Below are 142606 nucleotides of genomic sequence, written 5' to 3' on the forward strand. Positions count from 1 at the left end.
TTGTAGGGAGCCTAGGCTCTGAACAATCAAATTAGAGCCTACCTCTAAATCGACTCGAGAAATGTGGTTTCAATATTCGGAATCTTTGTCGTAGACTTAAAATATATTTTCATCGTTATTTATAAAGTTTAAAACTTCAAAAATAGTGTAGATCGATATATCTATGAAAACTTGAAAATCTTCAAAATTCACTGTCCAAAAATGCATTGCAAAATACACTATTTATAAAACTTGAAATTCATTTTTTTCTCATGTCCATACATCTTGAAGTTAAAGATGATCAATTTGAGGATATGTGGACATCAAAACAACCTCTTCTACAGAAATTTTTGAGGTAGGCTCTAATTTGATTGTTTAGCGCCTCGACTCTATATAAATTTTTCTCAATGTATAAAGCATCCATCTTTAAGATGGATGCAAATAGGTAGTCCCTCTAAACCAATCGTAACTAATGGTTCAAATGCTTTTTTAATATAATTATTATTTCAAGTTTTGAAAATTTATTTATTTATTAAGATATCCATGTGACAAAATATATATTCTCTAAAAATTATGATCAAATTATATTTAAAAATTTGATTTATTGCCAATCCCGTATTTCTACAAATGCGGGCTTGGCTGCATGCTAATTGTGTTCATAATTTAAACACGACAATGATCTAAATTTAGAATTTTTTTCTTTTGACAAAATATAAATGTTATTTTTTGAATTCATTTCTTCATTGTTCATTTTAACTTTTACTAGATGTAACATTTTCTGACATCCATCTTAGAAATGGGTGTTAGATCGACAATGGACCGCACGGTAATAGGTGAGTCGTCTGACTCACGAAAACCATATCCAACAAGTAAAGCCTCACCTCAAAACTCATTAAAAATTGGAGTTGTGGTATTGAAAATTCAAATCGGCCATCTCAACCTTGACCGTGATGGTTGTGAGAAAAATTAGGATTTCAAGTCCTAAAAATAGTGTGTATTGTAACCTATTACCTAGACCATCCATTTCGCCCTGAACAAAAGTTTTCACAATCCACAATATCTATATATATTTTTTAGCTTCAAATCTCATGATCAGTGTTGAAAATTGATGTTAGAGTCATCAGCCCAATGTCCTTTCTATACAATGATTTTAAACGAGGCTTTACATTATTTTCATAAAACCTAGGCCTTATAGAAACTGCATCTTTTTTTTCTTTTGGGGAAAAGGTATTGTTTGATGCAGTGCTTGAAAAGTAGATCTATGACCCGAATCGTTCACACCCATACTCGTGGCGGATCAGTGTATTGGTTTGGATAATTGGTCGAATTGGTAATTTTTGTCTCAATTTTTTTTTCAAAAAATACTATAAATCTCTAAAAATAGTGTTATTTTAGTTTCTAAAATAAACTAGGAGTAATGCATTATGAACTTTCATTACTTTGTAAAAATAGGTGAATACTTAGAGTATGAGACGTCGTTTTCCTAACTGAATTCTGTTACAGAGCTTACAACAACAACAAAAATAACCTAATACAAAAACGAAATACGACTTCATTTTTTCAAAGTATATTTTTTATTTAAAAGTTGTGTCCTTGTTACAATAAGTGATCTGTTGAATCCCATCTCAAGTTTTAGATGACTCTTTTCACCACCCGTGCTTGTTCCAAGGAGTAAAAGAGAGATCATGTATTCAAGTTGGGTTTCCATACATCAATATAATTCCAATTTTACATTGCAAGTTAATTCCTATAAAAAGTAAGTATTATCTTGTAAATCAAACTACAAGCAGCATAATCCAAATCATATTATTTCCAATAGAATATAAAGTCAAATTGTAGGATAAAATAAGTTGATCATGTATCATGAACATACATTTTACTGCATTAAAAAAATGACAATAAAATTGAAAATTACTAATTTTTTTGTATGGTAATTTTACATTCGTGACATTTAATTGAATATAAATACAATAAAATAGATAAAATATCTCATTATACAAAGAGAAAGAATCACATACATTTGTCAAAATTCACAATTTTAATCAGCAAATTAATTTAAATTTGATTACTCGAAAAACCTAAAATGTATCAATATGTATCTTGCAAAAATCAGTCTTGAAATCATGCTCAATCATGCGAATTAATTTCATGATATTGTGGACAAAATCAGTAGCTTCAAAATGACTCAAAATGTACAAAAAATGGGTCAAAATTCAGGCCATAATAAAAAAAATAGCACATAAACCCTAACAAACATAGACAACCACATAGCATTTCAACAAAAAATTCATATATATAAAAGAATAAAATGATAAATCATGACACTACTGGATTTACGAATTTAAACAATGATGATCAAAATTAATATATCAATTGAATATGAATCGACTTATAATGAACGAAATTTTTTATTTGAAAATCAGGGTTCTCGAGTTTGTGTGAAACAGTTACGATTTCTTCAAAAATCGGTCAACATAACTTGATTAATCACACAAATAACACCCATAATCATATGAATAACATCATTATCTTAAAAAAACCTTCTAAAAGCATTCAGAATGGTGCCCTAATTTGTCTGAAATCAACACTTTAGCAAAAGAAAAAGCCCTAAAATGTTATTCATAAGACTTGAAATCGAAAATCGATCGGCAATCGACCAAAAAACACAAAAAAGGGCTACAATTTGTGGTTAATAACACTATAAAGAACAAAAAATCTGACATGGACAAAAAATTTGCCCAAAACCCACCGCAATCGATCAAATGATGGGGAAAAAGGTCATTACATGTGCTTAAAAATTGTGACTTTAAATAAAAAATCGACCAGCAATTGATCAAAAATCACGAAAATGGGCTATAATTTATGGTCAATAACAAAACCCCTATGATATGATAAAAAACCTTGCCCAAATTCATATGGAATTGATTAAATGGCGGAAAAAAAAACGTCACTTGTTCTTCAAAAACAGTGACTGCAAATCGAATTTATAATATCAAATCAAGCATGGATTAGTTTATAATGTGTTGTAAGGCTGTAATGGGATCTGCCAAACCCTACAAATCGACTAGAGATTCGTTTTTTATCAAATAATTGATCAAACAGATCCAATTGTGATAATTGAGAAGCCTTATACTGTTCATAACGGAGGAATCGGTGGACTCAACGAGTTATGGTACGAAAAAGAGAGGTAAACTTATTGCCAATATTTGTATTTTGTGCAAAGAAGGTACAAAGAGTGGGGATCACATGTTTATTCCGTGTAAATTAACATTAAGCTTGTAGAGTTGGGCTTTTCAAGCAGTAGAGTGCTCTCTTTTTCTACTGTTGAGGTATACCATCATTATGATCGGTTAGCAATTCCCACTTTGCCAAAGAAAGGAGCTATTATTTGAAAGATCTTAAGGACGTCGATATTGTGGGAAGTTTGGCTGGAAATGTGGTGACCCTGATTTTCTCTGTCTTATAGAGTGCACGACGGGATAAGGAGAGAGCGCGGCAGTGTGAAAGTGCGTGGCAGTAGTGCAGCTTTATAGGGGCTAAGGGACGCGGTCGTGACATATATAGTATCAGAGCAGCTATGATATGATTATTGGCCTAGAGAGTCTTAGAAGTGTCCTTAGAGTGGTTATTGGATGGGTTAGTGACTTGGTGCTCATAGAATTTGTTTCTCTTTGATGTCCTTTTAGGCGTGGGTTAGTTGTGTGTGCACGCCTCTGTAGATTTTTTTTGGAGAGGACCATTTAAGTGACGATCAAGTATATGATTTTAAAGACAAATCCTTTTTAAGGGGAGGATAATGTAACGACCCATATTTTTTCGGACTTATAGAGTACACAGCAGGCTAAGGAGAGCGCGCGACAGTGAGAGTGAGCACGCAACAATGTGAATGCACGTGGCAGTGTGAGTGCCGTGCGTGGCAGTATGAGAAGCAAAAGTAGATGGTGAGAAAGCGCATGGCAGCGAGAGAGAGTGCGGTAGTGAGAGTGCGCGCGACAGTGTCAATGCACACGGTAGTGAAGGAAGAGAAGAAGAGAGAACACGCGCGTCAAAGTGAGAGCGCGACAGTGTGAAAGTGCATTTCATGAACACATAATAGCATAATCTACTTACCTTGTGCTCCAAAGGTGATTCCAAAATCCTTCACACAACCACTTCTCCAAGCTTATTCCACAAGGCTCAAAGCAGCTGGAATTGTGAAGTGTTCAAGAGAAAAAATGAACATGGCATGTGATTGTATAGAAATGGTGTGAAGATAATAGGATTGCATGTATGTTCTAGGTTCTATTTTCCAGAAATTGGGGTTTCTTTGCATGATATATTAGGCACTGTTATCATTCTTGTTGAGCATAAAAATCGGTGAAATGATGCTCTTGTGAGTATAGTTTAAGATCGAAAGGTTTCATGTTCTTGTCTAGTATAGATTAGAAGTTATAAAGTGATATTTGAAGGGTGCCATGGTTGTGTTGTGAAATTCCAGGTAGGTTTGAGGTTTTTGTAAGACTTTGTTGACCTGTCAAATGATATCCACATTGTCTCATATCAGCATTGGAAAGATTTATGTGTCCACTTTGATTTTGTTGTTTAGGCCCAGTCAAAATTCGTGATAGTTTGGAAGCTATGCTTCAAATTATGCCAGCATGTCACTATTAGCAGATTTCATTGAAATTTATAACTGTTGCCACTGTTGCCATAAGAGTTGACTGATCAAATGGAGTCCAATTGCTCCGAAACCAATGCCAATTGAAAGATCTGGGTGTTTTCTTTAAGTTTCATGTTGAAACCATCCCAAAATTCCTTATAGATTGAAAGTTATACTTCTGTTAAGATTGATAGGTCACTGTTAGTAAAATGCATAAAATTTCAGAAATACTGCTTATGTTGTACCCAAGTGTTGGCTGATCAAACGGTGGTCAATTGACTCCAAACCATGTTTGAATAAGATATAGATGGGTCTATTTTAATTGTTGTTTTGTGACTAGGTCGAGATTCTTTATAAACCATAAACTATATCTAATTCTGTGAGACTATCACCCCTAAATTAGTGAATATTATGATGTAATGAATGTTTTAGTAAATGTCATTAAACAATGAATGCCTATGAAATGGAAAGGGCAATGAAATAGTAAATGCGGGTGAATTAGTGAATGTGCCTAGTTGTTATAAGACATGCTTATGAAATAGTGGATGCTCATGATGTGAGACCCGACGGAGATGTGACATGAAGCACTATGCAATGGGTCATCCATTGGTAGTGTGATGTGATGTGATATGATTGTAACATTTTAGATATTGTAAGAACTTTGGAGACTGAATATGTATATAAATGATTTTAATTTATCTAGTTTTGTTATGTTTCTGGTGGGAGTTTTCTCTTTTTCCGTGGTTTGCTTTGATTGCCGCTTTTCTAAAGAGATGAGCGCACGACCTTGGGATCACAGACCCGTACTCTGCCACCCTCTGGCATGAGCGATAGCGGATAGGGGGCCGGGTCGTGACAGGAAAGGAATAGTCGACTTGTATTAAACATAAGATTTTGCATAACGTGTGGTTTTGGTATTCCAATACTAAATATGGTTTTGAGGTGTCAAATATTGATATTCTTTTTAACCTTCATTCATTGATTTCTCAACCTTTGTTAAATTATAGACCTTTAGGGAGATGAATGCCTCCTTTATAGGGTTGCGTTAAGCTTAATTTTGATGAGAGTTCTACGGGTTACCCAGGGCTAACCACTTTTGGTGGAATAGGAAGGGACTCAAGGAGTTAGGAGATTTTCTCCTTTCGGGTATCTATGACATTGCTACAACGATTTGTGCTAAGTTGTTAACGACTCTACATGGCATTAAGTTTTTTAAGGATTGTTGTGCTAGCGTAGGATGGATGGTGGAGGGAGCTGGTGCTCAAGTAAAGGGACCTCTTTGGTGTTTAAGGAAATATTTGCTACATTTGGTAGATATTTGTTTGAGTCAAGTGGTTTCTTTTCATCATGTTTTTAGGGAAGCTAATGATAGGGCAGATTCATCAACTAAAAATGGGGTGTTTAAGGAAATATTTGCTTTAATCGGTAGATATTTGTCAGAGTACTGCTCATCGCTTTGTTATATGGTCTGTGTAGCCATTATGTACTAATGTACGTTCCATAATTAATACAGTTCTTTGCACTTGTCAAAAATAATAACAATATTTGAGTGAGAAAAAAGACAAAGTATGTGTTCATAGGAGCCCAACGGTCAAGATTGAAATTGAACCGATTCAACGGTGACGACCTCATTTTGTATTTGAATTTTAATTTCATTTATATGAATATAGATAATTTAAAATTTTAGACGTGTATTTTTCAAAATTAGGATAACCTAATAAAAATATCAAATAAATAATTTGCAAGAAATAAATTGATCGAAATGCCCCTAAAACGTTTCGAATGTAATGTGATCAATTTATTTTTTACGAATTATTTTTAAAATATTTTTGTTAGGTGCGTATTGATGAGCAGAATGGGCACCCGAAATTTTAATTTATTTGGATATATAGAAAAAAATTAAAATTAAAATACGAAATAACGTTGTGACCGTCAGATCAGTTCATATCCAATATAGAGATCACCTTAATATTATAAAAGAGTTTGGATCCCATTTGTGTTTTTTTATAATCAAAATTAACTTATTTTTGGTTTTTGAAAAATAAAAATTTCAAAAATTTAGGTTTTAAGAAAACTAAAAAAGAGTAAAAACATATTTTTAAATTTTTTTGCTATGGATTGGGCAAAAAAAACCATAACAGTAATAATGGAAAATATGTAATATTTTTATAATAATTAAAATTTAAAAATATATATTAATGTACTTTTTTTTAAAAAAATTATAAAGTGAAAAAAATGGACAACTAACAACGACAGGTATTTAGTATTTTCTAGAGAGAAAAAGTATTTAGTATTTTCGTCATTTTTATTTCTCTCTCCCAATTCCTGGAGAAAGAAAGGAGCTCGCCGACCTTCCCTACCTGCGCGTGTTTCATACCCTAAAGCCTTTGGCGGGAGAGAGCAAAATTCGTTCTCGAGCGAGAGAGTTTGAGCGAGAGGGGGTTTTTGTAGAGAGAGGAGTTTTTAGAGAGAGAGAGAGCAAGAAAAGAGGGATGATGAAGATCGAGGAGGTCCAGTCCACCACGAAGAAGCAGAGAATCGCGACTCATACCCATATCAAAGGCCTCGGCCTGGACGTAACCACGATCCCCCTTTTGCCAGTCTTTCATGGTGCTTCATTGTCCAGTTTAGGGTTTTTAGAGGGAGAGAGATGCTAAGTTGGCATGCATGTTGGAAATGCAGGTTTGTCTCTTTCTGTTATCAGTTTTGTTTCACTGTGTTTCTCTCTCTCTTCTTTCAGGCGAGTGGAAGGGCAATAGCCATGTCTGCTGGTTTTGTGGGGCAAGCAGGGGCCAGAGAAGCTGCGGGACTCGTGGTTGACATGATTCGACAGAAGAAGATGGCGGGTAGAGCTCTTCTTCTTGCTGGTGCTCCTGGTACAGGGAAGACTGCTCTGGCTCTTGGGATTTCTCAAGAGCTTGGAAGCAAGGTTAAGTTTTTTCATAATGAATAGTGGCTCTTTTTCAAGTTTTACAAGGATTTCACTCCATTTTGTTCCTTTAGGATTGGGGTCATGTTAGAAATTTCACTTTTTGCTCATATATCTGTCAAGTTTTTACCAGCAAATCATGAGTTTTTATCACGAGGACTGCATACAATTTTTTTGCTTTTGGGTTGGGATCATCTTAAAACATTTAATTTTTGCTCGTATATCTGTCAAGTTTTTCACAGTGAACCATGGCTTTTTTTTTTCAAGTACTACGAGGACTACACTCAGGCTTATTGCTTTAGGGTTGGAGTTATGCTAAACATTTCACTTTTTGGTCGTATATCTGTCAAGTTTTTCACAGTGAATCATGATTTTTTTTTTCATGTATTGGAAATTTGGAAGGCCTGTACCCAGTATTGTTGCTTTTGGGTTGGGTTTATGTTATAAATTCCACTTTTTGTTAGTTTTTATGTCTGGGTTTTTATGAAGTGTTCATGGTTTGCTTGTATTTGTTGTGGTTCAGTGGTGGAAGTGTTTGCTTGTACATACTCATTTTTTAGATATTTGATATTTGTATAGCCTTTATGGTTTATGATGAGCTTCTCAATATTTGCCTGTATAGGAAATATTGGTTGTGGGGTATTTTCACTATTTACTTTTAAGAACGGTTTTGCTGGTCTAGCGTTATTGTCAAGCTCTTATTCTTGTTGGTGCTCTTGGTATTGGCAAGAATGCTCCAGCTCTGGGGATTTCTCAAGATCTTGGAAGCAAGGTTTAAAATTTTCATATTGAAAATGGCTTTTATATTTTATGGATTGAAGAATTACACAGTTTTTTGTGGGTCTAGGGGTAAGTTGCATTATTCTCCTGTATAGTTGTCGTTGGCTATGAATTTTCAATTTTTGCTTGTAATACTTTTCTGGGTTGTGATGAAATATTCACTATTTTCATGTATACAGATATGGTCGTTAAGAAAAAAAGGAATTCAGTTATTGCTTGTATAGCACTATGGGTTATGATGAATTTTTTGCTAATTGTATGTATAGTTGATGTGGTTTATAAAGAAATAAAGTAAAATAAATTTTGCTTTTATGACCCTTTATGGGTTATGATGAAATTGTCACTTTTGCTTGTAAGAGTGTTTTTGTTGCATCAGCATTATTGAGGATTTCCCCTTGGTTAGTTGGTTTTGCTTAGTGGGCTTCCATTTCTCTGATTATTTAATTTGTAATATATATATTTTCTGTTTTTTTCGTCTATATAGTAATGAGAATGCCTATCTATAATATTTTAACTATAGATTATGTAGCATAGGGTTCAAAGGGTCTTCTTAGCTATGCTGCAATTGACCATTCCGAATTGATGATATATTAGAAAACAAGCCACCTTTTATGTTTTATAAGTTTTTTTTAATGAATTCATGAATTTCTTTTGTTGTAAAGTTGTTCTAACTTCTGTATTTGCAGGTTCCATTTTGTCCAATGGTGGGATCAGAAGTGTACTCATCTGAAGTTAAGAAGACAGAGGTGCTCATGGAAAACTTTCGTAGAGCAATTGGCCTGCGTATCAAGGAAAACAAAGAAGTCTATGAAGGAGAGGCAAGTATTTCATGGCATTCCTTCGACTAAGGTTTTGTCAATCTTTATAGTTATAAGGCTGTGCATTTTATGTTAATTGTTGTTGTACGAGAAATATTTGATTGAGTTTTTCATGCCTCAAGTTGGTTGATTCTCGTTCGGCATTACATTGGTTGATAAATTTGTATGGTTTTACAGTGCTTAATTTTTTTGATGGCTTCTTCTTACGAGTTTGGTTTCTTCTTCTTTTTTGTATCCATTTGAGTCTTTCTTTAGTTTATAATACCACTCGGATATTCTTTAGGTGACAGAACTCTCCCCAGAGGAGACTGATAGTATCTCTGGAGGATATGGTAAGAGCATAAGTCATGTCATTATTGGGCTCAAAACTGTCAAAGGAACCAAACAATTGAAGTTGGATCCAACTATATATGATGCTTTGATCAAGGAGAAGGTAGCCGATCTAGAAAGTTTTTATGCTTGCAAGTAATTTAATTCTTTTTCATCTGAGCATTTTTATCAATTTGATTATTTGAATAGTATTTTTGAGTCTTTTTGTTTTTGAATTGTACAAATGTCACTCTTAGTTTTCATTCTTTGATCTTAGAATTTATCCAATGCTAGAACTAATGGTGAGTTGCAGGTTGCTGTTGGTGATGTTATCTATATAGAGGCAAACAGTGGAGCTGTAAAGAGAGTGGGACGCAGTGATGCTTTTGCTACAGAGTTTGATCTTGAAGCAGAAGAGTATGTTCCCTTGCCAAAAGGTGAAGTCCACAAGAAGAAGGAGATAGTTCAGGTATGTACTTTCATCAACTTGTGCATAAAAGCATTTTCAGCTTGTTTATTGTTTCTACAGATTTTTCTGTTTTTCTCTGGATGCTACTTGTTAATTTTAAATGGTATATAGAGTATGAATTTTAGTCTCACAATTTTAGTTCCTTTAAGTGATCATGTCCTTTAGTCATTAGCTGAACTTTTAAGTAAATCCCTTTTAATAGGTAATTTTGGGGTTTAAATTTAATCTGCTTTCTGATTTTTATCTATGCTAAAACTTAACCACTCTCTGAAAGCTTATGTTTGTCCTGTGAATGGTCAACATGCCTCAAACCACCCAGACCTCCTAACCTACAGCTACTGTAGCCCTTACTTCCATCTCATATAACGTCTCACTGTTTTATGTCAAAGATGGATAGCCCACGTTTCTCCTCGATTGCTTTCTCAATCAATTCTTTAAGTGTAAAAGGATAAAAGAATTTCTGACATGTCGTTCTTTGATTAGTGCCCAACAGTCCAACACCTGTGATAAATTTCAAAGAAAAACCCATCTAATCTAGAAGACTAGGTCCCCTATCCCCACCAGGTTCAGGAGTGCTTCCCTCCACAACAAACTTATCGAATCACATTCCAACCAACATGTTCTCTTTCTAATACTTAGAGAAGTGTTTAAGAATGTATGTATATATATGTGTGTGTGTGTGTGCGTGTGCACACGTGCGTGTCTGTGAGTGTGTGTCTATCTGTAAATATGTATATCAGAAAAAGTAAAAAGGATTATGTTAGCCTATAAGCGAACCCCGTACAAGCTCGCCTAGGCCCCATTGTTTTAGGGTCTTTTTTAGGGTCATTTTTTGCGCGTACATCCTCTTGACTCCATTGAATGTCCTCATGAAAATGAATTGAGAAAAAGAACCTGAAAAATAGTTTTTCGAATAGAGTAAATACGATGTATTGTCAGCCATCTGTTTTGGTGCATACTAGACCTACTACGGTTATATATGGTCCAAATCAATTTTTATTTTTATTTTTTGAAATTGTTCATCTAGTGTCTTTTTAGTCCATCCCCAAAAAATGACCCTAAAAAAAATGCACTTAATTCCAAACTTGAGGGGTTGAGGAACTTGTATAGTGTTAACCCATAGGTGCCTAAGTGTTTCCCACGCACACATACACACAAGAAAAAAACTACCAATAGGTTGTGACAAAAAATGAGTAGTACTTTGGCTTATGATCTCAACCATCAGATCTTGATTGAATGGCTGAAAATGTATGTTACTATTTGAATTTTAACATTTTTCTACAAACTGGATCAGAATGAAATTTTGGGCGCACATATTTCCCAACACTTGAAATGACTAGACTACCCTTGGGAATATGTCATGGGTTCTTTGGTCATTTTAAGTTTTTAAAATATTTTTTTTTATATATTTATATTCTGTGTGATGGTGTCAAGTATATATGCCTAAAATCTCAGTTTAGTCTGATTTATAAAAAAAGAAAAGAAAGATGATTAAAATTCAAATAGTAACATGTATTTTCAACGATCCAATCAAGATTTGATGGTTGGGAGCATAATCTAAACTACTATTCATTATATATATATATATATATATATATATATCTATATATATATATATATATATATATATATATATATAGATATATATATATATAGATAGATAGATAGATAGATAGATATAGAGAGAGAGAGAGAGAGAGAGAGAGAGAGAGAGAGAGAGAGAGAGACTTTTCAAATACTTGGAAAGATGTTTGTTTACTATGATTATCTCGGGGAAGTATATCAAACTCAAGGGTGCTCAACTTGGGGTGCATGCCCTCCACTGTGTACGACTTTTTTGTAAGAACTATTAGAGCTTCTCTGGCATGAAAGTCTTTAATACAAAGGGCTTTATACACATTCGTCCTATAATACTGCACTAGATATCCTCAAAGATACTTTACACGATTTAATAAGATCTATAAGGCAAAACAAGGTTTTTTTTAAAAGGGAAATTTACATTCTTGTCCGATTTAATTTTTGGAATAATTTTATTTTATGTTCAAGTCCCACTTTTTTGGGACTTTTTTAGCCCCTCTTTAGACATTCAATGTCCGAACTGGTTTTTTTTTTTGATACAAAAAGTGGCTTGGAAATTTGATGTCCGGATCCATTTTTTTGGTCTTTGTGCCAATCCGGACATCCAATGTCCAAACCGCTCTAAACTAAAAAATAAAAGACAAGTGTTTGGGTTCAGACATCAATGTCGGAAACGGAAACGCTTTCTTTTTGTTTTTAGCCTAAAAGAGCAGTTCAGACATTGGATGTGTGAACCGGCACAAAGACAAAAAGGAATGGATTCAGACATCCAATGTCTGAATCTCTTTTTGACTCAAAAAGTAAAAAGACCTTGGTTTGAACATTTAATGCCTGAACTGGGGGTAAAATGGGAAATAAAAAGATCCCCCTAAACTGGGATTTGAACATAAATTTTAGAAAAATTTAGGACTACTTTTATTTCTGAAAATTAGAAAGGGCTAGATTGTACGTTTCCCAAAAAAAGAGGAACTTAGTGTGAATATCTATTTGCTGACGATTGTGACACAATGTTGGAAATTCTTATCTCAGGCATCTGGTGATCATAAATCCACAGATAATTGCATAAATTCTCTTTCATTATCAGGGTGTCCTCATTTTTTGCCCATTTTTACACTCTTGTTTGGTTTTACTCTAATTTTTTATTTGTTATGTAGTATCTTATTCCTGTAAATTTTTTATTCACATGCAGTCAAGGCATGCCATGGTGTTGTGAGCCATTCCATACAGGCATTTGAACCGTTCGTTTAACATTGTCACATGTGAACAACTGAAATGATCATTATATCATACCAATTGAATTGCATCCTAAGAATTTTAAATGCATCATAGCATTACATGGGTGTGGCACCATACTGTAAGGAACGAAGCACACCTTGAAAGGATTTGGAAGCAACAAAAAAATGAGGAATATAGCATTCTCTATTTTGAAATAGCTCCTGCTTTTCTGGATAGGTCCTTTTGTGTTCTTCTGTGAACAGAAATATTTTATCTACAATTTCATTCATCTGAGACTCAGTTTTTCTTGTCCTTTTTTTGTTCTTCTGTGCCTAATACTGATTTGAATTTTGGTGGACTTATTTTCTTTCTAGTTGATAGCAGTGTTTTTTCTTTAACTTTTTTTTAATAAATGATGGTATTATTTGTTTGTTTTGACATTTTTTGACATTCTGTCTTGATAGGGTTATGATCTTTCTGAGTTTGTTTTAATACCAGGATGTTACATTACATGATCTGGATGCTGCAAATGCTCGTCCACAAGGAGGGCAAGATATTCTCTCTCTGATGGGTCAGATGATGAAACCCAGGAAGACTGAAATAACTGACAAGCTGCGGCAGGAAATAAACAAGGTTTTGCATTATTCTACGTGGATGTATATAATACTTTTGTGTTAATTTATTTATTTTTATTTTTATTTTTTATATATACACAATTTTTAGTAAACTGCAGTAATGCATGTATGAAGTGTTGTTGCACTTCTTATTAATATAACTAGTGATATTGTTATGTGACAGGTGGTTAACAGGTATATTGATGAAGGAGTAGCAGAGCTTGTGCCTGGGGTGCTATTTATTGATGAGGTACTATTTATCTGTAGCACCTGCTTGCATACAGTTGCACACGCACACACAACACAAAAACAAATCTTTGTATGTTTTATGCAATTCTGCAAGTATACATTTTGCAGCTGTACGAACATATAATATGTTATATTTCACAAAAAAACATCAAATGCACTTGATTTCATTGAGTGTCATTTATTTATATGGTTGCTCAAAACTTATTTGTAGGTCCACATGCTGGATATAGAATGCTTCTCGTACCTTAATCGTGCTTTAGAGAGTGCGTTGTCACCCATTGTCATCTTTGCAACAAATCGGGGAATATGCAATGTGCGGTATGCTGACTTATTTCTTGCTTGGTGTTCTTTATCAAAGATATTTCCATTGGATTATTTGGTCCTCTGATGCTACTTGTTCGTGAAGCTGTTCCTTCTATATATTTGTACCGCATTATTTCTGGGGATGCTAGAGCTCAATTCAATGGACCATGGAGAAAAATATTGGGTCTTTGCATTATAAACTGAAATAATGGACAGTGATGGAGCTCAAGCGCAACCTACTATTGGGGTCATTTCATATTTGGGTGGATGCGACTCTTGTCACCATCCATCATTTCAATGGGCACTTATTGTTACACATTCCTTGTTCTAATATACTTCCCCTTATGTCGGTGACTCGTCTTTGCAATAATTTATTGTTTTGAGGTATCTTTGTGTTTACTGTGATTGTTGGATATATTGCAGGGGAACTGATATAAGTAGTCCGCACGGCATTCCTGTAGATTTATTAGACAGACTGGTGATCATCCGAACTGAACCTTATGGCCCTGCAGAAATGATACAGGTTTTTTTCCCTATTTCATGATTTTGTTAATATAAATATGGCTTTTACTTTTGTATCATATATACTTTGCATTATGCTGCTCATGATTATATTGATTATTCTTTTGTGGTGTGAATAGATACTGGCTATACGTGCCCAGGTCGAGGAACTGCTTATCGATGAAGAAAGTCTTGCATACCTTGGGGAAATAGGACAACAGGCATCATTGAGGTTTGATTCTGCTTCACCTCCCTCTCCTCTCTCAACTGCATCCTCTGGGTTTCTAACTTCCCCAGTTGTTTGTCATGTTTTTCCACTTTAGACATGTATTATCAGTTGCTGTTTTGTTAGATTGCTTGAAGGGACAGTAGGCTATAGTCCAATTCCAATATCACCAGCCAATGATCAGGGGCCATCCAAAGGCTCAAAAACCTACCTTTTCTTCATGTTTCATGTCCTCCACTTGCTTCACCATCCTTAAATGTTTCTCCATGATGATATTCTTTGGTTCTTCCAGAGTTCTTTGTGTAAACAAGTGCCATGCCATCTGGTCAGCATAAAATGGCTAACCTTTTTTTCTTGGCAAAACACCCTACCTCCTCCTTGGTTTGTGCCCGTCCTCCCAATTCACCAAACCAATCCTCTGATCGATAAGGTAAAAGACCCGAGTCTTCTTGAAGGCTCTCCACCCCTTCTCCCCCTCATATAAAAAAAAACATAGATTGGTTCATCTAAGCTATATGGATCTATTTAAACTTCATCATGCTAGCCTTGATAGGAATAGGGGAGAATGGTAGATGGGATAGCTTTTTGATTGGTCCCCTCTGAATGACAGCACTTTCATTTTTCATCTAGGCAGTTTACCTCCTGTTCTACCCAAGATTGGTTCTTATGGGGTGCTTTCTAGGCATTCATCCTCAGACATGAGTCATGGGAGCCCCATATTAGTATTTGACAAGCTGGAAACCATGATTTCAATGGATATCAAATGGACATTGTGCTAATGCTACTTGGGTTTCCAGTATTTTGAGCTCTTTATGGTTCCTTTCCTTTACTGTGATGGGGTAGTCTCTAGCATGAATTATTGAGTATATCAATCCTTCTCATTCTCAAGGAAGAAAGGATTGATCTCATTGAATACTCTGGGGTTTGGGGTTTAGGGTTTTAGGTTTCATGACGAGATTTCTGGTACAGTTGAGTCATTCACACTTTTGGCATACAGAGTAAAATGATCTAGACATTTTTTCATTTTTAAAGTTAAATGAAGTAGACATGCTAATGTAAACTAAGAGGGTTCCAATACATTAAAATTGGTTATTAAGTAGGGCTCCAGGGGGTTAGTTCTGTGGTAGTTGCGTGTCTTATTTTTGGAAATTTTTGTTCTGCAAAAACAAACCGGGGGAAAGTTTATAAATCATAAATTCTATTTGATTATTATTTTTTAAATAATAATATGAATATTTTATAATATGTACACTTTTTTAATCCAAACATTAGGAAACATTGATACTATTTACCCTCTGTATTTGCAGGCATGCTGTACAGCTGTTATCCCCTGCTAGCATTGTGGCCCGTATGAATGGTCGAGATAACATTTGCAAGGTGAACCTAGGACTGCCTTTGTGAAAGCGTTACTAGAATTTGTATCACTTCAGTTTCTGAGATTTGATAATCATTGCCCCTGTTTTGTGTTTGTTTTAGCGTAAACTGCTTTTTTTTGGAAAAGAATAAGGAGTTACGCAGTTGCGAGTGAGAAACTTGAGAACAAATGGACAAAATAGGATAGAATGGTGGTTCAAATCCCACTTATCAATTAAAGTGAATGTGTGAATAAAAAAAAACTAAATGACCGTAATTATTCTCATACAAAGGGAAGATTAACATTAATGAGGCAAAAATGGGAGAGGAATTTTTACGGCTCTGTATACTTAATTCATCATGGCTTTTATTACTCATGTACTGAATCACTGACTGTTGTACGCTTTCCTTGACGTATGAAGGCGGACATTGAGGAAGTGAGCTCATTATACTTGGATGCAAAATCTTCGGCTAGGCTTCTTCAAGAGCAGCAAGATAGATATGTCTCATAATAAGAGACCTTGGCCTTGCTCCATGTAACTATGTTGGTTTTCTGAAGGCCGAGGCAGTCATCAAATCACTTGAGGCTTCACTCAAAAACTGATGGGGATTGCAAATTCCAATTGGTTTTGGAGATGTGAGTGCTATTTCAGTTTACTCGAGGCGATTGTGGAGTGGCATTTGTGCGTTACATCATGATTATTGTTTCAGGGGGTTATGGTGTGTTTGATGTCATTACTTGCGCGGTAATGAGCTGCTGTGATCTTCACAGGCTTTTGTAGTGGTGATTCTGATGTGTTTTAGGCACAGTTGGAAACTTCAATCAAAAAACCTTTACATCAATGATTGTGACTTGATGGTTGTGAAAGTAAATTAGGATTTCAAGCTCTAAAAAATATATATATTTTAATAAATTATCTAGACAGTCCATTTCGCCCTACAAAGCTCTAAAAAAAAAATATTTTAGCAAATTATCTTAGATCATTCGTATCTCCCTAAAAAATAAGTTTTCAAATAAGTTTTCAAAGATTCGTAAGATTGGTATATTTTTTGAGTTTCAAATTTTATTGTCGATGTTGCAAAGTGATTTTAGGGCCGTTATGGAGATTTTTGGTGCTGAAAGGCATTTTCATTAGGGGATTTTTGGTCAGGGCTTATTTGGTTTTCATAAAGCCTAGCCTTATATAAATTCATCTTTTGCTTTTTAGCTTCATTTTATACCTTCTCAAAATGCATAAAAAAAAAAGGGGGGGCAAATATCTCACTACACCTTAATTTGGAGCACTATTTACCAGTCGACCTACATATTTGAAAACAATCCAGCTACATAAGTTTTTCAAAACCCATTTAACCTTATTTTATAACACATTTTCGTCCCAAACAATATCAGAAATAACGTTAAATTCTTTCGCCTTAATCCGTCACATACCCTCTCTCCTGGTCCAACTCTCTCGCCACTCCCCCAACCTCTCTCCTCTCGTTCTAAATCCATCTCTCTCCCCCTATCCCCCCGCTTTAACCCCTCTTTCCTCTCCCCCAAACCCCCTCTCTGTCTCTGTCGCTTGTACCCAACCCCCCTCTCTCCTTTCTCCCCCAAACCCTCTCTCCTTTTAGAGCATTAGATCTGATGTGGGTATCAACAACAACAGGAGTGAAGGGGTTGTAGAGGGTTGAAGAGAGAACCCAAATCTTCATTTTTATGAATGAAGACTTACTTACAAATTGAAGAGTGAACCAATGGAAGATGGGTTCATGCACTAAGAAGATGTGGGTGGAGTCAATTGACTTGAGTGTCGAGAACTCTGGTTTGGGTCATGTGGGCAAAGGTGTGACAAGGGTTTCAAAGGGGAATGTAGCAGCGGTGTAAACACTTATGATAGATTTAGTGATGTTTGTGAAGAAAATTCTGGGATGATTCCATTGATAAGAATTCTGACATATTTAGAGGCGTTTGTGGTGAGAATTCTGATGCCGATATAGCCATAATAGTTCTGACAAATTTAGAGGGGTTTGTAGGGAGAAATCTGAGATGGGTAGCGAGGCTAATTGCTTCAACAAATTTAGGGGGGTTTGAGAGAGAACTCTAAGATGGGTAGCAAGGCAAGGCAATGAGATAAATTTAAGAGAGTTTGTAGTAAAAATTCAGAGATGCATGTTGTGAATAAGAGCTCTAATGACCTGAGGATGAGTAAAAATGAAAGGATAGAGCTTGAAAGGAAGTTTCAAACGGCAGTAAGCTTTCGTAACTGGGAATTTGCAGAGAGTTTGATCCCTGTGGCTGATATGCCAAGGCTGAACGATGCTATGTGTATTGCTTTGGATTCAATCTGGTTTTTGAGAACAGAGTCGGAGCTTCATGGAATTATTGGTTTCATTAGAACGCTTATTTCAAATGGAGCAAACGATTTCACCAGAGCAGCCTTGAGGACTTCATTTCTCGCCTCATGAGTATCAGCTTGAAGGAGCCAAACAATTTCCACTTCAATTCTCAGCTAATGCTATGAAAGGAGAGAGGGTTTTGGGTCGATAGGAGAGAGAAAGTTTGGGGGTGTGGAGAGATGCTTTGAAAGGAGAGAAGAATTGGGGGGAGAGGATAGAGAGAGAGAGGGGTTGGGGCAGGGGAGAGAGTATGCAAGAGCAAGGGTGAAAGATTTATTGGTGTCATTTTAAAAATTGTTTGGGATAAAAAAATATTATAAAATAAGATCCAATGGGTTTGGGAGGTTGGAAAGATAGATTTTTTAAAAAATTAAAAAATTTATTTTTCAAGTACTTGAGTACTTGAAAATTGATATATCCATTAAAGTGTATTGAGATATTTTATATATATATAAAAAAAAAACTTTAAATCGCTTGTGTTGGGAGCATGGCTTTTTGTTATTGATCCTCGAGGCCCAATCAAATGATGGGAGTGCTTGATCCGATGGGTCTTCTTGTTTGTTCACCTACTAATTTAGGTATTTAAAAATTATATTATTAAACAAGGGTAATTGGGATATTTATGAAGATAGATTTTTTTTTTCTTTTAAATCATGAGGGCAATATTTATGAAGATGGATTTTTTTAAAAAAAATAAAACGTATAAGGGTGAAAGTAAAAATTAAAAAAGTGTGACACTCCTTGAATCTTTTGACCCATTTAATAATATTTTATTTTTGGGTGTAAACAATCGAAGTACCATGAACTTCCAAACGCTCTTATGAGATGTAATTTTGGTGTTGAAAATTTTTAAGTGTTTACTCCAAAAATAGTTCAAATCAAGTAAATATATAAATGTATGAAAATCTTAAAAAATGATCGGTCCAGATAATGTGTTACAAGACGTACTATTTTTAATATTTAAAATCTCTTTGTTTTTTTCTTCATATCTATACATCTCAATGGCGAGATGATCACATACATTTTCCTAACATCAAAACTAACGTTTTTTAAGGATTGTAAATGTGCACCTGAATTCTACAATTTAAGATGTCAAACTTACTAAGGTGTACTTCAAAAATCTAGTAGAACTTTCCAATTAATTATCACGACCTATTTCAAGTCCTCAAAATAGTGCATCTTGAAACAAATTATCTATACAATCTATTTTTACGATTTTGAAGTGGTTATAGATTTGTTCGATCTATGTATCTTTTCATAATTTTAATTTTTTACAGTTAGGGTTAAATTTTACAATTAAATTCACAACCACAACTTGTGGTAAAAAATGCCAAGTGTTGCTTGTATATTCATACACTAGTTGAATTCCATGCGTTGTACGTATGCAATTACTTGTAGCAGATTAACTAACTATTCAATGATCAAAGAAATTTATTAATAAAAATTTTAATAAATCACAAATCATCGCTTACATAGTAAGAAAATATCGGGATCTGGCCGATCTAGATGGATCCGTACCCAGTTCTACAGGTTTTGTCAATATAAGACGCTTCGTATCATTCGAAGTAGGGTGCACTTGTGAGTGGTTGGATCTTGACGGTAGTATTGCCGAACCCCATGTGACGTCTCCGACTCCATTCTCTTAAAAAAAAAAGAGTTCAAATCCCCATGACTTACCACTTTTAACTTACCAAAAAAAAAAAAAGTAAGGTACACTTCGAATATCTAGTAGATAAGGTACATTTCAAATAAAAAAAAAAAGTAAGGTACATTTCAAATATCTAGTAGAGAAAGTACACTTCAAATATCTAGTAGAACCTTTGGTAGTAATTATCATGACTTCAAGATATACAGATGTAAAAAAAAGAAAAAAAAGAAATTTTAAGTTTTAAGAATAGTGCATCTTAAAACAAGTTATTTATATTATATATGTTTAAGATTTTGAAGTATTTATAGATTTACTTGATCTGCATCTCTTCATAATTTTAAGTTTCATAATTAGGTTGAACATGAATTTTTTAGTCATTGTAGAGTTTTCTATATCGCAACCACATCTTGAGGTAAAATTTAGAGAAGTGTCTTACTCGTTTATTATAAGTACCTTGCTATCTTTCTCATTATTCCTATATAAAATTATAATATTAAGAAAAGAGCCCAGGTTTAATTAGTTAGTGCTTGATGAATTGCAAAGCTACATCCTAGGCTCAACTCTAATGAGGTAGGGTAGGGGCTTTTCCCCACTTACCCAAAAAAAAAAAAAATTATTATTGTTACACCATGGAGAAGAAAATTAGAGAAAAAATACCACACCTTAAACTAGGATCCTTAATATAATAGAGGGCTACGATGTCTTTGCATCTAAAAGCGATGGCCTTGCCTTTAACCATTGGCCTGTTATGGACCGTCCATCAAAGCATCGAACGACGGACGATGAGAGAAGATTGTGTTGCCAATTTTTTGACACCCATAAAGTGCCAATAATTTAATGAGGACACAATCTCCTGGCAATAACTTGGCCAATCATTTGTCAGCTTGGAAATAGCCAAATCTCTTCACTGAGCCCTCTCCGTTGCTCGTTGCTCTCTCTGTCTTCATATAGAAATAGCCATTTCTCTTCATTGAACTCCCTCTGTTGCTTGTTTATATATCTCTCTCTCTCTCTCCACAGTAATACCCAATTCGCTTCATTGAACTCCCTCTGTTGTTTGTTGTGCTCTCTCTCTCTCTCTCTCTGTTGCTTGTTACTGTGTGTGTGGAAATAAGCACTCAGCTTAACACTTTCTTCATTGAGCTCTCTCTGTTGCTAGTGGTCCTCGTCTGCGCCGATACTTCATCTCTCTCTCTCTCTCTCATGGAACTTCAATATTTACACCATCCCCAATATTCTTACTATATCCATAAAAGAAGCACCAAGTCACTCACATGCTTCTCAGTGCGTCTCAGCAAGCCCAGGAAACTTGAACTTGGATTTGAATCAAAATTTCCTAGCATCAAATGGTGACATTCTACAATTTCTCTCACATTTTCAAGTAGTCTACAACAACATTTGCTGATTTTTTTTGCTTTTTTCGCGTTCGTTCAGTACATACTATAAGAGCATAGGTGGAGCGTGCAAGCTAGTAGAGATCAGTAGAGTGAATAGCAGGATCAAAAGATTGGGAGTAAGAGTTAAGGATGAAGTTAAAGGAGAGACGAATTTGAGTTCAGAGAAGGAGGGTACCATAATTGGAGCTGTCTCTCTCATTGTTGGATCCACTATTGGGTCCGGGATTCTTGCTGTACCCGCGAAGACCGCCACCGCTGTATCTCTCTCTCTTTGAATTTTGTTTTTTGCAGAGGTGTCTCTCTCAGTTATATTTTTAATTTAGTTGGCTAAGGTGGGGTTTTTCAGAACTAATTGCTATGAATAGGGGCTCCCAAAGTAGAAACTAATGCAAAAAAGAAAATTTTCAGTTTGTTTTCTTAGTTTTGAAAACCAAAGAGTTTGTGTTTCAGATGGCACAAATACTTGAAGAGCATTTGGGTTTACCTTGTTGAATTTGCCACTCTCTCTCTCTCTCTCTCTCTCTCTCTCTCTCTCACACACACACACACACACACACACCCACACCCACACCCACACCCACACCCACACGCACACATAGTTTTAGCTTGATTTAGTAAGATTAGCTGTAATTTTGCAGAACCGGTATCCTAGATTTAATTGTTGTGAAAAGCATTGCGTAAACTAAAATAATATTTCTAACTGATTGAACTAATTTAATACATCTCTTTTCTCTGATTTCGAAAACAGACTTTATAATTTCGAGTTTTGAGGCAATTCAAGCACAAATATTTGAAGATATTTTGTGTTGCCTACCTGAATTTACAAGCCTTCTTTTCCAATTTGTTATTAGTTGTCTCTCTGTCCCTGCCCCTCTCTCTATCTCTATAGCTTGGATTTTAGGCACAAATTGGGATTTTGTTGAAATTTTACTGGTTAGTCGTATGTCTGAAGACAGTTGCAGAGGAAGAACATCCTCTGCCCAAAAACGGTAGAAGGAAATTTGACACATGATTTTCTTGCTTTTAGATTTAAGAGTTTCTACTGTCTTGTTAACTAAAAGAAGTGATCTGAAATAGATATATGGTTTTGCATGACTTTGTTCATCACTCTTTTATTTCATGTGTATGGTCTCTCTCTCTCTCTCAACCAGAGAGTAGTCTGATGCCCAGGTACTCATGTCAAGAAAACTTAAGCATGTTTCCTGCGTGATCAAACTAGAGAGTTGTCTGGTTTTTATTTCTTTTTTGATAGGCACACTAAACACATGCTCCTCTCTCTCTATAAACATCCAAATCTTGAAAAATAGGCTCATGATTTGTGCGCACAGGGTTTCATTCCATCTGCTGTAACCATGATATTGTGTTGGGGTTTCCTCCTCCTTGAAGCACTCATACTAGTTGAAGTCAATGTCTATCTTTTCAAGAAGAAGAGAGGAATGGTGCTTCAATCAAATCCTGGCTTAGAAATGATCTCCTTCCAAACCATGGCCGAAGAAACTCTTGGGAAATTTGGAGGGGTCTTTGCATCTGCAAATTACGTGTTCTTCGCATATGCTGCCTTGGTTGCTTTTGCTGCTAAATCTGGGGAACTTCTCTCTCGCTTAACCAACCTCCCCTCTTCAGTTTCAGGCATAATTTTCATGGCCATTTTCTCTCTCCTTATTGCAGTTGGTGGCACCAAACTCACTGACCAAGCAAACCAATGGCTCACTGCCATCATGATAGGTATATGATATTATCTCATTGAGTCATCATATCATACGAGTGAAATCTCTCTCTCTTTCTGTATACATCTCTCTATTTATATATCTACCATTTCTAGGTCTACTGATATTGATTGAAGTATCGGTGGCGTCGTTTGGAGGCTGGACTGGAGTAAGTGGAAATGGGGACTGGGGGAAAATTCCACAGGCGATACCTGTGATCATATTTGCTCTCTCTTTCCTTGATCTCACTCCAGGTAAAGATTAGGTGAAACTTGTCACGAGTATTGTTACTTGATTGTTCTGTTATCATAGGAGAGAAGTGTGCATGCCCAAGGGTGGATGAGAATACAATTTATATTATGTTTGTTTTGTTACAGTGGTGTGTGCTTACTTCGATTGGGATATCTCTAGGATAAGGACTTCTCTCATACTTGGAAGCTTTGTACCCTTGCTTGTTCTTCTCCTATGGGATGCAATTGCACTCGGGCTTCCCTCTGATGTAGCTGGTTCTGATCCTTTGGACTTGCTCTTGAGGTAAACCCCCCCTCCCCTCTTCTTTCCCTCTCTCTTCATTCATACATACATACATACATATGTAGTAAAATGATTTTAAATGCTGGCATGCGTATATATAGTGCATGCCCAATGGCTCAGATTAGAAGTGAAGCAGATAGATGATCATGATTACTTTTTGTATTTGAATTTTATTTTATTTTTTTACAGATTTGTTGCACAAGAAATTTGGGATATCCGCTCTTCTAAATCAGGTGCACCAACAAAAAAAAAAAAATTCAAACAAAGCAAATTGACCAACATGCCCCTAAAACTTTCAGAGGTACTTTGTTCAATTTATTTTTCAAATTATTTTTTTATAATTTTCTAGGTGTGCCTCAGAGAGGTTCACATAGCCTCAAAATTTAATGTCAGAAATTGTAAAATAAAATCAAAATTCAATGACCTACACGCAACTGTGGCTGTTCATGTTCTTCCATTCTAATTTGGGCGGTTGGGCATATGATGCTATTGCATATGCAATGCATTTAAAGTTTTTTTTCACACACACACACATACACACACGATGAGGGCATTGTGAAAGTTATGATGTACAGATGAATCAATGGTGAAACCATCTACTTTTTTTTTCTCACTAAGATAGCAGGGTTTTGTACCAGAACTCAACATGTATTATATGTGAAAAAGATATACAATAGGCCCACGAATATGCCCACGAATATGCGAAAAAGATATACAATAGGCCCATGAAAATAAACTATGTGGTTTATGGTTCAGTTGGAGTGTGAGTACAAAAGATTATACATGATGTCTCAGACACTGTTTCGTGAGATTTCACTGAAATTTCCTCATTTACATGGGCATTTACAGCTTATACCTCATGAAGATACCTATTTGCAGCATTCTCTCTTTATCCTAAATTGCATCATTCCAACTTGTCAGTGAATATTTCTGCTTGTCTCCCTTCCTTTTCTCGCTCTTTCTTTTCTTCTTTCATCATACCACTCGTTTTTCTCCAAGTTTCCTTTTAGGACGCATTTGGGGAGGAGGGAAAATGAAATATTTGGATTCTCAACATTTATGATTTTTGAAAAATGAAAGATTCCTGTTTGGATCTCTTCTCTCTTGTTTGGGAACCAATTTTGTCCATGAATCTCCGGCCCTTGAATCCATTTAGTGGTTTTTAGGTAGTGGTAGCACATTGTTAGGTTGCACTCACTTGTTGGGTGCTTTCTGATGCACTTTTTTATTCTGCCTCACCCTCTTCAATTGCGTCCAAAGCTTGGTTCTCTCTCATTCCCCCGAGGATCCAGGTGTTCTGCTGGATTGCTCTCCACGAGAGAGTGCTAACTGTGTATTAGTTGCAGACGAGGGGCCTGCCTGGCCCGAATAGATGTGTAATGTGCTTGGAGGCTGAGGAGTCCAATGCACACATATTCCTCCACTATAATCTGGCCAGAGCTCTTTGGACTCGTATGCTTCTTTTCTTCCATTGGCCATGGGCACACCTAGATCTGTTCCAGATCTCTTCCAGGCATACCTAACACTCCCTGGCCTAAATCAGGTGCCTTTCTTTGGAAAGCATCAATGGTTGCAATAATTTGAGTGTTATGGATAGAAAGAACAATCAAATTTTCAGGGACGAGTATTCCAGAGTTGCATCTTTGGTCGCTACGGTTAAAAATCATGTCTTGTTCTGGGCCAGAAACCACAGCATCTTCAAAGATTATACCCACTTCGACCTCTTCAGTAATTGGGAATCCTTGTGGTCCCTTGCCTAGAATTGCACAGTCTTCACTTTGGAGATTGCCGGAACCTGGCTCAATCAAGCTCAATTTTGATAGTTGCTATCTTGGCAACCCCAGGCCCTCAGGGATTGGAGGCCTTTTTAGAACTCATGACAGCTCCATGCTTTTATTCGTTTCCCTTCTCATTGGTCTGGTTGACTCAATTCTTGCTGAGGCCCTTGCACTTTTGAAGGGCCTTCGCGAGTTCAATCCTTGGTGGAGTTCCGCATTAATCGGGGAAAGTGACTCCAAAAAAACCATCGATTGGACCTCCAAAGCTACTTCATACCCATGGCAATTGGATCACATAATCGATGAAATTTCTCATATTGGTGGGGCTTGAGAGTCTCGTGAACTCGTGCCTATAGGGAAGCCAAACAACCCATGTTTAAGAATGATAATGAGAATGAGTTTTCCCTCTTTCACAATGCAAATAAAACTCATATTCGCATTGCATTTAAGCTGTACAGAATTTTATTTGCAAATAAAAAGGAGGGAGCCCGACAAAATTTTGCTCCCTAATCTTCCTGTCTTTTCCCCCTCCTTCCCTTTTTTTTAAGCTGTACAGAATTTTGGTCCCTTTTAAAAGGGTTTTGGGCCCAGTTTAGGGGCACCCCATAGATATAACTTCTATATTTATGCAATATAAGTGAATATTCTCAAAAAAATAATAATCAGTTGTTGGGTGCTTTGATTATGAATGTCATATAGTTCCTAAGTGTTTTCCTGTGTATCTCCATCATTGCAGTGTTCTAGACCGGTGGGTCAAACCGGTCACCTGCCGGTCTCGAGTTGCTTGGAGCAGCTGAGGTGACTAGCCGGTTCTCCAGGGTGATTTGAGATTAAAAAGATCAGTGAAAATTTTTAATACAAAATAAGATATATCCTTGAGAACTGGTGGGAACCAGGCAAAATTGCGGGCTACGAGACCTGGATGGTACCGATTTTTACAACACTCCATCCTTGCGGCTTTCTTTCCTGCCGCTACCAGTATCCTGGTGTTTGCTGTGCTACCAATGCTGGAAAGCATCAGTAGCTCTCTCCCTCTCTCTATCTATCTGAAGTAGAAAAAACAATAGCTCTGTCCCTCTCTCTATCTCTTTACCAGAAGCAAACTAGAAAAGCAATGGAAATTACCATACACAACATTTAATAGCAAAAGAGCATCAGCTCTCTCTCTCATTGAGTTAGCATCACAAAACATTGTGCATAGAAATTTCTCTTGAACTTTGGGGTTGGGACTTAGTATAAGAACTAAATTATAGAACCTGGATGAGAATTCAATCATTTTAGTTTATTGAATCTGGTTTCTTGAGACCAAGGGCTTTATTTATTGCTGTATTGGTTCAAATTTTCTATTTTATACTGAAAATTAACTTGTTTTTGTGTTCTGATTATAGGATAAATGGGCATGGTGTGTCACTGATGGTTGAAGTTTTCTCTCTCTTAGCTATTGGGACATCCTTAATTGGGACTCTCTTGGGCTTCTTTGGGTTCCTCTTGGAGCAACTTAACAACACTGCTCTGAAATCTGTCTCTCAGATGCATCCAGTTAGTTCTCTCTCTCTCTCTCTCTCTTTCTCTCTCTCCGCCCACTGCCTACTTTCCCAACACTGATTATTGGTCCAACACGGATATTAAGTTCGTTTTGTTCTTCACTTTTATATACGTCTTCAAATAAGTTTACAGATTAAATTGTGCATCAGCAGGCCTGTCAAAACTTTACTCTTCCTTCGGAAACTGGGGACGTGAAAGATCTCTCTTTGACAGAGAGTTATGAGGGAAAAGGGAGGTTTCGCTTCTTGGTGATGCTTTTGGCAGTTGTTCCTCCTCTGTTCATCTCCAACACGATTGCAGATGCCTTCTTTTCTGCAACTGATATTGCAGTAAGTGAGTGCGAGTGAGAGAGAGAATAATGTTTTGCCATTGGATATCCTTCAAAAAATGGTGTTTTTGGTAACAGGGAGGATTCTGCCTGGAGATGCTATTTGGAATCCTACCACCTGCCATGGCATGGAAGATGATGGATGTTGACGAAGAAGAATCAAGAATGAAGATTATTCTCCCTGGGGTTGGCTTTATTGCTTGTGGAGTTATCATCGATGAACTTGTTTTGCAGTGGTCGTTGCACCACCTGTGATACATCTATGGGAGGAGTAGAAAGTTGCTATCTCTCTCTCTGCATAGATGCAAAAGGAGGAGGAGCAAAAATTTCAAATCTCTCTCTCTCCCTCCATGCATATATGTATAGTGAGTGAAGAGCTGCATTTCAAATCTCTCTCTTCATTCATATATTCACAGGGAGTTGGGAACTGCAATTTCAAATCTCTCTCTCTCTCTGTCTCTTAGCTCTTAATTTTCTGTCTTGGTACAGTTGTAAAAGGAGCTTCTCTCTTTTATATTTGTATATTTCTGTATTTGCATTGAGCTGTATATGTATTCGAAATAAAAGTTCTTCTGATATGATTATATAAATACTTTTATCAAGAAATAAATAGATTTTTTCAGGTATCCTTTTCTATTGATCCAAACAGCCCCTTAGGTGTATTTGATTGTTTGCGTATTGAATTCCCATGGTGATGAGAGAAATAACTTGGAAAATACGAAATGGCATTCCAAAAACTCATGCCATTTCCAAAGAATGAAAGGCAAGATCCTTATCTATAACAGATGAGAATTTCCCCCACACACGTCTAGAGACCGGTGCAGACCTTGTAATTACTTTGTGTATCATATTACATATAGTGTGCTGTTTTATATATATGTTACTTAGGATACGGTTTCTATGCGGCCAGCCCGCATATTGTAGAAATGCGGGGTTAGCAAATAATATATTTTTTAAAAATAAATTGATCTGAATGGTAGAAGATGCGTAATCCCTAACATGGAGATCGTGAATATGAAAAATAAAAATAAAATAATTAAAAACTAAGAATAATAATTATATTAAAAAAATATTTGGACCGTTAGTTACACTTGTTTTTAATTGGACCGCGTATTGTAGCTATGCGGTCCAACCCGCATGAAACAATTTCCTTTTACTTATTGTATTCTATTTTGTTGTAAAAAGTTAACTTGTTGTGCAAGTTGTCTCTAGTTGTATATATACATATTTAGTATGTGAATTAAAACATGTTTTCCTTGTATTAGATGACCGATTAGCTCGTTGAGGATGGTCTCAACACTCCGTCATAATGTGCCCAAGATGTTTGTAATAATTATAAAAAACTTTTTTTTTTACACTGGGATGCTATATGACTATATCAGCATGGAATTTACATTCATAACATCGTAGCGAGATAAGTTCTTTTTGTGATGGCTTTCCTCTAGTCTTTTAGGCCACAAAGACATATTCTATATCCCTTCTTTCTTTCAATGGTGATTGTGTTGTGATTTTCGTCTCCTCATGAAGCATCTTGCCCATAATCATATCTCTATTGGGTACTGTTTTATGATTCAAAATATGGGTTCAAATGATCTCATATTCTCGTCTCTACAACTCAAAGTTTTGAGTGAGCGCGGTAAGGATAAAATTCTTTATACTATTTTTATTTCTTATTTAATCTATATACATTGTACTTATTTCTCGTATCGGTATAATGGGTGGGGTACATGCTGAAATCCCGATTAAACTAGAGAAAAAACAAAGGAAAAGTATTAGTTTGCATTTCTATATGTGCATCCCTTCACACATTGAAACATCCATCTAACAGATAGATGTAAAAGGTGGTGGTCGCACCAAAATCCCTTAAATTAGCGGTTGAAAAAAATATATCAGAAAACATGATTTATTCATGTTTACCATGGTATTGATTGTCAACCCAAGAAATTTTTTATCCAAAATCTGACAGGAGGAGGAGAACTAATGTAAATAGATGAGTCGGCCCCATTTCCATAACAGCTCTCCCTCTCTCTTTTGAATTCCATTGTTTTCAACCTCGGTTTCCACGTGTACTTAATTTTCCCAATTAAATGCACTACTTTAGAGAGAGAGAAAGTGAACATTTAAATGCACTACTTTAGAGAGAGAGAAAGTAAACATGTAGAAATTGGTTGAATTCATATATATATATATATATATATAAAAGGTATTTTAGTAATTTGTACCATCTATCTGGACAGCGACGGGGTTATTTAGGGTAAAAAAAAATATAGAGAGACATGAAAAAAAAAGCTATTATAACTCTATTTTTCATTGAGATAAAAAAACTATATCTCTCGTAGTTATAGACACGTTGTCGAAACACGTATATCTTTACATTATAGTTGGTCGTCTCTTTATATAAGCAAAATCACTATATAATTTTGTAATGTCCTGCTCCGTAGACATTTCAAAGTGGTTTCCAAAATAGATTCCTTAAAAAATGCCGTAAATTAAGAAGGAAAAGTACATAAATATGCGAAAGCGTTAATTTCATTGAAATCTCTTTCCATAATAGAGATTTCAACGGAAACAAACATGCACTTAAATTTTAAAGAGAAAAATATAGAAGTTGCAACGGGTAGGAATTAGGATCGACTTGAAAACCTACCTATGGAACCCGGAGCCGACCCGGTGCAACATCTCCCCACCAAGACTGGCCCAAATTGATTTGGTAGGACTTGGACCCAGCCCAAACTTGATCCAAAAATCAATTCGGGTCGGGTCGAACCGACTATCCCAACTAATCCATATTACAATATCAGATATTTCCTTGTATCAATGTAATTAAAGTTTTGATTAATTGATTTAATATTTAATTATGTACACACCAATGATATCCAGGTCAGGTCTGCCTGGACCCATAACTGACCTAAATGCTACTAGTCTAGGCTATTGGACTCGGATCGAACGCGCAAGGTCCAATGCCTGGACCTATACCCGGACCATGGCTCCTGACGTGACTCGATTGCCAGTCTTAGGACTTGCTTCCCATCCTTTTCTAGGCAATCCCCATGAAACTTTCACGAAATCTCCACCCTAAACGTTTCCGAAACCTTTCATGTGGAACAAGAGTTTTTAGGAAATTGCCTGTTTTTAGCCTAGTGTCCAGACAAAAAAAATAAAAATAGAAACCCATAATTTCTATAATTTTATAATGAGAAACACATGCATTTTTGTTTCTTTGTTTTGAAAAGAGGACCTTCAACGTGATCCTCATTGTCCTTGTACAGTTATGTCCACAATAAAACAAAGAAAATGAAAAGAAAAGAAAAAGAAATATGAACGAGAGAATTACTGGATGGAGCAAATAGACAGTATGCTTCCTGGAGCAAGTTATCTTTTGCCGTGTAATGTGGTATAGGGTAAAATGGATAGTATACTTGGGTGCACGAACACGGTTGAAGAGTTCAAATAGAACCTTTTTTTTTTTCTTTATAAACCTATGGTTCAAATACAACTTGGTAATGGCCTAATAAGAGTTTTGTATTTTATTTTTATTTTTATTTAAAATAATATTTATTTGAAATTTCAATAATAAATATGTTTTTATGTAATGCACAAATTACAATAGTAATATAATGCTTTTAATATAAAATCTACTAAAATACCCATAAATTGTTTTAAAGGTATTTTGGTCAAATTTTTTTTATATATAATACTCTTTTACTAATTTATTTCATGCAAACTCTTTTGTAGCCTTTGGATATGACCATTGTTAACTATGATATGTGCGGCCATCCACCATTCATGATGAGGAGACTTTGCCCTGAAAAAAAGCATATTCCTATTTTTTGAATCAAAGTAGCATGGAAATATTAGTCATCAATTTTGGAGAGCTTTTACTCCAATACAATGAATGGTTCAGACCAGTGTTTTAAAAAACGCCGAGTCGAACCGGACTCGCCCGGTTCGACTCGGAAATCGTGAAAAGGGGACCGGATCGCCTAAAAAATCGGAAATCGTCCGGTTCTAGAGAGAACCGAACGATTCTGTACGGTGAATCGCCGATTCACTATACGGAATCGGCGAGTCCGAACAATGAATCGGCGAGTCCGTAAGGGAATTTTTTTTTTTTTTTTTTTTTTTTTGTAATCCATGATAGATTGTTTTGTAATACTTGATCGATTTTTTTGTAATCCATGATCGAATTGTTTTTGTTTTTTTGTAATCCATGATCGAATTTTTTGGTTTTTTGTAACCCATAATAGAATTTTTTGTAATCCATGATCGAAATGTTTGTTTTCTTTTCTTGTAATCCATGATCGATTTTTTTGTTTTTTTTGTTTTTTTTTGTAACCCATGATAGAATTTTTTGTAATCCATGATCGAATGTTTTGTAATACATGATCGAAATGTTTGTTTTTTTTTGTAATCCATGATCGAAATGTTTGTTTTTTTTTTTGTAATCCATGATTGAATTTTTTGTTTTTTGCTTTTTTTGTAACCCATGATAGAGTTTTTTGTAATCCATGATTGAATTTTTTGTAATCCATGATCAAACTGTTTTTTTCTTTTTTTGTAATCCACGATTGAATTTTTTGTTTTTTTTTGTTTGTTTTTTTTTGTAATCCATGATCGAATTTTATGTAATCCATGATCGAATTTTATGTAATCCATGATCGAATTTTATGTAATCCATGATCGAATTTTATGTAATCCATGATTGAATTTTTTGAAAATTTGTGATTTTTTTTTTTAATCCATGATCGAATTTTTTTTGTAATCCATGATAGAATTTTTTGAAAATTTATGATTTTTTTTTTAATCCATGATCGATTTTTTTGAAAATTTGTTATTTTTTTTTTTTAATCCATATTATTCAAAGAGAAAATGAGAGAGATGATGATTCTGAGACCACCCTATCCCAGCCATATTATTCACATATCGAGTCCCAACAGCAACAGTGTAGGGATGAGCACGAAATACTGTAAATTAAATGCTGAATGGCGGTTCATGCATGGAAAGAACATATCAATATTCGCATATTCATTCAAAAACATGAAAATTCTTAATGGAGTACCCTCATTTTTTATTGAATTCCTAAAAAACAATATTTATAATGAATTTTAATAATTTTTTCGAATTTTTTTTAAGCTTTATTCTGACCGATTCACCCGATTCTCGATCCGGATCGCCGATTCGCCGATCCAAATCAATTGTTTGAAAACCCGATCCAAGTCACCGATCCGTTTTTTAAACCATTGGTCACAAGAGTTTTCAACACTAAAATTGGGCCTTGAGGTCCTCCATGTATAAACCACTCCATTTTTCAAATTCATTAGAGTAAGTAAAAAAAGAATTAAAAAAGGAGTGGAAATTACACAAGTAAAGGAAAAACATGGGCAATTTCTGCTTAATAATTTCTAAGCGCCTTACCTTTCCATTCAAGTACTCTTTTATTATGACCTTACCTGATTTTCCTGTTTCTTTGACTCTCCTTTTTTTTTTTTTTAAAGAAAGAGGTAAGAAAAACCAAAAAAATTAAGCTAAAAATAAAAAAGGCAGTCATGAATATTGTAGAATTAAAAAACAAGGGAGAATTTCTGGTTAAAAATTTCCAAGCACCTCATTTCAATGACCTTACTGATTTTTTACAGTTTTTAATCACAGTGTCTTGTTTAGACGTAGATCCTAATTTTAATTTCCTCTTCCTTCTACGTTATTAATCCATTTGAGTATTCACTTTAATGACTCTGACCTGGTTTCTAATAATGACCCTGACTTGTTTTCTAACAGTTTTCACAGTGTTTTCTTACGGTTGTTTCAGGCATAAACCCTAATTCCCCATAAGATTCCTTTACAAAACTGCCAAACACCAGTAAAAAGAGAAGGAATAAAAAAAAAAAAAAAAAAAGCTTTGAAAGGTATTGTTTTGCCAAAGATCCCTCTCCTTGTCTCTATTTGCAGGTTCCCCCTCTCATTTTCTTCATAAATCCCTTTCTCCAATTTATTACAGTGAGGCTCTTATATCCACAATTTTCATCTCCAAAATATAATTTTTATCACAGTGAAGCTCTTACATCCACAATTTCGAGCTCCAGATCCTTCGATCCCTCCCAAATTAGCCAATTTACAGGTTTTCTCTGAGCTCTAAGGAGACATTCTTCGAGGTTTTGTCGAAAATGGCGACTGGTACAGTTTCAGCTTCATTCTCTTGTTTGAAGAGGTCGGATTGTGGTTTGAGCTTCTATAATGGAGTTGGGTCTGCAAAAATTGGCGTTACTCGTAACTTGCAGAGGATTAGGTCGAGGAAAAATAGGGTTTTGGTGGTGAGGAACTCTGGGTCTGAGACTGTGGAGTTACAACCTGCTTCAGATGGGAGTCCTCTGCTTGGTGGGTGGTTTTTTAAGGCTATGTTCATCTTGTTGAATTTTATCGATTTGGATCTTCTTTTATGGGTGTATTCTTTGGGTTGGTTTTCTCTTTTTGTGAAGTAGGGGGATTTTGATCCCAAAATTTGAATTTTTCTGTTTGTTCCAATTTAGAATTAGTTCAACTGGTTGAGTTCTATAATCAGAATTAGGTCTACATAAATTTTCCTACTTTTGTTTTTTTGGAGCTGGTAAGTTTCTTTAAGCTGGTTAGTTTGTTTGTATAGTTGAACTCTTTTAGTTTTATTTTTTTAATTTCATTCTTTCTTCTGCCTGCAGATACTTGTTCTATTTCCTTTTCTTTTTCTTTTTTTAATGTTGGAATGCATTTCCCTGTTGAGCTAAACCTTCTTGTGGTATGACTAAATTGCTCTTTTTCTTTGCTAGTAAAAATCTTCTGCTCTTTTTTCTTGCGTCACAAGAATTGCAATTTCATTTATTTTTTCTTAGTTGACTCATAATGCTCTCTCTCTCTCTCTCTCTCTCTCTCTCTCTCTCTCTCTCTCTCTCTCTCTCTCTCCCTCATGTATGCTGCTAAATTTGAGGATTGAATTGCTTTTTCCTTTTTCAATTTGATGTGATCTGGATTTATTCACTTGCTTGTATTCTTCTACATGGCATTGAACCTCTGATTTCATAAATTTTGGTTTTCTGATTTCAGTTCCTAGGCAAAAGTATTGTGAATCTATACACAAAACGGTAAGAAGAAAAACCCGTACCGTGATGGCTGGAAATGTGGCTCTTGGTAGTCAACACCCCATAAGAATTCAGACCATGACAACGACTGATACCAAGGATGTCACCGCAACAGTGGAACAGGTCTTTAAATTCTTTCTCCATCTTTTTATCGAGTTGTTCTACTTTCTTTCTACCATTTTTATCAACTGAAGTGTCATATTATCCTGCAATTTTTTATTATATCTGTAAGAGCCAAATCTTGATTCCTTTTTCCTTAGTCATCCAACAAATCGGCATATTGAAAACCTATCCATGCTTTTCCTTGATTCCTTTTCACCGAAAGGTCTATACTTCGATGCTAATTTTCTCATGAATGTGATTTCTCATCGATGGGTTTTTTCTATGCATTTATTCGGTCCTTGATTCCTTCGTCAGGTCATGAGGATAGCCGATAAGGGTGCTGATATTGTTCGAATAACAGTGCAAGGGAAGAAAGAAGCGGATGCTTGTTTTGAGATAAAGAATACCCTTGTTCAAAAGAAGTAGGACTTACGACCTCCCATATATCTTTGGCTGGAAATGTTGGAAAAGGTTAAATAATATTATTCTTATTTTGTGTTTTGTTGCAGTTACAATATTCCACTTGTGGCAGACATTCACTTTTCCCCACCTGTTGCGATGAGAGTTGCTGAGTGCTTCGACAAGATCCGGGTCAACCCTGGGAACTTTGGTATGTGAACCACATTTCCCCCATTATTTAAAAAATTAAGACCAAAGTTTTCCCAATGTGATAAATTTATGCTTCTTAATCCCCACAGAGAAATTTGTATCTGTTCAATTACTGAGATCATTGCTTGCAGCTGATAGGCGGGCTCAGTTTGTAGAGCTTGAATACACTGACGAAGGCTATCAGAAGGAACTTGAACACATTGAAGCGGTCAGTTCAATCGTCTTCCTAGTTGTTTGTTTGTTTTGTAATTCCTGTATATTTCATTCAGGCAAAGTACTATACTTGACTGGCATTCCTTGTATGACTTTTTTTCCCTACTTTAACAGGTCTTCAGTCCATTAGTTGAGAAGTGTAAAAAGTATGGAAGGGCCATGCGAATAGGAACAAACCATGGAAGCCTTTCTGATCGTATCATGAGTTACTATGGTGATTCCCCTAGAGGAATGGTTAGTTGATTGCGACCATTCTAATCTCTCCTATTTTCAAGATAAGGAATCTTTATTTTATCCTCTCCATTCTGATGTTGTTATGCTCTTCAAACAGGTAGAATCAGCATTTGAATTTGCAAGGATCTGCCGAAAATTGGATTTCCATAATTTTGTGTTCTCAATGAAGGCGAGCAATCCAGTAATCATGGTCGAAGCATATCGTTTACTGGTTGCGGAAATGTATGTTCAAGGATGGGATTATCCTCTGCACTTGGGAGTTACTGAAGCTGGTGAAGGTGAAGATGGAAGGATGAAATCAGCTATCGGCATAGGAACCCTTTTACAGGTTTTCTCAAAATCCTTCCCCCCGGTATCTCATGTATTCTGTGAGTGTTCAATACAAATGTTTACAAAGTAAGTGACATCTTGTAGACCATCAGGAACATTTGTAATATGTATGATATAGTAGCTAATCGGTAGTTTTGGAAAGTTGTACTTCTGATTTAGTTGATATGTTTCAGCTAAATTGAAATGGTGGGGCCCTGAATTTTGGAAACCAGTACATATATCATTCCAGAGCTAGCCATGTGCTTAGAGCTCTTAATATTGAAAACCTCTTCTGAGGGAGAAGAAAATAAAAGGTAATCTGGCAAACTTGTGACCCTTTGTTTCATACAGGATGGTTTGGGAGATACAATTCGAGTTTCACTGACAGAACCACCGGAGGAAGAGATAGATCCTTGTAGAAGGCTAGCAAACCTTGGGATGAAAGCAGCAGAACTTCAGAAAGGAGTGGTAAGCATGCATATAGACATTGTCATTATGAAACTGGTTTAACTTAGATGCTTGCGAAGCTTTGGTTATGGTGGACATGCTTGCTCGGTGGAAAATAAAAGCTGTAATCTGTTCCATGAAAACATGGGTTGAATCTGATGACTGATCAGAAACTTGTTAAATTTGTATGATTGCTTCTTTCCAATAGGCCCCATTCAAGGAAAAGCACCGTCATTATTTTGACTTTCAGCGTAGGACTGGGCAACTACCAGTGCAAAAGGAGGTTAGTTGTTGTTCTCTTGGATTCCAGTATACTCCTTGAAAGCAGTGCTCCGTATACCTTTTTCTCTATTCGTTGTGTCGGTCTACTTCTAACTTCTCCATGTCATTCTGATGCGAATTCTGTAGATTTGACACTGAAAATGTGGTTAATTGCAGGGTGAAGAGGTTGACTACAGAGGTGTCCTTCACCGTGATGGCTCTGTTCTTATGTCAGTGTCCCTTGAACAGTTGAAGGTAACAATTAATTTACTTATTCTCCATGTCAGATGGATATATTCTGTTGCTTTGCCTATAAATTTTAAAAGCTTACCATGAAAGGGAAGTATATATCCTGTTATTCTTATTGAATACAGAGAGGTCTCTGGTCATATACAAGTATATGACAAATCTAATGCTTCATTATGAAATAGTGGTCAGTCTCAGGCTTAGTTATGAATGATTCTTTGACTACATACTTATGGCGCTATTTGACACAGCATCATTAAGGGTATGGGGTGGATGATATTGTCTTATATACATGTCTCACTTGAGTTTCATGCATGCTGCATGTTATGAATGATGTGGTTCCTGTGGACACTATTATTCTCACTTTGAATATAACTATCCATTTCCTTTTTTTTACGCTAATAGCTATCAATACCAGTATGGCATTTTGCAAGTTTTCATCATCCGTTTTTAATATTTCCTCACTCAATGTAATTTCCTTCTCTATCAGACACCTGAGCTTCTTTACAAATCACTTGCAGCAAAGCTTGTAGTTGGTATGCCTTTCAAGGTATGTGCTTATCTGATCTCTGATTTGCAATTTAACATTGGAAGCTATTTTTCTGTACAGTGGTGCTTGTGAATTAAAGCCTGTGGTATGTATGCATTAGGATCTGGCTACCGTGGATACTATCCTTGTGAGAGAACTTCCTCCAACTGATGATAGTGATGTGGTATAGACTCTGACATTTTAACTTTGTACAATTCCTTCAGTTCTATTTTCTTGGTTCTGCTGATGCCTTCTATTTTTTTTGGGATTTTGTATGCAATGGGACCATTTACCTCTGGTACAAGGAGGTTACAATTATTTATAACCATCCAATGTGAAATCTGGTAGCTTGGGTGTATCACAAAGTTCAACAAAATTTCTTTGGAACATTGAACCTGGTCAATGGAATAAATGCAGCAGTCCAATTTCACATCCAGTGGTCAAGATTAATTGTGACCACCTCTTACCAAAGATAAATAGTTTCATTGTATACTTTTCCTTCTTTTTTTTCCATTTAAAACTCAGACACTTTACAAACAATGATAAAAATATCATGTAGACTGTTTCCGTAAAGAGGATCATCCTCAATACTAGCCATGATAAAAGAAAAGTTTTCGTTTTGAGGAAAACAATAAAGTTTTGTGTTATATGGGTTATGAGGGGTTTTACATGATGAGCTCTGAAAGATATCTATTTGTGATCAGAGGCTTGCACTCAAAAGGCTGATAGACATAACTATGGGGGTCCTTACACCCTTGTCGGAGCAGCTAACAAAACCCCTGCCTAATGCCATGGTCCTCATAAACTTGAAGGAATTATCAAGCGGTGCTCACAAGCTTTTGCCAGAAGGTATTTATTCTGATTGCACCTTGAATTTCTACTGTTCTTTCTATAATTCTAGCTATAGTGTCATTGTGTAATTTAGAATGTTGCGTCACACCTATGGCCCATTCAGGCACCCGCTTGGCTGTATCTGTTCGAGGCGATGAGCCCTATGAAGAGTTGGAGATTCTTAAGAATTTGGACATTACAATGTTGCTGAACAATTTACCTCCAACAGAGGACAAAATCAGCCGTGTACATGCAGCAAGGAGGTAAATAATTAATTCTACCCATATGTAAAAAAAAAGCTTTTTTGGCTGGACAAATCTGGTGTATTTATTTTGTTTGAATGCCATGACTGGGGAGAAATGTCACTTTATCACATTCCAAGGTTTTTGCATCATTCACTTTGAAATAATATTTTTTTCTACTATTCTAGTGATATTCAATTTTAGTCGATCAGCCTACAAGTTTCTTATCTGAAATGTGATTGTATGCTTAAAGTTGAATGTATGAAGCTTGAGTTTCTTTTTCGACTGCAGATTGTTCGGGTATCTAGCAGACAATGCTCTGAACTTCCCCGTAATTCACCATCTACAGTTCCCCAGTGGAGCTCACAGGTCTGTAATTTATAAAATCTATTGAACTCACTACAGTGGAATAATGCATCTGTTTGGTTTAACCGTGAGCTGAAGCTGTTTTTTGGACCTGCAGAGATGATGTAGTCATAGGTGCTGGTACTGATGCCGGTGCCCTTCTAGTGGATGGCCTTGGTGATGGGTTATTATTGGAAGCCCCTGACCAAGACTTTGATTTTCTGAGGAACACGTCTTTCAATTTACTTCAAGGGTGCAGAATGCGCAATACAAAAACTGTAAGTGAAAAAGCTACCTCTGTGTTTTTTTCTGTGGTTTTATTTTGTATAGGTGTCACATATGCAACTACTTGTACATGCATGCATGGATCATATAACCATAATTTGGGTTCATAAACATTCCTATTCCCTTACTTATTCACGAATAGATCCCACTCATTGGCAAAAAGAAAAAGGCAAAATTCGGCTCCAGTTGTTCATGATTAAGACTCTCCACTTATATGTAAACCTTTTAAAACATAGAACTATGTTTTTTCCCATAGGCATGAGTTACAGAAGCATTCAAATATTGCCTTAGCATGTGTGTTCCCACACATAAACACAGAGGCATATTCGTACGCGCACACACAGAGTACATATGCATGTCTATATTATCTTGCAAATGTTCAAGGTTATATTGATGCATATCTGGACATCTAAGTCTAATAGTTTAATGATCCCACATGCGCCGTTCTTCCAGGAATATGTCTCATGCCCCTCTTGTGGACGCACACTTTTTGACCTTCAAGAGATTAGTGCTGAGATACGAGAGAAGACATCACACTTACCTGGTGTTTCGGTATGTTCCGTATATCTCCCAATAAGAGTAATCCTATCAAACTTCTTTTTAAACCAAAAACCTAATTCTAATGGGATATGGCCAGATTGCAATAATGGGTTGCATCGTGAATGGGCCTGGTGAGATGGCAGATGCAGATTTTGGTTATGTTGGTGGTGCCCCTGGCAAAATTGACCTATACGTTGGGAAGGTAAACACTCTCTTCATTGCTGAATGCCATATATTATAGACCACTTTGTGCTTTGCTCTAGCTCTATACTTTCCCTTTTCTTAAGTATGTTAAGGTTGTTTTGTCACTTGGTGTTTATTATTTTCCCCTCCCAAAATTTATGTTCTTCCTCTTTATTAGTCTCCTCCGAGTTCTCCGCCAAAGTGGTGCAATACCACGTGTGCAAAAACTACGCACACGTTCACATCTAGTCTATTTGTGTTACGAGGTTTTCTTGAGGTCACATATACACAACACGGTATTAAAGCTTATAAAACAATATTGTTCTCCATACATGTGACCCAAGATTGTGTTGCCATTAGTATTTAGAAAATTGTGACACCATGAGATAGACTAAAAAAATCATTGAAAGTATCAATTTTGTTTATAATACCTGGATGTATGCAGCTTCTCTACACTCGTTCAGAAAAGGTACTTATTATTTTGATATTATTTCATTTTGATTTTACATTGAAATGCGGTCTAAGAAGGGCGAAGACCTTAAACTTTTCCTTAACCCATCCCATACCCTGGTAAAAGGGCATGGTTGTGTTAGGTACGCAGCCAATGTAAAAGTTTGTCAAAACTCATAATGAATCCCGATAAATTTATAGTATCTGATGATTCAAATGCACGAAGATGTTTATCATGTTATCTGCAATTTTATTGAGATTTTGCCAATGTATGTATGTTCTATGTATAATGGGACAAATAGCCAATAAAATGCATCCCACTGTCCCACAGCTAGGCAAATGGTAGCTCAACATTTCTTGACTTTTGTGGTTTCAGACTGTAGTGAAGCGTGGAATTGAGATGGCACACGCAACTGATGCTTTGATTCAACTGATCAAGGATCACGGGCGCTGGGTTGATCCTCCATCCGAAGAGTAACTTCTTTCAAAATTTGTCTATTACAAGAAAAGGGAGATTTTCCCTGGAGGATACACGTGGAAATATTTGTTGCAACAGTAATTACTTGCTGCACTGCCATGGAGGTTACAGGAAAGGTCTCTGTAAATTTTGCAAACCCCTGGAGTTGTCTCTTCCTGCAGTTACCTGGATAGGCTGAAAGGTGGGGGCCAGTCTAATTGAGCAGCATCAGATTAGATCCACATAAGTATGTAATCATATTTCTTTAACTGGTAATATAATTGATGATGGTTTTTGAAATGCAAAGTGACTGAATGAGAGTTGAAAATTGCAGCTGCAAATGAGAAATATATCCTGATATTTCTCATCTTGCAAGGCATTAGCTGTGAAATATTTCACTTTAGGTGCAAACGGGCCACAATCACCCCATCCATCAGATGTGAAATTGGGGGCTTGGATGGTTGGACGTACCATTAATTGAGCTCAAAGTTTCAGATTTCATGTGAAGAAATGGCACACCCAACTCCCGATTTTACATCTTAAAGAAATGACCCAAAATGACAAATCAGGATTCATGTAGCTAACCTTAATTAGTTGGTACAAACCGGTATTTGAGTAGTCAATCCCAATTAATTGGGAAAATTTTTTGACGATGATGATGGCTGAAGTGGTTGAAGTGGGAGTCCTTTTGTAATGAAACTAAACAGTCTCGTAGGTTACAGTCCTAATGAAGAACGACTATTGATTTAGGTACAAGAAAAGATTTGACTTTGGTTTATTACAAACACTGCCAAGGATGTGCTCCGTATTAATGTGGATTGGTTTTAGGGGTGTGTGCGCTGGTGCTACTTTGTAGTGGCCCATAGCTCTCTGGACTGATTCGATAGCTCAATAAAGATAGGAAAAAGTTTATATAGAGCTGAAGCTCTAAACAATCAAATAGAGCTCACCTCAAAAATTTCACTATAAATAGTTAGTCTTGATACCCAAATATCCTCAAATTGATCATCTCGACATCAAGCAGCATGGACATGAGAAAAAAAAATGGATTTCAAGTTTTGAAAATAATATATCTTGCAATGTATTTTTGGATTGTCAATTTTCCAGTTTTCATAAATCTATTCGATCTATAATATTTTTTAAACTTTAAATTTTATAATTAAAGATGAAAACAATCTTAAAGCTATCACAAAGATTCCTAATATTGAAACCACATTTCTCGACATTATTTGAAGGTGTGCTTTACGTTGATTGTTTAGAGCATCTATACAAACCGCACCCATACAGGCAAGGTTTATCAAAGTGAATACGGTCTATGCGCTCTCATTAAAAATAGATTTCGTCTTTCATCAAGAAAGAACCAGTTACATCAAGGGATAAATGCGCTTTCTTGCTAAACTCAACTAATATTATACTCGAAGAGTAAGCGATGATATAAAGTGAATGGAGGTGTTATACAATTAAAGACTCTTTCTACAAACTTTAATACTAAGGTTTCAAGAAGTAATATAATATGACAAAGCATACAGAACATTTAATTTTTGTACAAAGAGATCACAATCATTCTTGTCCTTTAAATTCCAAATTGGATGATTATAAAAATGTCATTGAAAAGATTCAAAATTCATAAAAAAATTAATCTCAAACTCCATGACTAGCCTAAGCCATCCAATTTGACAACAAATATACACAAGGGGTTGTGATTGTATACAATCCCATATAATATAGTTGTTTTAAGTTAGGTTCCACGCATGTTCTTGGAACTTTCACCTTCGAACTCGATGCACAAATAATATACCAAAAAGGCTATACAATGGCATCTATACAAATAGTCACCATATATAATCTGAACCATGTATTCACAACAACGGATGACTGAGATGAATCCCCCTATACAATGGCATCTATACAAATAGTCACCATATATAATCTGAACCATGTATTCACAACAACGGATGACTGAGATGAATCCCCCTCAAGTAATTCAAACCTGCTTGAACAACAGAACAAGCCTCACCTATTGCCGAAAACATACATTTGAAGCTACATTTTAGTATGCTGCTTGTCTACTTCCATACTACGCATCATTCTCCACTCACTCGTCTATTTACACGAACCCGCCCCTTCAAATTCATATTAAAGATGGAACTTCAATTGAAAATTTTGTTTGTTGGAGAATCTCAACCATGGCGAATATGATGAATCTTGGGAAAATAAATTTAAATAAAAATACATTTTAAATGTATTTTTAATACCTTCAATTTTAGGTTTTAATGGTAGATCTAAGCCTTCAAGAACTGAAAATCATTTGCCTCTAAAATTAGCTTAGAGATGACATTCCGATATCAAATGCCTTGTCATGGTTTAAAACTCTATTTCCGTCCCTAGTTATAAAATCTAAAATTTTAAAAACAATACATATCAATAAACACTTGAAAATCTTGAAAATAAATGATCTCAGTATTTCAAAAAGCACTAGGCACCTAAGCAGCCCGGGGGTCAGCGCCTAGGCTGGCACCCAGAACCTGAGCAAGCCAGTAGAAAGAAATTTTTTTTGAGGTCTTTCTTTCTCTAAAATAGGGTCTAATGGGCTTTAGGTTTCAAATGAACTTAAAACCCACAATTTTGCCCCTTTATTAAAAAAATGATAAAGAAAAATGCCCTCAACAAAAGGCATTTCCACCCCTGGGCAAGGCTCAAATCCTAGGCGGCTGCCTAGACGGATTCCCGAGCACCTAGCCAGGCGCCCAGGGATATCCACCTAATTTGGCTGACTAGGCCTGGGCATCGCCCAGCCTTCTAGCTGGTGAGTATATATCTTAAGAGTCAAAATAGTGAAGTGTGCATTGAAAGTGGCAGAGATGAACTAATGCAAAAATTACTAATGTATGAACTCAAATATCTCAAAAAAATGAAGCAAAGCAAGAACAAAGCCCAAACCAACCAACAAATGTACATAAGAGGGGAAGGCAACAAACATCTTATCGGAGTCTTACACAACAAAATGAAGGCATCTCCAAATGAAGGGAATGGAGAGTAACAGTTCAAAGGAAGGTAAGTACTGACAGATAAAGAGATCAGTACTTCACTGTAGTGACATGCTTGAGAAGCATGTGAACCACCTCATGGGAAATGCTCGAGGCCTCCATTTTCAGGTGCTGGATCTTCGCCTCTGTCTCTTGTTCGAGGCGTTTAACGTTTGAACCCGTATCTCCGCTGCTCTGTTAAATTCAGACCAAAAGGAGATAAGCAAAACAATCAAAAACAACTGCAAGCCTCTCTCTCTCTCTCTCACACACACACACACACACACATTGGGGCTGGTACTAATAATTTGTAAAAAGTAATAAGTAAAATACTATCTAAAGGCAAAGATACACAAATAATAGATTGTACCTCTGCAACTTTTCTCTGAAATTCAGCTTCCATCTGGGCACGAAACTCAGCAATCTCCTTCTCGGCCTCTTCTTTGGCCTGCTTTAGCCTAGCCATTTTCGCTTGAAAGAAAATGGAAGAGAAAAGTGAATATCAATAGTAGCTTTCTTTTTTATCAAAAGTATTGACTTGTTGAAATCGTTAAGGGTGAGATAGACTGTGTACCACTCCTTGCCGCATTGACAATGTGTTGAGCTTCTTGCTCTGCAGCAAGCAAGAGCTGGATTCCTCCTTGACCCCTGTTAGCTTCCATCTTCCCTGCCGAAAAAAATATTAAGCTGCAGTTCCATAACATTGAACAAAGATACAAAGTTTTTGTGATGCAGGATAGCAAAGACAATCAAAGACCATACCTCACTTGACAATTTGAAAAGAGATTTCAAGTCATTCAAGTCTAATGCATAAGCAATATGGTTTATGGCTAAGAAACTAAGAATAAAAAACAAAACGGCTAGTCCAGACCATGAAACATATCCAAGAAAAGGAATGCCTGTATAGGTTTGAGGAGGAACTGCATAAACTTCGTTATGGACAAGATTTTGCAGAATAACTACTCCTATGGTCATTGTGTCTACTGGTTACATAATTCTAATATCAAGGAGCCCAACAAAGTAGTGAATATATGAGCTAGCACTGAGAGTTCCTAATGACTATCCACTACTGTCACTCCACAAGCTGCGTACATTTTTATTCAAAGTAGTCTATCAAGTAACTATCTTCCTCTCCTAAAAATAAAAGAAAGAAAGAAGGTGAAGTCCTTTTCAAAAGCTCTTACATTTGTGCTATATTTGACTACGGCCCAAAGGATTGGTATGTGTATGTCAACCGTCAAATATTCTTAGTAGAGTGAGATGGGCAAACCATAAATAGCTATATAAAAGGACTTATTCCACAAACTCATTGTAAATTTGTTTTTTTTTATAATGAAATGATAAGATTCCACAAACTCAATGTAAGTTTGTTTATAAATAATTAATATTAAAGGACTTATTCAAACGCTGACCTCTTGGCAAAAGAGGGGGCCTGCTCCAGTTCCCCCATTGGGAACTATTTTTCGTGGCTACCTTTTCTTTTAAGCCTCTCTGAATTGCCTATCCTTTTTGTACATTTTTTGGACCCTTTGGGGCTTGTATAGAGTCACCTTTGTGGGTCACCATACCTCTTGTAATACTTCTATTTTTATTACTTGGTAACGCACTTATAGTAAATTTCACTCAAAAAAAAATTTGTTTATAAATAGTAATACAAAGGGGCAGGTCCTTCCAAATCCCAGACTAGCCTATCCAAAAGAAAATGATTAATATGTGTATGCATATCTAGTGGTCATGTATTTCCTAATAATCAAACAGTGTGTCTCAAAAAGAGAAGATCACTGGTCACTTTTTGGGCCCTCAATCACAATAGCTTCTCCATCTTTTCTTTTACAGACCTGCACCACCATTGGCCAACCTTGCTGCAACTCAGACCCCATAGAATTCCTCGTAGCAGAGGCTACCTATTGGAGTGGTGAACTCCACAGTAGCAGAGGCTAAGGCTCTACTCAAGGGACTTAGAAGATTCCATCCTCAATGGAGTACACAAGTGATGGTAGAAGGGGACTCCAGCAACACCATCGCCTAGGCATCCGGCATTGCCCCCTGCCCATGGAGACTCGATAATATCTTTGGGAAATTGCCCATCTTAGTAGCAGTATTCAATTCTCCTGGAGACACACTTATCCCGAAGCTGATAACAAGGCAGATTCTTTAGCAAGGGAGGGATCTAGTCTCAACTCTCCCAGGGGAATCCCGACCCCCCTTAGCACTCATCCCTTCTTTTTTGGTTCTGCTGTAGAGTCTCATGTACCTTAAAAGGTCTTTGTACAGGGCACCCTGTTAAGGGAACTGCCTATATTTTTTTTGTGTCTTTATACTCTATTAATACAAAGTCAACTTTATCAAAAAAAATAAAAAACCAAACAGCAACTTCATCCACATATCTAGATGCCCTAGTAGTTCATAATAAAGATGCTTAACTTCAAATAACATAAAAACACAAATCAACACAATTCAGTCACCCTAATCAACATGATAAACAATTCCATACACCCAATTCATATTTTCTTTGAACATATTATTCTCATAAATCCAACAATCTCGATATGTTTCACATTAAAATCTTAGTTCAACACCAAGGATGCAACCTCCCTTAATCCTTTTTGCAATTTGCAGTAAAATTTGAACTGGCAGCAATAGATACCATTCTTCCAAAATTTTCAACTTGTATAATTCTGTTTCAACTATCAAGCACAGGTTTCAATATAAGACCAAAACTCTAAACCCAAAGTCTACCATTTTCCCTGTTCTCTACACACATCACATTCATAACCCCATGCCCCCCAAAACCCCTCTTTCTTCTGTCGAGATTCTTTCATGTGCAACCTTAACCCCATTACCCCCAGAACCCCTCTTTCTTCTGTCAAGATTCTTTCATGTGCAACCTTCAAATATGTGTTACGGTTTTGTGTTGAGAGCCTACCTCGATAAGCTAACCTTCAAATATGCGTTAGGGTTTTCTGTTGAGAGCCTACCTCGCGAAGCTTATCGAAGGAAGAAGGCCCCTTGACTGACATAGAGAGAGAGGGAGCTCAGAGTATTGAGAGAGAGAAGGGGGAAGGGGAGTATCTAGAGAGAGAGAGCGTGTGTGTTTTTAGAGAGAAAGAGAGAAATACTCGTGTGTTTTTAAAAGGAAATCCAGCGTCAAAGTGTAAACCCATATGAGTAGGTTTCGACTATTGCCGGTAATCTGGAAAAATAATAAATTACCATTATGTGTAACAAAACGAACCCACATTGTTCATAAAAAGGACATGGTTTTTATGAGGGAAAATGTTTATATGAGGTCCCAACCTCCTACTGTACAATATTGTAGTAGGCTTGCTCCCAAGTTTCTTATCAACTACAAAGCATTCTCTCCAAACCCCTGACCCAAAATCAAACACAAAAAGGACATGGATGGATCATCAGCTATAAACCATGGATCAGACGTATAAATCCCTTTGATAAGGTCATATGCAACAAGGAGATAAAATGCCAGAATGATTTTCAAACCTACTTAAAGATTCGCAAATAAGAAATAATCCTTGCAAAAAAAGAAAAACAGAATATAGATACAGCAAAGGAAATCCAAATCTACTATGACCATGAAATAAATATTCCAGCCCAAATCTACTAGGACCAAGAAATAAACATTCAAGTCCTAAAATGACAATAGAGAGCAAATGAAAAATTCCCTACAAAAAAAGCTTCAATAAATCTCACGCCATGAGCTATCCATTACTTTAGCTGTCAATAGCAGATCAAATACAACAAATTTCTACAAAAAACAACATAGAGCAAAACAGATGATATAGATTGTACTGACCATAATCACTTATACCAAATAACTTTCTGAATATCAGAGAAAATTTTAAGGAAAAAGAAACAGCATAACTCAAGTTAAAACCGATCACTGCAGAAAGGTAACAATAGATCACAGATCAGTTCCATCAGAAGAGGTAGAACAAAATAATATATCTAACTACAACAACATACAAAAGCATGCGGGAATTCACAAAAACCCTAACCGGAATCTAAAACTTGACTCTTTACAATCGAAAACGAAATAATCTGCAGAATACAAAGCTGAAACCCAGCAAAGCCTAACCATATACCTTCATCAAGATAAAAAGGTACCCCTCAAAACCCTAAACAGATTAAAGACATGATCGCATAAGCCATGGTATGAAAGCACGCAGAAACTGTAGCACAAACACATAATAGAAAGATCTAAAAACTCAGAATAACCTAGAGAATTAAACGCCATAAATCACCTATCAAGAAGAAAACGAAGAAAGCCATGGTCAAAGAAAATAAAACCTTGCTTGTATAAGAAAAATACCTTGAAAATAGAATGAAAAGAAATGCCAAATACTCTGATCGAAAGCGAAGAAAAGCTTGTTGACAATGAAGCTCGGAGAGAGGAGAGGAGCTATTTATACAGTTGAGACTAGGGTTAGGTCTGATAATGGAGATAATTTTTGGAGGTTGAAAAATGTCCAATTTTTTTTGGACGATGTTCGGATAGGGCTGCTGCCCTATAGAATAGGTATAGTGAAGTGTTTGGTGAGTCGGTCGACTCAACTATTTTTGTGCGGTCTCCCAACAAAATATATCTCAAGGATTCATTTTCGATTAAAAATTTTATAGATCAATAGTCTAAAGAACAATTGCTTCATGCGGGTTGGGCCGCATTTCTACAATATGCAATCCAAACGTATAAAGCATCCATCTTTAAGATGGATGCAAATAGGTAGTCCCTCTAAAAACAATTGTAACTAATAGTCCAAATGTTTTCTTAATATAATTATCATTTCAAGTTTTCAAATTTTATTTATTTTTTCACATACGTGATCTCCATGTAAAAAATTATATATTCTCTAAAAATTAGGATCAAATTATATTTTAAAAATATATTTATTGCCAAGCCCGTATTTCTACATATGTGGGCTTGGCCGCATGCTAACTGTGTTCATAATCTAAACACGACAATAATCTAAATTTAGAATTTTTCTCTTTTGACAAAGTATAAATGTTATTTTTTGAAATCCTTTCTTCACTGTTCATTTTAACTTTTACTAGATGTAACATTTTCTGACATCCATCTTAGAGATGGGTGTTAGATCGATGGATGTTAGATCGACAATGGACCGCACGGTAATAGGTGAGTTGGCTGACTCACTAAAACCGTATCCAATAAGTAAAGCCTCACCTCAAAACTCATAAAAAATTGTAGTTTTGGTATTGAAAAACCTTCAAATCGACCATCTCAACCTTGACCATTATGGTTGTGAGAAAAATTAGGATTTCAAGCCCTAAAATTAGTATGTATTGTAACCTATTATCTAGACCATCCATTTCACCCTAAACAAAAGTTTTCACAATCCGCAAGATCTATATATATTTTTTAGCTTCAAATCTCATAATCAGTGTTGAAAATTGATGTTCAAGCCATCTGCCCAAAGTGCTTTCTGGACAAGGATTTTAGGCGAGGCTTTATTTTATTTTCATAAAACCTAGGCCTTATAGAAACTGCATCCTTTTTTTTTGTGGGGAAAAGGTATTGTTTGATGCAGTACTTAAAAAAGCGGATTTGTGATCCGAATCGTTCACACCCATATTCGTGTCGGATCAGTGTATCGGTTCGTAGAATTGGCCGAATTGGTAATTTTTGTCCCAAATTTTTTTTCAAAAAAAAATATAAATCTCCAAAAATAGTGTTCTTTTAGTTTCTAAAATAAATTAGGAGAGGTGCATCATGAACTTTCATTACTTTGTAAAAATAGGTGAATACTTAGAGTTTGAGACGTTTTCCTGTCTGAATTCTATTACGTAGCATACAACAACAAAAGAAATAACCTAATACAAAAACGAAAGAGGACTTCATTTTTTCAGAATATATTTTTTATTTAAAAGTTATGTTCCCGTTACAATACGTGATCTATGTTGAATCCCATCTCAAGTTTTAGATGGCTCTTTCACCACCCGTGCTTGCTCCAAGGAGTAAAAGAGAGATCATGTATTCTTTCAGTTGGTTTTCCACACATCAATATAATTCCAATTTTGCATTGCAAGTTAATTGTTATAAAAATAAAGTATTCTCTTGTAAATCAAACTACAGCCAGCATGATCCAAATCATATTATTTCCAGCAGAATATAAAGTCAAATTGTAGATAAGAATAAGAATAAGTTAATCACGTATCATGAACAGACGTTTTACTGCATTAAAAAAAATGACAATAAAATTGAAAAATACAAATTTTTTTGTATGATAATTATACATTCATGACATATAATTGAATATAAATACAATAAAATATAAAAAATGTCTTATTATACAGAGAGAAAGAATAACATATATTTGTCAAAATTCACAATTTTAATCAACAAATTAATTTAAATTTGATTACTCAAAAAAACGCTAAATTGTATCAATATGTATCTCGTGAAGTCAACCTTGAAATCATGTTCAATCATGCGAATTAATTTCATGATATTATGGACAAAATCAGTAGCTTCAAAATGCCTAAAAAATTACAGAAAATGGATCAAAATTCAGGCCATAATAAAAAAAAACAGCAAATAAACCCTAAAACGCATAGACAAGCACATAGCATTTGAACAAAATATTGATCCAAACCAATCCATAACTTCTATTTCTAAAATAAATTTACAATAATAAAACATAATCAATCACCAATCTCAAAACTAAGGCGAAATTAGAGACCCAAATCTCTTAATCCACCAAATTTCCTAAAATTCATACACAAAATAATGTCAAAACAATAGGTCCTGGTCCAAACAAAACCGCCATTGCTCAAAGGGCTTAAGATCTAGTCCAAAAAACACAAAAGATTCAAAACATTCAGTTTACTACAGACCAATAAAACGATCTATCAATTCAAGCACAGAGAGAGCATAGAAGAAACACAAATTTAGGGTTTTGTGTTGAGAGCCAACCTCGCGAAGCTTATCGGAGGAAGAACACCCCTTGACTGATAGAGAGGGAGGGAGCGAGAGTCTTGAGAGAGAAGGGGGAAGAGGAGTATCTAGAGAGAGAGAGAGCGTGTGTTTTTAGAGGGAGAGAGAGAGCGAAATACTCGTGTTTTTAAAAAAGAAATCCAGCGTCGAAGTGTAAACCCAAATGAGCGGGTTTCGACTCTTGGCGGTAATCTGTAAAAATAATAAATTACCATTATGTCCAACAAAACGAACCCACATGGTTCATAAAAAGACATGGTTTTTATGACGGAAAACGTTTATGTGAGGTCTCAACCTCCTACTGTACGAGTAGAGTGCATCTAAATAAACCACTACTGATTATTTACGTTTATATGAGGTCTCAACCTCCTACCATACGAGTATAGTGCATCTAAATAAACCACTACTGATTATTGTTCTTAGGCTGGTAACCCTCGACTCGACCTCGAGATTCATATACATGAAAAAAAAAAAGATTCATAAAATCCTATAAATAGTACATCTTCTAACCCGTTATTTGGACCATCTATTTTTCAATATTTTCAAGTGTTTTGTTTGATTGTCACAATTTTTAAAACTTTAAATTTTATTATTGGGGGCAACAATAGATTTCCATATTATTGATACGCTTTATGGCATGGAAAGTGCACTTTCCACATAGTTTTGAGGCACATCTTCCTTCAATAGTATAAGGTTGCCACTTTATACAAACCTCACCCTTTTATGAGTCCTATGCTAGTATGTAGGTTGATTTAAAAAGTGTAAAGACCTTAATTTTTCGCTTAACCCGTCTCAAGCTCGAATGAAGGAGGTGGAGTGTATTAGGTAAACAACGAATGTAAAACTCTATCAAAACTATTTATGTATATGGAATTTATGCCATCGGATTTTCTACAAATAAACCATTTATCTTTTGTACATGGATATCCCAATCATTTCCATTCATTAGATATTGAATTTGATGGCAAGGGATGAGCCACAAAGTCCGAAAATTTTATTTTTTGAACTTTGTTTCTATTCAATGACACTCTTAAAATCACCTATTTTGAAATTTAAGGGACATGAATGATTGCGGGGGGAGGCGGTTTGGATACCCCTATCCATGTTTTATTAAATAATACTAATAAAAAATAATATATGGATTATAAATTTACAACCCTACAATCGGGCAATTGTACAACATTGTAGAGTACGTGGTCTAGTGTTCGTAATAGTGGCATCATAAAAAGTCATGGCTTGTTTAGCTAGTATGTCAACCATCATATTGGCTTCACGATAGACATGTGAGATGTACCGCACATGTTCGATGAGTCTTTGTCAGCAATTGGCAACAACAATGTGACAACGCCTTAGAGTTCTGTATCTATCTCGAAGGACATTGACAAATAAAGATGAATCACTTTTAATTTGTAAATGAAAGCAATCTAACTCCATGGCGATATCCACTATGGCTTGCAAAACATGAAACTTTGCATAATTATACTTGTTTTTATAAGTGTTATAATTAGGAGATACATACTATGAGATTATTTATTTTTGATACAAAGAGGCCACAATTGGTACTAGCCATTGAATGTCAAATTAAATGGCTCAAGCTGTCTCATAATTCAGTCCTAATCAAGCATATTATATCTCGAGATACATGCTACATACGTGGGATGATATCTTGATTATGAGGTTGTAACCTTATAAATCCATTTTATATTACACTTGTCCTTCAAGGATTGTGTTTCATAGTTTTGAAAATGGGATATGACATTGTGAGACCTTTCCACACCCATGTATGTAGGATTTTAAATGATCACCATTAAATTTGACACAAATATATAGAAAAGTTAAGTCTCACACCTATGTAATAATTTTTCTAGAGATCCGTACTAAATTTAATAGTGATCTTTTGAAGTCCTACACGCATAGGTGTAGGAGGTTCTTATAAGATCATTACTCTTAAAAAAAAAAAATATGCCTACTCCTCGTGAGAAATAAAAAAAAGGTTACACTATGTTTGAACCATTCACTATTTTGGAGTAAAAGCAGTCCATAACTAATGACTAATATTTCATGGTGCTTTGATTGAAGAATTGGGAATATGTTTTTCAATAGAAAATCTCTTGTCCACATCATGTGAACAGTGGAAGGCTGCACACTTTAGATTTAACATGGCCACATCCAACCAAGATACCGATATTTTTTCATTAAAAATATTTTATTTCTGTATAATTTGTGCGATATATAAAAACATATCTATTTTTTATTTTTAAATAAATATTATTTTAAAATAAAATACAAACCGGCCATTAGATGACACTAAGTTCTATTTGAGCCATGCAAGGGGGCTTTTGCACCAAACTTTACTACCACTTTTTACCCTAAACCACATTAAATGCCAAACTATACGTTACTCCAGTGGAAGCATACTACGAAATCAACGGTTAAAATATTTTCTCCAAAAAAGTGAAGATAACGTGTTTTGAAATATTCCTCCAAAGAAAAAGCGATATCAACCGTTCAAATATTTTCTCCAATAAATATCACTTCTAGGTGAGTTTGTGTAGAGCCTAGGCTCTAAACAATCAAATTAGAGCTTACCTTCAAGTACTATAGAGAAATGTGATTTCAACACTACACAAAAATACATTGCAAAATACACTATTTTGAAAACTTAAAATCTTTTTTTTCTTCTCATGTCTTGCATCTTGTGATCGAGATGATCAATTTGATGATATTTGGACATCAAAAGAACCTCTGCTAGTTAATTTTTGAAGTAGGTTTTAATTTGATTGTTTAGAGCCTCAGCTCTTTGTAAACTTTTCCCTTTTTAGTTTAAAATTTTATAATATTCTCTAAAAATTAATATCCTATTATATTTCAAAAATAAATTATTAAAGGGTCCGCATTGCTACATATGAGTCTGTGGAGTCAAAGAAGCCGCGTCCGTTTGTCTTACTATGGTTTTCTTTAGTTTTTTGTCTGGACACTGAGGTAGGAAGTGACAATTTCTTAAAAACTTAATGCGCGACACGCAAGGATTCGGAAACGTGTACAGAGAGAGAGAGAGAGGGGAGTTTCTGCTCTAGAGAGAGAAAGAGAGTTTATTCGCTCTCAAATCAAGCGATCGAGCTTTTTTCTGGTTTTGCAGAGTTCTACACGACGGCAACATATTCATAACGTATGTCTTTCTCTCTTATATTTCTGCATAATCTTGTAGCTTTGTGCTTATTTATCTTTCATTTTCTCGATTTCTCCATCTTTTTCGCGATTTTCTCTTTGTGATACGTTATTTTGGGAATTTTTAGTTATTCTTTGGAATACAATCTTTTTTTTTTTTTGTTCATTCTTGCAAATTGTTGCATGGGCATGCTTCTTTCTCATTTATTCATGTTGATTTCATATTTCCTCTCTTTTTTTATGCCCTTCTTTTTTCAAAATTATTGCGCATTTATTGTTGGTTCTTTCGATCTATCTATTTTGGTTTCTTTCGTTCTCTCTCTGTGATTTCTTTTATCTTTTTTGTTCTTTTTTGGTTCTAATTTCCTGTTAAATATTGGAAACGTTTATTTTTTTCCTGATCTTCTTTTGGGCTACTTTCTTCTAAAGGACTATTATTTTTGTATAATTATAATAGTAAAGTTATTTTCTGTTGTATTTTCCCGCTAATTCTTTGAAGATTTGCTTAATTCTTGAATTTTCTTTCCTATTTACTCTGTTACTAAATCTTGTTCAATTATGCTTCACTTTTACATCCCTTTGTGTTCCTTTGGGGTTTAACTTTTCCAAAATTTTTGAAAATGGAATCTTCTCATATATATTATTGGTTTTAACCTGTTTGATCCAATATTTCCATCAAAGAATGATTTCTTCCTTTATATATTGGTTGAATGTCCTATTGGATTAATATCTTGTAAAAATCTTATGAAACTAGGTCCATGCTTCCTTGTTCTATATTTTGATGTGTATCTCCTTTTGTCCATCTTATAAAACCAGTCTACAAGAAACTAGCCGAGTCCAAGTCAGGTTGGTTCGCATTTCTTGGACTTGGCAGGCTACCCAGTCTGGAACCAAACATATGGGAACCAGCTGATTCTGACAGGTTGCAAGATTTTATTAATTTTGTGTTCAGATTGGGCTGAGTTTCTGGCAGACTCAGTTGAGTCTCTCGGACTTGACTCGGGCTCAGGATCCTAGCAGGTCCAGACCAGAGTCTCAACAAAGTGTATAAAAATATGTTCATTTCTCCATAAATCTCTGTGTTTCCATATATCTCAAACGATATGTGTGTTTTAACTTAGGGTGTGGTTTGCATAAGATTGCAACCTTAAACAATCCAATTAAGGCGCACCTCTAAATTTTATTATAAATGTAATTTTAATATAAAATATTCTTAGGATGGCTTGACAATCTATTTTCATCTCTAATTATACAAATTTAAACTCTAAAAATGGTTCAAATCAAATAGATCTTTAAACATATGAAAATCTTGAACATGGACAGTCTAGATAATGTGTTGCAAGATACACTATTTTGTTGACTTAAAATCTTTTTGTTTTCATAGTTATACATCTTGATGTCAAGATGATCTATTAGAGGGTTTTCCAACATCCAAACAACTTTTTATGATGGATTTTGGAGGTGCATCTTTGATTCTACATGTTAAGGTTGCAACCTTATATAAACTTTGATTCTACATTTTAAGGTTGCAACCTTATATAAACTGTGATTCTACATTTTAAGGTTGCAACCTTATATAAACTTTTTCTTTTTAACTTATTTCATTGCAAGTATTGAATGCTTATTTCAATGCTTTATATTTTGAGTATCTCCTTTGCTTCTCATTACTTTTAGCACAAGGACGTCATAATCACTCTTGTCCATTAGATTTTAAATCGGGTGGTTGTGAGCATGTAATTGGCTAGACTCAAAGTTAAAAAAAACAGTCTCAAACTTCATGACACACCCCAAGCCATCCAATTTGACATCTAATGTCTAGAAGTAATTGTAACCTCTTTGTAAGAAAGATAAATAGTTAAATGGTCTCATAGTATACAATTTCTTTCCAATTTCAATTTCTTTTTATCCTGTATTTGTTCTTTATAACTATTTGTTTCTTTGTGGATGTATTTTATGATTGAGCCTCTTTTCACTCTATGTCATCATCATCATCATCATCCAAGTCTTATCCCAATATTTGAGATCCGCTGCATGAATCATTTTCTTCCATCCTCTCATAACAAAGGTTCAAGATTCATGATAAAATGTAGCAAAGTTTTACACTGGCTGCCTACCTAATGCAACTACTCATTTACCCGGGCTTGGGACGGGAGTTTAAGGTCCTCACGCTTATTAGACCTATTTCACTCTATGTATAAAAGGAAATAATCTAGCAATCATTATTCCCCTATTCCCCTCTTCAAATCTATCGTCCACACCCTCGACCAAACCTTCTCTTTCCCTTGTTCTCCTACATTCTATTCCCCCTGATGTCCAGATACCTCAAACCAAATCGAAAGGAACGAGGATCTCACAGAGGGAACAATTGAAGACAGCGGTCTCCACTTTGACAGCGCTATTTCGTCAATTTCCGAACTCCTTAGAACACAAGCAGGAGCGCCTCAGACAACCTCTTCTCCCTCACCATCTAGAATGTCTAGGGAACTTTCCCAACTCCACTAAGGTATTAACTATGATGGCCATAGTAGTTTGGCCCAACTCATTTCCCTCTCTTCCATCCCTTCCTGTAAGTCCCAAAAAGTGGAGATCTGCCAGAAGATCCGCTTGCCACCCAAACTCTCCTAGATGAAGATCTTATGTTGGAACATTAGGGGTCTTGGCTGCCATGCCAAGCGTTCAGTGATTCGATAATTAGTTAGGTCCAATTCCCCCACTATCTTAGCAATCTTTGAAACTAAGCTTCCGTCCCCTGATCTTTCCCAGGTTCGGGAAACCTAGGGGTGTACCCATGTTGCTTGGGTAGCCAAAGCCTCTCTAGGTGCGTCGGGGGGTATCTGGGTAATCTGGAACCCTACTATCGTACAGGGTACTTCCTCCCTTATCTTTGATTACTCAGTCAGAATCAAGTTTAGGAGAGTTTCTAATAACCTTCCCTTTCAGGCTACCTTGGTTTATGGCCCCAACAGTCCTACGCTTAGAGAAAACCTGTGGCAGGAACTGTTGGCTCTGACTCCTCCCTCTGATACCCCTTGGCTTTAGGAGATGATTTCAACTCAGTTAGGTGGTCCCATGAGAAATTCAATGGTGGCCGTGTGACCTCTTAGATGAGATCCTTTAATGGGTTCATTGAGAGCATTCCTCTCATCGACATTCCTCTATCTGGGGCTTCCTTTTTTTGGTCCAACCATGCCGTTGATCCTATTCTGACCAAAATAGATCGATTTCTCATTAACCCAGCCTGGGAATCACTTTTCCCTAGCACTTGTTCCAGGGTCCTCCCAAAATCCACATCAGATCATAGGCCGATTCTCTTAGATATCTTTACTACTTCTTGTCTGAACATACCTTTTAGATTTGAGCTCTTTTGGTTGGATGAACCCTCCTTTGCCCCTCTCTTCTTTTCGATCTGGTCTTCCTCTTTTATCCCTAGGTGGGCTGGGTTCAAACTCACTCGCAAACTTCAAATCCTCAAGACATCCTTGAAAGCTTGGAGCAAAGGTTTTCCCCCTAACTTTAGGGAACCCATTAGAATCTGGTCCGCATCTATTGAGGCTTTGGATTCAATTGAAGAATCCTGTCCTTTAACCCCTCAAGAAAGTGATTCTAGGTTCCAGGCCAAACTCAATCTCTCACACACCCTTAAGCAAGTGGAAACTTATTGATTTCAACGATCTAGAATTAAGTGGCTCAAAGAAGGGGACAGAAACACAGGTTTTTTTCATAAGACTTCTAGTTCTAGAAGGAGAGGCAAAGCCCTCACTCAAATCTGGGTAGGACTCCATTGCTTATCCCAACCCAATCATATCAATAGGCTGTATATTATAGGTACTTTAAGAATCTATTCTCTAAACCTACCTACCAGTGCCCTACAATATGGAACCTAACCTTCCTTAGCCTGTTCCTAGCTGAGTCAGATGGTCTTCAGAGGCCTTTCACAAAAGGCCATATTTGATCTTCACAAAGATAAGGCACCGGGTCTTGATGGATTCCCAGTTGCCATCTTCTAGAATTTTTGGGAAGCAACCTCCCCTGATATTTTGGCTCTGTTTGAAGGATTCTTTCAAAGAGGTTGTCTCCATGCAGCTTTGAACTGTACTTTCATATCTTTAGTGCCCAAACTGGAAGGAGCTAATAGGTTGAGAGATTTTCGCCCCATTAGCCTGCTCATTTCCACATACAAAATCCTTTCAAAGGTCCTAGCTACTCGCCTTCAGGTAGTACTAAGTTCCATCATTTCTATTACCCAATTTGCATTCGTGGCTAATAAGCAAATTCTAGATGGGGCTCTTACGGCGCATGTTTCTAGCCAAATAGGGTTGATAATAAAACTTGATTGTGAGAAAGCTTACAATAGGGTAGATTGGGACCTCCTGGACCTAATCCAAGCTAGAATGGGTTTCGGACCGCTCTGGAGGAAATGGATCTTAGCTTGCATATCCAATCCTTCCTTTTCTATGCTTATCAATGGTACCCCGAAAGGTTTCTTCCAAGCCGGCAGAGGGCTTACGCAAGGAGACCCCCTTTCTCCTTTCCTCTTCACTTGAATAGGAGAATTGTTCTCTAGATCCATCTCTAGGCTTTACGCTCCTGTCGGGCTTTAGATCCTCCTCTCTTGGTCCCACCATTTCACATCTTCTTTACACAGATGATACTTTAATCTTCTGTGATGCCAATCCTGACCAAGTGGATTGCCTTTGGAGATTTCTCAGAACCTTTGAGCTTCTCACAGGGATGAAAGTCATCTTACCAAAACTACAATGATAGGCATACTGGTTCAAATGCAGAATTGGAGAGTCTAGCCCAACGATTAGGTTGTGTTGTTGAAACCCTCCCCTCCTCCTACCTAGGCCTTAACCTAGGAAGCACCTATGGGACCACCTGATAGAGAAATTTCACTTGGAAGTTCGCCCCATGGAAAGGGAGATTCTTGTCATTTTGGGGTAGAATCACACTAATTAGAGCCACACTTGCTAGCATTCCTATTTACTATATGTCACTCTTTCAAATCCCTATCTCGTTCATCCAAAAAACTAGAGAAATTAATGAGGGATTTCTTATGGTCGGGAGCAGATGGCCCCAAAAAATATCATTTAATTGCTTGGGAGAAGGTCGGTGTTCCAACAAAAAATTTGGGGGATTGGGATAAAAAACCTTTTGAACCTTGTGCTTTTAGGGAAGTGGTGGTGGAAATTCTCCTCTCCCCACCCTCTTTTATGGAAACAGTTCGTCAGGGGGGTACTGATGATTGGCTGCCTAGAACTCCACCGCATAGTTCATCTGGGGTTTGGAAAAGCATCACACTCACTAAGAATGTCTTCTGGAGTCGTACTAGATTCAAACTAGGCAATGGTCACCGAATTAAGTTTGGGACTGACCTCTGGATAGGCCACACCCCTCTGAACATCTCCTTTCCCTTCCTTTATTCTATGGCCTGCAATCAATCAGCTTTTATAGCTGATTATGTAGAACTTGGAGTGTTCAATCTAGTCTGGACACCCATTTTTCGCAGAAATCTCACAGAGCAGGAAACTACCTCCCTGACCTCCTTACTCCAACTTTTGCGACGGCGTGGAGTCTCCTTCCCCAATAGATGTAATCTTTGCCACCTAGAAGAAGAGACTATCCCACATCCCTTCATCCAATGTGATATCGCTTTTGGACTTTGGTCATCCCTCCTGAACCTTTTGGTCTTCTTTGGGTCACCCCTCCATCTTTGGATATCTTTACTGCCCCCCCTTTCTCCTCCCCTGGCAAACAACTGTGGTGTATCTCAATAGCGGTCCTACTTTGGAGTGTATGGATAGAGAGGAACTCTAGAACATTTAGAGGTTCATAAACCCCAAAAGTCTATCTTTGATACTATCTCTTCCCTTATCGCCTTCTGGGCCAAAAACATACTCAACTTTGCGAACCTCCCGATTTCCCATTTTCTGAATAACTGGGCCAGCTTACTTAAACCTATCACCCCCCTCACATAGACCTCGGCCCACTTGGTCACCTCCACCCCCAGGCTTTTTAAAATTTAACAGAGATGGCTCTTCCTTAGGAAACCCTGGTCACTCTGGTATCAGTGGGATACTCTCAAACTCAGACTCAACCCTTTGGAGCTTCTCGGAGTATATAGGGATTCGAGATTCCACAGCAGCAGAGGCCCTTGCTCTGCTTGACGGATTAGACAAAGTGGCTCTTATGGAAGACTGCTCAGGTGGATTGCTAGTAGAGTCTGACTCCAAGAATACTATTCTCTGGGACTCTGATCTCAAGGAGCCCCCATGGAGACTTACCTCAGTTTTTGAGCTAATTCGAAGCATCTGCAGAAGCCTCTCCCAAGTTCGACTCACTCTCATCTACCGAGAGGCCAATGCATTGGTGGACAGTTTGGCCAAGGAAGGTGCAGCCTTGGGTGCAGTTACTCTGCCAGCTCTTTGAAATATTATGCCCTTCTCCATCTCTCTTCCTTTAGCCCTCACTCTCCAATCCCGTGTTTTTCTTCCCATTCATCCTCTGATCTCAAAAAAAAAGAAAAAAAGAAAGAAAAAAAGAAGGAAAAAAAAAGAAAAAAAAAGGTTGGGAAGAAAAAAAAAAAAAAAAAAATTCTCTCTTTATCTATTTATTTTGAGGTGCTGGAAAGTAGTGTACTTCTCGTCTTCTTCTTTTTCACATTCTCGAATTCTACTTTTCACTCTCATCCCTCTCCCTTCTTCTTTTGTTTACACCCTTATTTCTTCACCTGATTCTTTACCTTATTCCTCTATACAATCACCTCACTCTCCTTGCCACTTTTCGTCAGCATCTCAATCACTAGTCTGTCACCTCTGTTTATCAGCATCTCAATCACTAGTCTGTCACCTCTGTTTATCAGCATCTCAATCACTAGTCTGTCACCTCTGTTTACCTTAAGTTAATTCTTGTTGGAGGAAATTTAGTTTCTGCATTCTTTCTTCTGTTTTTGTCTTCTTCCCCTTTGGTCACCCCTGTCTCTCTCTTCTCAGACTTCTAGCATTATCTATTCCGTTTTCTGCTTTCTTTCTATCTCTCTCTTCGACCTCTCCCCTTTCCCTACCCCTTCTTTCTCCTCCTCCAACCCCTGATCAGGAGAATTTCATGGGGAGAACTCAGCTCCCTACCTCCATCCCTTTAGTTCATCTCTTCATTCACGTCGGCCCATAGCCTTGGGTTTTCACAACTGCATTTGCTTACAGTGCATCGGTCCTTAGCATTACCAGAAAGACTTTAGCTGGAGATGTGCAACGGCCCTTACCTGAAGCAGAAAGCCATTAGCAGGTGTAGGGCTAACTTTCATTTTCCCAACTTCCCTCGCTATATCATCTCTATGGTGGTGCGCCTCATCATTGGGAAGGTCGGTGGGGAAACCTGTAGACTGATAAGAAGTTATAGCGCTGCGCTTCAGTTTTAATGTCGAAGACACTGCCAACTTTTCCTGGGCCACTGCTAACTTCACCGACCAACTGTATCCTGAAGATTCACCCTCTCACCCCCTGGCTGCTCCCTATTTGCTCGTAGGCATCAATAGTTTCTATTTGTCCTTTATGGTTTTTATTTTTCTTCTTGTATTTTCCTTTTCTCTTCTTTTGTTTGGTTGTAAGAGCACTTGACTTGTGGGTTGCCTTTTGGATAGATTTAGCTTCTGTAATTCATTAGCCTATATATGTTACAAGTCAACATATTCCTCAAAAACAAAATCTAGCAATGATTGTAATCCAACATGTTGATATCACTTCTAGGGTTTCTTCATGTTGTTATCAAAGTGGAGCTAGCTTTACCCGTTTTAATTATCAATTGGTCACTGGTTTATTTTATTTTTTTAATTCTTCAATTTCCACTAGTTTGTTTGTGCCTTTCTGTTTCTCCTTTTCGAGACATTTTCATAAAAAGGAATGATTTCAAAAAATTAGTTAACAGCAAATTTGAGTCTGTTGTTTTTTCCTTGCTAATATTTGTGTTCTTTATATGCTGATCTTGTAGAAAATCTGTGAAATAAATTTCTTACTTAGGATTTTGTTCCATAATGTTAATATTTTGGGTTTTGTGAAATTTTAAAAAAGTGGAATTAGTTTACTCTTGATTTACACTTTTTTTATAACTGATTGGTCTGTAGATTTTATTAGTATTAATGTTCATTCACATTCTCCCCTTGTTTTATTAGATTAAGAGTCCAAATTGCTGGAGAAAGTTCAGTGTTCTCCTGCTTATAAAGATTCCAATTTTCAATTTTCTGCAGCTCTTTTCTGTTTTGATTAATTCTTTCTCCCTGTTATTTCATAGAGTTACAAGATTTAGAGCAGAGAGGGTGTAGACCAAAATGTTGGAGCAACTGCTGATATTTACCAGGGGAGGGTTGATTCTCTGGACTTGCAAAGAGCTTGGCAATGCTCTTAAAGGATCACCCATCGATGCTCTCATCCGGTCTTGCCTCTTGGAGGAGCGGTCTGGTGATTCTGCCTTCAATTACGATGCGGCAGGGGCCTCCTACACCCTCAAGTGGACCTTCCACAATGAGCTTGGCCTCATATTTGTTGCAATTTACCAAAGAATTCTCCATCTCTTGTATGTGGATGACCTTTTATCCATGGTGAAGCGTGAGTTCTCAGAATTGTATCATCCGAAGAGGACATACTATGAAGATTTTGATGATATATTTCGACAGCTTCAAAAGGAGGCAGAAGCAAGGGCGGAGGAAATGAAGAAATCAAAACCACAGGCAAAACCAGTTGAGTCATTAACCAAAAAAGAGGGACAAATTGCTAATAAGAAAAAGGGGGTTTTGCTGGCTGGGAAAGAGAAAGTTTCAAGCAAGGATGATGCATCAGAGGGGAATCATACTAATGGTCATAAATTAGAGAATGGGAACTCTAATGGGCGTGAGTTGGGAACTAAGACAACTCATGCTGATGTAAAGAAGAGTGTTCCTGAATCTGGGGCCTTTGATGTGAGTAAGCTCCGGAAACTGAGGTCTAAAGCAAGTAAGAAAATGGATACATTTAGTAAAGCTCCCAAAGTGGAGCAAAATAAAAAAACAACAAAGAAAAACAGAGTTTGGGACGATTCACCTTCTGAGTCAAAGTTGGATTTTACGGATCCTATGGCTGAGAAAGGGACTGAGGCTGTTGTAGTGGTCGATCAAGGTGAAAGCATGATGGATAGGGAAGAAATTGTGAGCAGTGATAGTGAGATTGACGAGGATGAGGAAGAGAGTGGTAAGCCTGACAACAAGAAGAGAGGATGGTTTTCATCTATGTTTCAAAGGTATGCTTCTTTATTTTGATTCTCTGAAGGTGTTTGCTTTTTGTTGTTATTTTAAGAAACTCAACAATGACCCTTTTTGTTGATATTTTCCAATTAATCCCTGTCTATTGGAAAGGTGTTAAACTCTATATTATTGCGTCTTCCTTGTATGGGATTTAAATTCTAAGAACTCAACAATGGCCCTTTTTCTGTTGACATTTTCCAACAAACCCATTTCATTAGACGAATTTCCGCGTTTTATTTCGTTGCAACTCTTCTGTTTTATAATTCTTAGAATTTGGGTTTAGTGAAAAGGTGTTGAGCTTTAGGTATTTCGAAATTGTTACTGCATGTGTGGTTATTAGTTTTGCTCATGTTTGTTGGGCTCAACTTTTTCCATTAGTTATTGCGATATAACCTGGAAGAGGTGAGTTAGTTTGAATCATTACCCTATTTTTTCTGGGACTCTCATCACTCCCATACTTCCATTAATTATTTCCTCTGGTAAAGTCAGTTTAGTTTGGTTTCATTGCTACTATCTCTTATCTTTTTATATTACCTACTAATGGATTATTTTCTTTGTACCTTGTTGAGCTTATTCTGGTTTTGTCACTGTTTCTTTTCTTTCTCTCTCTTTCTGTTTTTTTTTTTTTTTTTTTTTTCAATTTGTAGTAAGTGAACGTTCTCTTATGACCGTCGTTGGATCATTTCACAGATCAAAAACTTGCCTTATCCGAATTAGGACTGGGGTCAGGACCTTAGCAAGTCTTATAAAAATTATGTAAAATGGCAAGTGAGTAGTGACCAAACCAAAAGCTGTTATATTGGAATGACCCACTCAGTCGGTTTTGAACTCTCCTGAGTCCTACTTATTTGATTCAATCTGGGTGTATGTGGAGTTTCAAACCGAGTTTATGGTTTTGAACTTTGGATCATTTAAACAAAGTTACAAAACAACAAGGGCATGCCTGTATATAAGGAGAGAGAAGGGAAAGCCTCGTCATTAGGATTCAGATGCACCACCAAACTCGCATGAATCTACTTTAGCATTTATTGAGAAAACTCGCATAAAGGGACCAAATCTGGCTTTGGTGATGCATCATCATCAGAGCCTTTTCCCAATCAGGTTCTTTTCCCAAGTAGTTGAGAAAAGGCTTTGATGATGATGCATCACCAAAGCCAGATTTGGTCCCTTTATGCGAGTTTTCTCAATCTAAAGTAGATTCATAATTGTACGACTCCAACTATTAATGAACAGAGTAATAAAGTAGAATGTGGCTGTCAGCCTGTCAAAAATGATTAACTCCTATGGAGTAAAGGACATAAAACTACCCTTTATGACGTAAGAATAACACATTTTGAATGATTAGCCTGTTTCCAAATCATAAGTTCTGCTCTGGTGAGCAGATTGGGTGATCATAGGGAGAAAGTTGTAATGTTTTGATATCACCTGAAAGATCTTCTATCTTCCGATAAAATATATCCAGTGATAGTGCATTGGTCTAGGCATGGAAGATTGAAATCTAAGTTGATTGATCTGTGACAATCTAAATACATTGAAATAGGACTACTGAGTCCTGTTGTCATTCAATGTTGTTCTTCCTCTTTTAAATTCCACAATGTTACATTTCTGGCACTTTCAGCATTTTGCATCACACACATAAGTGCAACACTTTGTCATTAATACTGACCAAAGCTGGCTATGTTAAGTGTTGAGATAGTTGGAGACTTATGTCACACATCATTTTCACGTGTTGGTGATTCCATTGTGGCCGTGGGTGCCACTTTCCCTTAAGAATCGCTTTGTGCTTCGTGGAGATGAGATTTTTCCTATTGGGAGGCTGAGTACTCACTCACTCCATTTTTTTCTTGGTTTCATGTAAGGGATGAGGGACAGCTCCTGCTCCTTGGACAAATATAAATATTGTAGACTAAAGCCCATGACCATAAATTATTAAACAGAAAAAGAAAAATGAAGGTCAAATTTTCAACGCCCATCCTTGTAAAGTAGAACTATGAGTATCATCACTTATTCAATTTCAATGCCAATTGTTAGCATCTAAAAACACCCATTTCCTACATATTATGAGTGCTTGACTGACTACTTTTTTTTTCTTCTTATAAGCTAATATACGTAAGATTTTGTGATCATGTACTACTTGTCATTTATGTGATCTTGCCAGGTTTATGCATATATATGCTTCGTCTTTTTTTTACTTGAGATTTTTCTATAATGCACCTGTGTACTTCTTTTAGTTTGTTTAAAACCAAAATTTCCATAGTCAAAGATGTAACCTAAAATGATGCAATCTTAATTTTGTTTCTCCCACATAGTATTGCGGGGAAGACAGTTCTGGAGAAGTCTGATCTGGAACCTGCTTTAAAGGCACTCAAGGATCGCCTTATGACAAAAAATGTGGTATGTTAATGCAATCTGGTATTTTAATTAGTTTTCTACTAATGCTATCTCAGGAATCCTGAAAATACTTACAAGGGAAGAGAATGAGTGTGTTTTTATTATTGAATATGAAGGCTGAGGAAATAGCTGAGAAGCTTTGTGAATCTGTAGCGGCTAGTCTTGAAGGAAAGAAGCTGGGTTCATTCACAAGGATATCTTCGACAGTTCAGGTTCTATTTCAATCTCATTTGCCCCAGCACATTTGCTTTTTATTTCTTAAATACTTGTGGAAATATCTAATGAATGCTTGCAAAGCTGCATGTTAAATTGACTGCAGGCTGCAATGGAAGAAGCTCTTCTCCGCATTTTGACTCCGAAACGTTCAGTTGACATTTTGAGGGAGGTTCATGCTGCTAAGGAGCAAGGAAAACCATATGTCGTGGTTTTTGTTGGGGTCAATGGAGTTGGAAAGTCCACCAATCTTGCCAAGGTAAAGATCCATTTTACTGCTTTCATGGTGTTGAATAATAATATGGCCATTTTGATTGACCGAAAACTACCCTCTTTGTGATTCACTGATCACAAAAAGCATGGTTCTTGCAGGTTGCGTATTGGCTTCTGCAGCATAACATCAGCGTGATGATGGCCGCCTGTGATACTTTTCGATCAGGTGCTGTTGAGCAACTCCGCACTCATGCTTGCAGACTCCAGGTATTACTTATTTCAATAGACTTTTATGTGATTTTGATCAAAAGCTTACTTGAGTGTTGCTATTTTCTATTTTTTTTGGGGGAAAAGTTTTTTACTTGTTAGATAAAATACTTCTTCCAAAACTTATCAAATAAATAAATACAGAAATAAAAGCAAGAAACTCCTTCCATGAGAAAACAACCAACACAGATGCCTAGGCTTGTCTAGCGGCACTTGCTCACTCTCCAGCGCAGCACAAGAAGGGCTGGTTTAGTGTGGTCCTGCAGACGCATATTATACGCTTATTCCTAGGGTGAAAATGCTACTTAGGAGTATTTTTTCAATCTGAAATTTTGGGTTCCTCCCAGGGATCACCAGATGATTGTAAAAAAGGAAGTGGATTTTGAGTTCTTATAACACTTAATTTTTTCCGTCCAAAAATTCGATGGTTTTTGTTTAACATTATGACCTTAATTTTTCTCAGGGACAAAAGGAGTGCGTTAAAACTTTTTTTCTTTTCTTTTTTAATGTGAGATCGGTTTGATAGGTTGAGGACTTCACATCTCCCAAACTTGGCCTAACATTTCTCTTAGACTGGTTTTTACCCTAGGGGGTGAAGGGAGGGAATACTCCCTTGGTAGCTAGCAGAGGATATTTTGGGAAAATAAGAATTGAAACTTGTGGACACTAGAGTTCTTTTTTGTTGGAGACAGGCATGTTGCAATGGAACCTCTAGATGTGTTAATTGCTTGGTGAAAGAGTTCTAATTCAATTGCCTTTGCAGATTCCTATATTTGAGAAAGGTTATGAGAAGGATCCTGCAGTTGTTGCAAAGGAAGCTATCCAGGAGGCTAGTCGGAATCATTCAGATGTTGTGCTTGTTGATACAGCTGGTCGAATGCAGGTAAAGAGTAATTGCCATTTGTATATGTAAATAAATGTTGTGGTGCATGTTTTGGTTCTCAAAAGAGTTGTATTTGCAGGACAACGAGCCTTTGATGAGAGCGCTTTCCAAGCTTATCAATCTGAACGGTCCTGACTTGGTTCTGTTTGTTGGAGAGGCACTTGTTGGAAATGATGCTGTAGACCAACTCTCAAAGTTTAACCAGGTTTTGCTTCCATTTTATTGATCTCTTTGATGCCATAAATTGGCTTGTTCTCACTCTGTGTTCCAGTAGATGGGTATTAGATGGTTTGTTGTGCTTTTCTATATTCAATGATCGAAGTGTTATGCTGCAGAAATTAGCGGACCTCTCGACTTCGTCCAGTCCCATGTTAATAGATGGCATCCTCCTTACAAAATTTGATACAATTGATGATAAGGTATGCATGCATTTGTTGATTAGCCCTACTCCATCTTGCATTTCATTTGGGTAATTCGGTGGGGAAAACAGCCCACTACCCTTTTTTTAAAAAAAATCGTTTAGCAGTTAGTGTTTTGAAGGTGTTAGTGGAGTGGTGTTAGTGGGAATGAAAACTAGGTTGTGGGGGTGCTACCACCACGGTCCCAGCCCCGTTCCCATCTTGCATTTTTCCTTTGTTTTCTCTTCCTATGGTCATTGATTTTGGTTTGTGGCGGCCAGGTTGGAGCTGCACTTTCCATGGTTTATATTTCTGGAGCACCTGTGATGTTTGTTGGCTGTGGTCAGTCTTACACCGATCTTAAGAAGCTCAATGTCAAATCTATTGTCAAAACCCTTCTTAAGTGATCGATGAACTCATGCTCTCTCTCTCTCTCTCGCTAAAACAACTCTGCATCCTTGCACTAGCGTCCTACTACTACAGCCCCCAATGACCTCATCCTACGGATTCTGGTGGTGAATTGATAAGTTCTAAGGATATATGTACAGTATTTGTATCAGCTATGAGTTTGTTTGTGGCAAATTCACCTTGATACGTTCAAAATTCATATTTTATGATCATTAATATATGAAAAACTGCGATTTTAGTTGATACAGCGTTAACCAGTCAAGTCTTTGTTGCTCTGTAAAAGTTACAATGGCTTCATCACGGACAGAAGGATTTTAGACCCTACTGGCGGTCTGGAGGCAGTGAGCGGAACCCTGTCCAGTGCAATTCAAGAACTAAATCGAGATTTACATTTGACATTTGATCAGTTAAACCAAATTGATTGCCAGTTTATCCAGTTCCGTTGAAACATATTGTTTAAAAAGTTGAACTTAAATTTTATGTATTTTTCCAATTTATTGCTTATTTTTCCAAGATTTTCTAATTTTTTATTTCCAACTTTTTTTTTCATGTCGATCACAAGGGAATTTTTTGTTGAAAAAAAAAGTTCCAAAATTTCCTGACAGAACACATTATATATCACTCTCCGTTTCTTTCTTTTTTTAAAAAAAAGTTTAAATTTGTTTTTTTTTTAATTTACTCTGTGTAGAGATTATATATATAGACAAATTTATCTTTATTGTAAGATCAAAATTATTTTTAGCCATTGGATAGCTTAGGGTGTGTTACAAAATTTGGGAAGTTAAATTGGCTAGCTTAAGGTGTGTTACAAAATTAAAGAATTTTTTTTGATGTTTTGAATCTAATCAATGACATGTTCACCCAATTTAAAATCTAAAAGACATTTAGTGATTATAACCTGCTTGTGCTAAAAAGCAAATGCACTGTTTGTATACTTTTTCATTTCATAATTTCCTCGCGAAAGTGTACAAGAAGATTATTTTTTACCTCTAGTACAAAAGGATTAGAATCACCCTCTGCTACCCCTATCATTAAGGGTACTTCATTTACCGATCAAAAGTCCTACTAATATTCCTCAAAGCTTTTAAGTAAAATGATATCTGAATAGGCAAATTTTATATTTTGATGGCTTGGGATGTTACTTGGAAAGCAATAGTCTCCTTGTATGCGTAAGTCCAATAGCATATTTTTTTTGGGAAAATTGTATAAAACCTCAAAATGAATTTTCTAATCAATTTACTCTCAACCCAATTTTTTTTAACTTCCCCGAAAAAATCATCTTTCCTAAAGAATACGACCCGATACAAAAAGTTCTTATTTATTTATTTTATGAAAATAACCTTACGTCACATAACAAATTAAGGTGACGATGAAAAAATAGTCCAGCGTTTTGAAGAGACAGCTCGACGTTCTAAAATGACAATACGATATTTTGAAGGGACAGTCCAACATATTTTGAAGGGATAGTTCGACGTTCTAAAATGACAATGCGATATTTTGAAAGGACAATCCAACATTTTAAAATGGCAGTCCAACATTTTGAAATGAGTAATCCAATATTATACAAGTACGATCCAGCATTTCTTATTATTAAGATCCAAAAATGATTTATTATGTACGAGAAATATATTTTCATCAAAAATATAAAAAAAAAATGAACTTTTTATATTTAGGAGCATTTGCTAGGGGAAAGTTGCCCAGAAAAGTAAGATGGGTAAATTAATTAGAAAGTCCATTTTAAGGGTTTTATGCTCTTTTTTTTTTTTTTAACATTAAGTCAGCTATTTGAAAGCGCCATTAGTTTTCAAATAGGGTTAGCATCGGTAGGGTAGGAATGGAAACTTAAACCGTGCAACAATCCAATTTCCACCATATTTACCAAAATTCTCCCCCAAAATCAGAGAAAATCATATTTCCCCCAATTCAATTGCCACACTTCTAGTCTCTGGTTTTTGTTATCATATGAATGACAGAAATGAGTTTTGACCAAATGGCATCCCACTGCACAAAACTCTCAACACCTTCGTGAAATTTGAAACTCAACATTGTGACTGAACTACAAGAAAGCTTCGAGTCGACTGTGCGTGTATACATGCGTATGCATGTGTGAGCAAGAACTATAAACTCTCTGCCAAGTCCCAACAATTTCCAGGCCCTCAACAAAAAAAGATGAAGAAATGGCCAAGAAAACAAAACAATAAAAGATAACAAAAAGGACCAAGAAAAACATACACCCACCCTACATATCTCACAAAGTAGATATCTCCTCATACACTACCTTTATGCTCGGCCGCACATTTGCAGGAAGAACACATCTCATAGCAATGGCCAACACTCTCTTCATAGCTTCGCATTCTTCTTCCACGTCCACGAGGGCCCCATCAAAGCACTGGGTCCCATGCTCTTCCTCCACTAGCCTCCTCACCCAATCCATAAGGCTTCCAGGCTCGACTTGGCCAGACTTTCTTCCTGCTGAAATTTCCCTACTAAACTCACTCGTATCTTTCCCAGTCAATAACTCGATCAAAACCATCCCAAATGCATAAGTATCAGCTTTAAACGAGGGTTTGGGCTTTTTCTTAGATGAGATTTCAGGAGGTGGATGGATTGGGAATGTGGGGCTCGATGTGAGCTGGTGAAGGGCATAATCGGAAATGCGTGCCTGGAGTTCTGTACCGTCCAGGAGGATGTTGGATGCACAGATATTACCATGAGGAAGGGCCTTGTCAAGGTGGAGGTAATTGAGGCCACGAGCAACGTCAGCCGCGATTTTGAGGCGTTGTGACCACATTAAGGGGGGCGTTCTCCTGCTCGGCAGATCTGAAGGAGAGAAACAGATGACAAAGTTGTTGCTGTTTGGCCACTCAAGATTTATTTCTTTTGCAAATGTTTCCTTCTTTTTTTACTCTGATGAATATTGTCTCGGGGTTGGATTTTAATAATAAGAATACTATAAATTAAGTAAACATAACAGTTTGCATTATCAGGATTCACTAGGTATAATCTAAAAACATAAAATACGTAAGTCTGTGTATGTGTGTGTGTGGATTTGTACGTGTCACTGGTGAGCATAAATTTGCAAGCACCTGCATTATGCATTCTATGCATTCAAGAATAAAACACCAAAAGACTGAAATTGCAAGTGATCCTTTCAAAGGTAAATGCACAAAAGTTCGGTAAAAGTATGAAACAAATTCAAAGCACAATAAAAGGCAAAAATAATTAGCAACACAGATATCTCAACATCCGCTTCAGGCACAAGCCTCAACTAGAAGGCACTCGAAATAGAAATCTTCAGGTAGTGGCTTAAACCCAGTCAGTCTACCCAACAGAAAAAGAGAGGTCTAGTTTTACCCGAGGGAATAAATGGACTGTAAAATCCAGCAGAAGAATGAAATATTTTGGCAGAATAAAAAATCCAAGTAAAATTCCCTAACCACACAGAAAATGAACAACTAATTTCTGTTATAAGAAAGGGTGTGGTTTCTATAAGGTTGCAACCTTAAACAATCCAATTAAGGCGCACCTCCAAATTTTATCATAACATGTAATTTTAGTGTAAAAAATTATTATGATTATCTAAAAAACTAGTTTCATATCTAATTATAAATTTTCAAACTCAAAAAATAGTTAAAATCAAGTGTATCTATAAACATATGAAAATCTTGAAAATGGACGGTCTAGATAATGTGTTGCAAGATGCACTATTTTTGGGACTCAAAATCATTTTTCTTTTTTTTCATATTCATACATCTCAATGTTGAGATGATCAATTAGAAGGTTTTTAACATTAAAACAACCTTTTCCGATGGATTTTGAGTTGCATATGTAATTCTACATTTTAAGGTTGCAACCTTATATAAACTTTTTCTTATAAGAATTAATGATAAAAAATATCAAGATTATTAAGAACTTTAAGTATATTAGTAAACACTAAAGGTAACATGCGTGATAAGGCCTGCAAATACAAATTTAAGAAAAACAACACAGGAATTTGCTTTCAATGTAGGGTGAAAAGCAGAACATTGAGACAACCTTTTACGAAACTAAAATCAGCGTCAGACCAACACAAAGGAAGCACTACACGAATCAAAGCAAAAGAGAAAGAAAAAGGCAAGTCCACTTACCAAACAAATAATTTGCGAGGCTTCCTGGGCTTACATAATCTGACAATAGAAGCCTCTCATGTTGTCCGGGTCCCCAGTAGTAGCCCCTGATAGGAACAACATTCATATGTCTGACATTACCAAGCTTCTTTGCTTCCCTCCTGAACTCTTTTTCACTTTTTGCCATCCCATCTCTGAGCCACTTCACAGTTAATGAATGCCCACCATCCAAGATGGCTCTATATGAGGTTCCATGGATGCTTCTACCCAATACCTCAGCTGGTGCTCGAGACAATTCTTCACTGGTTAGGAACATTGTCTCGTCCAAACAAACAAGATCACCAGCAAGCCGATCGGGAGGGTAGGCACCAAGTACCCTATGATTTTCTTCCTCGGAAGCTCGTGGAGGTGAGAAACCCATGGGAATATCCACTTCTGTACCTTGACTCTTAAACCCAATTGCAGGGTCCTTTATTGGAGATAGGATGTGCTCAGAAGAAACGATCAAGGACACCAAGGGTGAAGATTTTGGATCACTGTATCCACCAGAAGTAGAATGTAAGGGAACTTTCGCAAAGGGCCCATTTGAAGGATACACATTGCTAAAATTGTCAATGTCACTACGATCTGATGTGTATGAAGCTCTTTTCCGATGAAAGATAAAGGCAACAAGAAGCAACATACTGACACCAACTGCACATCCCAGTGTCACTGCAACTTTAACACCTCGATTCACACTTTTTCTTTGGGGTCCAAGAGAACCAACCACCATAGGAGCACCTTCATTGGATGATGGAGTTTGAAGAGGAAAAAGCAACTTTGAATTTCCCGGATAAAATGAAGTCTGAGGGAATTTCATTAGATTAGAGGGAACAGAGCCTGAAAAATCATTATATGATGCATTAAAATAGTTTAAAGAATCTGGTAAGCCAGCTGGTAATAGGCCCGTGAATTGGTTAACTGATAAATCAAGTGTATTAAGAACACTAAGGTTGCTCACTTCAGAGGGCAAAAGACCTGAGAAGCGGTTTCTCGAGATGACCAACCTCCTCAGATCACCCATGAAACCAATTTCTCTAGGTATGTGACCATCAAGTTGGTTATTTGAAAGATCCAATTCCTGGAGTGGAATAGAGTGGTAAAACATAGGATCAGATGGGTTTGAAGAAACGCTCTTAGGAAATGCCCCACTGAAATTATTATTACAAAGATAAAGTTTTTTAACTGTGGGGGATGCAAGAAGGTTGGTTGGAAGAGATCCATTGAAGTGATTGGAGCAGAGATCAAGTGCTTGGAGCTTAGGATAATGGGGCATTATAGATGCTATAGGACCTCCCAGAGAATTAAAGGAAATATTCAAATAGCTCAATCTTAGAAAAACCAAGGCATCCAAAGGGATCAGCCCAAATAAATAATTGCAGCTCAAATCGAGGACTTCAACATTGTCATTCCATGCAGTGATTACTGACAAGCTTCCAGTAAATCTGTTTCTTGAAAGATCCACAATAGTGCAGCTGCCAATTTTGGAGGGAAGATTACCAGATAGCAAATTGGAGGAGAGGTTCAGGTTCCTTAAGGTTGTGGATGTGATCATGTCCAATGGACCTGCCATACAAGACCAAAATAAGAAACACACCAGTGGTATGTATAGAATAACTAGAATGAAAGAAAACTACTTTTCCTTTTCCAGGAATATATAAACACTACTTCAAATAAAAAAAGAAGAGAGAATGTCGTTGATATCTGGATGATCAGATTCTATTTCTTCTCTTTCTTTTTTATTTGAGAAGGCATATCCATTGGTGCTGCCTAATTTTTTTATAATAAACAAGTTCATGTGTCAGGGATTCCGCAAGGGTAACACTGTCAAGGGTGGGTAGACTAACAAGAAGCATTACCAATTCGGTAAATTTGTAAGACAAAGTTATCAGCATAAATCAGATGCAGACACAAAGTCCAATGGGGCATGTGCAAACCAGATCTCACATAAAAACTAAATCTGACTCATCCGTTGAACTTATAAAAGTTACAAGCAACACAAAAACACCTCATCCTTCTCACCCAACCACATACCATTGTGATATATAAGAGTAAACCAGGCTAATTTTCACAAAGACAAAAATGAAAAAACCAACTTACCAGACAAATTGTTGGCACTAAGGTCCAGATCAGTTAAGACCAAAGAATCCTGTCTTAGAAGCTCATTTGGTAGAGAGCCAGAAAACTGATTGCTCCCCAGGTTCAGAACCTCCAGAGCATACACAAACTGAAAGCCCGGAAGCTCACCCGACAACTGGTTATGGCTAAGATCCAACACCTTCAAACTGTTAAATAGAGGGATATCATCACTGTACATAATTGGCCCACTAACCTGGTTTTTACTGAGATTCAAATACTCAAGAGCAAAGGCTGAACCCACTGATCCAAATGCCATTCTCCACGGAATCGGACCTAAAAACGAATTCCCACTAAGATCAACATAAACAGCACTAGGAAATAACTTCACTGCATGATCAACCCCACCAGAAAGCTGGTTTTGGTGCAGGTCAAGCACTCTGAGATTCAAAAGCCTATCTAAGCCAGTAGGAATCAAGCCAGTCAGGTAGTTAGAGCTCAAATCCATCCATTCTAATGTACCCAAGTTCTGAATTGTGCTTGGAATTGAACCTGTGAATCCATTATTGGCGAGAGAGAGGTTTTTCAGATTATGAAGCCGGCCTATATCAGGTGGTATCTCTCCATGAAAGACGTTGTTTGAGATGTCTAGATGTTGAATGTTAGCAAAATTGCCCATTTTGGGTGGTAGTAGTCCAGAGAGAGAGTTGTTAGAGAGAGAAAGGTGAACTAAAATGGAGAGGTTGGAAAGGATTCCCAGGTTAACTTCACCAGAGAGTTTCAGGTTGTTGAGGGATATGCTGGCCACATTACGACCATTGCAAACAATGCCAAACCAGGAAGAAGGACAACCATTAAAGTCAATGGATTCCTCATTCCATGATTCGAAGATAGAGCCTGATGGGTCATGTTTTATGCCTTTCTTGAACTGGAGAAGTGTGAATATATCTTGGTGGGCTGATGTAACAGGGTTCAAGGGGAGGAGAAGATGAAGAAGAAGCAAGACATGCATAAAGTTAAAGCACTTTCTGGTAGTGCATAACAAGCAAATTGGTACTAATAATTGGAGAGCCATTGTTCTTAGATCAAAGAGACCGATTGCAAGGGGCAAATGAAGAATGAGGGAGAGAGAGAGAGACTACAAATTTAGAATAAGAATAGAGTCCTCAAGACACTTAGTATCATGTAATATAAAAAGAGAAACAAAGAGGAATGAAGTAGAAGGCAGATGGTGAGGACCAGTCCAAATAAAGTGGCAAGAGAGAGAGAGAGAGAGAGAGAGAGAGAGAGTAAGAGTAATAATGAAGAAGAAATCAGGTGAAGAAATACATCCTCAATGAAAAAGAACTTTTTAGCTAAGGAAAGAGCAATGTTGCAGAGAGTAATGGTATAAACTAATAAAGAGCATGGACCTCAACAGCAAGAGAGGCGTTTTTTCAAGGTCTCCACTTATAAGAACAAGCACCGAGATAAGAGAACAAGAAGTGCTGTGTTATATTGGCACCATTGTTGCAGCAGAAGCTCAAAGTACACAGAGAACAATAATAAAAGGAACAGATTATCACCACAACAAACTCAATTCTTGCAATGCTTCAATGCAAAAAATGACAGATAATGGGGAACAGAATTCTTACTTCACAATCACCAACATAACAAAAAGGTCCCAAAGAAATAACTTCCATACTTCCAGAGCTCAAAAGCATATATAAACCACAGAAAAAAAAGTTGAAACCGCCATTGTTGCAAAGCTCCAATCTCCACCAATTAACCATACACCTCCGTCATTTAGTTACAGTAAACCAGCCCCATTGTTACAGAGGTCACTAAATAAACCATAGAATACACTGTGAAACCGCCATTGTTGCAGAGCTCCAATCTCAACACATGTAAAACCATAAAAATAAATAAACAACCATTAAACTCCGACATTTAGTCAGAGTAGAGTACCGCCATTGTTGCAGAGGCCAAATACGTAAAAAAAAATGCCAGGAGGATTAGGGTTTACAAAAAGTAACCATAGAACTCCGACATTTAGCTACAAACTTACAGTACGCGAGCACCATTTTTGCAGAGGCTAAGAGACGCAAAACAAAGCGGAAGACGCAAAATGATTAGGGTTTAAAAGAAGAAATGCAGAGGATTAGGGTTTAAAGAGACCAAAAAAAGAATTAGGGTTTGAAGGGACAAAAAAGAGGATTAAGGTTTCGAGAGAGAGAAGAGAAGGAAAAGGTTAGAGAGTGAAGAGTGCAGAGTGAAAAGCCCGCCAAGTGGAGGCAAAAGCGGACGTGAAATGATTTATGAAATGCGATAAAATCCGTTCGTTTGGGAACCACGCTCGGTGCTCCGAAACGGAGAGAACCCACGTGCTATTGCTAGGTTTTACTTTGGTCAACAACTCAAAAGTTGTTCACTCATTGGTTATTATGTACTTTAATTGCCTTTTGCTCTTTTTAATTTTTTCTAGATACCCCCACCCCTAAATTTAGGGGTCGCCATGGACCCGGACCAGACCAGACCTGACTTGGAACCGGACCCAACCACGTCTTGGGTCCAAGAATTGAACCCGCCTAGGTCCAATAGTTATATTTTTTTAATTATAATATTTAAATTATATATATATTTATTTATTTATTTTTATTTTTTGACAAAGGTCAACTATTATATTAAATTGAAAATAAATTACAATATCAGATACCAAAGTCTCGGAAAAGAAAGTACCCCATTTAGCAACGAAATCAGCCAACCCATTGGCATCCCTGTAAACATGCACAAAAGAGATTAAAAAATAATATGAAATATCTCATAGTTCTAGCAGCATTGACCTTAGTTTCTACGGTGACCTAGTCTTCTTGTTACACCAATTAATGACGTTAAGGGAATCCCTTTCGATAATAAAATGTTGCACTATATTTCTGGCCACCAAGAGTTTTAAACCATGAAGAAGGGCCTGAAGTTCTGCGAAATTAGATGTTTTATTACCGAGGGGATCTGCATAAGAGAAAATAACTGTTCAATTCCAATCACGGACCAGTCCTTCGAAACCAACCGGTTCAGGGTTTCCCAAAGAAATGTCATCAAAGTTAAGTTTAAATATCCCCTGCAATGGAGCAGTCCATCTTCCTTTGGGCTTGCATTTGAAGAAGTCCAACCGAAAAAAAATAGATAGGTTTCTCCTGACGTCAACTTCAGAGATATCACTCTTTGCCTTCGTGATGGATAGATAAAGCCAGATTGAGTGTAAAATTTTCCCAATAACATTTTCGAAAGGCAAACTTACCACATCAAAGGTTCTTATGTTCCTCTCCTTCCACACCTCCCACAAGATTTCCCCCTTTACAATTTGCCAAATAATGGAACCAACCTTCGGGAGAGAAGGAATTGACAAGTTAGCCAGAATACCTTGCGATTTGCCAAATAATAGAACCAACTTTCGGGAGAGAAGGAATTGACAAGTTAGCAAAAATACCTTTCACCTTTGAAGGCATAACCATTACAATCCCAAGCTGACTAAAAAACCAATTCTAAATCCGAGAGGCAAAGCAGCAATGGAGAAATAGATGGTCACCAATTTCACTATCCTCCTTGCAAAACAAACAAATATTTGGTTGAATCTTTCCCCTCTTAATAAGATTATCAACAGTTAAAATGTTATTTTGGTCGCCAAGCTCATGCATAGTCCATCGCCATAGGTCATGAAACAGTAAATGATACATCGATCTAATTGAATACTCCACATCCTTATCAATATCCCAAACAGACTCATCAGTAGCATTACGAGGTATGTAAACCTCATCAAGTAGAGCTAAAAAGGCTGAAAACTTGGCAAAAAGAGAATATGAAATTTTGTTATACGAAAGAATTATATTCCAAACAATTTGATTATCTCTCTTCTCAAAATAATCAGAGATGAGAGAATTGGGATTTGGCATCTTCCAAAAAACCATGGGGAATATATATTTCAAGGGGGAAGGTCCTAACCATGTGTGATGCCAAAAAGATATATTACGACTATCACCTAAGCACTAACGAATATCTCGATGAATAAGAGGTTTGCATGAGTTAATTGCTTTTCAACAGTAGAACATTCTCCTCGTACCATTTTTAGAGCCCACCCACATTCCGAACCTATCCACTCCATACTTGGCAGCCACTACTTTATACCAGAGCCGATCTTTAAATTTGAGGCTTCTCTACCACCATTTTCACAGCAATGCTTGATTGACCAGCTTAACTCTCCGAATCCTTAATCCCCCTTCACTCTTGGGAGTGGACACCCTATCTCATCTCAAAATATAGAACTTTTTGGCTTCTGCAAAAGAGCCCCACAAGAAATTTCTCATTAAACTTTCAATTTTTTTAGCAACAGACAATGGTATCTGAGGCATGGGCATATGATAGATGGTAAATTCGAAAGAACAGCTCTTATCAAGGTTATCCTCCCCCCAAAGAAAGGTATTTAAATTTCCATATATCAAGCTTAACTTGGATCCATTGAATGATTTTGTCTCATACTGCCATTGGAAGCCGGCCATCCGAAATAGGCATCCCCAAATACACTATGAGAAAATACTCCACTTTACAACCAAACACACCAGCCAATTCCAAAGTTAAGGAGTCCCTACAGTTAATACCAACCATTGCAATTTTATCAAAATTAACTTTAAGGCCTAACGCAACCTTACAACATTTTAAGAAAGTGGCAATGTTGCTTACCTGCTCGGCGTCTGCTTCACAAAAAAGTAAAGTATCATCCGCATATTGCAGGTGAGAAATGTGAAGATCACCATTTGGCATTAGAAAGCCAAAAAAATGCCCACTTCTCTCAACATTCCTCACAAACAGACTAAAACATTTTGCATACAGCGTGAATAAAAATGGGGAAAGAGGATCACCTTGACGCAGTCCCCGAAAAGCCTTGAAAAAACTAAAAGGACTGCCTTTGTAGATAATAGAAAAATACGCAGATGAGACACACCCAAAATTCGACTTTCTCCATACCTTCCCAAATCCCATATTCTTCATTATCTCCATCAAAACGTCCCATTCAGCCATGTCATAAGCCTTTTCCATGACAACCTCAGGATTCCCAAGCAAAACCTTGGAATGAATACACTCCTAGGCCATTATTACATTGTCTAATATCAATATGTCCTTAATAAATGCTGATTGAGGGCCTAAAATAACAACTAGTAACACACTTTTAAGGCGTTCTGCCAAGACCTTGCCCACATTTATTTATTTATTTATTTTTGGGTCAGGTCCGGGTCCAATAACTTTGGATCCGTTTTGGTCTAAATCCAGGTTCAAGTATTGGACCCACCATGTCTCATTGCCACCCCTAACTCCACTATGGGTAGGCGTGGCAACAGTTCCAGGATCCTGACTTGGACTTGACCTAACTAGGTCGAACTTGAACCTAGACCTGACAAGGAACAAGGTTAGGTCAAAGTCGTTTGGGCCGTCAAGGTCCAGAAATAAAACTAAAAAAATACTTTACATTTTACAATATATAGTTAATATTATTCAACTTATATAGCTACATATTTTAAACTTATATATACCGGATCAGGTTGGGTTAAGTTAATCGGACCTGATAGGGTCCAAGCCAAACCTGGACTTAAAACCGACTCGAGTCGAATTCAAGTCATCTGGACCTAGACCCTACTCGCCGGGTCCCACACTTGGACCCATATTTGAACCTAGTTCGGGTCAACCTGATTGCCACCCCTAACGATTAGTGATTTTCAAAAAAATCACTTTTTTTATTTAGCAGCGGAACATGTGTCAATGGTGCACAAGACCATTGGATCTTCTTCTCCGATCCTATTTTCCATTGATGTAGGAATCGAAATCAAGACGTGGTGTTGTGTACCTACTACCATAGCCACCTACGCTCCCTGTGAATATCTAATGGGAATTTAAGAATTTGATAATAATCTCATATTACAATCATGTTTCTTGTTAGTGTATGAGTCAGTGCATGTACTAATGCATGCTTCACATGACTAAGAGTGGAATTCAAAGGTAGTCGTTTAGTCGTTGGTCCAAAAAATAATAATATGGCTTAACAAACCCATATATTTACTTTTTATAAATAAAACATTATATTTTTTATAATATAAAATATAAATATTCAAACACATAGTCACTACCATGTGTCGAGGTAGCACCATATGAAGTAGTGCCAAGCAATTATTTGTGTATCATATGATTTCTCCATTACGTGGTAGCAAGCATTGTTTGTGTATCAAATGCTTCATGAATTACAATATAGCAAGCAAGGGTCGTGTGTTATTAGGTTCCCCAATTAAGAGATTCAAACTGGGCCACACCTTAAACACATTAACACAAAACCACCAAATGCTAATGAGAGACCACTTGTCAATCAAAGTCTGCCTTTTGGTAGAGCACAAAATGGGAAATTATAAAAACTATACTTTTAATTTTTTAAATTATTAAAAATAAACCCCAAACTTTTCAAAACGTCATACATACGTTTTTTTTGAGTGAATAGACGAAAATAGCCTTCACGATAGTCTTAAAACCGTGAAGGCACCATGATTTATTAAAAATTGTCGTAGTCATTATAGATTGTAAGTCAAATATAGTTTTAAAGCATCTCAACACTAAAAGAACCAAGATGGTTTATTGGACTATCACGGTTCTAATTTAAACCGTTATACCTTCGTCACAAGGCATAAGAACTCTTAATCAACATCACGGCTTTTTAAGTGTTGTGATGCCTCTTAACGACTATCACAGTTTAAGTGTCATAATGCCTCAAAACATTAAACCGCCTTTGACCATCACAATATTGAGTCTATCGTGATATCTTCATAGTCCTAAAACTATCGTAAAGGCTATTTTCGTCAAAAAAAATGAAGCAAAAAAATATGAATGAGGTCATAAAAAAATTGAGGTTAGCACAGCAACAATGGCAATGGAGTTGAGGCATGGTGGTTAGAGGGGCTGATCCCTCAACATAACATCCCACCCTCCATTCCCACCATTAACATATCGAAATAATAATTAAAAAAAAAATAGATAGCAACAAAGCATAAAAAGAAAAAACACAGATTTCATCAGACACGAAAGATACCTCTCGGAGAGCTCCCTGAAACTAGTTACTTTCCCATGTTTGTTTCGTGGGAAAGCTCTCATTCTAAAATGTGGGACCAAAACAGCTACAATATGGATCGGTGTTCAGTGTTCAATCGGTGGGATGAAACTTCCACACTTAATTTAAGCATGACAGTACTCTCCTATTTGACAACAAGCTCTCCCTGGGAACGAACTCACACATAACTTTCCATTGGATAAACGCCTGTGCGAAAATATGCAATAAGATTCCTAAGATGAAGCTACCATAAGAACAATGCTAGCATATGACCATGGCAAAGCGAAAGAGTGAAGTCATGCGTGCAAGAAAACCCACCTGAACATGACTTCTCATGGATTCAAGTAAACAGTCCGGATTTCAATACATGAGTAGCACTTGCAAGGCTCAGTTTCTTATGGAAAACACAGGTACATTCGATTTCCATGCTTAGACATTAGGTCAAACTACACAGTAAACTGAATATATGTATCATGAGTACAAAACAAGATCCACGCTGCAAAAGCCAAGCACCCCAAAGAGGTGCAACAAGCAAGTCTCTGCCCCTAAAAAGGCAAGAGCACAAAACCCAGGTCCAAACAAGAACACAAAATCCCAAACAAAGAAAAATAAAAACAAATACCTAAACCCCACCCTCTTGCACACCCCTTTGGGAAAGGCTACCGCACTCAAGAATGTTCGTGAAGGTTGTTGAGGGTCCTACAGGCTCTGGAGCTGGGAGAAAGAGATGCGGATGATGGCACGCCCTATGGTGGTGGCATGCTTGCAAACAAGGACCTCGGTGGCCTGCTCCTCCGTGTCAAAGAGCACTAGGGCCTGCTTCTTCTCGTTTACCTCAAAGAGCTTGCTCCCAACCACATTGCCGTGCTCCTCAACATGGGCCACAATCTCGTCCTCAGTGACCTCGGGAGGGAGGGTGGAGATGTGGATCATCTTGGTGGGGGCACAGCAGTAGCGATAGTTCTTGGCAGCATTGCGGTTGAATCGGTTGAGGTTGGAGCCTAAGTAGTCGTGGGTGTCGGTTGAAGGGGTGATGTGCGGATGCTTTGAGAAGTTCACATCCATTCGCTTCCCGAAAAGCATGGCCCCCTGATATCAAATGAAATGGACAAAGGAAAAAAAGAATTATATATAGTGGATTTGACTTGAACACAACCTTTGTAAAATTGACACAACGAAAGCCTTCATCTTTTGCAATTTAGTATGATAAAAAAAAAGATGATATTTTCAGTATTTTTTTTGGAAACTGGATACTTTCGCGTTTTTTTGCCAAGTGTTTGGCTTTTTTTTCCTTCTCTTTATCTTTTTTGGCTGGTTAACAACCCACATAACCTCTGGTTCAAATATCAAAAGGCTTCCGGTTGAGCCATGGGTTTTTCTAACAGTTAGTTGCACTTACTAATGAAACCAAATTTCTGATCATAAAATCATTTTAAGTCAGATTTCAGTCAAATCTCAAATACATTATTGGAATTCATGCCACAAGAGAACTTTTAAGAGGGAACATTCTAGAAGAAGGCCCCCCATAAGAAGGCCCCCCATAAGATTTAGTAAGCATGGAGATCACAATCAAAAGTGACCATAATTTGTTGATGAGGACTTGCACACCCACTGATCTAAAAGTAGCCAACATTTGGTGGTGGGGATTTCCAGACCCACTATGTTCATTGGGAGGGGCTGACCACCTAATTAGCCCCTCACATAAGTTTAGCCCAAACCTTTAGAAACCGACAAAAGCATTTTCACCTTTCACAACTAATAAGAGTTTGAATATATGGTCTTCCATAATGGATTCATCAGAATTGCCCAACTGAATTTTGGATTTCATAGGAGTTCAGGCCACAAAATTTAATCTTTTGTAAAATAAACTCAAATATAAAACATGCATAAGTCTCATGTTGATGCCATCTATAAACATTAATTTTCTAGAAAAATAAAAATAATCAATTACATTGTTCTCTAAGTTTCTAAACCATAATTGCCAAAATCTCAAACCAGATTTGCCAAAATCTAAGTAGAACAGTTCAACTTGACCTAAATCATCTGTTTAATGGGAGCTACAACCACAGGTATGAACTCCAACAATTAAAAACTGAATTTAAGTCAACAAGGGAAATCACCTCAACCAGAGGAACCACTCAAAAACTAACATCTGAAGCAAAAAATATGGATAACTTCAAAAAAGCGGACCACCCAACGCCTAGGTGGCCGCCTAGACAGTCCAGAAGACCTAAGCGCATCACCCAGGCCTAGGCGGCCAAACTAGGCAGCAGTCCCTGGGCGGCCACCTAGGCGGTACAGCACCCGCCAAGGCGAGCGCTCAGCCCTAAATGAGTTTTTTTTTTTATTAAGTTTTTTATAAAAATAAAAGCTTTTAAAGATGAGTTTTAGGTTCATTTGAAACCTAAACCCACAATAACCCATTTTAGATTTTAGAAAGAAAGAAACCTCAAAAAAACTAGATTTTGTGATTTTCATTGGATCGAAGTATTTCTCAAAGTTACGAAAAATTGATCCAAACATCACCTAGGTAGATTAGATTTAGTTTTGAAGTTTTTTAATCCTATTAGAGGATGTTTTTGAATATTTTAGCACCAAAAAACATCTCAGAGGTAAGAGTTTAGAGTTCGAACAATCAAAATAAATGCAAAACTTTATTTTTAGATTCCTTATTTTATTTTGAGATGTCTTCTTCAGGATCCAGTCGAAGTGGAGATCCGAGTTGGAAATAAAGATATAACCTGAATCCAATTGATAAAAATTGCATTAGATGCAATTATTGTGAAAAAGATACAAAAGGGGGTATAAACCGATTTAAGAAACATCTTGCCGACATTAAAGAAGATGTTGCCCCTTGTAAAAATGTTTCTAAAGCTATCAGAGAGGAGATTAAGCAATATATGAACTTTGTAAAACAAAAACAAGAACAAAATCCTTGTCATTAATTTTTTATTCTTCTAGAATAAGGGATCCGGGTTGGAAGTATGGTCATAACTCGTAACCAAACAATAAAAATTGTATAACGTGCAATTTTTGTGACAAATATACCAACGGGGGTATTGATTCAAGAAACATCTTGCCGGTATTAAAGGGAATGTTGCTTCTTATAAAAAGGTTCCTGAAGCTATTGGGGATGAGATTAAACAATTTCTTAATTTAGAAGCACCAGAAAATTATGAAAATGAGCCTTGTTCCATGGAAATATTTTCTCCAGGTTCTTCTAAAAGCGGTGATCCGGGATAGAAGTTTGGTTATAACCCAAATCCGAATGACAAAAATCGTATTAATGTAATTATCATGGAAACGATACTAATGGGGTATTTACCGGTTCAAAAAACACCTTGTCCGCATTAAGGGGGATGTTTTCCCGTGAAAAAATGTTCCTGAAGCTACCAAGGAGGAGATTATACAATATTTGAGTTCAGGGAAGCACAAAAAAATAAAAAAGGGTAGAGCAGCCAAGACTCCTAAGGCCTCATCTGCACATAGTACGAGGGAGGTAGAAGAAGAGGAGGAGGAAGACGCAGATTCAGAAGAAACAGATGAGGATGAGCGTTATGTTGAAGAGGGAGATGACTCTGATGATGATGGCTTCGAATCTGATGCATATGATGAGGCTTACCCTATTCCTTCTGATGATGATGACTGAAGAATGAAGAGTTGAAGGCGCTTGAGTGCTTGGCTCTTGATGTTGAGTGTTGACTGTTGAGTGTCAACCATGGTGTCCTAGACTGTATATTTTCTGAATTTCTGTAAATTCTCTTTTTCAAAGTTTTAGTTTCTACTATCTAACTTTTGTGTGTATCAGACTATCAGTGTATGCTTGTAGGGTTTTACTGTTTTAGCATTGTATGAAAATATGGATTATAGTCATCTCTTCTCGACTTCTATCTTCTTTTTTTCAACTAGGCCGCCCAGGTTCTGGGTGGCCGCCAAGGCGCTGGGCGGCCTGGACCCCCACAGCCGCCTCGGTGCCTAACTATTCGAAATAAATGTACATGCCTTAAAGGCACTTGTTACTGCAACCTGTTCGTACATTCTAATCCAACTTTCCAACCCAAAAAATAAAAGTAAATAACAAAGCATAACAAGCACCGCCACAATATAATGAAATATCAGCCATTTTAGTAAAATATTTACTCAGATTCCTACACTTCATAAAGTCATAATAATCTTCAGGACATTACCAAAGCTGTGGAAGAAGAAAATTTACTTGGCAAAAAAAAAAAGAATACTGTTCTCGAATAGACAGGGCATTTAAAGCTAACATATGATGAATGAATAATCTAAGGTTGTTTCAGGCTGACGGAAATCAGCAGTTGTACAGAAAAAATTCAGTACATTGGTCATTCACTTGAATTTTCACACATGTGCTAGCTATTTTACACCCCACAGCACGAAAGTTCTATCAAAGCTGTGGAAACAGAAAATGGAAATTCAAACGAGAACTGACCTTCAAGAAATGTACAGCCAATTCAGTCTGGAAACCATCACCCATTTGAATGAGTGCATGGTCAGGTTTGTTTTTAAGCATTTTGATGCGTAATATATTTCCATAGAGGGAAAACAAGTTGAAAAGCTTATCTTCATCGATTTTCTGTGATGAGAAAGAAAGTAATAGAAGAACACTATGTAAGAAAGTATAAAAGCTACGAAAGAGATTATGTCATTATGGTGAGTAGAGGCAAACTTACTTCGAGATTTAGATTGGACACCAGAAGAGTGCATCTGTCGTTAGTACCAGTTATGCCTGGGGGCAAACCCCCACCAAATGCAGCTGCAATGGCTGCAGCAGTGCCAATCTATTGAGATAAACATTCACAAACATAGCAAGCAAGCCATACCCACACCATAGTTAGTGTTAAATAAAACCTATGAGAAAGAAAAAAGACAAATTCAAAAGGCATAAATGTAAGGCAACCTGGATAGGGCCTAGGCCGATTGCACCCACCTGTGGAAATGCCACTGCAAAATAAAAGAAGAAAGGGAACCAAACAAAACATTTAGAATACAGCACAAATGCAAAAGAAAGGCAATGCTCGAAACCACAAATTGAGGACATGGGCACTATAAACTAATGGCAGCACCTGGCCTGCCTCCTCCTGGTTGCATGCCATAGAGGCCTCCTGAATCCCCATAACCAGGCTGTTGGTATATATGACCAAAATGTCAGCATGTCATGCAAAAATCAACACCATTTACATTACTAGATTCTAAAAATTTCAATTGGTTAAGTAACAAAGCAAGAATGTTCTAAAGCACATTTTTTATTGACTCATTAAACAAATGTGGGTCCATAAATATCTAGCATAATGTATACCAAGGCTCCTTGCGATGGTCTTCCTTTCTGTTCATTGGGCAAAGATGGATTGGTAAAATCCCTGTAGATAATAACGAACCAAACATCCAGTATAATGAGCTCAAAAGGATCTTACTGAAAATATTCTATTTAATTATCCTACTGAAATAAACCATCCCCATCTGGCTAAGCAAAAAAGGCACAAAGAGCCATGAACTCACCTGGATCTTTCATTATTGAAGTGCACTTGCAACTCTGGAAGACTGAAAAGATCAAAGAAATTGGAAAATTACATTCATCGTTTTATAATTTTGGCATATCATATAAAGAAAGAGACTAAATCAAACCCGAACTGAATGAATTGGCTGACAAAGGCACATACTTCGAGAACTGGATATCAAGCTGACAGCAACCATCGTAAATGTTGCGCCCCTGTAGAGTGGAATCCACCAGTGTTCAGCTTTCTAGGCCTAAAGCATTCAATAACCGCACCCAGCTTATAAATAAAAGAAATATGAAAATGTACATACTTGCAGCGTATTTCTGGCTTGAACAGCACTTTGGCAAGCCTGGTACTGGATAAGAGCCTGAAATCCTGCATCAATGATCCAACAGCATTAAATCCAGTCACTAAGCACAAGCATGAAAGCAATTAACAAAAGAGGCAGCTGGATCTTCAGAGTCTCTAATCAAATCAAGCCTTCAAAGCATACAACAAAAATAGCAACCACATATAGAATGCACAAGCATCATGCGAATAACATTCTGTGAACCAATTTCGACGGGAAACATGACATATCCAACCATCCATCCAAACAATCTTCAGAACAGAAAGAAGAGAGAGAAAAGAATAGAAAGAGAGAAAACTTGAAGCTGACCGGCTGCCTTCTGAAAGGTCACGATCTTCTCAACAAATCCATGAGGAGAAAAAACTTGATGAAGAACTTCCACTGTTATAGGATAGAGCAGGTGATGAATTGTAACTAAGAGAATTCGGTTGGGTTGTGAATCCTGAGGGCCGCCGACAGCATACCAGCAGAAAAGAGACAAGAGAGAGAAGAATGAATAGAGAGAAGAACTCAGAAGAAGTACAGAAAAGAGAAGAGAAACATGACATTCACCTCCCTTTACATCCAGAATAAACAAACATTCCAGCACAGAGTATCAGGAAACCAGACAACCAACTTTTTGTTAAATAAACCAGACAATCAAATTCATCCTATTTGTTGCGTATAATAGTTCATTGGTACCTTTTGTTGGGGTTTTTCCACATGGCAAATGAATGTATTTTCCCCATTAGGTTATACATTTACAAAGAGGATTGTTTGCTCCAGCGTTAAGGCTTCACCAGGCTAAGCCCCTATGACATTTAATGAGGTCCAGAACATTGCACTTAAACATGCCCTTCATAACGCACACCTATAAACTTTGGTATAAATCAATGTTTAAAAATTCGGTGACCCAATCCGGAATCGGGCGATCCGCATCGAGTATCATCCAGCCTGTCCCGGTTCCACTTAAAAAAGGGGATCTGGCCGATTCGACATAGGAGCCGGTATGATGACATCACACAACAGACACAATGACATCACACGATGGACACATCAGATATTGATATCAAACGGTTGACTTCTAAGTGGGCCCATCGAAAAGGATGGCATGGTACAGCCACACAAAAGCATTCTTGTCACGCGCCTACGTATAGCGTGAATTCATTTCCTTTTATATGCCCATTTGTTCCCACATCTCTTCGATGTGGGACAAATCCTTTACAAGCTCATTTCGTTATCTTCAACCATAGGAGTACAGCGGTGTTCCATATTAAAATAATTTCTTTTTGTAACGTACCACAATGCAATACCAATTGCGCCCTACTTTTTCAAGAGATTAATAGTAGGTGGTAACGTGGTGCCTACACGATTGTGGTGAGACAAGGGAAAAAATTCATAAATAAATAAATAAAATAAAATTATATACTATGATTAGAAAATAATAGATGCACACAGGACTGACATTAAACTAGGGACCCATGCTTCATAGGAAATCTTATGCTAATAATTAATTAATTAAAAAAATAAAATAAAAGAGGACATTGTCAAAAAAAAAATTAATGCTTTCCTAAATAATGCCTAATGTTTTGGGGTTAAACATAAAAATTATTGAGATCTAACACATATTTCTGAAATAGCCTTGTCATTGGTCATCTATGTTTGATTTTCTTATTTCAGTGACAAGATTTATTATAATATCATAATTAATAATTATACATTGATAACCAAATCTTCTATTATAAATTATGTAATGTATTATTTTTCTTATAGTTGTAAATAAGATTTTTTAAATTAGATGATATTATAAGATATTTTGGATTTGATATTACTTGTATAGTAAATAACTATAAAATATAAACCAACCATTTCAATTTCAGTATATAATATTATAGTTAGCTAGGTTGTGAAAATTTTGGATGAGTAAAAAAGCAAATTAATAAATGTTTGATACGTTAATGTAATACTGATTTCACTTTATATGATAAACTATTATTTTCAATCTTATAATATGAAAGTGTATTCTAATATTTTTAAATTATTTTGATGTAATATTATAATACTATATTAGAATTACTAATTATACAGACATCTAGATAGGGAAACAGCATCTCAGTATTCACCTATTTTCACCAAGGAATGAAAACACACAATGCACCACTCCTAATTTCTTTTAGAAACTAAAAGAACACTATCATTAGAGATTTATGGTCATTTTTTTAAAAAAAAATTGGAACGAAAATTGCCGACTCCGGCGATTCTTCGATCCGATCCACCGATTCTCTGATCCGACACGGGTATGGTTGTGACCAATTCGACTCACCAATCCGGTTTTTTTAAAAAAAAAACCTTGGTATAAACAAAAGAATCGGTGCTTTCATCTTAAGATAGTCACACAACCAAAAAGAACATTTTGCATAAAGAATGCCAATTGTAGAAACCCCTTTTCATCCATAGGCTAAGCAAAAGAAACCACCATCAGAAATGAAAAAAGAACTCCGCATCCAATATCAGATACAATCAACAATATAAGAATTCACACGATATATCACAAACCTGGTCTCCATCCTTGCTCCCCTGACCATTTTGGTCAGGCGTTGTCAGTTCTTGATGAGAAGAGAACTGCATGTAAACATTCCTGCCCCTGAAAGAGCAAAAAGAATGCCATAAAGATGATGAGGTCATAGGAAAAAGTACTCTCCTTCTCAGCATTGAGCCTTTTCCTTCTCCCAAGAAGTAAAAGCTCAACATGGTTATTTAACAGATAATATCATTATAACTTCCAAACAAATGAAATACAGCTTACAACCAACGGCAACATACAAATTTTTTGTCTGTATTTGAACTTTTGGATGCTAACCTGAACCCAGAGTTCTGATTTTTTGATACAGTCACAAATAACAATTAGATGATCTTTATAAAATCATGTACCTGACACTTGGCTGAACATTTGTGTAGTATTGCAATGCATTGACGGCAGAAGGTATATCATGCATTTGCAAAAGAGCCTACAGAGAAAATATTATATGAAACTCGAAAACACAAAATTCGGAATCAACTATATAGCAAATAATTATCAAAGTTCATCTCCAAAAGGTCTCTCACGAACCTGATTCTTAGCACGTAGCATGACACGTTTATCGACCACACCAAAAGGTTGCACCAATTGAAGTAGATCATTCTGAAATCCAAAAACCACTATATGTCAAGAATTGGAAAAAGTTCAACAATAATTTTAGGCAAAAGCAATAAAGTAAACAAATTACCTCAGATATTTCATGCCCGACGTTACGAACATGAATAACTTTGGAAGGCTCCGTCATTTTGGTGAACCTATGCAGCAAACAAAAGCCATGTTGATGCAAGCATTTTGTGTATGGATTCAAAATAAAACCAATTCAATGCTAAAGCAAAAAAGTTATTTATACAGCTTAAGTCCAACATTTTCACAAATGCCCAAATCAATAAGGTCCAAAAACAATATCAGAAATTCAAATAAATCTTGAAAAATCAGAAAATAAAATTTTGACATCTAGTAAATATTGTGCTGGCATGCATATACCAAATACACAATCTAAGAGCCTACTAGAGGTTCTTCCCTAGCTGCCTCCCCATGTTTCTGATGTGGCTGGCAACTTGCTCGTCCTTTATTTGCCCATATGCCAGTTGGTGGGCAGTCCCTCCCTCCATCCCTCCCTCATGTGCAGTGTTTAAAAATTCGGGTGCATCAAAGCCTAGGCAGGCCGTCTAGGTGGTCAAGGCCCCATCCCACACTGACCCTCCCTCCCTCCCTCATGTGTAGGGTTCCAAAATTCGTGTGCCTCGTAGCCTAGGCAGGCTTCTAGGTGATCAAGGCCCCATCCCACAACGAATAGTCCTAGGAAGGCACCTAATGCGCTCATTACAACAAGGCACCTAATGCGCTCATTACAACAGGTATTTGCATTTAGGCCAAGGAGCCACCTAGGCAGGTGACATCGACTGCCTAGAAGACGAACCAAGGGTGCCTCCCTCTGAGCTCTGCTAGTGTTTGATGCACCCTTCCACTGAAGAAAGGAACATGAGGAACAGAGAGTGCCTTCCAAGTGATCAACACGCCCCCCAAATGAGAAGATAAATAAGAAGGAGAAGCCCAAAACCCCCAGGCGCTCAAAGCTGTTATATATATATATATATATATATATATATATATATATATATATATATATATATATATATATATATATATAATCACTGTATATCTGCTAAATAGATGGTAAAGCAAGATTAAACCAACTCCCTCTGAATAACATTATGTTTAAAGCAAATTAAAACCAACTCCTGAACCCAGGAGAACACAAAAAATTAAAACCAACTCCTGAACACAATATATATATATATATATATATGTATGTATTGAAGTGTTAACTAAGCTGTTATTTATATTTAAGATGAACTATTAGAACAGTATAGATTGATGAATTTAGGTCAGAAAAAATTAGCTGGAAGGAGAAACATTTGGTTTTGTTCAGGTCATCTTATCTGGATTCCTATCTAAAAACACAAAAGAATAACCTAGCTAACACTTGACAGGTTTGGAAGAGATGAATGACAAAACATTCACAGGCAGAGCACCTGATATGTACATAATGATCAAAGTCATTTGATCGCACATCATTTCACGAGACCAATAGAGACAGGAATTGATAGATTGGAATCGCAAACCTTAAAAGAATCACAAATGCTAGTCATTTGCAGAGAATCAGATCTCGAACAGAAGCAGCATGGACGCCAATTAATGCCATGGGAGGAAATTTCAAGCAGCTGATAGATTCGAGAAAAACTGGTATATAATGAATTTGGAAGGAAATGTTGAAGTTGTCATTTGGCTCAGATAGAATGTGGCTCTATAAGAAACAATATCCTATAGAGTTTATGCAGGTCCCACAGGCATTGAATATGATCTGCTAAAGTCAGAAATTCATTTAAATAAGGCTCCACAATTCAATGGCAACTAGGAGAAATTCCTGAAAATCCATGACCCATTATTGTATTTGTATATAATGAATTTAGTTTTACCATCCGATGACACTAGTGGCCTGGCCAACATGGGTATAATAATATACATACATACATACATACATACATATATATATATATATATATATATATATATATTCAACAGAAATATATTGCACATAAATATGATGAGGACATTATAGTTTATAGGCTGACAATTTATAAGGCTGTGAGGACATAATATGTATGAATTTCCTAGCGTACTACAAAAGAAATTAAACAAGTAGCATTATGCTCATGCAAAATATAAATGTTAAATGCTGATACAATATATTGTTCTTTACAAATTATTATAGCTCCAGTAGTAGTGATATACAAGTGCGTGAACATGATCTGATATTCAGATCTATAGGATGACAGCACAACTCATAGGTGCTCTTAACATATTTGTATTACAACGGGTAAATATACTTTGCCTATATATGCACAACAAAATCAATATGTCTGGTTCATACAAATTTTGGACCACCCACGAAAAAGCATAGCCATAGTAACATATAAAATGTATTATGATACTTTTATTTTATTTTTTGGTGGGTAAGGGGGGGTTTAATTTAGTGGGGATGGGTCCCCTACCCGTAGTAGAATGGAATTCAAGACGGGCAACCCACCACCTTACCGCCTAGCCTTGAGCCCATTCCGAAACACATAATATAACCATAACATAACATATTGTGACACATTTAATATAACCATTCATATAAACACGTATATGATTATTATATAGTTCAAGTCTTCCAACAACATAAATAGACCACAAAAATCTAGATATGAGAAAAAGATGCTATTGTCGAAAACAAAAGAAACCACTATAATATGTAATCAGATCCAACTCTAATGAATCACCTATGTATACAAGTGAAGAGGCAACACATATGAAGCCCATTACAAATAAATAAATTGAATAAAATAACAGTAATGCAACCCATAAAGGACCTGGAGGAAGTACTGAGGAATAGCAAACTGATGGGGATGGTAAGCAAGTTCTTCATTCTTTTCTTTCAGCTTAAAAATTGGGTCCAATGTGCAAGAAAGGAATTTCAAACAGGTATGAATAAATTTCAAATTGAATACTGAAAAAGCCCCAGGAAAAAAAATTGTAATAATATATCTCGTATCCCCTTAAAACCAAGCAAGAGAGGATTGGAAAAGGCAAAAATTGAACAAAGTTCAGACTTCAGAGTAAACATGGGAGAAGCCCAGAAAAGTGTAAGAAGGATAGAACGCACAACATAGACATACGAAGCGCAGAAAAACATAACGAAAACTGACAAATAACTGTAGAGAGAGAGAGAGAGATGGTACTGTAGCTTTTCTGGAATTACTCTTTCTATACTATTGTTTCTCTCTCTACCTCATGGCTCCATGGATGGAGAACCTGATTACTATTGAAATCGAAGAAAAAATAACCAAAAACTTTCATGGAACTAACATTCAGAACAAGCCCTGAGAAAAAGCAAGAGCAAGATCGGGAAAGTCGATACTTACTACGGTTTATAGAAAAGAGAGATACACATTTGGATTGGGGAAACAAAACCCTAAGGCGAGATGACACAGCCGTACCTTTGCGTAACCTATCCAAAAGGAGAAAGAAAACGCCTGGCAGAGGGAGATGGGGAGTAGATCCAGTAGCAAAGCAGTGGCAAATCGAGATTTGAGAGAGAGAGAGAGAGAGAGAGAGAAAGAACGGAAAAGAGAGGGGGGAAGAAAGAGAAAGGGAAAGAGAGGTAGAACGAAGGGAAGAGAGAAAGGTGGTAGAGATCCCGAGAAAGAAGGGAAGTGAGAGAGAGAGAGTGAGAAAGAGGGGAAGAGAGAGAGAGAGAGAGAGAGAGGGAGAGAGGGAGAACGAGAAAGAAGGGAAGAGCGAGAGAGGAGAAGGGGATCACGAGAGGCTTGCGGCGACGAGGAAATATATAGCAGGGAAAATATTTTTTCATCTTTTATTTTTAATTTTTATATAAAATGAGAGTAAAGAATTAAGAATACAATGAAATCTTTTTATTTTTTTATCGCCATTTTTTAAATCTTACCACCCCTGTACCCTTTTAGCTATAATTTTTTTATTCAAACAAATATTAAAATGACTTTATTCAAACTCTTTCTCTCTTTGGAAAGCTCCATCTTTTTCTCTTTTCACTTTTCAATGAGTTTATCTTTCTCTTTTTATAAAGCTCCTCTTTTTCTCTTTTCGCTTTTCAATGAGTTTACTGATCAAAAAATTTAGTTTGAGCTCGAACACAAAGGCACCTTTTATGCGAGAGATGGAATTTTAGAGAAAAAGTGATGGAGTTTCGATTTTAGAGAGATAAATGGAATTTCAGTTTTAGAGAGATCTAGAGTTTTGAGAGAGAGATATAGAGTTTGGATTTTAGAAAGATGAGTTTTGAGAGAGAGAATATCATTTCATAAATTATTGAGGTCAATAATAATATGGTCTAATGAATTTAGAGGGTTGAAAAATAGAAAATATGAAGTTTTTTTTATTATAAATAATATTTTTAATTCTTAAAACTGATGAGATATAAAAATTAAAAATAAAAAATAATAAAATATTTTTTTTATTTAATTTAGAGATAATGAAAAAAGGTCAAAGAGGTAAGGTACTTTATACCGGATAAGCGATTCGGTGTTTTGATAACCAAAGAGGGTATATATTTGCCATAGCCATAGAAATGCATCTTCACGAAATGTATTTCAAGATTCTCAAACAGCATGGGGTGTAAAGGAGGGATTGATTCGGATTGACCCTGGTCCTAACCTGGCCCAACTAAGTCTTAGTTGGATCAGGACCTGATTTAGACCCAACCATGAGTTAAGTCTAAGATTAATTAGTACAAAGATTATGGGTTACATAAATGTTATATACATAAGTACTGGGTCGGGTCAAGGCAACCCTGACACGGACCTGACCCAATCAAATGGTTCTGGGTAGACATGGAGCCAAACATTGAGTATGGTATTTTAGGCCCCGACCCAAACTCAAGTTGGGTGGAGTCAACCGACCCAACCCAATTGTCACCCCTACAAACAAGTCCTAATTAGCACTTGTGGCCCACGCTTTACTTATGGTAGTCATGGATAACAACACCCCTTTTGCTTTCTTAATTATTTCTAGATAAATTTAAGTACGCACCCAAATAGGAATTTGTCTATATTTTGGGACATTTTACTACAAAGTCCAAAAAAACATAGTTTTATTTATTTATTTATTTTACCCAGCACGAAAGTTCAACTCTCAATCTAATTTTCTTTTCTCCTAATTAAAACCTAGTTCGAAGTGCTAACTTTTAGACAAAATGTTCTTTTTGTATGAAAATGGCAATTCACATGTCCACAAACTACCCTTTAACTATACAATCAGCTAATTAATTATTTTATTACTCATTATTCCATCACTAAGATCCATATGATCGAAGTAAATAAAAATTCTGAATTGAAGTGACGATATTACTGTCAGATGGAAGTCCATTTCTTCTATTTTTTTTGTTCCCAAACCTTTCTTTTAATTCTTTGCTCTTTTGCCTCTATAGGCATATAATTTGATTTATTTTATTTGATCTATTTATTCATTCAATCCACAATCACAGGACGAGTTTATATCGAAATCTATCTAATTTGGTTTGGTAGGAAGTAGAAAATAGAGTAGTTTGAATATTCAATTTCCAAACTACCTTACATGCTCCAAAATGTAGTGTGGTGGGCAATTTGAAGGTCCGACTTTTGAGCCATCCAAATACATTTTTTTATATCTTAGGTTTTCAAAAGTTATGGAATCCAACTTTAGAATTACTTACTTTTTTTTATTTTCTTTTTAGCAAGCGATTTGAAGGTCGTAACATCAACTTACTTTAGAATGTGGTTGGGGTTGGGGTGGTAGCATCACTTGTGCCCCAGCTAAGGTTTAGGTTTCCATTTTCACTTAAAGCATTAAAAAATCACTAACGATTTCAAAAAACGGGTAGAGGTTCGTCATCCCCACTAAATTACCCAAAAAAAAACTTACAAAATTCCAATTATAAAAATGTCACTTGTGCCCCAACTAAGATCTAAGCCTCCATTTTCATCTAAAGCATTCAAAATCACTAACGATTTCAAGAAACGGGTGGAGGCTCGTCATTTTTCATATTCGTAATCTGTTTATTTAGATATGTGATTTGCATATTTTTTAGCACCAATTTCCATTTTCCAATGAGTTTTAAGGTGCAGTTTTTGAAGACCAATGCTCCATGAAGAATTTTCATCATATAAGGTTTTATATTTTATGAATTGAATAAAATAGAACTATCGGTCATCTACATGAGTGTAAGCTTTATTTTTTGATGAACATATTGTATATTGAATAATCGCATGCCAAGCTAGTTTTTAATGTACTGTAGAGTTCGCAAATACAAAAAAAATTGCTGCACTATTTGGAGACACAAAAGAGTGCCTTCACGAGATGGAATAGCAAATTGTGAGATTCATAATACAAATAGGCACAGCCTACTACGCAAATTCCACCTTATAATCTAATGACCAGGAAGGTCTCAAATGATGTCTTAAAAGCAACTGCATTAATGGATTATGGATAAATATATTGGATTGTTTATAAAGAGATTATTTATCTTTTATACAAGAAGGTCACAACTCTTCCCACTCATTAGATATCAAATTGGATGGTTTAAGGTAAATCAAGAAGTTTGAGATTTTTTTTGAAACGTTGTATCTATTCAATGATACTCTTACAATTGTGACCTCATTGTACAAAGGATAAACGGTCTATTTGTAAACAATCCCAAAATACATAATGATTTATGTAAATTCAAGAGATAAAAGTGATTGTAACCTCATTGTACAAAGGATAAACGGTCTCTTTGTAGACAATCCCTAAATACATAATGATCCATATGGTGATCCTAATGAACATGGCTGAGGCATCGGTCGGTGATTAGGTAGGCCGATGCCTCAATGTAACATCTCACCCTCCATTGCTACCGTCAACATGTTAAAAACAAAGGAGAAAAAAAAAAAACAACATAACCATGTGTACTCTAATCGGATGGGCTAGATCATGATGAGAGGGAGTAGCTCTACATAACATCTAGTGACATGTATGTTGAGACCCGCGCATTTCATTGCAATACAACCCATTGATGGAAGCTTATCATGAAGATATAAATCATTTTATACATGCTTAATTTACATTCGAGTAGGGAAAGTATAAAATAAGACAAAAGGTCACAATCACGACTGGTCATTCGATCTAAAATTTGACGGCCAGCATTGTGTCATCAATAAAGCTCAAAGTCTATAAAAAATTAAAAATTAAACTCGATTCTGATCTTACTAACACAACCCATGTCGTCAAAATTTAAATCCAATATCTAGGGATGGTCACTAAAAGCAAATGGTCTTATACTATACAATCTGCCATTGGATTATCGTGCATTTTCGCATTTTTCCTTATCTGTTTTCCTCTCCTTTTTCTTTTTTATTTATTTCTTACTCCAAAGCCAGCAGGACATTGGGAAAAAAAAATCAAATACCGAGATGAATAAGAACCTCAGGGCCCTTTCTTGTTTTTTCTATGGATGAAGTTCCTTTCATTTGTTCACTGATGGAAAAAAAATTTATTTTAATTTTTAGTTATTTTGCTAAGGGCAAGGTTTATATAAGGCATTTACCTTTAACATGCCTTTAACAATTGCGCACCTTTGTGCTCCACCAAATAGTTATTGAGTGATTTATGATGGTTCTCAAATCCACAAATTCTTAAAAGGGGGCTGGACATCATTTAAAATTTTCCCATTTATAATTGCGGATTATTGATTGAAGCAGAGATTTTTCCTTTAAAAATCTATGCAGCAATCAATAAACGGTAGTTATATTAAAAGATTTACTTTGTAGATGGTTGCAGTTAAGGAGGAATTAGTGCGCTATAAGATACAAATTTATACAAGGTTGACACTATAAAATGTAGAATTAAGGTGGACCTCTAAAATTATGTGTAAAATATTGTTTTGATGTTGAAAAAACATCTAATTGATCATCTCGGCATCAAGATGCATAAATATGGAGAAACAAAAGATTTTAAGTCCTAAAAATAGTATATCTTACAACATGTTATCTCGACCGTCTATTTTCAAGATTTTCATACATATATAGATGTATTTGAACCATCTTTGAAGTTTAAAATTTTAAAATTAGGGATAAAAATAAATTCTCACAACATCTTTAGAATTTTCAACACCAAAATTACATCTCATGAAAAAATTTGGAGGTGCACTTTAATTTGATTGTTTAAAGATACAACCTCATGCAAACCACACCGTTTAAGGATACAACCTCATGCAAACCACACACTTAATTAATTTGATCAGTAAGTTCCAGCTATTTTAGCTGGATTGTTAGAAAGTGTGTGTGCACCAGCGTTTTAAAAAATGCCGAGTCGAACCGGACTCGCCCGGTTCGACTCGAAATTCGCGAAAAGGGGACCGGATCGGTTGAAAAAACGGAAATCGTCCGGTTCTAGAGAGAACCGGACGATTCCGCACAGTGACTCGCCGGTTTACTGTACGGAATCGGCGAGTCCGTACGGTTTTTTTTTTTTTTTTTTTTTTTTTTTTTTTTTTTTTTTTTTTTTTTTTTTTTTTGTAATCCATGATAAATTTTGTTTGTAATACTTGATCGATTTTTTTGTAATCCATGATCGAATTGTTTTTGCTTTTTTGTAATCCATGATCGAATTTTTTGGTTTTTTGTAACCCATAATACAATTTTTTGTAATCCATGATCGAAATGTTTGTTTTCTTTTCTTGTAATCCATGATCGTTTTTTTTGTTTTTTTTTTTTTTTTGTAACCCATGATAGAATTTTTTGTAATCCATGATCGAATGTTTTGTAATACATGATCGAAATGTTTGTTTTTTTTTTGTAATCCATGATCGAAATGTTTGTTTTTTTTTTTGTAATCCATGATTGAATTTTTTGTTTTTTGCTTTTTTTGTAACCCATGATAGAGTTTTTGTAATCCATGATTGAATTTTTTGTAATCCATGATAGAACTGTTTTTTTCTTTTTTTGTAATCCACGATTGAATTTTTTGTTTTTTTTTGTTTGTTTTTTTTTGTAATCCATGATCGAATTTTATGTAATCCATGATTGAATTTTTTGAAAATTTGTGATTTTTTTTTTTAATCCATGATCGAATTTTTTTTTGTAATCCATGATAGAATTTTTTGAAAATTTGTGATTTTTTTTTTAATCCATGATCGATTTTTTTGAAAATTTGTTTTTTTTTTTTTTTAATCCATATTATTCAAAGAGAAAATGAGAGAGATGATGATTCTGAGGCCACCCTATCCCAGCCATATTATTCACATATCGAGTCCCAACAGCAACAGCGTAGGGATGAACACGAAATACTGTAAATTAAATGCTGAATGGCTGTTCATGCAGGGAAAGAACATATCAATATTCGCATATTCATTAAAAAACATGAAAATTCTTAATGGAGTACCCTCATTTTTTATTGAATTCCTAAAAAACAATATTTATAATGAATTTTAATAATTTTTTCGAATTTTTTTTAAGCTTTATTCTGACCGATTCACCCGATTCTCGATCCGGATCGCCGATTCGTCGATCCGGATCGGTTTTTTAGAAACCCGATCCGAGTCACCGATCCGTTTTTTAAAACATTGGTGTGCACCATTTGAGCATCATTATAAAATCCTGAATATCATTCCGCCATTGAAATTGTGCTTGGGTAAATATGCATTAGAAAAACTACAATTTATTACAAGGAAGGAATCACATACAATAGGATTGTTACCTTTAGCATACAAAAGTCGCAAACACTTTGGGCTGGTAGATGTAGAACTCAAGTTTCTAAAGAAGTTTTTAGAGATTTTGAGTGCGATAACAAACAACACAACCACCCTTGTTATAATCTGACCACTAAAAGTGATTGTGATATTTTTTAAGTAAAAAATAAATATAAATGATAATACCATATGATTTTGCAATGCCCCGGGGGAAATACTATACCATATATCTTGAGATGGAGATGATCGATTTAAAGATTTTTAAGCATCGAAAAACTAAACTTTTTAGGTGTCCTTTAATATGATTTTTAGGCCTCACCCTTATATGAACTTTTTCCTATTAATATTATTATATAAGCTAACTTCAAGGAAGAGGATGCAAGAGAGAGAGAGAGAGAGATATCGGTACCAACTAAAACAAAATATGACAATATCAATGATGTCTATTATTATTATTGTTGTATAGTCCACATAGAATATATGAGATGGGCTCCAATGAGCACCAAATTGCATCACAACCGTCCATCCAAAATTCTAAACTAGAATGAAAGAGCTTCCCATCCAATCCCCTACCTCTCTGATAACCCTAACAACAAAATCCCCAACCAAAGAATCATTCAAGAATTCCACCCCAGCTGAAAAAACTTAACCCCAACCAAGAAAAACCCATAGTGAGAAAGAGCAATAGAGAGAGAGACTGAAAACTACAATGTAGCTACTACGAAAAATCCAAAAGGAATTTACTGTAGAAACTTTGACTTCCAATCCAACTACTATGAAAATTGATTGAATCTAGAGAGAGAATTTAAATTGGTGGGTCTTCCAATCCAACTATGATAGAGTCTAGAGAGAGAAAATAAATGGATGCGTCTAGAGAGAGAAATCTATTTACGCTGTGAAAAACTGAAAAGTGTAGAGATGTACCAAAATGGAAAGAATCGTAAACCAATCGTAGTGAGAGACCCGGGGGCAGGGAATCGACGGTTCAGAGTTGCTCTCGCCTGGCGGAGTAAGCGTATCTTGACCGTCGGATGTTATCCTGCCTCTTCTTGTATACGAAGCCCGCTAACCCCACGATTGCCGCCCCAATTATAACGCCAAAAGCTATCCCCGCCTTCTGTCCCGGATTTAGCCCCCCGCTAGATGCATTATTTCCGTTTTGTCCCTGGTCGGCCCTTTTCTGAACGTCGGCGGCGTTAGGATCCGGCGTTGGGGCGGGAGAGTTCTGGTTTCCGGGCGAAGGCGCCGGAGAATTCTGGATTCCTGGCGATGGCGCAGAAGGGGACCTGGCCGGAGGATTTTCCGGCGGGCTTGCAGGTGAAGGGAGGGAAGCGGGAGAAGGGCCTTTTGGGAAGTGATTAGGGGATGGAGCTTCTACTGGTGATTGAAATGGCTCGGCGCAGAGGGAGATGGTTGAGAACGCCATGAAGATGAGAAAGAAACAGGAAGCTCTGATGAGTTTCGCCATTGATCTCTTGATTAGGCCTGGAAATCGAGAAATATAAGCTTCTTTAGCAGAGATAATGAGACGGTCGATTGCAGCAAAGCCTCGTCAATGGTGAATTTTAAAGAGATGCAGAAGAAGAACAAGCTTCATCATTTATGGATTTTAGGAGAGACATAGAAGTATATGTAGCAGAGCAACAAGCTAATTTTTAAAAGATAAATAGCTTCTTCAATTGTGGATGGTGGATTTAGAGAGATAAAAAGGATAACAATTTTCGTCAATTTTCGTCATAGGTCCTGTGAGACTTAAGTCCAACAATACTTTGTAAAATCACTGAATTTTCTCAAGATTTTAATAGAGAATTTAGATAACATCGAAAAAACAAGAGAGAGAATCTAGGTTTTCCAAACTTCCAGTAGATATATAAAGACTATGAGGAAAAAAATGGATGAAGCCCTTAATTTCATAAAAACTATAAGAGGAAAAAATGGATAAAGCTCTAAATTTCTCAAAATTTCTCAAAATTTCAGCAAAAATCAACCAGAATCTGTAGATAAAAAATTCATGAAGCTCTTCATTTCTCAAAAATTTAACAAAAATCAAGCAGATCCTTGCAAAAGTAATTCATCAAACACTTAATAAACCTCAGCAAAAATGAGCAGAATCTTGAGAAAACAGGACGAAGCTCTCAATTCAACACAACAAAAAAAAATGTAGCAGATTTTAAAGAGGGGAAAGAGCAACAAAAAATGTAGCAGATTTTAAAGAGGGGAAAGAGCACGAAATCCTTCGAGTACTTCCAGGAACACTAGACTTCAATGCCATATATGTCGTACCAAGAATATAGCAGATAGAAAGAGAAACGGATGAACCCTTGGATCTGGACTGTGAAGTCGCAATGAAGCAGATCTAAGTAGATAGAAGAGGAAACCAGAGCATAAAACTATGAAGTGGCCATTGACGCGTAGATCTGGGACTTTTGATAGTAGGAAAATCCAATTTCCCAAAAAAACCAGCGATCAATGAGTTGAAGCCATGAAAATAAAGATGAAGAGAGAGAACGAGGAAGAGTCTAAAAGCCTACAATAGAGGAATGCTGGGACACACTTTACCGATAGAATACAGATAGAAAGAATACTTTATCGACAGAAATACCGAGTAAAAAACGAGCTCTAGAAAGAGAAAGCACCTTAAAGATAGAAATACAGAGAGAACACTAGAAATACAGAGAGAAAATTGCAGAGAGAGAGAGAAAAGCACATTAAGATAGAAATGCGGAGAGAACACTAGAAATACAGAGAGAAAATTGCAGAGAGAGAGAAAAGCACCTTAAAGACAGAAATGCAGAGAGAACACTAGAAATACAGAGAGAAAATTGCACAGAGAGACAAGAGAGTTACCAGAGAAGGATAAAGCGAGACAGTGGCCTTCCGCTTCGCCCGCAACTTACAGCTACTCAGTGAATATGGCTTTGAATATGCCGCCAACTAAGAAGAGAGAGATGAGAGAGAGAGAGAGAGATGAGAGAGTGGGAGAGAGGTAAACACTGAAAAACAAAGAGAAAAAGCTGAATGGATTTGACCAAGCACCGCGCATGGCGCCATTTATATACATACTTCAGAGCTTCATGCCAGCTTTTTCCGCGGCGCATTTCCGCGATTTCGGTTGACAAATGCGGGACCAAAATATCGGAAAATTCCTGATTTCGAACTAACCCAAATTCCTTAATTTTTTAAAGGAAAAAGTTTACATGGGGTGTGTAGAATTAAAGTGCACCTCTAAAGCTTTTTTTTTTTTTTTTAAAAAAAAGAAAAAAAAAGAAAAAAAAAAAAAAGAAAGAAAGAAAGAAAAAAAAAAAAGCTGTTTTGATATCTGACAATAGCTATTGATCCTTTTGACATCGCGATGTATAAATATAAAAAATAAAAAAAGGGTTTTATGTATCAAAAATAGTACATCTCAATATATTATCTAGACCATCTATTTTTTAAAATTTCGTGTCTTTATAGATATGTTTTATTTTAATTATTTGTAAACTTTATAATTAAATAGTTAGAGATAAAAATAGATTATTGAGCCATCCCAATAATTTTCAACACCAAAATTACATTTTATGACAAATATTGGAGGTGTGCCTTTGATTTTTTAGAACCTCTTTTTTTACATCAAATGCATTGTTTTCAGTGAATTCCTTGTTTTAAATTGAGAAAAAAGGTCTACAATGTGTCAACCTTTTATTATAAAAGTAAAGGGAACATCAAAATTTCCCCGAAAAGCTATTTGGGCGTTGAAAAACCCTTAAATTGGATTTCTCGACTTTGAGATGTATAAATATAAAAAGAAAAAATTTCAAGTCCTAAACATTATGCATATTATAACACTTTAATTAGACTATCTATTTTCAAAAAATTTAAGTGTTTATAGATCTACTCGATCTACACTGTTTTTTGAGCTTTAAAAGTCATAGGTAGCTGCCAAAATAAATTTTTAGGCTATCGTAAGGGATTTCGGCATCATAATTGTATCTTTTACCAGAAAGAGATACACCTTATTTAGATAGTATAAAGTTGGTACTTTATAGAAGCCACACCTCTCGAAAAAAAACAATTGTTTTAAAGAAAAAGCCTTATTTTAAATTAAGTTCATTGTTTTTTTAAAAAAATTATCGCTATGAAAAATGAAAATTAAAGACAATTTTTTAGTATTACCTTAATGTCACTTAGGTAAATTTATTATACCCAAGAGATGAACTATTTAACACTTTTATTTACTTCTCTAGTTAATTTTATAAATTCTATTAAATATTTCTATTTAATTTCAAATATCCGATAAAAATACTCCTGATAATGAATTGGAACAATTGAAAATCTATAAAATATTAAGTAATTGATAAATTAAATGTGTTTCTTTTTCATAAATTTCCTTTTCCTTTTGTTCCTTTGACTTCGGTCTATGCGTAATGAATGTAGAAAAACAATTTATATAAGGTGTCAACTTTACATTATACGAGTACGGCTGACCTAAAAAACCCACTAGAGAAGGTTGTTTTTAGTATAGAAAACGTCAAATCGATCATCTCGACCTCGAGATTCATAGCCATAAAAAAAAATAGATTTATAGAATTAAAAAAAGCTCATCTTCTAACACATTATCTAGACTATCTATTTTCGAGATTTTCAACTATTTATAAATTTATTTGGTCGTCACCAGTTTTGGAACTATAAATTTTTATTGCCAACAATAATTGTTCATGTCATCGCAAGGGGCCACCAAAACTGTAAGTGGCATAGTTTTGAGGTGCACCTTATTTCAATAATATAAGGTTGACACCTTATACAAACCTCACCATGAATGTATAATGTGCATTTCAGATAGTTTCAAATAAAAGCAAAACATTCTCCAACGCTCTCTCTCTCTCTAGACCTCTCACATTCTTCCTCTTGTCTCCAATGCAGACACACACTCTCTCTCTACACCGATGATACCAACAAAGAACGGTAAGATCAATGGGAGTGTCATGTACCTTTCAAGCGGTCTCAACAATGAAATAAAGTTAACGGTAAGAACAGCAAAACATTGTCCGAGACTTTCTCACTCTAGAGTATAATATTCTCACTCTAGAGTATAATATTCTCTCTCATATTTATTGGTTTTCGGGTTTCTGAAGCCCAATTAAAACTTTCCTTAGTTAAAGCTTGTGTTGCATAGTTTCGGATCCTGAATAAAGTGTACTTATTATGTAACTGTCAAGCAATTGCAAATTCAGTGAAATTAGAGTACTCTTTGATATTTTATGTTTGTTTTATCCTTTTTTTTTTTTGTTATTGTCTTTTTATATTTTCATTCAAATGAATAACAAATTCTAGAGTGTTTTTTGTTATGAGATGGGTTAAACCAAAAAAAAAAAATCGGTTATATGAATAATGATATGCCATTTTGCTTTATCAAATATCATACTATCAGTGCGACCGTAAATCCTTCAAAATTCATGGATAATTTTAACAATATGTTGGCCGCCTAACTACCATAACTCACTTCTTTTAGTCATAATTCCCTTGAGTTTCAAAACTTGTTACCTATCATATGACATGACATTCATTGATCTTATGGTAGATTGAGAAGCTTATTCATAGCCTAATGGTTTAAAATCTTAATGAAGTCATTAAAAAGAGAGTTTACGACCATGGACAAGCAAATGAACTGATATCAACAGAGATGCTGTCATCTGAGTGAAAACATTCAGAGGGCAGCCCCTCTCAACCAATGCCTCTAAAACATAGTTTTCAGTCACATTAGGATCTCATTTGTTAAAAAAATAAACACATAACAGGAAAGCTTAATTCTAGGGGTCGCAATGGACCCGGACTCCACCCTGGACATGATGTCCGGATCCGACCTGGATCCGGGTATGGGTCCAAGAATTGGACCTGGCGGGTCGGGTCTAAGTCCAAATATTGCATCTGACCACTATTCGGGTCAAAGTCGACCTGGACCTAACCCAAATAGTGTTATTATATAATAATATTTAATATATAATATTTTAATAGTATTTAATTAATAATTACTAATTATATATTTTTAATTATAATATTTAAATAATACATATACATATATATATATATATATATATTTTTAAATTTTTTTTTGGTGGGTAGGGTTCAGGTCCCATATTGTTTTCTCCATATCCGGCCGGACCAGAGCCGTTGCCACCCCTACTCAATTCCAATAAGTTGGCTGCCTATCGATTGGACGCATAAGATGTTGTCTCAATCTTCAAAATATAAACTCCTAAGATAAAACTGTTACGAGTGAAATACTTGTTAAAAGTTGTGGACTGGCACTCTCTTGGAGTCTTCTAGTTACTGCAAAACCTAAAACTGAAATGCCATTTGGTTGAAACTAAAAGGTAACTAGTTGAGGATCACAAGGAAAGAAGTCTTTTAGAGAATCGCAGAAAAATCATTAAGAAATCTTTATTTCTCAATCACCACAAAGAATACTTGAGGTAGCAGAGTTCATCACTTTGATTTAATTTTCATTTTTTTTTCTCGAACTTATCAGTTTTAATAATAGAGTTTTTGTAGACATGAAATTCATTGTTCATCTAATGAAGGCACAGTGGAGCAGGGGGAGTTGTTTGAAAGGAGGAAATATTTCATAATCCCAAAGATCACAAGTACAAAGTTGGTGGGTTTAGATGGCACAACAGAGGTGAAAATCAGTTGCTTCTGCCATAACCACGGTAAAAAACTATCAACGGTATTTTTTATCTTTTTAAATAGTTTTAGGGAGTTTTGCTCTGGATTTTCTGATTAGAATAATTCAAATTGTCCTAAACCACTGATTAATCCAAATATTATTATGTGTTGATGAAATAGGTGACAATACATGATTGTTCGCGGCTTGTCACCAAATTTCCTAAAATTTTAATTAATCGAATTTCAAACAGTTAAAACCTGATGAATATAGGGTTCTTATCTTCTATTTGTATTATATTTTTGGAGATTGAAATTAGGGTTCCTCTTTTTCTATGGGGTTGGGTTTATTTCTTATAAAATTGTAGCATTAGTTTAGGTTTAAAAATTGTAGATGTTTTAGGTGTTTTTAGGTTATTTTGTATTGTAGATATTTTAGGGGTAATTGCATCATTTTATTCTGTTTTTAGAATTGAAAAGTTAGGGCTATATAGGAGAATTAATCTTGTAAAAAGATTGTTGTGGCTAGACTCTCCTTACGATAAAGAGATGGGGTATATTATCTCAACTTTCTATTTTCATTTTTCTAGTTTGTTATAAATTCTCTATACATCTATCTTGCATCAAGTGGAATCAAAGCTCAAAAGATCCATTCATTAAAATCTTGTCAAAAGATCCATCCATCATAATATTTTAAAAAGCTGCTCCTGCTATCGAGTATAGTTTGCCACCGGTAATCGAATAAGGTTAAAGAAAGTATAAATCAAGTGTTAGGAGGCTTTTGAGTTCAAAATGATGAAATTAAAGTAGAGGATATTTCATTAGTTAAAAGCATTAGAAAATATGGATGACAAAGAAGTGGATTTTCCAATAGAACTGTATATTGTAATACCATTCACTTTTGGTATAAGGAGGTCATGATCATTTATAGCCATCAGATGTGAAATATGTCAGTTTGAGGTGTGGCACGAAATCAAGAAATTTTCTTTTTAGACTTTGAACGTAGGCAATGAGACAACTCTTAGCCACCTGATTTCATATCCAATGGCCACCAAAGGTAATTTCTTATTGTATAGTTTCCCTTTTGTAATCTACTGGACTCGGCTTTAAATCTCAACCTAGGGATTGATTGAGCTCCACAACCAACTCTGAGGTTGATCCGTATTGAGCAAATTTTGAAGCAAGAGCCATGACCTATGTAGTGTCTACGAGATCTCAGGATCAAGGTAGAGCTCCCTAAGTCTCATAGTAAGCTCCACATCAAGGGTTTTATTGATTGGTCAGTGATGGAGTAAATTGCAACAAGGCTCGAAACATAAAGCAAGATTACATTTGATATGTTATAGTTCCAGTACAAATTGTACATTAAAAGAGACTGAAAATATGATTTCCTAAACAATAGTGTTGTTTTGATCCCTCAATATTGTAAATATTTTAATGCCAAACGTATATTTTTTATGTTGTTATATGAAATTTGGGAGGGAGTTGGAATTTTAATTTTGAAAAGATGAAGGGTTAGGATTTCATTGCGGCTATAGTTTCTTATGGGGCAAATTGGGGTTTATATTTTTAAAAAAATATGTAATTAGTGGACAAAGAAAATAAAAAATAAATAAGGAGAATTGATTGTAAGTCTTATGAAAGTAACTTTTTTTTTATAGAATTCCCCTGCACACCAAGGGAGAAGTACATTCTATCATATTTTTAGTTGTTACTTAAATATTATTGTTTATTTTGTTTTCTTTCTCCCTCTTTCCCAGATAAATAAAAAAAAAGCACACACACTGTGTCTCTTCTATATATAGTACCAACAAAAACTTGCAAGCTCAATGCATCATGTAGTGTCAAATAGGTTCGATATGGTGGGAAAGCAGGACATTACCCATGACATGCTTTAGACCTCATACGGTCTCTCTTCTACTACCGTGCCAACAAATAGCAGACAATATTGGAATCTCATCATACCTTGATACTATCGGCAAAAAACAATACGGTTTTGGATTTGCATTGGGCTTTACAGACCTTGTATTCCCTACTAAAAAAATGCTTTGAATGGGTCGTTGATAATTGAGTCTGTATTTTGAGATTTGAGCATAATTGGAATCAATTTGGCCAAAAAATTAACTATAACTATATTAGAACACCTTTTAGTGGTGATTAGTGTGGAAGATTGAGTCTATTATCTAATTTTCTCAGGTATGAGTCTCTTATAAAAAATTTTCTTATTGAACACCATTAAACACCATTAATTTGACTGCTATTGAGAAGCTTGAAAAAAAAGACACCTCTAAATGGGTCTTTCTCATATGTATAGTGGGAGAGAAAATGAATAGAAATAGGAAATGGAAAATAGAAGGTGAGAGGGGCAAGTGAGATAAAGATAGCAAAACGAGGAAAAATAAGACGAGACAAGAAAAGTGGGAGAAATATGGAGATGTATATAGAAAGGGGAGGGAGATTTAGAAATATAACTGAAAAGATTATATGCTATAAGAGCAAATTGGACATTGTCTCCCTTAGGCAACACCTTAAATGGGAGTACTTTTTTCTTTGGGTAAATAAATAGGAGTACTTAGGTCCTCAAATTTAGGAAAAGAGCTTAATTGGTTAGCACTTGACAATATGCAACACTACGTCCTGGTAGAGGCCCTCTCCTCACTGACTCACCTATAAATAAAAAAAGGTTCTCAAATTTTGGGGTGAGAAGGATGCACACCTCAAAATTGGTCTTAATTTGATGTACGGAGCAAACGTATTGCGTGTAAAAACAAAATATAATAAATTATACAGTGTGCTTGAGTGTAAAAATAAAATATAGAAAAATATTTTTAAATTCTGAAAATAAAATACAACGTTTTGTAATTTCACTAGTAATAATAATCATCTTCATCTAGGCCTTATCCAGATTATTGAGGTCTGTTGTACAAGTCATGTTCTGTCATTCCGCTCTATAAAATGTCATATCCTCAATTAGGTCATAAATCACAATATTTATTCTTACTACCTTAATTTATGTATTTTGGAGCAATTCCCTTTATCCTTTTAGAGCCTTCCACTTGAGCCAAATCATCCCTCATAATCAAAATTGTTCTATGTCGATGTGGCACATGGCCGGAGCAACCAAGTTTAGTTTCTCTAGTTTTTTAATCATCTAATGGAGGTATCCTTAAGTTTTTTCGGATGCATTTTATTATTATAGTGAAAAGATCATATCTTAAGTTTGCACATAGGTCATTCAATTTTCAAACAATCAGGTCTAGATATTTAGGTACTCATAATTCCTTTTTCTATAGCGTACAGTTACCATAAGGCCTCCACTTAGAGCCTTCCACTTACTACACACACTCATTTTTTTTTTTTATCCATTACTTCACACACTCTCTTTTTTGTTCCTGTAAAACTAACATCCCAAGATTGAACAAGAACCCTACAAAATTCGGAGGGTTAAATTTAGATGTTCAAAACCCAATTTTTTTTAATAATCTAAGCGATACTTAGTTGAATCCCAAATTTTGAATTAAAAAAATATCCCCAAGTATCTATTTTACCCCAGGGAGTTGTACAATATGCTAATTTAGATTTCAAGAACCTGATTTTTTTAATAATCTAGTGATACTTAGATTAATCCCAACATTTCAAATCCATAAAAAAAATCCCTACTATACTATTTTGCCCCAGGGAGTTGTACAGTATGCTCCGGCAGAAACATGCTAAAAGCACCAGTAGGGAGAGAGATGAAATTACAGCTACCTACTCCCCATACAGTTACCGAGATTGATGGGAGAGAGTTGAATTTGAAAGTTCCAACTCCCTGGAAATAGAAGTATGAGAGTATTGAGTGAGAAAGAACTGCAAACTACAAGAGAGAGAGAGAGAGAGAGAGAACAAAAACCAGGCATGAAAGCCCAATTTCACCACTCCTGTAACAAAACCACATTATTCCATGATCTCCAAAACTGTGTGTCTAACTCACTATTCCTCTCACACCAAATACCTTCACCACTTAATTCAGGCCTCCTCCACACTCAATCACCTTCTCCAACTCCATACCCATATAATCCTCAACGGCCTCCACTCTCACCTCCCTCTCATCACTAAGCTAGCTGACTCTCTCTCTACTCTTGATGCTCTTCCTCATGCCCAACTCCTCTTCTGCTCAGTCGCCGAACCAGACCTCTTCCTCTTCAATGTCACCCTCCGCTCCCTCTCTCTATCTAACCTATATTCTCCCCCCGCCCCACTTTCTCTCTCTAATGCCACCACCCCAACACTCCCTGCGACCTCCTCCACTACCCCAACTCTCTCTCTCTACAATTCTCTCTTTAACCAACCCACCCCGGCTCTCTCACTCTACAATTCTCTATTGGTCTCGGGTCTAAACCCCGACTGCTACACCTTTGCCTTTGCCATTAGGGCATGCACCGAGCTGCCATGGCCGTCGCCGGGCCGAGCTCTACACGCCATGGCCACTGTCACTGGCCATGCCCAAAACCTCTTTGTTTCCTCCACTTTAGCCCACTTCTATCTGAACTTTTTCCTAATTGACTATTCTCTCAAAGTGTTCGGTCTGATGCCTCAAAAAGATGCACCTGCTTTTAACACCATGATCTCTGGTTTGGTTCGAGCTTCTCGACATGAAGAGGCCGTGTCCCTCTTTGGCCAAATGGCTTCAACTGGTTCTCCATCTCCCGATTCCACTACATTGACGGCCATCCTCCCCGCCATGGCTGAGCTTCAAGAGCTGAGGCTCGGTCGAGCCTTACACTGCTTTGCTTTCAAAACCCACCTCCTCTCTCATCTACATGTGGCCACTGGGCTGGTTTCTTTCTATGCGAAGTTGCAGGAAGCCATGGATGCTCGTCGAGTGTTTAATGAGATCCACAAACCAGACATTGTCTCTTACAATGCCATGATCTCAGGCTATTCTTTAAATGGGGATTTCGACACAGCCTTGATTCTTTTTAGAGAGATGAATTCGATGAGCTTGAAGCCAAACTCGAGCACAATTGTGGGTTTAATCCCTGGTTTCGATCCCTTTGGAGCTATTGGATCGGTGCATGGCTATGCTTTCAAGGCTGGGATGTGCTCTAACATGGCTGTGGCCACTGCTATAGTTAGCGCTTACGGGAAAAATAATGACATTTCATCGTCTCGACAGCTTTTCGATGAGATCCCCGAAAAGAGCTTGGCTTCTTGGAATGCCATGGTTTCAGGTTATGCACAATGTGGCCAAACCGAAGATGCCATTGCACTCTTCAAACACATGCAAAACCAGGAAGTGGAACCCAACCCAGTCACTATAGCCAGTGTTCTCTCTGCCTGTGCACAACTTGGTGCCCTAACCCTTGGTCAATGGATCCATGACCTAATTCGTAAAGCAAAATACGAAACAAATGTATTTGTTTCCACCGCTTTGATCGATATGTATGCAAAGTGTGGGAGCATAGAGAGGGCCCGAGAGCTCTTCGACACGATGCCTGAGAAAAATGTGGTCTCTTGGAATGCTATGATCTCGGGCTACGGGCTTCATGGCCATGGGCACAAGGCCTTACAACTTTACGAAGCCATGCTCCAATGTGGCATAGCCCCAACCGGGGTGACCTATGTAGGGCTCCTATGTGGGTGCAGCCATGCTGGACTCGTGGCTAAAGGGTTGGAGCTCTTTGGCTCAATGGTCAAAGACCATGGACTGAGCCCCAGGCCCGAGCACTATGCATGCATGGTGGACCTATTGGGTCGAGCTGGTAGGCTCACTGAGGCTATGGATTTCATCACCAATATGCCCATTGAGCCCACTAGTGGCGTGTGGGGAGCCCTATTGGGTGCTTGTATGGTGCACCAAGACCTAAGGCTAGCCCAGCTTGCGGCCAAGAGGCTCTTTGAGCTCGAGCCGAGGCAAGCTGGCTACCGAGTTCTGCTCGCTAACCTATACTCGGCAAAAGGACTCTGGGCCAATGCAGCTAGGGTTAGAGAGGAAACAAAGAACATTAGGATTTCGAAAGTGCCAGGTTGTACACTGATTGAGCTAGATGGCGAGTTCCATACGTTTCGAGTGGGTGATAGGTCGCACCCAAGGGCAGTGGAGATATATAGGGACTTAGAGAGGTTGGAGTCGAAGATGGCGGAGGTGGGTTACAGAGTGGGGACTGATGTGGTGTTGCATGATGTGGAGGAAGAGGAGAAAGAGAGTATGGTGAGGGTACATAGCGAGAAGCTTGCAATCGTGCTTGGGCTCATTAGCACCGAGCCTGGGAGTACAATTAGGATCATCAAGAACTTGCGTGTGTGCTCTGATTGTCACAACGCGACTAAGTTCATGTCAATGGTCACTGGTAGGGTGATTGTCGTCAGGGATGCTAATCGATTCCACCATTTCAAGGATGGGGCGTGCTCATGTGGGGATTATTGGTGATATTGTGCTCTCTCAAGCAGTGGGATTCAAACCTAGACACTACTAACATTTCCAAGGACTGATAACAGGTGGCTTGGTTTTTCCCTCCCTCTTTGGTGGGTAAATTGGGTTTCAACCCCAGGCACAAGGCAGAAGGCAGAAGGCAGAAGAGCAAAATTATAATGGTAGATCCCACTATATAAGAATACAAGTGCATAACAAGGAAAAATAAGTGTATTTGATTGTGTTTATGGAGTTCTATCTCTTGCGTAGAGTGATTATTGAGTAGACATGAGAGGAAACTTAGATCAGTGGTTAATTTTTTTTTATTTTTTTTTAATGTGTTTACTAATCAGTGGTTAAAAAATTGCATATCCAAATCATGAATAGCCCAACTTGGACTAGATTGGAAGGTTGGCGGTTCTGCATCGAAAAAAAGCCCTAGAATTGCCCAAGTCTCCTATTTTCCTGATTTTTTTCTTGCTAAATATATAGTCCTGTCCCACTCAAGAACTGCCAAGTCGGATAGGGCTAATTTGAACTGTACCACTGGCAAGTCTGAGCCTGACTGCGATTATTGAATCCCTGATACAGATTAAAACTAAAGATCTTTGGCTACAGCAACTGTCAATGGGTCAAACCATTCTAAAGTTAGTGTTATCTTCATGTGAACATAAAAAAAGAAAAAAAAAAACTGTTTTGGACATATGCGGTCCAAGGCTACCAAGCTCTAATTGACTTAAGACAACTCTAGAGAGAGAGAGAGAGAGAGAGAGAGAGAGTAACAAGGATTTCATGGCGAACAAAACTAAAGAAATTCATCAGTGCTTTAATCATTGTTATCTTTTACATTAAATTTGAGTGCTCCATTTTGTCAGGTTATGGAAAGGTACCCACTCTCTCTCCCCCACCACCACAAGCAACGGCCCCAGAGGTCATGAACTGAAATGCATAGACACATGCACAAATCGAACTAGTACTGAAATCAACATCATTTCTTCCGATGAAAAAACAACATGGAAATGGAGCTCTTTTATTCGTAAACCAGCATTCTTTGTCAGGACAACTGAGGTTTTGGGAAACAAGGACTCAAAATCACCCTCTCTTCAGAAGGGAGAACCAAGGAGCTTTCATATCTCTTCTCGCTAACATCTCACTATCGAATAAACTAAGAAGTCTCCTTTCTCCTACACTATCTCACCATCTAATAAATAACAAAGTATGGACCTACACACCTTGAAAGCTTTTTAACATTACAATTCATCCTTCAAATCTTTGCTACTCTCCTCAATTACAGGTGCAGGTGCAGGCGCTTCTGGTTTGGTAGGGGTGACTGGTCTTTGGAGCTTGAATGGAATGGCAGCATGCTTCTTAAGAAATTTGTAGAACGCAACCACAGTCCGCTCTGTATCCACAGTGATCTGCTCAAAACCAAAGTGTCGATGTCAAAAGTGAAGCCCTCATCGATTTATTTTTAAAGAAATGAATTGATTTAAAGAGTCAATTGTAGCAAAGGTAGACTTGCTTATGCAATATGTAGTGAGATTCTTTCGATTGAGAAGGTGGCAGCAGCTCTAGAAGAGGCCGGATCAAAAGAACGAGAAGATTGAATAATGGCAGTTATCAAACACTTCATTCTTGCTGAAGTATACAGTATGCCCGGCACTTGAACACCATGTCGACACTTCTAGACACAGATACTAAAAAGAAAAGAGTGGGCTTTGAACCCAATATGTCAAATTCACGTGGACTACCGCTGCACCAACACCTAAACATAATAAATATGAGCTATTTATTGTATACATATTAAAAGCTTATTATAAAAGGGGTGAGATTTCAGTGAAGTGCCCACCTTTTTCCATACATGTAACGCACACTTCTAAATTTTGTTGGTAGGTGTAGTTTCAGTGTCAGAAACTTTCTCGTGACTTGAAAATCTATGTTTCTAATTATAAAAATTAAAATTTAAAAAACAGTGCAGATTGAGCAAACCTATAAATACTTTAAAATTTTGAAAATAGACAATCCAAATAATTTGTTAAAAGATGCACTAATTTTAAAAGCTATTTATCGTATACATATTAAAAGCTTATTATAAAAGGGGTGAGATTTTAGTGAAGTGCCCACCTTTTTCCATACATGTAACGCACACTTCTAAATTTTGTTGGTAGGTGTAGTTTCAGTGTCAGAAACTTTATCGTGACTTGAAAATCTATGTTTCTAATTATAAAAATTAAAATTTCAAAAACAGTGCAGATTGAGCAAACCTATAAACACTTGAAAATCTTGAAAATAGACGATCCAAATAATTTGTTAAAAGATGCTCTAATTTTAGAACTTGAAATTTGTTTTTTTTTCTTTATACCCATTCATCTCGAGGTAAAGATGACCAATTGGAAGATTTTTCAACTTCAAAACATTCCTTTCTACAAAAATTCTTGTGGTGCACCTGACTTATATAGTACAAGGTTGCAACCTTATATAAATTTTTTCCATTATAAAATAATAGACCGTACAAACGTTGCTTACCGTATTGGCATTTTAGGCTAAAGTGCTAGAGACATAGGCAAACATTCGATTCAGACCCCATGCCTATGTCCAGATAAAAAGCCCATCAAGAAAAAAAAACATAGAATAGCGGTGGCAGAGGTAGTAAAATATTTTAACAATGAAATGGGTTGTGCTGGTTAGGGATGTGGATGGTAGAGGCTTCAACAGCTGAACTTCAGCTCTCCCTCCTTCCTCCCTCTCTCCCCCTCTTTGTTGTGGATCTAAAGTCATTTCTGTCCCCTCTGCATGGCATTTGCGCATGAAGAGGGAGCCAATTTATCTATTTATTTTGATTAGTGACAGACAATTTGTATTCCACTACGGGAATTATTGTGCCAGACATTCAAGATTGGTATATATATATATATATATATATATATAGGAAAATTCTTCCCAACGCCTATACGCGAAAATGGATTCACCTACCATCATCACCGTTAAAAATTCATTGCACGGTCACGATTGTCAGCTAGTGTTTCATTTTTCATTTTTTTTTTTTATAAACCAAAATGACTTGAAATTTGAACCATGTGTACATCTTAGTGAAACGCACCTAATAAAAATATAAAGAAAAAAATTCAAAAAAAAAAATTGACTAGAATACCCCTTAAACTTTTTTGGGGTATTTTGGTAATTTTTTTCATGTAAAATATTTTATTGATATTTTTCGTAGATTCATCGATTTTTTATGAGCACACGCTCCAAATTTTAGGTCATTCTACACTACCGCACAATCGTAACCGTGCGATGAACTTTGGACGATAATGAAGGTAGACGAAATCACTGTTCATTTTCGTCTATTGGCATTTTGTAGTATCTTCCATATATAAATATATATATATATTATGTTTGAACCTGTTAACTTTGCATTAAAGTAAAAGAGGTATTGCAATATACAAAAAATACTGCCCTCGTAGGGATCAAAATATGCTATACAAGACTGGTATATTTATCTTTTATTTCTAAATGTATGGAAATTTTGTTTTATAGGATGCCTTTTCCATTAGTTTTTTTAAGGTCTCATCCACCCTGCAATTACTACCACATATATTGCCGCTATTCCTATCAATCGTTTACTAATAATAATAATCATCATCATCATAACCTTTTTCCAATTAATTGGGGTCGGCTACACGAATGTTGGTCCGCCATTCTACTCTATTAAAGGTCATACCCTTGATGGGGCCATAAATCCCCATATCTTTTCGGACCACTTCCAACAACATCCTTTTGGGCCTACCCTATGCCCTTTTGAATCCTTCTATTTGAACTAACTCGCACCTCCTAACAGGTGTTGTACTTGATCGGCGTCACACATAATCAGACCTAAGTCTACTCGCTCTCATGTTATCGTCGATTGATGCCACACCTAAATTCTTCCAAATAGATTCGTTTCAAATTCTATTCCTTCTTGTATTGCCACACATCCATCTCAACATCCTCATCTCCGCTACACTCATTCTATTGGTATATTGTTTTTCTTTTTTTAATTAATAATAATAATAATTGAAAATAATAATAACAATAATACGAGAAAATAATTGAAACGGGTTGTGATGGTCGTCGCAGTAGTAGTAGTTGTTGCTATTGTGTTGCCATTGTTATAATAATTACACTAGTAACCATAAATATTGTTGTAATAATAATAACATTACCAAAATAATAATTACAAAAGTAACCATAAACAGTGATGGGAACCCAAGGGAGATCCGGTTCAACTTACAGGATCAAAACTTTTGTTGCCAGCTGGAAAGAAGATAATTGTTGGGTATCCATCAGACTGCAATAAAGAACAAAAAAAAATAAAAGTTAGATTCATCCTCAGGTTGCTATCTAAGCATATGTAATCTCTATGAAAGATATATCAGTAATGGGCCTTCAAATATTGGTGATCCAGATGTACATAGCTATATGACATTGAATATAGTATTACCCCTGCATATATATATATATATATATATATATATATATATACTTGGGAAATTCAAAGTTTTGTCTGAAAGATTTCAATAACTTTCACAAGTAAATCATAAACATTCTGGAAAAAATCGAAATAACCTTGACCCGAGGATGCTCGTTGGTGGTTCCATCCATTTTGGCTATGATAAGGGATTCGATGCTTCGCAAATGCTTGCCCAGTTTGTTGTAAATTGGCTCCAGTGCTTGGCAATGCCCACACCATGGTGCATAGATCTGATCCAAAGTCAACAAAATTTACCAAATGCACAGATAAACATGAGGAACTTATTTCGAATCAACTGACTTAATTTTATATTTTGGGGGTTAACTTCCAATTTAATCTGCTTTGTTTAGTATTTGTGTGGAAAATACCTCGAGAAGTACATCCTTAGACTCATCGAGCACTAGCTCATCAAAGTTATCTCCAACCACTATCTTCACATCTCCATCATTCTGTACAAAGGCAGACATAACTCAGAGTGAAACATAGAATGAATAAATATAATTATCAAAAAAAAAAAAGCGAATAAATCAGGATGCATACTGCAGAAGGAAACCTACTGTTTCAGGAATGGGATCAGACTTGAAGAAGGGCTTCAGCTTGTCTCCCAGTAAATCATCACAAAATGCCTGAAAAAAATAACAGATATTTATGAGAAAAAGTGATTCACAAATATCCAAGCAGTAGAACCATCCAAAAAAAAAGGGCAGTAATGCCACCAACTAAATATGACAATTGATGCAAAAGAATGTTTAAATATTCATGAAAGGTGATTGAGTTTGACAATCATGATGATGATATCTTCTTTTTTGCTCCATTTGCTGAAAAAATGGGTTAAAAATGCTGAAAAACAAATTATTCTACAACAATCATAAACAGAAAAATGGGGGATGAAGAAAGGAGGTCTGTAATTGACCTTAATTTTATCCCCAGTGATTTCACCATCAAATCGATACTTCTTTTCATCAGTGTTTCCACTGAATGCTATAACCTGTAAGAGAAGAAGACGTAGAACATCAGATTACTTCTCTATATTTACTTCCTCTTGGGATATTCATGAAAAAACTGACGGAAAAAAGGAAAAAGGGCAAAAGGGAAACACGCATTGCCTGAGGATTTTCTCCAGTTACTCCAAAATAATTTGCAATAGGTTTCCCGTCATCTTCATTGTCCAAATCCACATGTACAAAGACCAGCTGCCATGGATCAAAATTATAGCATTAAGATAAAGCAAATATCATTGACCAAGCACAGAACACAGTTTTTTTTTAATTGCTTTATTAAATACACTTTATCACTAAGTTAAACATGTATATGGGACAACACAAAAGGAGTCACAGACACTGGTGAAACTCAAACACAGATCCACATGAGAAACTCAAAGCTGACAAGGACATTCAACTCAAAATTTACTTCTCTGTGAACACAATGATAGATAACGTCAAGGGAACAAGAAGGGCAAAGGCCTCCATTGTTTTATACATCAGAACAAGGAAAGCCACTACAGTACCTTTTGTTTTGTCTATTAGTTATGAAATTCTCTTCCATTTCTGGTGTTTTGAAATCCATACTTAGGCATGAGAAGTTTTTCCAAAATAAAATCTTGACTTGGGGAGGCTTTTCACAGATAGGAAAATATGATGCAGCCCAACTACATTCAGACGTGATATAAGCAGTATCTGTATATTTTCCAAATTCCCCAGAATGCATCCATCTAGCAATTCAGCATACAAAAAGAGCCCTCTCTCCGATAAAGGACCGGAGATCACAGATCATAAAAAATAGTATATAAGGACCACAAAGAACCCCAAAGAATGCTTAAAAAAGAGAAAAAAAAAAATACATATATATATATATATATATATATATATGACCAATGATTTCATGCAACGGTTGCATCATACTATAATGCAACGACCCTTCTAGAAAACCAAGTTTGTGTTATTTGCATGACCCAAAATTTGGCATACACACTCTCTTCATCTCAATTATCAAATCCCAAAAAAAAAAAAAGTTCAATTAGAACCCTAGATATGGTCAAAATGAATCCCTTCCAAAAAAGGATCTAGACCATTCATTTGGTGAATTTCAAGATCTTAGCTTTTCTAAACTCAAAATCATTTTTTTCTTTTTTAACATTGTTCATCTAATGATAATAAAGTCATCCAGAGAGATTGAAAATGAAAAAATCCTTCTAAGGCTTAGATCTAAGCATCTCACCAAAATGAACGGCCTATGTTAATTGGGCTAAAAAAATACTTTCTAGGTTGTGTTTTCAATAAAAAAAAAATTGCGATTGTTCATTAGAATGAAAAGAGTGTATATTTCAAATTTTGGATCAAACAAATGGCCATAACATGATTTTTTAAGGTTGTTGCATTATATTATGATGCAACCGTTGCAAGAAATCATTGCTCTATAAATATATATCTCACTTGCAAATCTGTATTATTAAGAGATGAAACCCCCTAACTACAGATGATTACCCATGAGTATATTTATTCAAACAACTCAACAATACAGATGGTACCACATTGCAAGGAAGAAGAGACCCGCTTGATCAACCTTCCTTGCTAAGATCAATCAAATTTGGAAGCTATTAGTTGCAGACAAGATCGACCGATACAACTAACATCCTGCGGAGGAATTAGTTCCCCCTCACTGAGAAGGGTCGGTTTAGAGACACTCCCATAGGGCTCCCAAACCCATACTCACTATCCACCCCCTGGAAGAAATGGAAATATCCTCTAAATAATAGAACTTGCACACCCATTGACACCTGAATCTCCTCCCTTAACCTAGAAAACCACATAACTCTACCCCTTCTATTGATAGTTTTCAACAGTGTTAGAAAAGCAGCTCAGGAGCAGAACGCGGGCCTTGATTAGTCCAAGTCACTCAGGCAAGTCCTTGTGGACTCACCTGAATTTGCCCTGATTTGGCAGAGAAGTCTGGAAAAAACTCAAAAAAATTGAGAAAAATCATTGCACAGAGAAATTACTATATCAAGTGATTCAATAGAAACAAATCATTTATACACATTTAAATAAAAAATGGAAGTTACACAAAATTTCGATGACAATCCTCCAAATTGAAAACCCCAAATCACATTTTTGTCCGGGGTTCGGATCTAGTTGATCCAAATTATTGAAAATTTTGGGCAAACAGTAATTCAAAAATAAAAATCTTGTGCATCCAAGATTTTTAGTTTTTTTGTGAGAAACAAGCATATGACTCAATGAAGCACCCAAACATAAGATTAAGGATTGATTTCCATAAAATACTGACCAATCATTGAGAAGACATCACAACTTTTTGAATTCAACCAAAACCTATGTCAGAAATTTCGTTCTCGGCACAAATCTGAACTATCTAGTTGATAGACATGGAAAAACCAGTGTTCAGCCAAATTTTGAGCTCAAATCAGTGCCCCTCTGATGAGAAATGAAGAAAAAGGGAGGCAGGTTTCAGCCCACTTTATAATCATGCATTTCCATCGAACTCAACTAGTTCACAGTGACTCGATGGGTCAAGCCAAAACTCACCATGTTGCTATAGTACTTGGGGCGAGTGGCTGCAGTAACTCACCCAAGTAATGTGGTACTTGATACAACACATGAGTGTTTTTTTTTTTTTTAATGCAATGGTTTCCCAATGTCTGACCCAGAAGATTGTTGAAGGAACTATCCAACAAGTCAAGGCACTTCCAAACTAAATCAATGGCGAAATTCGAAAACAAAAAAGTAAATCATAATGGAACCGGTGCCAACTATTGTCATATTGAGAAATTAGGGACCCAGTCAACTAAGAATTTATAGGGTAAACTCGTCAATATACCTTCCCCTTGAAAGATTTTGCAGCCTCTTGAAAGATCGGTAGAACCTTTTCATAATCTTTTGAAGTGACAAAGAGTATAATCTGGAAGAAATGCCAACCAATAAATTAATTTCTTTTTGTCTTCTTTAGTTATTCAATAAACAACTGAACTTGTAAAGAATACTTCGGTCTTCTAATAAATATAGAGATTATAAATCTTTCCGAACTGTTAAAAACAAAGCATCTATTAATTAAAAAATAATATAGACATTGGACAATGTACTCAGAGCAAGTTACCTGCGTTTTAATGGGATTTTCAAAAATGAGAGGTGCATTTTCCCTGGTAAAAGTTATAACTGGCGGAAGCTTGTTAGCGAGAACAAAATCTACAATTGCAGACTTGGTAAACTGCCCATCTGCAAGTTAAAGAAACTCCAATGTCACTGTAGCAATATACAAGAGCAATACCATAATCACTAAGAATCAAATGAAGAAACTTACCAAAGACATTCAATTTCTCAGCTTCTTTCTTCAGCAATACCAAAGCTGGGCGGTTCGTTTTCGGGTCAAGGTGGAAAAGCTTTGCAATGTCTTCATTAGTAGTCTGGTAAAAATTGACATCATCTTCTAGGCGTGAGGCTGCAGTCAACTCATCACTCTCAGGCCCCTGTGTCATTTATTGAAACAAGTCAGGTTGAATATAATTATATAAATATGTGAAAGGAGAAAGACCACCAACAGAAGCTGAAGAATTAAGCTCAAAAGAACATTGAAGAATTAAGCTCAAAAGAACATTGAAGAATTAAGCTCATAATTACCACGAGATGATTGAGGAAAGCCAAAACCACTTTGTTCTCGGTCTCCAACACGTTTTCAGCATTCTTAATCGTTGTAAGATTGGAGACACCAGGCCCAGTCTTCTTCTTCACCCAAGTTACTATTGCATCTCTGCAGATTAGAGCATATCAATCATGAACACATGGTTCACAACTTGAGAAGAAAACAATCAATCTTATCAAATTCAGTTAAAAGAGAAGGCCAGACCATTGGAAAATTTAGTCCGTACACAAATTACGGATGTCTTTTGATAAACTTTCCAGTTAATATAATGCTTTTATTTTTTTATTCTTATTGAAGAAAAAAACGTGCTAATGCAAATCCTTTATCAAGCTGGAAAATCTCTTAGGAACCAGCAACATGATTGTTTATGCTTGAATTTGCCCATAGCTTCCTTATTTTTTATATTTTTTCTTCCGAGCTCAAATATTGTATATTGTTATATTTTTTGTTAGCGGATTTCCATTTTTTCATGATTCATTTTGCCAAATGCCGATAAGGACATTGTAGACAAGAAAACCACAATAAACCATTTCCTTAGAGTACTTGAGGACTTGAGGAGTTATAAGACACTGCCATAAGTCCTTTAAGACCCAGGAAAAGTTCATAATTTTGCTCGTCAATAATTGCTCGAGGAAACCATGTTCAATTTACAAATAGACTAATTAGATGAGTACTTTAAAAATCACAGGAATGTCAAATGATGCCACAAAGATACAGATCTAACGTACAATATGAAATTTATCCAAAGGGATGGGCAGAATTACTTATGGGAAAATGATATAGACAAATGCTCTTGTGAAAAATAAAACTAATGTGGATGAAAACTGATATCCTATGACAGATATATGATTCTGCTAGCGCTCTTTGATCTATTGACTCTTCTAGATCATGTTGAAATTTGCTTCAGAATGGATCATAAAATCTACAAAGTTGCATAATATTAAATAAAAATAAGATCTTAGAAACACGACCAGGAAATCGATCACTCACACCAGATCTAACATCTTGCTTCTTCTTCTTACCTATAAATCTCATTTAGAACAGTATAATAATAACATGCTTCTTCTTCTTACCTATAAATCTCATTTAGAACAGTATAATAATAACATTTTATGAGTTCTTTACCAATTATAAAAACCATCTAAGGAAAATCTATATTGTTTTGCTGTAACCAATACTTAATATATATAAAGTTAACCTTTTTCTCAAGAAAAAAAAGGTTCAAGGTTCATGGTCATAATCACAGAGCTTCCCCAAACATCATTCCTTGCTCAAATCTGAAATGTCAAATTCAAATAGACCAAAATAAACCCTTCAGAAAAGGAAGCTCATCTCAGGAACAAATGATTTTAACACGAATTTGAGACCTAGAAAAAAACAAACAGAAAAGAAGTTACAAAAAACAAAGAGCAATAAATAGAAAAAAAAAAAAAGCAGCATGGAATTATAGGAAGGACCTCAACTCTAAGCTAAATTTAAAAACCAGATTGGAAATCTTACTTAGTTCTCTGCCCACTGTAAGACTTGTGAACCCCATCAACAAAGAAATACAGAGTTGGGAAACCTTGAACTTCATACTTTTGAGCAAGGTCACTATCCTCTATTGCATCAACCTTTGCAAGCGAAGCCATCCCCTTCAACTCTGTAGCAGCAGCTGCATATTCCGGAGCAAGAGCTTGACAATGACCGCACCATGTAGCATAAAACTCCACCAGTACAAACTTATTCTTCCCTATAAACTCACTGAAATTGCCCTCTCTCAAAACCACCACATCTCTCTCATCAACCTTGGGCATCGAGTAATGCTCGTGGTCATGATCACTCTCTGATCCTTCAAAATCACCAAACCCTTCATGTTCTTCACCATCGAATTGCTCCTCATTCAAGTTCTGGCCAACCGATGCTTCATCATCTTCTTCAAGGAATTCGAAGTCTTCAGGGTCTAGATCATCCGTGCCTTTTGGGGATCCATTCGAAGAAGTTGCAGAGGAGACATAGGAGAGAATTAGTGCAAATAAGCAGAGAAGGAGCAGAAGCTTAGGCGTTGTAGCCATGGCTTCTCAGAGAAAAATGCAAATAATAACCTAATGTGGATCAAAGGATCTCTAAACGAATTCACAGAAACAAAAGGGCAAGAAATAAAGCCCTAATTAGGGTTTCAGAAACAGTGGGGCTCTGGTTTTGTTGAGGTAGACAAATATTGGAAGTGGATCCGAGGGTTTATCGCGGAAGAATGAGAGTGCCACGTCGGAATTTGATCTCTAAATGACACAGTGTGTTGTAAACGTGGCGAAATTTGATTGGGAAATAGAATTGACGCAAACATAATGCGAATCGGAAAGTACCACGTGGATAGTATGAGTCACCGCCTCTCACCAGAGTCTCTCTCTAAAATGGAAGGAGGTTTGAGGCCCTAGATTCTCTCTCTAAAATTGCTATCTTCATTGGTTCTCTCTCTATGTCTCTACATTTCCTTTCGCTCTCACTCTAGAATTGGTATCTCTCTCCTCTCTCTGAAATTTAGTTTTGAGGCCCCTGCTTCTCTCTCTAAAATTTCTCCCATTCTCTCTCTCTCAAATTTTTAACTAAAATTCTCTAAATTCTCTCCTCTCTTTCTCTAAAGTTTGATCTCTCTCTAAAGTTGGTCTCTCTCCTCCCTTTATTGAAGTTTGTTTCTATCTTCTCTCTCAATATTTTTGTTCTTCCTCTTTATTTGGATGGGCACTGTTGAAGTTGGCCCCTCTCTCTCCTTTTCTTTCTCTCTCTAATTTTTGCTCTCTCTTGATTGGGCACTCTTGAAGTTGGTCTCTCTCTTCTCTCTCTAAGATTGCTCTCATTCCCTTGTGTTCAACGCGAGGTATTAATTAAGTGACTGCATTAATCTAACCCAATCAACACATTAATTAATGGAAAAATATTATATAGAACCAAGGCTCCAAACAATCAAATTAGAGCCCACCTCAAATATTTCACTAAAAGATGTTGTTTTGATGCGTAAAATATCCTCAAATTGATATCTCGACATCAAGATGCATGGGCATGAGGAAAATTTTGATTTCAAGTTTAGAAATAATGCATTTTGTAATATATTTTTTTACCGTTAATTTTCAAAATTTTCAAGTTTTCATATATATGCTCAATCTACATTATTTTTTAAATTTTAAATCTTATAATTAAATATGAAAATAGATTTTAAGGCTATCACAAAGGTTTTCAATATTGAAACCATATTTTTTTTTATACTACTTGAATGTGCGCTTCACTTTTATGGTTTAGAGCCTCTAACTCTCTAAGGGTGCAAATTGGTTGCATCACGTTCGCATTTAGGTCCAAGTCAGGTTTGGGTTTAGGTCCAACCGACACCTCAACCTAAATATTGTGTGAAGAGAGAGAGACCATTGTTATTGCTGAAAGGAAGAGTGGCAAAGCTCGGTGGATGATAGAGAGAGCATGGTGTTGTGGTAGGTTGACAATGGACCTAAACCCGACCCACGACCCGAGGGGTGTAAAAAAATTGGACTCGGTGGTCCAAGTCTTGGACCCGAACACTATTCGGGTGTAGGTTTTGGTTCAATCGAGTTCGGATCTGATAATATTTTTCAAGTCTCAATATATGAAATATATTTAAATATAATTAAATGCATAAAATAGTTTAATTTTTTGGTTGGGTCCGGGTCTGGGTATCACATTCTATTTTGGGATCAAGTTCGAGTCCAGTCGGACCCAACCCAACCCGTTGCCACCCCTAATTTGTAGGGAATAGAGTTATGTAAATGGTGTAGTTTCTATAAGGTTGCAACCTTAAATAATCCAATTAAGGCACACCTCCAAATTCTATCATAACATATAATGTTTTTAGACTTTTTTAATAAATCTTAGGCCTTTTTTTTAGTGCATAACACTCTGAGTAATCAGTATTAGTTGTTAGACATGAAATCGAGCCTGCAGATGTGCGCTTACATAGGCAATAAAGAAAAATTGAAATTTGAGCATAATCAATGATACAAAGTTAAGCTCGCATCCCAATATTAAGGGTGACTTGTGACCTTTTTATGCAAAAACAAAATGTTAATATAACGTGCAATCTCATTTTCTCACTAAATAATGAATCAAGTTAATGACTGATGAGTTATAAATGGGGATGCATACAATAAGGCCATAGTGCTTCGGTAGTAATGTTATTCACTGCCACCTATTTTGATTTCACATATGATGGCTATAAATGATTGCAACTCAAAAAATAAAGTAAGACGAGCCTCGAAACCCTATTAAAAGATGAAGTTTCAATGTTGGAAACTCCTATGTTAGCATGAACATCTGCTTCTACAACTAATTACAAAATTAAATTTCAACGATGTTGCAATTCAAACAAATTTATAAACACTTTTAAGATATTGGAAATAGAGAATCGAGATAAGGTGTTGCACGATCCACTACTTTTTTTTTTTTTTTTCTTGAAAACCTTTTCTATTCTAGTACCAGCATAATATTTTTTAATACAGTTTTGAGATGCATCTTGCTTATATAAGCTTTTTCCCTTTACTAAAACTCCCGGGAGGATCGCAAAGTTCTAGGTCAATGTAAATCATCTACCTCTTTCGCTTGAGGAAGCATGTACACAATATACCCTTGCAGGAGCATGTTTTACACAACGTGTAATTTGTATAAGGCGCAGCTTTACGAAAAAAACTAAGCGCTGCACCTCCCAATGTTGGATGAGTCTTCTTGAAAGGATGAGGTTTCTATAAGCCCTAGGCTTTATGTAAATAAAATAAAATATACTATTATTTCAAATCCTCATCCGGAAAGCATTTTTTGGCAATAAAAATTTCTATATTGGCTCTATAATCAAATTTCAATCTAAAATTTGAAATTCAAAAAATGATACAAATCTCGTGGAATCTAGATAATTTGTTATAATGTGCACTATTTTTAGAGTTTGAAATCCTATATATTTTTCACAGCCATAATATTCAAGTCAAGATGATTGATATAAATATTTTCTAATGCTTGATTTGTAATTTTTTACGAGTTATGAGGTGAGGCTTTACTTGTTTTGATAGAGATGCATCTCTATCAAACCATTTTCCTTATTGAAAATCTATTTTCACACCCCAATTAAGAAAAAATAATCATTAAAAAAAATGTACCATAAATACCTGGAAATGGCCAACCTAGTTAGGCATTTTATAAGATGCACATCAATTCTCAAGGTTGACATCATAGATATCCAGACCACCCAGTCCGACCTTGGACCGTTAATCAGTGTGTTGGCTAGTATTGTCTAAAGCCAAAAGTAGTACGGCTGTTTGGTTTTTTATTGGTTTGGCCAGTTAAATGAAACAGATAAACTTTTCTTAATATTTTAAATATTATTTATATTTCTAAAATATAGTCTAATCAATTTGATAATTGATTCTACAAATTTTGACTAAACCAAATCCTTCACCGATTCAACAACCAGTCAAATCTTCATGCCGATAGTTGAAACAATCAATTTTAGGGTGTTCCCACGTCCGAGTAGGGGTGGCCATAATGGTGGCAATGGACCAGGATCAGACCCAGGACCCGTTGCGTAATACCCGAAGGGGTATGGGTATGGGTCCAACATTTGGACTCAGTGGATTGGGTTCGGGTCTAAAGCTTGGACCCAAACACTATTCGAGTCCAAGTTCTATTGGACCCGACTCATACCCATAAACAGTTGGAGATAAAATACTCCAGGGTCTATTCGTTTTGGTATATTAAAGATCGTTACAATAAGAATTCATAATCATCTTTAGCTATTAAATGACAAATAAGACAACTTGAAATCTAATGGCAGGTTGTGACATTGTTGCCATAATTTAAATATATGACGATAAAGAAAGGGCAAAAAAATAAAAAGAGAAGCTCTTAGGGAGGGTGACAATGGACCCAACCAGACCCAAGACTTGACGGGATAGACCCGGGACCCAACGGATACGGGTACGGTCTAACTTTTGGACCCAATGGGTCGGGTATGGGCCCAAACATAGACTTGAATACATTTAGGTCTGGGTTTGGGTCCAGGTCCAGCTAGATCCCACCCATACCTCACCCGTAGTCACCCCTAGGTGACAATGGAATGGGACCCGAGGGATAAGCCCGATCTAAGTCTGGTATGGGTCAAACAATTGGACCCGTGCAGTTGGTTTCCGATCCAAATCTTGGACCTGAATACTATTTGGGTCCGGTTATATTTTTTGGGTCTAATATATAAAATATATTTAAATACATGGACATTTTAATTTTTGAGTTGGGTCCAGGTCCCACCCTATATTTTTTGGTATGGGTCCCGTTGGATCCGCCGACCCGACCCGACACGACTCGTTTTCACCCCTGGTCCGAGCACTATTTTTTTAGGATTTTAGCTAGAGAGAGAGAGAGAGAGAGAGAGAGAGAGAGAGGTTATTTTTCACCTCTCCAAGAGCGTATTCGAAGAAACCCATTTCCCTTCGTAGCCTATGCCACACTATGATCAGCATTCTGTCTCAGGTATGCCACTCCGCCACAATTCTATCTCTAAAAGCTTTCTCTCTACCAAACGTGTTGTATCCCGGTTTTTCCAGGACCTCAGCAATCCTTCCATCCAGTTATCTCTCTCTAAACACGCACACACGCACTCTCTCTCTCTACCAAACTCTTATATCCTGTTTTTTCAGGAGCGTCTCCTCGGAGCCACGCTTGGAGCGTTTCTTGCTACTGCCATTGTTTACAAGGAGCGGAAGAATGTTTACGCCTCCATTTCAGATTCTCACTCTAAAACCACTATTAAGGTACATTCATGAAACCCTAAACCTGACGGCCTATTTCACTATTCTGTTTTTTTAGCTAAATCAGAATAACTCCAATTCCCATTTTTAAAGCTATATATATATATATATTCATTTTTTTTTTTTTTTTGGGCACCCAATGCGTTCTATTTTTGTGGTAGGAATTTCTTTCTTCTGTTTTCACATTTCTTTAATAGTTCATGTGGATTTTATGATCAGTTATGGTTGGGGTGCATGTGAATTTCATCTGAATTTTTTTGACTACATTTCGTCCTTTTTATTTCCGATTTTGCATGTGAAAATCTGCAAAAGGTTGTTGTTGTTTATTATTAGTTTATACTTAATTGTAGATTTGTTGGGGCTTATGCAAAATTCACCAAATCACTGCAAGCATGAGAGGGATAGATTGTGTAATAACTCTGGAAAATATGATGTTTGTAAGTTGAGGTGAATAATATATTTTCATGGTGAATCCATATAATTTATATCCGTTTGGAGGCCAAGATCGGATGGCTGGGAGTGTGTTGAGAACAATGTAACCGTTTAATGCGTTTGCCAGGCCATAATTGATGTCCAACATTGTTGTCAACTCACTCTTAGCCATTCTATCAAGATAGGACGGTTGGATGTCTCCAGGAACATGTATATTATATATGTTTGGAGCTGCTAGAAAGCTGGCCCAATATTCATGACTTGATTCTTTCTTTGGTGCAATATTGTGAAACCTGTTTCTTACTGTACTGCTTTTTAGCGTTACAAAAAGGTTCTACGTGCTGGATAGTACCCCTTCATTGCAAGGTGCTAGAGCCTAAAACTGAAGCTACATGCGATGTTCAAACTTTTGGGAGTCACTTATTAATAAAAAATGTCTTGAAATATTTGGGAGTTATTTATTAGGGTTTGTACAATCGTGCTTCTAAGTTCTTCCCTCCTGCTCTAGCGGTAGGAGGCATTTTCTAATTTTAGCTTCCAAACCTGCAATCTCCTCTCACTTGAGAGATGCCTAGGGTTCTTCTAAGGCTCAAGCTGCTTTTGAGTTTTATCCCATGCAGATCGTACAAGGACCCCTCATCTAGCAAAGGATCAAACCAACACTCAATATTTGAATCATTTCCTATGAGCTATCGGCTACTTTCTTTATTAATGAGATTGTTTCTTGTAGCTTTTTCAAGCCCTGGGTTCGCTTCCAACAATTTTGAAATTCCATATTTCTTTCTCCTAAGACACTTACTTCTTCTTATTAATCGTGTTCGCATGTATTGGCTTCCTATCCAATTTCAATCCAAGTTTGGCAAGGCCATGTTGATGTCCTCGATTCATTTGATACGAAGTCCACTTCAGTCTTTGGTTTGGATATGGTGGTCCATTTTATATGGTTTGGCTGTTTTGGTTTTGATGGTTGCCTCAATGGAAGTTCCTCTATAGTCTCTCTAGGGTGTAAATTGTGGTGGAGGGTAGTTTGATGATGGAAAACCAATGGTTTGGGATTGGGTTAAGGCATGAGGTGTGCAAGGTGAGTCTCTAGGATATAGAAGTGTGTCAATTTTCATCCTTCTAATTTGGATATAGTTTTACCAGTAATGGGCTGGTGAAGTATGGAGGTGAATTTACCTTGAAATAATGGCAAACCTAGATATGTAAAGGGTCGATCTAAGAAGTTGCATTTAAAGAATGGATAATTTGAATTTCTCAACGGTGTTGAAATTAAATAGGCATTTTTTCAATGGTGCTATTATTAAAAAGATGTATGTATGTTTGTTTTAAATGAGTTTTCTCAAGGCCAGTACAGGATTGGAAGTGGTAAATGTTACATTTTTTGTTGGGGTTTGTGGTCTTTAAAGGCCTTGAGAGCATGTAGAAGTCATGCGTTTATGATTCTAGTGAATATGTACTCCAATGGGAGTGCGGTTCATGTAGGACTAGTATGGCATTTTATGATTTGAACTCATTTGGATTGAGTGGTCTAGACCTGGGATCGAGTCCAAAACCCTTACCTTTGGGCATATGGCACAGCCGTTGAGGGGTCGATTGTAGGATCATCCCTCGTTGAGGTTGGAGAGACGTTCAGGGATGATGTTGTGAGCTTGAAGGCTGGTGATCTCCTTCGTGTGCTTGGAGGTTTATAAGGCTAAGGGCCAAATCCCCAACATACACACACATGATAGACACTGTTATGGGAAGCTACCCGGGGTGGGTCGTGTACATGTGCTGAAGAGAGTACCCCCAGCGTTGTTGTGATACTATGCATTTATCCTTATGGATATGATTTGTCTTTAAGGGAGGAACTTGAAGTCCACATACCAAATTTGTGTCCATGCTTTTTATTGACCAACATGGATGGGCCAATCAGTAGGCCCTGTGATTGACTGTGGGTCATGGGTCCTATTGGGTTGGTTTGAGAAAATGGTTTGTGGGTCATAGATTTTTAGCATAGGTTGATTGCCTTAGAAATCGCATATTCTGGACCTGTTTGTACCAAATTCTTTATTTGTGGTTTGGAAAGTTATGAGACCCTAAAGATATTTTTTCCAATTTTTATTTATGCCTTGAGAATTTTTCATACAATTAAATTATTTTTTAGCAATTAAAAATATTGTTTATTATAAAAAAGTTGTTTATAATTTTTATGTGCTTTTTAAAACATGTGGGACCCACATGTTTTCGGGGGGGGGCAATGGCCAAGGCCCCACATGTGGATGGCCCTAGCTAGTCTGGGATGTGGCCTGACAAAGCCCACACGTTCCACTCGTCTAGCGCTCTCCTCCCTCTTCCATTTTGTATAGAGTTGGTTGTGAGAGAGAGGATTTTGGAGGTATGGAATCTACATTTTGGATCGGATTTATTAAAATTTCGGTATTGGCCCACCGGTTATTGGCCCACCCCCATCTTTCCTAACTCTTGCTTCGCCTAGATGCTACCCCAAGCGCCAAGGCCCACTTTCCAACCCCTCGAATGAGCATCCTGGTCTGGAAGATTAGAGCAGCCTTTTGGGAAGAACTTAACACCATAACTGCCCTATCTCTTAACCCATGGGCATTAGGGGGTGATTTTAATATCATTAGATGGTCCCATGAATCCAACAACAACCCAAACATCACCCAGCGATGTCCACCTTTTCCAACTTCATATCCCATAACCAACTTGTAGAAATAGCTCTTAATGGATCCTCATTCACATGGTCCAATCACTCAGCCAACCCAATTCTTACCAAACTGGACTGTTTCATCGTCTCCCCCGAGGGGGAAGCCAAGTTCTCAGGTACCACTCATGCACTTCACCTAAAACAACCTCAGACGACAAACCTATCCTTTTAGACATCGTCCCCACAGCTCGAGTTCCCAAACCCTTCAGATTCAAAATTTTCTGGATAGAAGACCCAAACTTCATCACCTTGGTATTGGATTTTTGGACCACCACCTCAGTCTATGGTTGGGCTGGTTTCAGGTTACAAAGGAAAATCAAACTTCTTAAAGAAGCTATCAAAACTTGCTACAGACAGAACAACTTTTCACACACTAAAAACAGCCTTCTACAAGACATAACCAACCTAGACAACACCGAATAGACCAGATCACTTACACCACGGGAAACTCATGACTGAGAGAAAGCGAGATTAGAATACTGTCTTACCCTCAAGAAAGAAGAAATCTTTCGGCACCAAAGATCCCGTATCAAATGGTTAACAGCTGGAGACAAGAACACACACTTTTTCATTGCATTGCCAGCTGTAGATGGAGAGCCAACACTATCTCGCAAATTTCCATTGGCCCCCATTCCTTCTCAGATGCTGCAGCCATAGAAACAGCCACTGTCTCCTTTTTCCAGAACCTTTTCTCGGCATATACTGGACCCAGGCCACACATGACTTACTTCTCCTTCCTTTCCCTTTCCAATGAGCAAGCTATGGGTCCACACATGACTGACTTCTCCTTCCTTTCCCTTTCCAATGAGCAAGCTATGGGTCCACACATGACTGACTTTTCCTTCCTTTCCCTTTCCAATGAGCAAGCTATCTCCCTCATGGCACCTAACGGCACTAACGAAATCTCAGCCGCCATCAATTCTTTGGGAAAAGACAAGGGCCCTGGTCCTGACAGCTTCCCAATTACTTTTTACTCCATCTTCTCTGAGTTACTAATGCCTGATACCTCTGCCTTTGTCCAAGACTTCTACCATAGTGGCATCATCAACAAAGACATGAATAGAACCTTCATAGCCCTAATCCCCAAGGTAGAAGGAGCCCATGACCTAAAAGATTTTAGGCCCATTAGCTTCCTAAAAGATTTTAGGCCCATTAGCTTACTAAACTAATGATTAAATTGCAAAAAAATAATTCCAAATATGCGTAAACAAATAGAATGGTTGTAGCTTCCACTCTCATCATTTAGCAAGCATAATAAACTTATTTATTATATATAGTAGAATTATAACTACAACCAATTATTATTAACCCGTTTTTTACTTATTTAGTACATATCATAGAGTTATAACTACAAACAATTATTATAAACCTATATTTTTAGTATAGACCATGCCCATAATTATAATGCAGTTTGGGTGCTGTGCAACATCTTTTGATCCAATTGATGAATTTTTCTTCAAACTCATATCAAGTTCATTTTTAAAAAAAATCTCCCAATTGTCCTACTAATGCACCACTGGAAGTAAAAGGTAAAATGTGATACGTATGATTATGATGTAAATATTTGATTTGAGATGCCTTCATTGTTTGTAGCAGGGTTGTGAAACAACTTTTTGTGTACAATTTAAGTTCAGTGTCTAGACAGTTGGATGAAAGCAATGTTCTGTGATGAGGATAAAAGAAACTAAATTGCTACAAAGCAAGAACTATACCAGGAACGTAAACTAGGAATAAGTAAATGGCTGTGACTCTGAGGTGATCGTTATTAGCAAGCAATGCATTTGTTTGCACAAATTTACGCTTCTCTTTTATATGCAGTTATTATCCACTTCGTATTTTCATTGTCTCAGTTTCCTACTTGGGTTGCTAGTGTTTGATACAACATGGGGCAGTGGGCAGGTTGCTTGTCTGGCTTATGCGCTTGCTTATCCTGGTGTCTCTCTCTCTCTCTCTCTCTTTGTGCAACATGGAGAATAACTTGTCTCAAACCATCCTTGATAGCACACATGCATATAGCCACAGACACATTTAAAGATATAAGAAATGGGGGCAGGGGGTTTGGGGGCAAGGAATTGAGGAAGGAGAAGAGAAGAGTGAGTTGAAGTGGAGCTGTCTCTTTCAACTAGCAAACCAGTTTGAATGGTTAAATGAAACCCTCTCAAAAAATAAAAACCATGAAGATGGGGGAGGCGGCACAAGTTGAGAGGGAATTTTGAGTCCCAAAGACGATTGGATACTAGAGTTGGAATATCAGTTCCTCTTTTCCTCTCTCTCACTGCAACATAAGGATTTTCAGCTATGTGGCCTTTTTAAGTGAGATTTAGGGAATTCATTTTCTGGTTCTGTAATCCAGAATTCTTCCAACTCAATGTCCTCCCTCCCTTTCCTATCCCTGCCATTTTCTATTTGACTTCCATGCTTCAAGAGGGTTTGGTTGAAACCTGCATACTGGTTTTCCAGTTCTTCCATTATAGTAGCAAAACACTTATTTGTCTCTCATTTCTTTGCTAACATCCATTCTGCATTCCAAGCTTTGATTTGCATAAAATAGGTGGTCAGTCTTCTAGTTTATCCTCTAGAATTTGGTTTTCCTTTGTACACTTCTCCTTTTTCTGATAGTCAAGCTGGGTTCTTTCTCTTGATTTGAGGGAGGGAGGGAGGGAGGGAGGGAGGGAGGGAGTGAGCTTCCTTGACGTGTTATTTAGGCCACAACCTTTGTGCTGGTACTTACTAATAAGACAGCAGTGGTCATCTTTTTGACCCACTTTTTGCTTAATAACCATTATGGTTCTCTCTCTCTCTCATACTCTAGAATTTTGAGTTAGTGTGACCTCATGTTCTTTTTTGTATTTTTGCAGTCATCAGAGCCCAAGTTTGGTAAGAAGTTTCGCTCAGATCTCGTGCATTTGTGGAATAGAGGTGTGGACAAGGCGCTTGGTCCGGTAATTGCTTCTCTCAGTTCAAAGGGATGGTAGTTTTCATTTCTCTGATTTAAACCCATGCTCAATCTCTCCCATCTTTGTCTGAAACTTGAAAAGTGGCTTGTATAATAATAAATCGGATCTGAACCTATTATGGGCCTTCTCGTGTGGATCTTTGTTCATGATTCATTTCTTTTGGGCTTGAATCCTCATTTTATCTTGAAGAAAGCACTGAAAGCCATGTTGGATTTTTTTGTGCGTGATACACAATTATTTCTAGTGGTTTCAATGGAAATGGTATATCACTCCTAAAGACCTAAACATGTGAAGTTCAAAATTTTATTGGTGGTCCTGAGAACTGAGCTACGTGTTAATGAATGAATGTGAGGAAGAGAGGTCCGGGAACCCTTTACATCAGAAATCCATGCCCCTTGGTCTGTGGATGTGACATCAATAAGTCTGTCACCAAAAGAAAAAAAATTCACCTAAAAAATTGATTAGTAGACCTCTGCCTATAAACGAAGTCTGAAAAGGGGGAGAAAAAAGAAGTGGGCTTCACACAATGAAGTAGAGTTCATAGAGCTGAGTGAATATGAAGTCCATGGTGAATGCATCAGTTAGATCAAGAGAAATAGACACTATAAAGCTTGCGTTCCTAAGAAACTGGGGCTCAACAAAGCCACTAAGCCAGTTTATGTAAGAGGCACATTCGAAGACATGAAATTTCTATTCAACTCAAGTTATTGCCACCATTATTATCTTCAAAGATCACGAGAAAAAGAGCCTATAAAGCTCACACCTATGAACTAGGCCCTGATGGGTTATGTGTATGAGAGGCAGATAATGACATGAAATTTCTCTTGTGCTATAAACAAGCCACTATTGTAATCTTTATGGATCCAGATAAGGAGAGACTATAAAGCTCACGTTCCTAAGAACTAGGCCCCAACAAAGCAAGTTTGTATAAGAGGCAGATCTGGTGAGATGAATTTTCTACTTCGCTGATATTCATTATCTTCATGGGCTATAGAAAAAGATATTTATTATCTTCAGGGATTAATGGAGACTGTAAACTCAGTGTTCCTTAGAACCAGGGGGAAAAAAGTATCTGTGGGTGCAGATCTATTGACCTGTAATTTCTACTCAAATCTAGTGATGTAAACATTATTGTCTTCAAACCGTTTCTAAGGAGGTTTCAAACTGGTCACTAAAAGTAGATGTTTACTGTGCTTGTTCAGCATGTGATAAATCTGAGACATTGATGCTTTTTCGATTGATGAGATACATCTTCATGCTTGGTACGTACCCTTGATAGCATACCCCTAAAGTTTATATTGAAACTGGAGTATATACCCTTATCGAGCATGAAGCCAACTATTAAAACTATTGGGCACCGGCATGAGCTCTAGCTCGTGTGGCCCGCTCCTTAAGCCAATTAATGATGTCTCCAAACACCTTCTCTACATTCTCCTGAGGCTCCCCCACCAGCTGATGCCACATCCCCTCATAAATCTTCAGTGTCTTGTCCTTACTCCCTGCCCTCCTCACGAGCTCTTCCACTCCCTTTGGATCACAGACTCTGTCTTCCTCACCGTGAACCACGAGCATTGGTGCCTCCACCTCCTCGAATCGCTCTTGCAACACTTTGCAAATCCTTAGGAGCTCAAGTGCGGTCCCCGCCCTCGGCTTCCTCGCGGTCCGGTAAGGGCTCGCCACTGCAAGTCTGAACTTCCACTCTTCTTTGAATGAGGCACGCGGTATGCCGCGCGTGGGGACCAGGCGCCAGGTGGGCGCAACGGCAGCGGCAATCCATAGAAGGTGCTCAAGGGGCCATGGAGGTTTGAAGCGTGGGCTGATCCCGCACATTGCACCATTGAGGATGAGGCCAGACCACGAGCGCTTGTCGCGGAGGTGGAGGAAGAGGGCCATGGCACCCCCGAGGGATTCGGCATAGAGGAAGGCTGGTAATGAGGGGGGGAAGCGCGAGCGGAAGTTAGAGAAGAAAGCCTGTAAATCACAAGGTTTGGAAAATGACATTAGGCCGACACATCATAAGTGTCATAAAAAATTAGAAACAAGGATCAGACCCGCTGTGGTCCTGAGCTTGAGTCAGTGGTCTGACTCTGCCAAGTCTTTGTGGAAATAACATAGCAGGGTCCATTACTCCATGAGACTGCAGAGGTTTTTGAACCAGGTTTGTCCTGGCCCGAGCCACAGAGTTTTAGAACACTGATTGTCACAATATCACATATAATAGGTCATAATTGTTTTTACAACATTAACCACAGCATTAGGCTTGATAAATCTACATGTCAGATATCATAATTGTCACTTCAATGCTAACCATGACATGGGCCTTGAGAGTTGTGATCGAGATGAAGTTATAAAAATGGTGCTGCACCATTATATCAGCCAAGGTCCAGAACTGTTATAACAGTGTAACTGGTGAATTTGCTGTAATGTACTATATAATAGGTGCAACGGCTGTTATTCTTTGACATTTGCAGTGATATGTCACGTAACATTCAAAGCCTATGGCCAGGCTCTTTCAGATATCATTCAGACAGGATTTTAGATTTATTCGAAAAAGCATAACTATAATCTATTGGATTTTGAAAAATACGGTGGAGATTGGGACCTCCCACAATAAGGCCTTATTCTTTCGGCAGGTCCTCCCTCACTCCACGTCATCCATCTGGATCTGATGATGATGACCCAATGAACTACAGTTCTTCCTTAGCCCGTTTGATTATAGTCTTCTCAAACCTTTAGAAAAATGGTGTTGCACTCATGTCAGCCATTGCAATAGCTGTCACAGGGCTTTATAGGCTGTTGTAACCATTTATTTGATAGGAAAAACCTAGAAATAGAGCTAATCTTGCCACTGAACCAGTGTGTGTGAGAGAGAGAGAGAGAATTGGCAGCCATGTATGATGAGAGGGGGAGAGTTTGAATTGCCAGACGTGGATGATGAGAGAATTTGAATGGACGACCATGGATTATGTTTGTGTGTGTGAGAGAGAGAGAGACAGAGAGGGGTGGGAGGCATCCATGCCTGGCAGTCATCGAGGACAGGTTCGATGTTGGGGATGTGAGTAGAGAGGCCATCCGACAAGCCATGGCCCTGGTGGTCGAGAGCGCAGCACGCAAACCCCTGCTTTGCCATGGCCACTGCTGTGAGCTGAACAAACCAGCTACTCTCCCCTGTGAACCCATGTACCACACACACAATGCCCATTACTTGCTTACTATCATGGTCATTCTTGATGGGGAGCCATGACTGGGTGAAGATGTTCATGCCACGTGCGTTGCGCATGAATGACGACGAGTGGGTGATGCCATGGCGATCATAGAATTGATCGGGGGTGAAGTCCCCAAATGGGCTCCGCTCGTTCGCCTCTGCTATGGGGTGAAGAGGTGCCACCGCCATCAGAAGAAATGCTTCTTCCTTTCGGCTTCAGTTCTCTCTCTCTCGTTAGTCTTGGTCAATAAATATTCTCTCACCTCTCTAAATTGGATCTCCCTCTCTGAGGGGCAGTGTGGTGAGGTGGGGATGAAGAACCTCACAAAAAAGGATCTCTCTCTAGAGGGTGAGGTAGGGATGGAGAGCCTCTTGTACGACAGGAAAATCTCTCCTCTCTCTTTCTCTACATGATTGTCTCCCCCTCTTTTTCTCTGACTTATATGTCTCTCTCACACACACATTGGGTTGGTTAGAGAGAATTTATTGTGGGGTGGAAGTAGGTAAGATAGAATCTTTTTGGTAAATATGGAAAAATGACAATCAATGACTCTGCTTATAGTACAATTTTTGGTGAGAAATCAGGGAATTGTGACCTTATTTTCTGGGGAGGATGGACGGCGGGGATTATTACTGATAAACAAAATTCAATAAATAATTAAATGGGAGAGGCTTAAAAAATTCATTGTGTCCAGTGACACATGAATGTCAGGGTTCTCTGTACTGGCTGTTGAATTACATCTCTTGCTTTTCTCCTTTCTCTCTCTCTCCCCATTTTCTATCTCTCTCCATTTTCTTGAATGTTTCCCTCTCAATCATTTCTTGAATGTTTTCCTCAATCTCTCTCCATTTTCTTTCTATATTTATTCGTCTTCATTTTTTTTATGCTACCCTCTCCATTTTCTTTTCTCATCTTGTTCCTTTACATCGTTCTTTCTTTTCCCCATCACACTCCCCATTTTCTTCTCTTTTCTTCTTTCTGACATTTTTTTCTTCTTCCTCTCTCTCTCTCCCTCCACTCTCTCCAATTTCCTCTCTTTTCTTCTCACCATTTTTTGGTCTCCGCGACTCTCTCTCTCTCTCCATTTAATGTAATTCTCTCACACTCTCTCTCTTTCTCCATTTAAAGAAATACTCTCATACCGTCTCTCTCTCTCTAACTACAAAATGTGGTTTGGGTAGTAATAATGGCCGGTCTTGGTTTGAGATGGTTGTAATGGTTTCAAGCAAACCCCTGCTCCAAACTCTTTATTCTCCACAAAAAATGGTAGTAATAATGACCGGTCTTGGTTTGGGATGGTTGTAGTTGCAAAGTGGTTTATATAGAAATTAATGCACCATCACAAATGATTTACTGTCGACTATCATCCTCACTATTTACCGTTCACATTTAGTACAAAAAGATCAATGACACCCCCCGTGAAATCTGGTTGTTGGGGTGTCTTATTTCGCCTTAAATGTTCGATAAAATATTTATGAGACTTTATGCTAGATCAATGGCATGCCGTCAGTTGTTTGATTTCAGATGTTTAAGCTAGATCAATGGCATGCCGTCAGTTGTTTGATTTCACATGTCTACTTGGGGTGATTGTCATTCTTTTCTATCAAAGTTAAATGGTCCTATTGAATTTTCAGGCAAATGGGTGATTCAACATGGTACATACAAAAAGGGATTGTATACAACTAGACCATTGATACAAGGTGGTCAAAATTACTTACAACCATTCACTGTTAAAATCTGATAGCATGGGTTTATCACAAAATTTGAGAAAATTTCTTTTGGAATTTGAACTTGGTCAATGGAATAAATGCAACCATCTAATTTCAAATTTGTGAAGATTAATTGGGACAACCTAGTAACAAAGATAAATGGTCTAATTGTATGTTTTTCTTTAAAAAAAAAAAAAAAACCCATGCAAAGCCTTTCATTTCACCCATTAACGTTCGCTCCATTTGAAGAAAGCCTGAAATATTAGGTGCCCTCAATAATTGTAGTCTCGTAAATTCCATCAAAGCTTGTCCTTTCCTGGCTAAATTCTGGTGAAATTGGTAGGGAAGCAGAAAAATAACCCTAAATATCTGACCAACTGAAGTTCCCTAGTGTGCTTTGATATCCCCTCACTGTATGACAAAATATCAAGTGGCTTCCTAAAGTTTCCCATAGTTCTTTAACATCCCCCAAGTGTTTGATAAAGCAGCAGGTTGCTTGATTGTGCTGTTTCTATCTTCAACGACGGCATTCAATGCTTCCCTATTATAAATATTAAGAAAAGCTATGTGAGGTGAAGAAATCACATGGGGTGTATCCTTAGCCATACTTATATATATATATATATATATATATATATATATATATATATATAGGAAAAGCTGAGATTAGCTCACTAGTTTATGTAAATATATAAGTTCAAAAGCTCAGATTGAATCTTGACCGATCTGACGGTCAAAATTATTTACAGCCATTCAATGTTAAAATCTGATAGCATAGGTTTATCACAGAATTTGAGAAAATTTCTTTTGAAATTTGAACTTGGTCAATGGAATAAATGCAACCATCTAATTTCACATTTGTGAAGATTAATTGGGACAACCTAGTAACAAAGATAAATGGTCTAATTGTACGCTTTTCCTCAAAACGCAAAACCTTTCATTTCACCCATTAATGTTCGCTCCATTTGAAGAAAGCCTGAAATATTAGGTGCCCTCAATAATTGTAGTCTCGTAAATTCCATCAAAGCTTGTCCTTTCCTGGCTAAATTATGGTGAAATTGGTAGGGAAGCAGAAAAATAACCCTAAACATCTGACCAACTGATGTTCCCTAGTGTGCTTTGATATCCCCCCACTGTATGATTAAATATCAAGTGGCTTCCTGAAGTTTCCTATAGTTCTATAACATCCCCCAAGTGTTTGATAAAGCAGCAAGTGGCTTGATTGTGCTGTTTCTATCTTCAACGATGGCATTCAATGCTTCCCTATTATAAATATTGAGAAAAGCTATGTGAGGTGAAGAAATCACATGGGGTGTATCTTTAGCCATACCTCTCTATGTATATATATATATATATAGGAAAAGCTGGGATTAGCTCACTAACTCATATAAATATATGAGTTCAAAAGCTGAGATTGAATTTGGACCGATATGACGATCAGATATGTCTGGTAGTGTTTGAATTTTATTTTATTTTTAACAAATTCAAATCACTTGAAATTTTAGGTGTGTATTCTTCTCATTTAAGCCTCACTTAATAAAAATATAAAAAAAATTATTCGAAAAAAAATAAATAATCAAAATACCCCTTGAAACTTTTTGGGGGTATTTTAGTCAATTTATTTATGTAAAATATTTTTTTGATATTTTTCAAAGATTCATCCATTTTTGATAAATACACGTCTAAAATTTTAGTTGATTTGGATTTATAGAAAAAAAATAAAATTCAAACACTAATCTCGGCCGTTGGGCTCATATGTTCAGAGCTAGTGGGCTAATCCGAGCTTTTTCCATATATATATATATATATATATATATATATATATATATACTACAAAACACCTATAGGTGAAGCTCTATAGTACTTCACCTACACTTTATCACCATCCAAAGTTTGTTTATCATACGATCACAGTTGTCTTTTAATTTTAATAAATTTTTTATCCATCAGATTTATCTAAAATTTAAGGCACGTGTACATATGACTAAGTTGCACGAAAATAAAATATAAAAAAATATTAGTCATTAAATAAAATGATGAAAATAGCCTTTAAACTTCATAGGGGTGTTTTAGATCATTTTTATCGTCCAACTTATTTTTTTATATTTTATTCCGGTGCGCTTCACTAAGGCGTACACACTTACAAAACTTCAGGTCATTATAATTTGTAAAAAAAATTTATTAAAATTGAAACATTATAAGACATTTGTAATTTTGCGATGAACTTTGGACGATGATAAAGCCGTTAGTAAAGTACTGTAGAACTTCACCTATAGGCGTTTTATAGGTGAGAAAGGATTGCGTGAGCCCACTAGATCATGGTACGTGTGAGCTCAGATTCAATAAAGGCCGATCTAATAATCACAATTACATTTCGTATTTGAAAATTTAATAAAAATATAAAAACTATTTCGTAAAAATGAAATTGATCGAAATCTTTTAGGGGTATTTTAGTCAGATTATATTTTGTAAATTATATTTTTTAATATTTTTAATAAGTGTGCCTTGATGATAAAAATGGACGCCCAAATTTTTTTGTAATTTGGATTTGTATAAAAATAATTAAAATTTCAATATGAAACACAGTCGTATCCGTCAGATTGGCCTAGATTAACTATAAGCCCCTGCCTCACACTGTTCCATGAGCTATTGGGCTAATGCCAGCATGTCCCATATATAT

The 142606-nt window shown here is 36.7% G+C and overlaps 11 protein-coding genes and 1 long non-coding RNA gene across 23 annotated transcripts; 6 read left to right on the forward strand and 6 right to left on the reverse strand.

Moving 5' to 3' along the window:
• Positions 1 to 7092: 7092 nt before the first annotated feature.
• On the forward strand, positions 7093 to 16805 carry RIN1 (P-loop containing nucleoside triphosphate hydrolases superfamily protein). The gene is made up of 12 exons (XM_006854443.4): positions 7093 to 7194; positions 7359 to 7547; positions 9014 to 9145; positions 9429 to 9578; positions 9768 to 9923; positions 13215 to 13349; positions 13515 to 13580; positions 13791 to 13897; positions 14306 to 14405; positions 14524 to 14615; positions 15917 to 15986; positions 16385 to 16805. The coding sequence occupies exons 1-12, from the start codon at positions 7111 to 7113 to the stop codon at positions 16472 to 16474; spliced, it is 1371 nt and encodes a 456-aa protein (XP_006854505.2). The 5' UTR covers positions 7093 to 7110; the 3' UTR covers positions 16475 to 16805.
• Positions 16806 to 21034: 4229 nt separating this feature from the next.
• On the forward strand, positions 21035 to 27903 carry LOC18444270 (uncharacterized). 4 transcript variants are annotated; one of them, XM_020673640.2, is made up of 8 exons: positions 21035 to 21338; positions 21424 to 21679; positions 22715 to 23111; positions 23209 to 23346; positions 23470 to 23626; positions 26793 to 26943; positions 27099 to 27278; positions 27356 to 27903. In XM_020673640.2, the coding sequence occupies exons 3-8, from the start codon at positions 22739 to 22741 to the stop codon at positions 27530 to 27532; spliced, it is 1176 nt and encodes a 391-aa protein (XP_020529299.1). In that variant the 5' UTR covers positions 21035 to 21338; positions 21424 to 21679; positions 22715 to 22738; the 3' UTR covers positions 27533 to 27903. The 4 variants fall into 4 exon arrangements, 3 of the variants coding, with proteins under 3 accessions (XP_020529299.1, XP_011627101.1, XP_020529298.1); XM_011628799.3 differs by having other exon boundaries at positions 21424 to 21643; XM_020673639.2 differs by having other exon boundaries at positions 21424 to 21643; positions 27102 to 27278.
• Positions 27904 to 33273: 5370 nt separating this feature from the next.
• On the forward strand, positions 33274 to 40966 carry HDS (4-hydroxy-3-methylbut-2-enyl diphosphate synthase). Its single transcript, XM_006854446.4, has 19 exons — positions 33274 to 33649; positions 34349 to 34506; positions 34801 to 34907; positions 34995 to 35095; positions 35226 to 35302; positions 35422 to 35541; positions 35639 to 35869; positions 36202 to 36318; positions 36506 to 36580; positions 36736 to 36813; positions 37295 to 37354; positions 37455 to 37517; positions 38038 to 38182; positions 38289 to 38427; positions 38698 to 38775; positions 38870 to 39029; positions 39490 to 39588; positions 39674 to 39778; positions 40586 to 40966. The coding sequence occupies exons 1-19, from the start codon at positions 33439 to 33441 to the stop codon at positions 40685 to 40687; spliced, it is 2226 nt and encodes a 741-aa protein (XP_006854508.2). The 5' UTR covers positions 33274 to 33438; the 3' UTR covers positions 40688 to 40966.
• A 2630-nt stretch (positions 40967 to 43596) lies between these two features.
• Positions 43597 to 50889, reverse strand: LOC18444272 (V-type proton ATPase subunit G 2). Of its 4 annotated transcripts, none has more exons than XM_011628800.3 (4): positions 50639 to 50889; positions 44267 to 44359; positions 44063 to 44163; positions 43597 to 43887 (listed from the first exon to the last, which is right to left on the reverse strand). In XM_011628800.3, exons 2-4 carry the CDS (start codon positions 44352 to 44354, stop codon positions 43744 to 43746), a joined length of 333 nt encoding a protein of 110 aa, XP_011627102.1. In that variant the 5' UTR covers positions 44355 to 44359; positions 50639 to 50889; the 3' UTR covers positions 43597 to 43743. The 4 variants fall into 4 exon arrangements, with proteins under 4 accessions (XP_011627102.1, XP_006854509.1, XP_020529269.1 ...); XM_006854447.4 differs by having other exon boundaries at positions 44267 to 44354; positions 50639 to 50885; XM_020673610.2 differs by lacking the exon at positions 50639 to 50889 and adding an exon at positions 46671 to 46848.
• A 2791-nt stretch (positions 50890 to 53680) lies between these two features.
• LOC18444273 (uncharacterized) lies at positions 53681 to 68114 on the forward strand. Its single transcript, XM_006854448.4, has 10 exons — positions 53681 to 53828; positions 62114 to 63094; positions 65408 to 65492; positions 65606 to 65701; positions 65809 to 65961; positions 66075 to 66182; positions 66946 to 67065; positions 67145 to 67270; positions 67401 to 67484; positions 67745 to 68114. The coding sequence occupies exons 2-10, from the start codon at positions 62151 to 62153 to the stop codon at positions 67868 to 67870; spliced, it is 1842 nt and encodes a 613-aa protein (XP_006854510.1). The 5' UTR covers positions 53681 to 53828; positions 62114 to 62150; the 3' UTR covers positions 67871 to 68114.
• A 1641-nt stretch (positions 68115 to 69755) lies between these two features.
• On the reverse strand, positions 69756 to 76379 carry LOC18444274 (LRR receptor-like serine/threonine-protein kinase GHR1). Its single transcript, XM_020673642.2, has 3 exons — positions 74117 to 76379; positions 71999 to 73582; positions 69756 to 70691 (listed from the first exon to the last, which is right to left on the reverse strand). Exons 1-3 carry the CDS (start codon positions 75165 to 75167, stop codon positions 70120 to 70122), a joined length of 3207 nt encoding a protein of 1068 aa, XP_020529301.1. The 5' UTR covers positions 75168 to 76379; the 3' UTR covers positions 69756 to 70119.
• A 5221-nt stretch (positions 76380 to 81600) lies between these two features.
• On the reverse strand, positions 81601 to 93998 carry LOC18444275 (polypyrimidine tract-binding protein homolog 3). Of its 6 annotated transcripts, none has more exons than XM_088871969.1 (15): positions 93678 to 93998; positions 90323 to 90389; positions 90166 to 90237; positions 89988 to 90064; positions 89613 to 89700; positions 87387 to 87519; positions 87039 to 87103; positions 86891 to 86940; positions 86730 to 86771; positions 86530 to 86590; positions 86297 to 86354; positions 86161 to 86174; positions 85904 to 86011; positions 85663 to 85806; positions 81601 to 82298 (listed from the first exon to the last, which is right to left on the reverse strand). In XM_088871969.1, the coding sequence occupies exons 2-15, from the start codon at positions 90377 to 90379 to the stop codon at positions 81909 to 81911; spliced, it is 1359 nt and encodes a 452-aa protein (XP_088728095.1). In that variant the 5' UTR covers positions 90380 to 90389; positions 93678 to 93998; the 3' UTR covers positions 81601 to 81908. The 6 variants fall into 6 exon arrangements, 5 of the variants coding, with proteins under 5 accessions (XP_088728095.1, XP_011627103.1, XP_020529289.2 ...); XM_011628801.3 differs by having other exon boundaries at positions 86131 to 86174; XM_020673630.2 differs by having other exon boundaries at positions 93051 to 93998.
• Positions 93999 to 100344: 6346 nt separating this feature from the next.
• LOC148781160 (uncharacterized) lies at positions 100345 to 102843 on the reverse strand. The gene is made up of 2 exons (XR_016059318.1): positions 102767 to 102843; positions 100345 to 101404 (listed from the first exon to the last, which is right to left on the reverse strand). It is a non-coding gene; the product is annotated as an uncharacterized LOC148781160 (long non-coding RNA).
• Positions 102844 to 109914: 7071 nt separating this feature from the next.
• Positions 109915 to 113106, forward strand: LOC105421426 (pentatricopeptide repeat-containing protein At4g30700-like). The gene has a single exon (XM_020673611.2). The coding sequence runs from the start codon at positions 110505 to 110507 to the stop codon at positions 112971 to 112973; it is 2469 nt and encodes an 822-aa protein (XP_020529270.1). The 5' UTR covers positions 109915 to 110504; the 3' UTR covers positions 112974 to 113106.
• An 850-nt stretch (positions 113107 to 113956) lies between these two features.
• Positions 113957 to 124309, reverse strand: PDIL1-4 (PDI-like 1-4). The gene is made up of 12 exons (XM_006854453.4): positions 123619 to 124309; positions 122097 to 122226; positions 121780 to 121945; positions 121576 to 121694; positions 121300 to 121380; positions 118572 to 118658; positions 118379 to 118453; positions 118023 to 118091; positions 117834 to 117914; positions 117561 to 117695; positions 117226 to 117282; positions 113957 to 114373 (listed from the first exon to the last, which is right to left on the reverse strand). The coding sequence occupies exons 1-12, from the start codon at positions 124170 to 124172 to the stop codon at positions 114206 to 114208; spliced, it is 1722 nt and encodes a 573-aa protein (XP_006854515.1). The 5' UTR covers positions 124173 to 124309; the 3' UTR covers positions 113957 to 114205.
• Positions 124310 to 128514: 4205 nt separating this feature from the next.
• LOC105421423 (uncharacterized) lies at positions 128515 to 135288 on the forward strand. The gene is made up of 3 exons (XM_011628803.3): positions 128515 to 128634; positions 128802 to 128915; positions 134913 to 135288. The coding sequence occupies exons 1-3, from the start codon at positions 128614 to 128616 to the stop codon at positions 135027 to 135029; spliced, it is 252 nt and encodes an 83-aa protein (XP_011627105.1). The 5' UTR covers positions 128515 to 128613; the 3' UTR covers positions 135030 to 135288.
• Positions 135289 to 136176: 888 nt separating this feature from the next.
• On the reverse strand, positions 136177 to 138628 carry LOC18444279 (caffeoylshikimate esterase). The gene is made up of 2 exons (XM_006854454.4): positions 138031 to 138628; positions 136177 to 136982 (listed from the first exon to the last, which is right to left on the reverse strand). Exons 1-2 carry the CDS (start codon positions 138403 to 138405, stop codon positions 136359 to 136361), a joined length of 999 nt encoding a protein of 332 aa, XP_006854516.1. The 5' UTR covers positions 138406 to 138628; the 3' UTR covers positions 136177 to 136358.
• Between the last annotated feature and the right edge of the window lie 3978 nt (positions 138629 to 142606).

The sequence above is a fragment of the Amborella trichopoda genome, chromosome 7, assembly GCF_054954075.1.
Source record: "Amborella trichopoda isolate Santa Cruz 75 chromosome 7, AtrichopodaSantaCruz75HAP2 v2.0, whole genome shotgun sequence".
Lineage (NCBI taxonomy): Eukaryota > Viridiplantae > Streptophyta > Magnoliopsida > Amborellales > Amborellaceae > Amborella > Amborella trichopoda.

Excerpts from the sequence above, each read along its gene's own strand:
- LOC18444273 (XM_006854448.4), top strand. The coding sequence starts at position 62,151 with ATGTTGGAGCAACTGCTGATATTTACCAGGGGAGGGTTGATTCTCTGG. Across the intron at positions 66,183-66,945 it reads CTCATGCTTGCAGACTCCAG|ATTCCTATATTTGAGAAAGG; the intron begins GTATTACTTATT and ends TTGCCTTTGCAG. Across the intron at positions 67,271-67,400 it reads AACTCTCAAAGTTTAACCAG|AAATTAGCGGACCTCTCGAC; the intron begins GTTTTGCTTCCA and ends GTTATGCTGCAG.
- LOC18444275 (XM_020673629.2), bottom strand. The coding sequence starts at position 93,106 with ATGAAGAACTTGCTTACCATCCCCATCAGTTTGCTATTCCTCAGTACT. Across the intron at positions 87,520-89,612 it reads GGAGCAAGGATGGAGACCAG|GATTCACAACCCAACCGAAT; the intron begins GTTTGTGATATA and ends GGCGGCCCTCAG. Across the intron at positions 86,591-86,729 it reads TTCAATAATGAAAGATCCAG|GGATTTTACCAATCCATCTT; the intron begins GTGAGTTCATGG and ends TATTATCTACAG.
- PDIL1-4 (XM_006854453.4), bottom strand. The coding sequence starts at position 124,172 with ATGGCTACAACGCCTAAGCTTCTGCTCCTTCTCTGCTTATTTGCACTA. Across the intron at positions 118,454-118,571 it reads TAACTGGAGAAAATCCTCAG|GTTATAGCATTCAGTGGAAA; the intron begins GCAATGCGTGTT and ends CTTCTCTTACAG. Across the intron at positions 117,696-117,833 it reads CTAAGGATGTACTTCTCGAG|ATCTATGCACCATGGTGTGG; the intron begins GTATTTTCCACA and ends ACTTTGGATCAG.
- RIN1 (XM_006854443.4), top strand. The coding sequence starts at position 7,111 with ATGATGAAGATCGAGGAGGTCCAGTCCACCACGAAGAAGCAGAGAATC. Across the intron at positions 9,579-9,767 it reads ATGCTTTGATCAAGGAGAAG|GTTGCTGTTGGTGATGTTAT; the intron begins GTAGCCGATCTA and ends GGTGAGTTGCAG. Across the intron at positions 13,350-13,514 it reads TGCGGCAGGAAATAAACAAG|GTGGTTAACAGGTATATTGA; the intron begins GTTTTGCATTAT and ends GTTATGTGACAG.
- LOC18444279 (XM_006854454.4), bottom strand. The coding sequence starts at position 138,405 with ATGGCGGTGGCACCTCTTCACCCCATAGCAGAGGCGAACGAGCGGAGC. Across the intron at positions 136,983-138,030 it reads CTGTCCTCGATGACTGCCAG|GCTTTCTTCTCTAACTTCCG; the intron begins GCATGGATGCCT and ends TGTGATTTACAG.
- LOC105421426 (XM_020673611.2), top strand. The coding sequence starts at position 110,505 with ATGATCTCCAAAACTGTGTGTCTAACTCACTATTCCTCTCACACCAAA.
- HDS (XM_006854446.4), top strand. The coding sequence starts at position 33,439 with ATGGCGACTGGTACAGTTTCAGCTTCATTCTCTTGTTTGAAGAGGTCG. Across the intron at positions 36,581-36,735 it reads AACTACCAGTGCAAAAGGAG|GGTGAAGAGGTTGACTACAG; the intron begins GTTAGTTGTTGT and ends GGTTAATTGCAG. Across the intron at positions 38,776-38,869 it reads TTCCCCAGTGGAGCTCACAG|AGATGATGTAGTCATAGGTG; the intron begins GTCTGTAATTTA and ends TTGGACCTGCAG.
- LOC18444272 (XM_088871968.1), bottom strand. The coding sequence starts at position 46,712 with ATGTCAGTCAAGGGGCCTTCTTCCTTCGATAAGCTTCGCGAG. Across the intron at positions 44,355-46,670 it reads CCTTCGATAAGCTTCGCGAG|ATGGAAGCTAACAGGGGTCA; the intron begins GTAGGCTCTCAA and ends TCGGCAGGGAAG. Across the intron at positions 44,164-44,266 it reads TGTCAATGCGGCAAGGAGTG|CGAAAATGGCTAGGCTAAAG; the intron begins GTACACAGTCTA and ends TTTTCTTTCAAG.
- LOC18444274 (XM_020673642.2), bottom strand. The coding sequence starts at position 75,167 with ATGGCTCTCCAATTATTAGTACCAATTTGCTTGTTATGCACTACCAGA. Across the intron at positions 73,583-74,116 it reads TAGTGCCAACAATTTGTCTG|GTCCATTGGACATGATCACA; the intron begins GTAAGTTGGTTT and ends CTTGTATGGCAG. Across the intron at positions 70,692-71,998 it reads CCTCGCAAATTATTTGTTTG|ATCTGCCGAGCAGGAGAACG; the intron begins GTAAGTGGACTT and ends TCTCTCCTTCAG.
- LOC105421423 (XM_011628803.3), top strand. The coding sequence starts at position 128,614 with ATGATCAGCATTCTGTCTCAG. Across the intron at positions 128,635-128,801 it reads TGATCAGCATTCTGTCTCAG|GAGCGTCTCCTCGGAGCCAC; the intron begins GTATGCCACTCC and ends CTGTTTTTTCAG. Across the intron at positions 128,916-134,912 it reads ACTCTAAAACCACTATTAAG|TCATCAGAGCCCAAGTTTGG; the intron begins GTACATTCATGA and ends GTATTTTTGCAG.
- LOC18444270 (XM_011628799.3), top strand. The coding sequence starts at position 21,193 with ATGGAACTTCAATATTTACACCATCCCCAATATTCTTACTATATCCAT. Across the intron at positions 21,339-21,423 it reads AAATTTCCTAGCATCAAATG|TACATACTATAAGAGCATAG; the intron begins GTGACATTCTAC and ends GCGTTCGTTCAG. Across the intron at positions 27,279-27,355 it reads TTTCTGCAACTGATATTGCA|GGAGGATTCTGCCTGGAGAT; the intron begins GTAAGTGAGTGC and ends TTTTGGTAACAG.